Source organism: Syngnathus scovelli, chromosome 6 (assembly GCF_024217435.2).
Source record: "Syngnathus scovelli strain Florida chromosome 6, RoL_Ssco_1.2, whole genome shotgun sequence".
Classification (NCBI taxonomy): domain Eukaryota; kingdom Metazoa; phylum Chordata; class Actinopteri; order Syngnathiformes; family Syngnathidae; genus Syngnathus; species Syngnathus scovelli.
In genome coordinates, this window is record NC_090852.1 from 8,765,431 (window position 1) to 8,909,609 (window position 144,179).

At 42.0% G+C, this 144,179-nt stretch overlaps 6 protein-coding genes and 1 long non-coding RNA gene across 10 annotated transcripts; 4 read left to right on the forward strand and 3 right to left on the reverse strand.

The window, feature by feature from the left end:
* The first annotated feature begins 31,657 nt into the window (after positions 1-31,657).
* Positions 31,658-60,970, forward strand: grm3 (glutamate receptor, metabotropic 3). The gene is made up of 13 exons (XM_049721981.2): positions 31,658-31,908; positions 36,318-36,375; positions 39,758-40,225; positions 40,662-40,805; positions 45,006-45,275; positions 45,505-46,096; positions 54,658-54,900; positions 54,997-55,186; positions 55,535-55,844; positions 55,924-56,117; positions 56,223-56,355; positions 57,133-57,313; positions 58,034-60,970. The coding sequence occupies exons 3-13, from the start codon at positions 39,914-39,916 to the stop codon at positions 58,108-58,110; spliced, it is 2,646 nt and encodes an 881-aa protein (XP_049577938.1). The 5' UTR covers positions 31,658-31,908; positions 36,318-36,375; positions 39,758-39,913; the 3' UTR covers positions 58,111-60,970.
* Positions 60,971-63,905: 2,935 nt separating this feature from the next.
* Positions 63,906-77,558, reverse strand: elapor2a (endosome-lysosome associated apoptosis and autophagy regulator family member 2a). The gene is made up of 22 exons (XM_049721980.2): positions 77,272-77,558; positions 75,015-75,135; positions 71,359-71,548; positions 71,027-71,174; positions 70,464-70,553; positions 70,266-70,371; positions 70,024-70,176; positions 69,716-69,804; positions 69,460-69,640; positions 69,243-69,371; positions 68,887-68,977; positions 68,705-68,807; positions 68,480-68,617; positions 67,815-68,078; positions 67,475-67,648; positions 66,814-67,000; positions 66,638-66,734; positions 66,268-66,369; positions 66,065-66,191; positions 65,171-65,349; positions 64,691-64,862; positions 63,906-64,398 (listed from the first exon to the last, which is right to left on the reverse strand). The coding sequence occupies exons 1-22, from the start codon at positions 77,404-77,406 to the stop codon at positions 64,330-64,332; spliced, it is 3,045 nt and encodes a 1,014-aa protein (XP_049577937.1). The 5' UTR covers positions 77,407-77,558; the 3' UTR covers positions 63,906-64,329.
* Positions 77,559-77,692: 134 nt separating this feature from the next.
* On the forward strand, positions 77,693-80,645 carry LOC125970061 (uncharacterized). The gene is made up of 2 exons (XR_011086941.1): positions 77,693-79,153; positions 79,316-80,645. It is a non-coding gene; the product is annotated as an uncharacterized lncRNA (long non-coding RNA).
* An 8,999-nt stretch (positions 80,646-89,644) lies between these two features.
* On the forward strand, positions 89,645-106,080 carry fam107b (family with sequence similarity 107 member B). Of its 4 annotated transcripts, none has more exons than XM_049721985.1 (4): positions 89,645-89,814; positions 100,297-100,468; positions 104,743-104,899; positions 105,277-106,080. In XM_049721985.1, the coding sequence occupies exons 2-4, from the start codon at positions 100,341-100,343 to the stop codon at positions 105,394-105,396; spliced, it is 405 nt and encodes a 134-aa protein (XP_049577942.1). In that variant the 5' UTR covers positions 89,645-89,814; positions 100,297-100,340; the 3' UTR covers positions 105,397-106,080. The 4 variants fall into 4 exon arrangements, with proteins under 4 accessions (XP_049577942.1, XP_049577943.1, XP_049577940.1 ...); XM_049721986.1 differs by having other exon boundaries at positions 89,646-89,814; positions 100,330-100,468; XM_049721983.2 differs by lacking the exon at positions 89,645-89,814 and adding an exon at positions 99,229-99,418.
* Positions 106,081-106,880: 800 nt separating this feature from the next.
* LOC125970213 (glycine cleavage system H protein, mitochondrial) lies at positions 106,881-108,352 on the forward strand. Its single transcript, XM_049722273.1, has 5 exons — positions 106,881-107,076; positions 107,213-107,295; positions 107,382-107,445; positions 107,517-107,648; positions 107,994-108,352. Exons 1-5 carry the CDS (start codon positions 106,923-106,925, stop codon positions 108,089-108,091), a joined length of 531 nt encoding a protein of 176 aa, XP_049578230.1. The 5' UTR covers positions 106,881-106,922; the 3' UTR covers positions 108,092-108,352.
* si:ch1073-390k14.1 (deoxyribodipyrimidine photo-lyase) lies at positions 108,223-113,165 on the reverse strand. The gene is made up of 9 exons (XM_049722272.2): positions 112,780-113,165; positions 111,800-112,274; positions 111,106-111,408; positions 110,651-110,826; positions 110,492-110,576; positions 110,125-110,357; positions 109,842-110,036; positions 109,540-109,765; positions 108,223-109,361 (listed from the first exon to the last, which is right to left on the reverse strand). The coding sequence occupies exons 1-9, from the start codon at positions 113,005-113,007 to the stop codon at positions 108,826-108,828; spliced, it is 2,457 nt and encodes an 818-aa protein (XP_049578229.1). The 5' UTR covers positions 113,008-113,165; the 3' UTR covers positions 108,223-108,825.
* Positions 113,166-122,559: 9,394 nt separating this feature from the next.
* On the reverse strand, positions 122,560-137,347 carry LOC125970210 (zinc finger homeobox protein 3). The gene is made up of 10 exons (XM_049722271.1): positions 135,655-137,347; positions 135,040-135,578; positions 134,760-134,973; positions 133,295-133,396; positions 133,070-133,197; positions 132,875-132,985; positions 131,100-131,253; positions 126,379-131,000; positions 125,635-126,291; positions 122,560-125,527 (listed from the first exon to the last, which is right to left on the reverse strand). Exons 1-10 carry the CDS (start codon positions 137,345-137,347, stop codon positions 125,411-125,413), a joined length of 8,337 nt encoding a protein of 2,778 aa, XP_049578228.1. The 3' UTR covers positions 122,560-125,410.
* Positions 137,348-144,179: the final 6,832 nt, after the last annotated feature.

Sequence of the window (144,179 nt, forward strand, 5' to 3'; positions counted from 1 at the left end):
GTTAGCACGTCTGCCTCACATTTAGGAGGGTGCGGGTTCGATTCCACCTCCGGTCCTCCCTGTGTGGAGTTTGCATGATCTCCCCGTGCCTGCGTGGGTTTTCTCCGGGCACTCCGGTTTCCTCCCACATACCAGAAACATGCCTTGTAGGCTGATTGAGCACTCCAAATTGCCCGGAGGTTGCGGATTGTTGTTCATCTCTGTGTTCCCTGCCATTGGCTGGCAACCAGTTCATGTGTGTCCCCCGCCTACTGCGCGATGACTGCTGGGATAGGCTCCAGCACGCCCACGACCCCCGTGGGGACAAGTGGTATAGAAAATGGATGGATGGAAACTTTGAGCTAGATAGGAGGCTTTAGCGTGCGTTATTTGACAAACAGGCCCTGTGCTCTAACTTGCTAAGTGCAGTGTGAAAAGCCTTTACAGTTGGGGTCAGGGCGTACGCAACCCCCAAGATCAGTGTTTGTGGTTTGGGAGCGGCATCACTGAGACATCAGACGGTGCATCCGATTGGAGAGAGGTTGGCGAAGAGATATTAGGATGCTAACAGCAAAAGATTTTGCTACTTTTACATAACATGACTTGGTGAGGCAGGTACAGCAATGGATGGAGATCTCCACCACGTAAATCAAAGATGCCAAGGCTCAGTCAATGTCCAAACCAGCCTCTGGTCCCGCACATTTAAAAATCGACAACAGAAATCATAGAACACATTGTTTGAAACAGGACTCAAAATTAACACTGAAGATTAAAACCACTGCTGAAGCAGAGTAGTAGATTAGACTAGAATTTTAAGACCATGTCGGATTACGATCCTGGCCCATGAGTGGAAGAGACAAGGAGAATGTGCAGTTTGCATTTATTCTGCAGTAGACTGGAAGATGAAAAAAACAGCCCTAGATAAAATATTAGCCCACCCAACAGGGATGTGACACAGATTTGCTGTGAAATGATATGTTCATATATGAGATTTAAACCACATGGAGAGAGACTGAAAGACCATAGTTTGGTGCCTTGGAGATTTGGACACTGTATATAAATAATTGCTGCATCGTATATTTCTCAACTCAATTTTATCTATGGAGATCTTTAAAAATATATCGGCAGCAGTAACAAAATGCAGGAAAAAAGCAAACGTACAACACAATTAGCATGACAATAATGATATATAATGAATAAATAATATACTCATGAATATATTAAAAATGAGCATGGAATTGAACATTTAACAAACATTGAAGCTGTTAAATATCAGGTGGTCAAAGATGGCAGGAGCGAATTCTCACTTTGGAGGTTTATTCTAGGAAGGTTTTCAAAAGTCATATTGGAGGTCCTCAAGCGCTGTAAAGTCAGAGAGGGTGCACAACTGAGGTCGCCTGACTTCCCCCCTAACATTGCGACAGGTCTCTCAGGAAGATGGAATCAGGATTTGACTGGTTTGAATAAATTGCGGTTGGCCTTGTTTCCTGTGAGGGAGAAAGTGTGGTCAGCCGAGAAAGTAAAAACAAGATTTAAGGAGAGTTTAAGCAGACGGGACAGGCGACATTGTAAAGGGCACGTGTCCACTCAACCAACATGTTTTCTTTACATGATTCATGCATGTCGACGTTAACGTGAGCGGAAGGGATACGGCGGGAGTGTGCGTTTCGGTGCGCCGGCTCTCTGCGCTCGCTAAACAAATCGCAGTGAATTGCGGCCGCGTCCTGTGTAATGGCCTCAGCCCGTAAGTGCGCTCGCTGGAGCAGAAAGAGCACGAGAGAAGGGAAATAAGACAAGATGGATTTCTTGATAAACCACTGCTTGTGAGGTCAAAAGTCCCGGAATAGTCTAGCTTTTTTTTTTAATTGTTAAAATCTAACAACCATGCTCCTCATTCCTAATTTTTTTTCTCATCCATTCTTTGTTCTAAATTTCTTTACTGCACTACTCAAAACTGTATTCTGAAAATGGTGGATCTGAAAACAGTGGAAAACTTCGAGAATCTCTGTGGGGACATTAAATCCGTCAGTTTTTGTCATGCATAAAGCCTGACTGCCATTTCCAAATCTTCAACATCAGGTGTGTTTTCAAGTCAGGTTTTCTGGTTGTGCTTATTCACGGATATCATGACTCACTTAAATACTTGAAAACAAATTGTGCGGAATTGGCAACATGTACTGTTATTGTGTAACTTTAGCATCAACTCAAGTAGAGTAGTGCCATTGTCATGATCCAAGCTTGATGTGGTTCAGTGAAATCCAAGACTGGAAGGCAGAATTTCAGCTAATTGGAAACACCCTGCCACAATAAAGCATTTGAATTAAAGTTGAGCCTTTTTTCTAAAGTGGTTTTGTTGGGGACCAGCATAGTAGACGGCAAGGTGGGTGACTTGAATGTGTACGCATTTGTGGTACCTGGTCCAGACTTAAGCCATAAAAACACCTTCACCTCCATTAGTTTCTAACGAGGCTGTGGAAAATGGCACACAGCTCGCTGTGCTTCAGCCTAGCAGGAAATTGGGAGCGATTGGTACAATGAGTCACTGTGGAGTGCAAGTGGCGCTACGCAATAGCGTAGGCTAGCAATGTAAGTGTCAGTGTCAGTCAAGTGTGGTGCTTATTAACCTCCAGGGACCACATGGCGGGGAAGCAGGAAGCACTTATTCGCATTACTTGATGTTTTGTGGACTGCGTATGGCTCTTTTAAATGTAGTGGGTCATTGTGTTAACTATATGGAAGAGTGTTTCACATTACTCTCGCTCTTCCACACAGGCTGGTAAAAAAATAATTATCACAGCCTCATAGGACTGATTCAATACTTTGCCTGTGGAGAACAGACTCAACATCTCCAGTGGCAGGCCATGCTTCCAAAGTTGCCTTTTGGAAAGTTGAAATATGTTGAATAAAATGAACAAACAATAGTAATGTAAACAAAATCCAGCAAATGCTGGTCAGCCAGTCGTCTTCAATGTAGCTCACTTTCGCTAACGCAAGCAATTTGGGTCGACAGAAAACCACTGCTTATTTGCGGTCTGCGGTCACAAATTCGCCAATTCACAAATACCATCAGAGGGTTTGTCTTTGTTACAATGGCGACAAGTGGCGACATTATTTGTGGAGAGTAAACCACAAAGAGCACGCAAGCCTCCAAAAAGACGGAAAGGGTATTTCTAGAGGCGCCAAATTGTCGACTTTAGTGGAACCCCCGCATACTTTTGGTTCGGCACACTCAGATGCTCATATTCACATATTTTCAATATTTTGTCATTTTTTTCTTTACATGTTTCTCCCCCCAGCTGCCATTTATGTTTGCATTGTTTCCAATTGGAACATTTGTTTGGAACTCTGAGCTAATGTGGAATGACAACCAGGTGCAATCAGATTGTCTTGAACCTTAGTATGACCTCCAGATAAGATTTCTTCAAATTCTAGGAATTCCTGTGTAAACATGCTCCGAACAAAGGATGGCTATCATACTTTAATTATTAATTGATTGAGGACTAGTTCTCGGTCCAAAAAATAAGTCATTAGTCAGGTGAGTCATCGATGCAAAACTTAGCTGTAGCTCAAACACTTTTGAAACAGGAGTTATGAAAATAATAACTTTCTCCATGGTTGATAAAGGGTATTTCATACTTAATACAAAATGTAATTAATAAATACTTAATGCGTGTTCAGTGGAATATAGTGGATAATAACAGGAAAAGAGTGAAAATGATACTTGTCTGAACCTTTAGCCTAGCTCCTTAAAAGAATGTGCTCGTCAATGTAAAGGAGGTCTAACTCGAATGGATCGAAAGACAACATAGCGATGTAAATCCAGATAAAGAAAACCCTCGTATCTGCTTTTCATCTGTACTAATGGTCTTTGGTGGAGTTTGCGCTCATCTACGTGTTTAACCTTTCGGAATCCCAGGTCAGTACTGACAAGTTGGATCTGCTTGTAAATCCAAAGAGTTTTATATTTTCCTTCCACCTGGGATTGCTCATTAGATGGGAGCAGCGCAACTGAAATTAAGACCATATGCTTGTCAAAGTACAAAACTCAATTAGCACGCAAACAGGCTCCATATGATGTAGCATTAAGTTTCAGGAGGACGCCACAGAAAGAGGCACAATTTCCATAAGTGATTCCCAAGATACTCATGAAAGTATTTTTTATAATTGCATGTGAGTTTCTCTCTGAGGAGGCATAAACACGGGCCTCTTGTTATGAACTGATAGACTTTAACCTTTGCTGCTTTGAAAACCTCCTAGGCAACCTTCACGTGTCTGGAATTGAGCTTGAGCACGTTCTCGCCCTGAAAGTTCAAACGGCAGCGTTCCCAGCTGGTCCAATAGCGATGCTTTCTCACGGCCCAATGATAACATTATATCCAAAGCCGGATCTGATCCGCCCCCTCAAAGGTGTGCTGTGATATTCAGCGCAAGATCATTAAATCCCTGTCTAACATGGTGGCATCTCAAAAGTCAACCACCTTCCCTGATTCTAATTAGCCTCAATTGAGATTAGTTTTATTCCTTGTGATTGTCATAATTCATAACAACGCCCGACAAGACCTGGAAATTTGGAGACAAGTACTAATTTTAATTTCTCCTGGGCCAATGCATCAGTAACCCCATCTCCCTAACCAAGCAAGCCAGACAACCGAGGACTCTACTTTAACCTCTCTTACCTGCGCGAAGACCCCAGAGTGCATTGTGACCTCATCTGGGTGACTTAATCACATTGCTAAACACTAAAATGACCCACGCAGGAAACGGGATTTTAAAACCAGGAAGTTCAGACAGAGGGGCAGCCTGAGGGTAGTCATCAATCATCAACTATGTGTGTTTTTGTGCATATGTGTGTTTTAATTGTTTCCACCATCATAAAAGATAAACCAATTTATGAGTCACCACTACAACAATCATGCAGATGCAAAAATAACAAGCCTTTTACATAAAACACAAATCTTTTTATTCTTTTTTTTTTTTTTTTTGTGAGGCTCCCTGGTGTATTTCTCTGTTGTTGCATTTTTGTAATTGCGCCCCACTTCCTGTTTCCTAGGTTACATGTGTCACAGATGAGACGAGTGCATGATATTTTCCGAGTTTCGCAACCTTTTGTCCCGCATAACAACAGGAAACCGACACTCAACTATTTGTGGGTGCTTTATTTAAGGGCATCATGTGCAAACAAGCTGAGCTGCTAATTCTTACATTTCAGTCCTGGCAATGAATGGTGTAGACTTCTTTTTAATATTTTTGATTTGAAAATATACCAGAATATTGTAGAGCAGAGATGGGAAACTGGTGACTCCTTGATTGAGAAAAAAATGGGTGCAAAATCTATTTTTGTAGAAATGAATGAATGTTTTTTCTTTCTTGCTTTGGATTGACATATCTGGTGGTGCACCGCCAAACACATGCTTTGGTCATTGTTTTCAGTTTAGGTCAGCTGGACATACTACCTTGGCGCCTTTTATTGAAAAACATTATGAATACACCTATTTCTGTTCTTTCATAAATCCAATGTCACACCTCCCCACGATGCCATTACACAAACAACGAGCTAACAGTGGCGTTTGCGTTCACATTCATCAGTCACGTTTTAACTTCACTAGTCTTCCTCGAAATCCCACTGTCCCGTGGGGTGCGAGTAAACAACGCCGGCTGTCAGCAAAGAGGAAACCCGACACATCTTGGGGCCTGTGCCGTGTGGCATTTGCTGGTAATGAAGTTGATTTCAGTTTGGCCGTGCAGCAGTAATAAATCATATTAGGGTGGAATGGATTTCAGTTGATTGGCTTCCTGCTCTTGCGCTTATATCCACACACATTTGCATACTTTCAAGGCCCTGAAAATAATTTGTCACATGCGTGTGTTCTTTTGACACCTGAATGAATCCAGTGATCCTAATGTCTTCAACTGACCCGGTTGACCTCCTTTGTTGACGTTCTCTTGTAATGGTTCATGTAGCACATCATTCCATGTGACACCTGCTTTCATCTCACCACTCGAACCCGCCTGCGAATAGTTATGTGTGCGTGTTATGTGTTTTTGTGTGCTTAATCCAAGGCTCTGTTTTCATCTTTTCATTTTCTATAACGCTTATCTTCATTATAAAGTCACTTGGCGTGGGAGTGGAAGAATTTTCAACACCAGCCTGTCACAGAATCTGCTTGTCTGCCTGAAGATGGTGGCGCACTCTGGATATTTCGAGAATGGTGCACCGCCCTCCTGTCTGCCACAGATGGCAACTCTTTTCCCATGCCAAGCAAACCAGAAGACGCCCCCTCCCTCATGTTTTTATCGCCAGTAGACTTGATTACTGTAATAGTCATCGGACTGGACTCTCTCAAAAGAGACTTCTGCAGCTCATTCAGAAAACTAATGCTCAAGAGAATACATTACTTTGGTCCTGATGGCTTTACATTGGATCCCAATCAGCTCTTGAATTGATTTTTTTATTAGATTTTCATTCTGAGTTTGTGCATTTGAAAAACACAGCACATGACGAAGATGCACGTGTTTTTGTCATTTGCGATGATGATAATACAAGTTGGAGCAGAGGGCCTCAAAATGGTGTCAAGTGCTTGACGTTGACGGATGAGGGCAGCGCTGATCCTCCCTGAGGCCCGCATGCCACTTTCGACCCCCGCTGACATCGCTGGCCCTTTGTAAAGTAAAGCTCTACACATTTTCAGTGTATCACTCTTTGCTCACACAAACTATATTCAGCCTGGAGGACATTTCTCACCCACCATCCATTTATTCGACACCCTCCCTTGAGACATTGGTGACCTGGCTTACAAATGTTTGTATGTTTTGGGAAATTTTTGTTTGTTTGTTTGTTTGTTTGTTTGTTTGTTTGTTTGTTTGTTTGTTTGTTTGTTTGTTTGTTTGTTTGTTTGTTTGTTTGTTTGTTTGTTTGTTTGTTTTATTAGCAAAAAATATGTACAAGTATTTTATGGTGGCAGTGAATTCAACTCATGTCGAAATGAAAAGTCTGTCAGATAGTGAGCGGTCCTTATAAAAAAAAAAAAGTCTTCATTGCCACCACCATTGACAGACTCAATAATGTCTATATAGCAATGTTATAAGGCTTTAAACAATAGATAAAAACAAACAGTGCAGCAACACATGCAGACAGACAATACTTGCAGTCATATACATAGTATATTCTTCATCTTTGTCGGAATAACAACTTATCTTACTGCTGCTTACTGAAAGAGGGCAGAAAGAGATTATTGGCATTTCCATTCATTTTATCAGTTAAGATGATTTGAGATTTCAGTTTTTTTGTGTGTTTTGAGGGCTTCAGCCTAAAATGGGTGCATGACAAAACACTGTGATGCACAATACATCCAGCGCAAGAACTTCAGTTTTTTCAAGACTTTTAACCAAATATGGTGCCACGGGTCTGGAGCGGTTTGACTTTGTTGTTTCCATTTCCAGATGTGGACTTTGTTAAAAAGATTTTCTGCTCTCTGAAGCCAATTGATGTTGCTTTTAACAGCTTACTAAGTGTACTTGAGAGGGCGAAGCATCATAAAAAGAAGTCACTTTTGTCATTAAAGTGTCTTATGAACTTCTTTGAGGGGGGAGCAGTGTGATTCACTAAGACGTGCACATGCATGCACTGGAGCACACAGCCTCTCTGTTCATTACATTGACAATTGTTTCATTTATTTAGCTGTATTTTAATTTTAAAAAATCAAAAAAATGTGAATTAATTTGTAACCTATTAAAAGTTTCATTGATTAAGTTATTGTAAATAAGAAAATAAAAATATATGATTAAAGGGCAGCACGGTGATCGACGTCCGCCTCACAGTGCATGGGTCTGCGTACAAAATGTTGCCTTGGCATTGACGATATGCTCACGCAGACCTCCAGATTCAAACAGTCCCCTGTTGATGTGCCAATTAAGCACTGCCACATGGAAGTTATTGAGTGTGAAATTGAAAACAGGAACGGCAGCACATTAACGCTGTCGCTGCTCCACGTTCGCACCAATCGACCGGTCGATTCACCTCACATAACAAATCAACATTATCAAGGTGAGCCACTTGAGTTTGAAAATTCTTTTTGCAAAAGCTTGTAAATGGCTCCACGGGGTCCATATTTGCCAATTGTCTGTAAAACCGCACAAACAATATTGAGGTGAATTAGCCTAACAGCTGTGCCTGAGTTGCAGTTTTAACCAGTAATTTGCCACCAACTTTTTTTCCACATGAGAAGGTTGCACTGACTTAATTACCCTTGTAATTTTTAGCTGAGGACAATTAAGTCATATGGTCACTATCAGAGCGGGGTTACAAGCGAGGGCGATATGGATACAAGCTAAAAGCCATTTTGACTGGCATTGCAAATTGTGGTCATATAAACCTATGAGCATACATTAAACCAGGGGTGTCAAACTCATTTTTATTGAGGGCCACAGCGTAGTTATGGTTTCCCTCGTGGGACCATTAATGAGTTAAATGGAAATGGATGACCCCTCATACTATCACATACAACAGAATTTCAGTCCAATAATTTTCTAATTTATTTTGAAAGTGGGATTGTGACAAAAGATATTGCAATATCTCACTGTTATTAAGAGGAAGACAATTTACAGTTTTGATATTTTCGTAAGATTGGGTTGGCACACATGATTTGCCTTTGCGGGCCACATAAAATAATGTGGCGGGCCGGATATGCCCCCCCGGGCCTCGGGTTTGAAACAGTTGTTGTTCGACGTTATCAAGTTAAAAGGGTTTTAACGCTTTAATGCAGTTCCAGCTAGATGCCATCGAAAACTATACAAAAATCACCTAAGCACTTACTGTAATTTCGGTCTTAAACACTCAAGCCATGTCAGTCTTAGGTTAGCTTGCCGATGAAGTGCAGTCACCATCAATGAAAATACATTCCAGGTTTTTATGGGAGCTTTCATGAGCTTTGCAATTTGCACTTCCTTTTTAAACTAAGGGATCAACATATAGTCACCTCCCTTGTTGACATTTTAATCACATCTGTTCTCAGCATTGGCTCTGCAGTTGACGGGATGGGGTGAGCCATGTCTCAGTTGCATGAGAAAATAAGTGCATAACACGGCACCATTAATGTTTCCTATTTTTGGTTTACAACCGCCGCATTTAAACCTTCACCTCTTTGGTCTCCAAGGTCCGAGCTACCGCCGCCTACATGCGGTTTAATCTTGAAACAGTCATAATCATAGCCAATAAATCCACTCTTTCATCCTTTATTTCCCTTTCTGCTGCTCTCCTACTGTTTAGCTGTAAATTTAAATCGTTTTCTTTTGGCTTTCAAATTGTTTTTTCTGTCCTCAGTCTTGATGTTGGCAAAACAGAGTGGACAAATTTCCCTCTTGAATGCTCCTCCTCTTCGCAGCCGCTTTAACGTCATCGCCCAGATTGTGAGGTGTCACAATAGGAGGGCAAATTGGTTTCTGGGGTCGCATGGTTCCCCTGGGACAATGGTCTTCAAAGGCGGGTTAACCACTGGTAGGCCACTTTAATCATTCAGGGTGTCATTTATCACTGAGTGACAGCTGATTGTGATCCTTGTGGCCAATTTGCACATATTATCCTTTTGTCAAAATATTTGCAAGGAATCCAGGCAAAGTGAACCGAACACTGAAAATCACCGAATCCCCCAAAGGTTTGTAGTTGCCTACGTATGCCACATGATGGCAGCAAAGCACTACAGTGGTATCTGAACCTAACAAGTTTTTCAAGCCCCGTCACTCAGATATTTTTTTTTGCCTTGAGTTGATTTACATGTTGTGTATTTAAACAAACATCATATAATTTTGTCCGACAAATGTCCACTGTTAAATGTTGAAACACCATGGACAGGCTTACGAAACTAACATTGGTGTTTTGGTGCTAATTTATTATCATATTATTTTATTGTATGGTATGGTATTGTATTAGCACAAATCGTACAGCAACATTTCTAGACATATAATGTTACAAACATCTGCAAAGAAAACAAGTATGTACCTTCTATATAACTGTTTTTACCTTGTATTTGTTGGTCATGTCTTTGACTATAGTAGAGCACGATTTCTCTTATTAATTTCACAAAATATTTTGTTCTTTTATGTGGGACTGCAACAAATCAATGTCATATATTTCAAAGGAAAAAAACGAATTGAAACACAAGTCAAGGCATCACAAGATAGCTGCTCAGGGTCATCTGTCAGACACATCCAATAATTTTGCTGGATTTCTTTGCAAACGCTCAAATTTGTCTGTGTATCCCCCGCCTTTTTTGAGGCAGGATGGCATGACCTGCAATCTTTTTCTTGTCATCTTGAATTCAATCTGTTTCCACACCGCAAGGCTTGCATTTAACTCTTCACTTGCGGTTTGATGATCACAGAAGATCCTGCAAAAATGTCTGTGTGTATCTAACCACCAGTGAAAATTTTGATTTTTGGTATGCTGGTTAATTGTTTATTTCTCCAGCAAATGCTTATTAATATCCCCAAAATATTTTCTGAAATTAATGTTGATTATTATTAGTATTAAAATAATAATATTGTACTGTACATAGCCTTTTTTGTTCTTTTTTTTAACAAATCAAGTTGCCCATTGGCAAATTTAAAAATATTGAAATGGAAATCAAGTCAAAAGATTTCTGTACAATAATATATTCTATTCACCCCCCACTAGTCTGGACACGGCATTTTGATTAATATTATCTTTGTGGAATATGATTTAATGAGCAAAATCCACTTCATCTTGGCACATTTCAGTAGGTGACGATTTAGCCACTTTCTGTTGACTGAAAATGACCTCACAGAAACAAATCACCGCTCACGTTTTTTCTTAGTTTGGTCATGTGATGTTGCCAAACTGTGCCCTTACTTGATAAGAACAGACGGATTCTCAAGTTTAATTCAGATTCCACAAACACAAGAAAAGTTTTGACTTGATGTTTAAGTTATAATATACTGTAAGCAAAATAAGACAAGACACCATATAGTATTATATCAAATAAACAATGTACTGTACTCTGCACAACACAACAACAAATTAACAATTCATCATCAAAATTAAGAGAAGGCAGCTGGAAGAGTAAGAGGGTCAGAAAATGGGTTGGCTGGACGGTGGTAGTAGTAATAATCCTCCATAAGCCCCACATAACTCGTGAATATCCACTGGGTGTCACTAGTTTGCCTGTGTGCAATCTTTTTGCCAGCAGGCCCTGATGACATGTGGCTTGACATTTTTCTTTCCTCAAAAAGAATCAGTTTGCACAGATTTGGTAAATTGTATCAAGGATCTCACACTAAAGCTCCAATTGTCTGACTCACAATGGCTGCTGCTGTTCATTTATGTCCAACTTCAATACAAAAGGAGGGAAAAAGTAAGGAGGTATCAACTTAAAAGAATAAATATGCAAATGAGCAACAAGTAATCAAAGTTCAGGCAGAATTGTTCAGGAGGTCATTGAAGTGGAATCAAAAATTAAGAACAAAACGAGCGAGGAAATGACTTGGGTTTGCGGTAAATTAGGCACGGCCTGATAAAACGGATTAGTGCGGATGTTCAGCACGTGTACCCAACACATATCCAACACATGCACACTCGTTAGGATTGGTGGGAAAGTGAAGTCCCTGTGAAATTCAATGTGTTGCAAATTTGACACACTGCCAAATTTGAATGATTAAAACAATACTGGATAACAGCAGATTAGTTCTTTTACAGCGACGGAGGGGGAAACTCATACCAGACGCACACAAGCGCTACTGAGCACTGTTTTACCCACATCCCCAAAAATCATAAAAAGTGTAACCACAAATAAATAAATAAATAAATAAATAAATGAATGAATGATCGGACAGACAGATACCAAAACACCATGTATCATAATTCAGCACCACATAGTCATTCAATATGTTTTAGCAATTATCTTTAAACATGGATGATATATTTTGACACAAGGGTCATGCTTTACTCTCTAGTATTCATATGTGTAGGGTCCAGGGATTACCTGAAGTCAGATGGGATAGGTTCCAGCAGACCCTTTGTGAAGGTTTTTTTTTTTTTTCTCTTAGTATATATTTTTTCTTACCTTTGTCAGTTCACAATAACATGCTCTTTTGATAACATAAAAGCCTGAGCCAACGCTAACCAGCTTTTTTTTTTTTTCCTTTTCAATACAAGCACTATGAAAAGAAGAAAAACATATTTACTCTGGTGCTGATAGAAATGTTCGAGTCTTTACTTTTAGCTTATACTCAAAGGACTTAACTTAGTACTTTTATCAAATTCCACATTTTCGTCAGCACATTACATATGTCATCTACTTGTTATCATTAGCTGTAATACTAATTAAAAACTGAATGTGAGTACTTTTGTACCATTTTTGTATATTACAGGATGAATAAGCAGCATACCTTTTCCCTCCTTTCAAATGGAATGGCATGTGTCCTACTCCTCTGTTGTCATGGCGATGTGTCATTTCTCTGCACTTGCTTTATTTTTATTTTTTTTTAAAGCCTATGCAAGCTCACAAACAGCCATGACAGTGACGGTTGTTTCCAACCCTACCCTCTCCTGCATGAAAAGAGTTAAAAAAAACGTATAATAATGATGACATTGACTTATTTCCCTATTTGGTTCTCTGGGCCTTACGTTACATTGCTTCTATGCATGGAAGAAGAGCAACGTTCTTCCCAAAGAGATGGAGGAAGCTTTGAAAACAAAGATTTCACCTGAAATTGAAATAAAGTCTTCTAATTTCTGTTCATAATTTCATATCAACTCCATGTAAATCACCAGGTACAGCATTGCCTCTGTTTGATATTATACTTTTTGTGTGTGTGTGTGTGTGTGTGTGTGTGTGTGTGTGCGTGGGGGGGGGGGGTTGAACGCACTTAAAATTTTTCGTTGTGATTAAGGGGCTGCAAGCCCGGTTATCGTTGCTGGCAGCATTACTATTGATGTTCTTATCAAAACCTGCAAACTTTGAAAATGCCGTTTTACTTTAAGCACCAACCTGCTTAGTGTACATTTCTTTTTTTTAAATCAAAGCCACACTCTTTAATCGCAGCGCCGGTAACAAGACTAGGCATTAGTAATCGATTTTTGAGGAGAACATGTCACTTATTTTATTTGGACTATGTGGAGGAGAGGTATGAATTGAATGTCTCATCATCATAATTTCATACATATTACACACACAGTCATAGCAGAAATTAGAACTGTCAGCCGGTGATTAATTATTGCATGTATTAGATAGTGCTGAGTTAATGCAGTGACAAAGGGATCTTATGTAACCTACTGAAATGATGAAGTTGCATTTTAAAGCTGACAGAAGATAACAGTGGTGTATAATGAAGTTGGAGTGCCACAAAAGTTGAACAAATTTATAAAGTCATTCATCAAACCTCACTACATGAATTGAGTTAAGTGAACTTTTCACCTGTAGAAGCAGGCCTTCATCACAAATGCCACCAAATTAGACCTCATGAAAATGTGCAGATCAGCAGATCGGTCACATGCAAACGGACACATTGTCAAATACAAACACACCATGTCAACAACTTTGCTGAACATTTTAGTATGTCTCGATGATCAGAAGCAAAGCTAATGTTAATATGTGCTAACACTTGAGCTCTATTTAGCCGTTGGTGTTGTGTCACGTCACCCTGCATGTCTACAAAGTCATGGGCAGAGAAACTTAATGAGCGAGCAGTACGGTGTGTATTTGCCTCACTGTTATATCACAATCCAGTAATATTCAAAACTGAGCTCAGTCTCATTTTGGGAAATAGGTTTCACACATTGCCTGTACAAGATTCATATCGAGGTTTCCTAAATGCAACGGTTGGATAGTCGTCATTATGCATGTTGAGTTTCCACTCACAGCTGTAACCACTCCTCTGCATGAACACAACCTTTTGTTCATCACAAACACACAAGGCCACATCCCCAGAAAAATATTGTGGTGGGGTGGGGGCATTATTATCAAGGCAGGCAGACAAAACAAAGTATTGTTCCGTATGAGTGTTTTCCTATTACATTTGAACAGGGAGCAAATTAGGACAAGTAGCGTCTGGATGCCAGGTGTAGTGAAGTGGTCGCTTTGCATATCAGAGAGGCTCTGTTACGCCCGTATTTGTTAGCTGATGCCATCGCCGAATGAGAGCTCGGCATCAACGCACACCTATACAGGTGCTGGTGTGCGAGACTGAGCAGTGATATGGTAGACAATCAGGCAGAAGGAAACCATTTCCATTATAGCCGCTGGCCTTGCCATACATATTCAGATACCGGGGTCGTTAGCAGATGAAAAGTAGTTTAGCATGACAATGAGCGCGCCAGGTCACCGGAGGAGAGGGAAGGCATTTCAGCCACCGCGTAATTGGTGTAAGACCGTGGGGAGGCAACAATTTACAGTGCCATTGCTTGAATTTGTCTCTCTCTCTCTGTCTGAACAGAACATCTGCTTGCATAATGGAGCCATTGTTATTAGCCTGCACCGTCTGATATTTAAATCATACATACTGGCACTGGGTTAGATGCAAATAGCTGTCTGGTGAGCTAGCAAGCTAGCTATCATCTAATTCAGGCTCACCAACATAGTGCCCGCAGGCATCAGGTACCCCCTAAGGACCTCATGAGGAGTCCTCTGGCCGTTTCCAAGAATAGTTGACCAGTGATGGGGCTTTTGATTTCCCAAGAATTTTGTATGTGATCATTTGAAAAAAAAATTAAAAACTGGCAAAGATTCATAGAAATAAAACGTTGCATTTCGTATTTAGAAGTTTGCTAAATTATTCTGAAAAATCCTTAAATCAGTATCTTCTCCCTCTGGCAGTCTACATTGGCTTTAAAATGTCCACACACTTGTTTAAATGGCAAGATGTCATAATGTCCAAAATAATGAGACCAAGATAGAGCTCGAAAACTAAACTCAGTTTTCTGCTAAAAAGAAAACAGAAAACTATTGACCATCTGAACTTTATTTGGAAGCATTTCGAATTGTGACGTGTTGTTACCGAACACAGCCACTTACAAATTATAAGGGGGGTACACACTTATGCAACCACAGTTTCCTGGTTCATTTTTACTTTTTAATTGAAGATGTAATTGAAATTAAAGTTGAAATTATTTATCTTGGGTTAATTATTTCTTTACACAAAATCTTGGTATTTGAACAGGGGTGTGTAGACTTTATAGCCTCCGTGTGTCTGTGTGGTCAATATTGCTTTTGGCTTCTGTGTTTCATGGGAACAGACGGTTATACCGCTTCGAAACACCAACCTGTAAACACAAACCCGATTTATGAGGTTTCTTCGTGTTCCTTTTGAACCCCACTGATGCAATGGCAACGTGTTAGCAAACATGACACAGACTGCAGATGTTCAGAGTTCATTGCAGGCCGAGACCACTGATCAGTGATCAAGATCAACAGCATGTGCGCCAATTCACACTCAATTTGGCAAAGCGGACATGCTTTACCGCGTCTCTTTTCCCTGACTTCTGTTTTTTTTTTTTTTTTTGCCCATTCTTCTCCCCCCTACACTATTTTCTTTTTATATGCTGTCGTATATTTGTAATCTCTTTGGCCCGAGTTGTCGTATATTTGTAATCTCTTTGGCCCGAGTTGTTCAAGGAGCAGAAAGTCATTAAGTGTCTGAGGGGGTGACAGCTTGCTGATGGTTCGGCCTGAGAGAACACAAGCTCCCCGAGTGCGGACCCCGCTGCGGCTACACAGATTAGCTCATTACAACTGTGTGTGTGTGTTAGTGTGACAGTAGACAGAAAGCAAAGGACAGCAGGTGATGAAGGACCTCAAATGTACTTTGATTCCATGGACCCTATTTTGGTAGACAAGTGCCTGGCGCAAAAACGTGCGCATTTTCATGCCAGTGCGCTGGCTCGCCTTCGACGCACCTGATATTTATGTGACAGAAATGCATGTTTGTGAATTTGGTAGACATGCTAAACCTCATTGGGCATTTCTGCAAAGGCTTCCGTTATGCCAATTTCTGCCACCGCAACATCTATAAAAATACCAAAAGAAAGACAACTCTCCTCATGTGCGTGGATAGAGTACACAGTGTGTACATGTGTGCAAGATTCTATCAAGCCAAAAAAGTTTGATACTGAAATTTAGAGGAATTTGCATGCCTGCAGCTGACACATGCATGTGTGTGTGTGCGTGTGTGTAAACCTCATTAAGCACTCTACACAAGACAGGCCAATTACACTGTATTCTCCTTTTCTTCTCCTCCTCCTCAGTGTCTTCTTGCTCCCATCCCTCCCTCAAAACAAACACAGCCTCGTGCAAATTGCTTAATGGATTGGAAATCACTCTGACCTGGCAAAATGAGCTTAATTGAGGCCATGCATCACGCTGATGTCGGCTGATTTAAAGCGGGTAATTGTTTTGGGTGGAAGTAGCAAACATTCCCTTGCTTCAGTTTTGCGACTCGTGATGTACCTCCCTGAAATGTTGCAATAATTGAAGCGTCCAATTAAGACATACAATATGAAGGCGTCGAGGCTGATTTATTATATCTCTCGACTGCAAACGTTAGCCTTGCCCAATTGTTTCCTTTCGACCTAGGACAAACCCTGTTCACTTTAACAGCCAAAATATGTAGAGTGGTGCCTTGGGATATGAGTAATCCAACTAATGTGTTTTTTGAGATACAAGCCAATGAAACTTCAGACATGAGTGCTGGCTGTATGGTGGCAGTGAACACACCTCCGCTCACTTCACAACGAGAAGCAGTTTGGCAGATAGTGAAGAGTTCTTCAAAAAAAGAGGCTTCAAGCAGTTTCATGACTCTCCCAGATGACGTTTACTGTCAAACTAAGCAAAAACAGAATTATTCGTGCTACTAAAGTAACCGCATAGAATTACCTAAAGCAAAAGTTTGCTAACTTAATGCTAAATGCATCAAACACAAATGATGGGGCAACACATGTAAACAGACAATCGAATATTACTCTCAAAGACACTGCCCCGAGGTGGCCAGGACATACAGAAGGAGCGTCATAATGTACTGACTTATACAGGAGTGAATGTGAATAGCAGCTAGAATAGTCAGCAATGTTGAGGCACTATTTTTGTGTCAATACATTTATAAATATAAGCATTGCTTTATTTTATTTTATTTATTTTTTTGCTTCTTGCATGCTTTTGCTGCTGAAGGAGATTCCTATTGATTTTAAAAATGTATTACACAAATGTAAGTAATTTTTTTTATGACTGACGTCAAGTGAACAAACCCCCTGCAATTATTTTATCACACACAATTTATTTGCCCTAGTTAATGATGGTGATAAGTCTTCATTAATTTAGCTTTTAAAGTCTGTAAAAACTATACAATATAATGTAACAGCAATACAAATAACACACTAACAAGACATTAAGAAGCATACATAAGTAAATTGGGCTTGTTAAAGTGTCACCCGTGCTCTTCGAGATGTGACCTAAACGTAATAAATTATTTGAACTGTGGTGTATGCGTATGGTAATTTTTTTTTCTACAACAGCACCTTAAAAAAACGCATGAAAAAGTTAACTTCAGCTTCCTGTTGCCATTAGTTAGGAATGTTGTTGGAGTTATTTCTTGTCAAATAATGGGGTATGTTTAAAAATCTCTGCCATGAAATATCCTTAAAAACATTTAAATTGTTAAAAAAAAAAAAGCAATGTGTACTCAGCCTGGGTAGAAGGAACAGCTTGAGAAAAATAAATGAAACCTTTAAAAATACGCAGTGCACAGTAATACATTAATTAATTTCAGTTTTGCAGGAATGTTGAGAAATGATGCAGGTACAGGAGGTTGTGAAAAATGTCAAACCACTGTGATACATTACAAAATTCTCTTGAATTAAAACTTCACAAAAGCCTTCGAAGCTGTTATGTGTATGTGTGTGTGTGTGTGTGTGTGTATATATATATATATATATATATATATATATATATATATATATATATATATATATATATATATATGCAATGGGCAAATGCAGCATCTTGGGGAAATGCAGATATGTTTTTTTAAAATCCTCATCTCAACTGCCTTCTGCTACACATTGAAGGAGTAATAGATTTTTTGCTCGCGGGTGAGTGCAAAAACTGAGGCAAGCAGAAAACACCAGAAAATGAGCCTGTGAGTTTATAAGTTATTTTCATACGACGTTGCAGCAGTGATTATTTTCTTGTGCATTAAATTGCACCCATCCTTGAATTTTAAACTGCGTAAGCAGAATATTCAAGAAAATACACTCAACTTGACAAATGAGGGCCAATATTCCAAAATTGCACCACATATTACTTAATCTTTGGAAGGGCTTTGAAAAGCCCTTGACCGGTGCCACTGGCCCTTTAAATTGAGTTGAATCATCTACGCTTGCAAAATAGTTGGCCAAAACAAGTGGAGGGAGGGCTCGGACTGTGTGTGCGTGTGCGTGTGAGTGTTTTGGGATGGCCAATGGCGACAGAGAAGGAACGAACGGTTCCCATGACCCTCTTGGTCCAACTGGAGGCCTCTTTGAATTGGAAAGAGTGCCAATGATACTCATCAACACATTCATTGACCCACTGCAGCCTTATCGAAAGTGATCTCAGACTCAGCTCAGCGGCAGCTCCAAATGCAGTCAGTGGAGATAATCATCAAGCTCAAAGAAACTTTTGTCGCTCAGCTCGGTGGCCGATTCTTTTCGAGTGTGTGTCAGAAACAGTCCGGAACTTTCGGCGGTGAATCGGTCACTGAATATTGATGAGACTCGAGCAGATCTAAAATATGAATTTGCTAATCAGAGCTAATAAATATTTGACTTGTGGAGACGACAGCGCAGATGAATAGACATTTGAGCGTTGAATTGTTAATGCCAGGAATGCGATACAATACAGGGCCCATTAGGAGGTCCAGTCATCTCAGTCACATGATGTCATGTCATTTTGGAACTGTCACATTTTGTCGGGATTTTGAAGCTATTTTTAGCATTCAGCCAATTATGTGTGAGAACTTATTCATTGTTGAAAACTTTCGTTCCTCTTGTCGAATTTTAACCCAGCAGTTTTAAGGTTGAACAAGTAGAAACTCCAGTGGTATGTGCCTTGACTTTATAATTTGTTCCGTGACCAAGCTCACAACTCAATTCAATCATATTTTCACCTTTCACCTTTTGCAAATGTAATATTTTTTAATCACTCTTCCGTTATTTGCTGGATAATTCAAACCATTGAAAGAATTACTATGACGCTTTCTTTTGGCAAATTCTTTCTATGTATGCTTTTCTATTTCCATAGTTTCCAATTTGAAATATTTCCAAAATTGTGATTCTAATGGAAACTTACTGCTTCCCCCACTTTGTGTCTTTGTCACATAGCAAACGAATATTTAACACCGTGGCTTTGTAGTTACTGCTGAAGGGGGAGCTTGGGAGCAAATGAACGCAGTCTGTCGAAAATGAGCACAAGCACAAAAATATTTAGGTGTTGTCAAGACTATATACGGTAAAATTAGACGTGCAAGGCGTTTGTGCGACTCCCCGAGCTCTGGCACGCGAATCAGTCAAATCAGTCCTCAATGGAAGGGATCAAGGTTACGATAAAAGAGACCCACTGCGCTTTTAAAAGATTGCGCTGCTGTGAGCGATGTAAATCAGATGAATGAAACCAGCCCCCCTCCATACTCCCACATCCCAAAATCCAGCCTTCAATGTCAAACAAACGCAGACGTGACTCACCAGGCAAAAAAATGCTGTCGACACAACATGTAGAAATTGAAACGGTTAAGTCTACTCACATGATTGGAGCTACATTAAGCTCCTCAAGTACAAATTCATGTCCTAATATTCACTGCATAAGAAGCAACAAACTACAATGGGCATCAATTCTGTACTTGGCTTTCTTTCCTCTTGTGGATGGAATTCCGATTTAAAATCAACCGCCGAGGCAGGAGCATGCGCAGAAAGCAGTATCCTGTGTTTGATTGACCAAAGTGTAAACAAGTCAGAGAGATTTGATTTCCAGTCCAATAGTCTGGGAGTTTTAATCCATCTTTTTTCAAAAAGTCGAACACGGTCTGATGAAGGTGTTACACGTGCATTTTAAAAGTTTGCTTTCCATTGCCACAGATTTTTTTTTTCTTTTAGTATGTGCCTACTTATCTACCTACCTAAGTCAGATAAATGCTGCTTCACTTTGTTTGGTTTTGGTTTTTGATATAGCGCTTTCCAAGATGACTTTAGGGGTCTGGATGCTTTGTCAGGTATGAGTAAAGACCATTCGGAGATTCTATAGACCAGCAGTAAGATTTTAAAACGTATTCTTGTGATTTGTTTTTCTGTGTCTTGTTGAGGTGGAGAATCTTTCAGATGCTGAACTGCCATTGGCTCATGTCTATGACAAAACACTGCTTTAACACTGCAATGGCATCATTTCGTTGTCTACAACTCCTGCAAAGGGCCTCTTGCAGGAGGAGGGCGGGAGGCTGACCTTCAACAGGCGGTTGGTATTGGTCCATATCAAGGACCGAACTCTAGTCAGACACTTGAATGATGTGTTGGGAATGGGTGGTCTTGAATGGGCCCTCCTACAAGAAGGCTTGCTGGAAATACTTCTACAGTGCAACAAAATTGAACTTTACTGTACTGGTATCGGCTAAATTTGACAAAATGATATGACGTCTTTGAGTTGTTGCTACTAAAAGGCTTTTTTTTTCAAATTATTATTATATATTCCATACAGATCGCAAATGTTGAATGTACAGTATGTGGCACACCCAGTTCTTTACTTGCATGAACATAAGATGAATGATTTTTTACTTGCTTCTGGGGTTGATAGTTATTAATTATTTCGAAGCTATAAAAATCCCTGGTCATACTTTACCTTCCTAATAGCTACCTCGCCTTCCAATTTGACTCACTAATGTGTTTACCTACCTAGTTGACTGAAAACCCAAATGACAGTTGCATGTCGAATGTTCCAACGGAGAAGTCAGTCAGTCAGTCAGTCAATCAGAAAAAGTTAAACTTTAAGTTAAATCCAAAGCGTCAGAGGGTACTTGTGTTTGGCTGTGGCTTCTGCTCTGAATCTCCCCACCCCGCCAACCACCCGCTTCTTCCTTCACGACGTTTCATGCGGCAACAAAGCCATCCGCCGGCAGCATGCAACACTCGGGTTGGCGCTGCTGCCACTGCCGCCGCCGCAGCAGCCGCACTTCAAACACATCACATCACCTGTTCCCTGAACTAGTGCACTGGAGAAATACACAAGTGCACAGCTGAATACACACAGTCACACACATGCGCTATAGCAGGGGTGCCCAAACCTTTGCAGCTCGTGAGCTAGATGCTTGCGCAAAGGTTTCAACCAGGTGCAGGCACATGACATAGCCGCGAACAAATCTGTTTCAAATCTTAATTGTGATCATCATTCATCCATTTTTATTATTCAGGTATTTTCAAATCGACTTAATATTGCATTTATTAATTTGCATTAAAATGATAGTGCACTATAATTAAATGCTGACACTATAGCAATGTCAAAAGTGTTAATTTAAGAAAAAGCCACACGTTTTGTGAGGAAATCTTTCATAACGAGAATGATTTGAGTGAATTGATTTGAATGAATGATTGAGAAGAAATTTCAGTTCTGAAGGCTCTTTTTGTCCCAAGCAAAGTGACAGGTGGTTGGGAGTGGGTATAAAAATTGTAACTGAAACTCTATAAAAATGTCAACCCGTGAGAATTTGTGTCCCCTCCCATTTTGAGAACAGTGAGTCCTGGACTTCAACTGGCTTCTTTTCTGTCTTCCTGGGGGTCTGTTCAGGTAGTGTAGGAAATTTGAACAGGTTGCCTCATCCCTAGCCCAAATTACAGGGGGGAGTAAATCCTCAAACTTAAACCTAAATGAATGTATTTAGAAAGTGTGTCGGTCACAAAGATGTTACACAAATTCTAAAGAAACACAGTGTGACAGTGACACACAATTAAAACAAACCAATGTAAGCAGCCAACTCACACTAAAGTGATTACCTTATACTATTTGAACCACTGAGGTGGGTTTCAACTGAGCTTTTTCAAAATGAACCCGCAGATAGCATTGCGCCATCCATCTTATTCACTCACTCATTTGCTGTCGCCCGCAGCTTCACCGAGGCTCAGCGTTTATGCCTATGTTCTCATCTTAGTCCGTGCATTCTTTACGGCGCGTGGCTTTGGATTCCTAAGCACTCCGTGTTTATGCAAATGCTGATATGAGTATCTGTCACTCTGTACAAAAATCATTGTGATTAATGTATGCTGCTCCAAATGCTCTACTGGATGCTGCAAAATCAAGTCTCCTATTCTAGGAGAATATGTTTACCTATCCTGCTTACTTACCACCCATAAAATGTAGTCCCTAAATTCTCATTTTTTTCTTTAAGGGGGAAACTATCCAAACCTATCTGGCCCTATGTGAAAAAGTAATTCCTCGGTGGTCGATGAGTCTTTCACGTCGCTGTGGAACCATTTTGGCTCACATTTGTTTGCATGATTGTTCTCACTCTGTCATATTTGAGTGTAGTTTTGGTTTGGCTGACCATTCCTGGAAAGGTTCATCCTTCTTCCCAGTTTTCTACATTAGTGGGTTATGTCCATGCTTTGCTTGAGTCATAAATTCTTGGAAATGGCTTTGTGACCAATTCTGGGCTGCTAGGTTTTGCTCAATTGTGACATATGTTTCTTTTTTAGATCTTGCAGTCTGGTTCCCCTTGTCTAATTAAGTGATTTTTTATTTTATTTTTTTTTTTGGGGGGGGGGGGGGGGGTTGATTGTCCAAATTGTGTGGTATCTGTGTCTTCGTGTGGCAAGTGAAATTGAAATCAGCTTTCCAAATATTGTGGTTGATCACAATCATCTCAATTTTGCAGTTACTTTTGAGGTCAGATTGGTTTGAATGTTTTTCTGTCTCTCTTCCAAAAATATGTTTTAATGTAATGCTTTTGTTCAAGCGCTACGTAATCGATAATGAATCCTGTAGTTATATGGAGAACTATTTTTGTCGGTTAGGCTGTGGTTGCTTATTCCCAATTAAATTACCGTAATGTCTCAAAAGGGTGTCACAAGTTCTGCTTTAGTTCTGCTTTTATTATTATGAGAGAGTTGTATATTTTCATTTCTCCATAATCCAAAGCATACATACCAAACTTAAACTGCTATTGGTATCCAAAGAAATCATAATATATGATCTTCAAAAACTTTGTTGATTTAAATAAGAGTGATGTAATTGTTGGTTTCCTGTTACAAGTAACTGGGTCTCTGGATTGAAGACAAGTCATCTTCTTAAGTACATGTAACAGAACCTTGACAGAAAAATAAATGAAACCGTTCTTGGCAGTCCTTTACAGATATAAATATTTTCTTCCAAATTACTGTAGGAAGGGGTGGCTCGGTGACGCACTGGGTAGCACGTCCGCCTCACAGTTAGGAGGGTGCGGGTTCGATTCCCCCTCCGCTTTTCCCCGGGCACTCCGGTTTCCTCCCACATCGTAGGCCGATTGAGCACTCCAAATTGTCCATGAGTGTGAGTGCAAATGGTTGTTTGTCTCTGTGTGCCTATTGCCCGTTGACGGCTGGGCTAGGCTCCAGCACACCCGCGACCCCCGTGGGAACTAAGCGGTTCAGAAAATGGATGGATGGATTACTGTAGGAAGCAGAAAATACAAGCTACATTTTATCAGTTTTGGACTATCAAGATGTTGATGAAGCAATGTTTATATGCATGCCCCCCCCCCCCCCCCCCCCCCACACACACACACACACACACACACACACACACACACACTTGATGCCATTTATCATTCATTCTACAGTTATATTGACCCGGTGCGTGTTCCTGGAAAATGAACAGCTAAGTGTGATAAATGTGCCACAGAAGAAAAAAGAATAAGAACAAACTGAAGTCAGGAAGAGGGCAAATACTTTTTCACGACTCCGTACAGCGTGTACAGTACGCCCGAAGTATGCAATTATCCGTGTGCATGCGACTAACTGGCGGCGGTGTCACCTTTTAGGATGATATTAGTAGCAGCAGGAGCATTTGACATCCCACGGGGCTATCTAACAGTGCAGAAAATAAAGGCCGTGCAGTGCACTGGCTGCTGCTCGGTGGTGTATTTTGGAGCCGACTCTACCAACTGTGAGCCAGCATGCAAAGTGAATTTACGCTCCGGCCCATCTTGCGTTGAAAATAGTCCCCTTGCTACTCGTGGAAGAAAAAGAATAGGAGGTGTGTCGTAAGACAAGCACCGTATGTAAACCAGCACATTGACCTTCATTAATTTTTATTCTTGAGAAGAGTACACAGGATCAGATTCATATCTTCAGTGCACATCGCATATATTTTTTTCCCCAAGGAGAGCCACAGTTACCTTTAAAGGAGAAGTCAACCCCAAAATCTTCTTTATATGTTGAATCTGCCGCCACTAGTCTAAATATGGCATTGCGATTTATACTGTATTTATGGAATATGAGTTCCGCAGCAAAATTCACCCATTTTTCTATCCATTTCATTTTTCCACTTGCTGTTGACTGAAAATGACATCCCAGTTCCCAGTGTCAACTGTGATGTCATTTTTAGTTGACAGCAAGCAGCAAAATGGCCGCCCCCTGAAACAGACAAAAACAGGTGGATTTTGCCTGTTTACTGAATATTCCACAAATAAAACATAAATCCGTGTTTCAACTAGTCAGACAGCACCGAAAATATTATTACTAAAAAATTTGGTGGTTGACGTCGCTTTTTAACTTGGATCACGTATTGAACAGAACAAAACAAGCAAAACTATTCAGTTCTTTGCATCATATCACGCAGTACAACATTATACCGTAGCACTCCTTTTAGAAAAACACATTACAATGAATGTGGTGTTTCTTGGGGGGCTGGAGTGGATTAATGGCAGTTCTATTCAATTCAATGCGTAAAATGATTTTTAGAAGTTGGTCTAAAGGATCAGTTTGGAAAATCCAAAAGTTAGATGGAGCAGGAAATGACTATGCTTAAGGGCTTCAGACCATCCAACGCTTAAAAAGTTTATTTTCCCAAAATGGCTCCATTGCCTCTGTTTAACGTCGGCATAAAATTGCACAGGTAATTAAACACAGACACAAGCGGGCACATATGGTCTCTTCTAGAGGTTTAAAATCAGCAAGATCAACGAGGATGACTCACAAAAGCAGGTGGATTTTTAAATTGTAGAAGGGCTTTCTTTGTAAATAGGTAGCTTGAATATACATGCCCTAAGGCCCATGTTAAAGATTCATGTCCAACTTTAAGGTAAAATAGTAAATCGTTTTTCTTACAGACATCTTAAAAATACTTTAAAAAAATAGGCAGCTTGGACATTCATACCAAAAAACAGTAATTGAATTGCATTTAAAAAAAATAAAAAATTGAGGATGAGGTTGAAAGTCCCTGCACATTTTCAAACTCAAATATTTGTTTTTTTTAAATAGGCAGCTTAGAAATGCATGCTAAATTTCACGAGACCTATTGACCTATTCTTGCAGTTCATTCATGTTTATTAGGATTCATGCAAAATTTTGAAGTAAGAAAAATCAAATTTTGATGATGCACACAGAATTCCTAGCTGAATCACTTGTTACTCACCGCTGTCATTATGATTTATCCCTTTTTTAATTAGAAGTATTTTAAAAGGGGCCTTTTGTAGCATCCACGGTGTTGTTTGTCAACATTTTCCTTTTCTCCATATTTGAAGAATTTCTAGAAATATCATTTTTTTTCATGTTATTGTGAACAAAGCTTGAAAATGTGTGCCAAATTTTGAGCCAAAATAACTGTTAGCTTTCTTTATTATATAATGTGTTTTCAAACAGGAAGGTTAAAAGTTCACACGAAATTTCAACACCAAGAATTGTTTTTATGATGACTTTTTTTAACACTTACATTTTTGACACGATTGATTTTAAGATGGGGCTTCAAAGCACATTTCAAGACAGATGATGAATATTCCACTTTACTTTGTATCTTCAGTGGTTTATTGTTTGTTTTTAACAAGGCTTAAATTCATACCACATTTCAAGCTGAGATAATTGATTTTTAGGCAGGCCTTGAAAATTCCTGCCACATTTCAAGCCAAAATGCATTTATGCTGCTTTTTTGTTTCATCCATCATACTCCACGTAACCAGGACACACACCATTTGTCAACACTTTCCCTTTCTTTGGGTTTGACTACAATAACGTTTGGGATTCCTGAGAGCAACTCCTGTCATCCTATAATTAATTTGGGAAGTTGATAGCACCGCATGGAGTGTAGATTGTAGAAAAACTGTTTCCTTGCCAAGTTCCCACCTGGGCATCTCCTCAGAGCTTGCAATAGCGGCCAGTGCAGTGAGGCCAGAAATAGCAATTCCATACCCAGGGACACATGGTCAGCATCCACTCCTAAAAGCGTCTTTTGGCTTCATCCCATCCAAACTTTGTTTTTGTGTGCCACCTTGAGCACGACGACACAGAAATGCTGGGAGGGTGGGTGTACCTGCGCTGAATGCTTTGCAAATAGCAACTGTGATAATGAAGCAGATGGCAGATTAATGGACAGGGGATGATTTGGGCGCTGTTCAAGCATGCATGTCGCCAGAGATAACAGGATCTCATAGCAGATAATGACCAGATATGCTAAAAATAGGGGGATTATAACAGGGTATAAGTATCAATCACACAAAAATAAATGAATCAGGTCAACATTTCTAAGGAAACCTAATGTAATACTTGGTGATTGTTTAGTCAACACTTTTGAAGGCAAATTAAATGTTATTACAAAGATTTTAAATTCAGGTAAACATTCCAGACAAAAATATAGTTCTCCATTGTATCCCACTTTATGTTCATTTGTGTGTGCACGCATTTGATTTAAACAGGGGCAAAAAAATAAAAAATCAAACGTATTTTTAAAATTTCTGCCTAATGTAAACACAGCTATTCTATTCCACTTTTGGCTTCATAATTTATTCGACCTGAGATTCAAAATTTCTGACAAGTTTCAAGCCAAAATTTTGTTCCTCAGAAGGGTTTAGAAAATTAATGATTTTGGTGTTGATTTTCAATGAAATATTAATTTGATATTGTAATTTTTAACAATCCTGTCTTTACAAGACAGAACACACACAGGCGCTCACACACAAGCAACCCCCGCCCAACCACCACCACCACCACCACACACACAGATCATTAGTTAATATAAAGAGGTGAGTCCGCCGCCTGTAACTGGTCTCAGTCCGTTTGATCAGCCCTGACAGTGGAAATGTCATTTCACTTTTGGTCTCTCTGCGAATAGCTTGCTCGTCCCTCAGTCTGACATTCAGCTCTCATCTTCCCTGCCATTAACGTCATCATCATCATCAATCTCATCATGATCAGTGTCATTATCACAATTTTCACTCCCAGGACCAGCATTAACGACAAGTGAATGGGAATGCTTACGTACGCAAATTTGGCTGTGTGAAGTCTGTCTCACTGGCTGGACTTAAATAGGGTAAATATTGCAAATCAAACAAAAAGTCACTTGAACATTTCAAAGTGATACCAAAATAAAATTCTGAAATTTCTCTTTTAGTCTAAAAATCACTGGTTATGACTTGCCCCATATGATAAACACTTTAGCTAGTTCATCAAAAGTCCAAAGTTCTGCAACACCCTCATCTACAGGGATCCATGTGTCATTACAGTGGTTTACAAACATGTATTTCACAGATAAGCTGGCCAATACTGTTTTGCACGCCTATGCATTGAAAATTATAGTTAACAAATATTTTCATCAGTGTCTCTGAATGGTTGGATTTCAATTTGACAATTATAATCATCCATGGAAGTAAATGATTGCATAAAAGCTGAAACAAAATTTTATGTAGATGATTATGAGCATATTCAAGGCCAAAATTAAGCCAGCACATACTTTGTGTGCATGTACTTGCGTGCGTGCGCGTGTGTGTGGCCGGTGCTTTCCGCTGCTGCTCTTATTGTCAGAATGGTGGCGGGTGCAGACAGCCTCATATTATTAATCAATTATTCACCACAAGCCTGTTAATGTTTCATGAGCGAGGCTGCTGTGGTCAATTACTAATGAATTGTGCTCGTCGTCAAAAAGCGCTCAGGAGACCACAAATCACACACTGTACACTAGATTTTGGGGTACGTGCGTGTGTGTTGGGGGGGTGTTAATATATCTGTTTTTATCTCCAGAAATAACATTGGCTTTGTGACACTTGTGCAGTTTTGTGTTTATTTCCAGGAGTGAAAATGAATTAGATGAGCAGATGAACAGTAGACAGGTCAGTGCATTTCCTATGAAGTGTGTTAGCCATGCCGGTGTGCACAAGTTAATTATAAAATAATATGACGCACAGTACCACCATATAATACAATCAACTGAAATACAACATAAAAATACAAGATAGGAAGTCGCCGATTATTTGTTCAGTTTGCTCAGTATAATTGTCCAGTTAAGTTGTATTTGTTCAGTCTTTTAATGACTATTGGGAGAACTTTAGTCCACTCGGCCACATCAGAAGGTCTTAAACTTTCAAGTGTGTGTAGTGAATGTGTTTGTGTGGTGACTGTGTGTGTGTGCATGTGTGTGTGCGTGTGTGTGTGTGTGTGTGTGTGTGCGTGTGTGTGTGTGTGCACACGCGCGCGACATCCATCACAGAGGATGGAGATGAGGGGCGTGTGAAATGATGCGCTGCTAATGCTATTAGCGCACGGACGCAAACCATCTGCAGGGAATAGGAGAAGGAAGCGCATGGACCCGGTGGACCTACTCCCTGCTGCATGAACTGGCGATGAGGCGAAACACAACATTCCCATACACACACAGTCTCTCACACACACACACACACACACACACACACACACACACACACACACACACACACACACACACACACATTCACTCAGAGGTGCCATGTGGTCTACAAATGGTCCATTTTTATTGACTATCATCTATACAGCTTCCTGCATTATTGTCTTTCTTTCTTTTCTTTTCTTTTCTTTCCATCTTTTTATTTTTTGCCTGTCCGTCTGTGGGGAAGTATCGGGCACAAAGCCCCCTTGCTGAGGGACCCTTATTGGACAAAGCTGGCTTTCTGGGGCTCACTCCATATATGGATGCCATGCAGACAATGGGGCCCTTATTAGAGCGGCCAGCATCTCGCTTGCTTGCTCTGGGATGTGGTTGGGGAAAAGCTGTGACTGACACTGTGCGAGTGTGAGATTGTCTGTGCATATGTGCCTGCACACATCTGAGTCACAGAAGTGTGTAGTAAATGCACATAGTCCTCCCCAGTCACTTAAGTGATCAATCACTGTCTGATCACATGCACATTTTCCCTGCACAATGTGGTAGCACAAAAGAGGCAAAGACAAAAAAATGGCATCATAAATCAATACTATACACGTAGGTATACTTATCAATAACTCCTCTGAGGTACTGAGACCTAGATTAGGCGAACTCAATTTTGGTCTTTTGCAGGATAGAGAGTTTAAAGTTTTATGGCTACAATAAAATCTGAGGGCTTTGTATTTTATTTTTGGATGGATGGATGGATGGATGGATGGATGGATGGATGGATGGATGGATGGATGGATGGATGGATGGACGGACGGACGGACGGACGGACGGACGGACGGACGGACGGACGGACGCACGGACGGACGGACGCACGGACGCACGGACGGACGCACGGATGCACGGATGCACGGATGCATGGAAATCATTTTGCTGTTTAATGCCACTCCCAGTCAATGTTTACTATCAAACTAAACATCAAACAAAAATCAATACATCTTACGTTGTCTTATCAAAAGTTTTTGAACCTAATGCAGAATGAACGCAAAACATCGTAGACATGATCTCTGTTGCAAGGGGCCGCTTTAAGCAATGGATATTTGAACAAAAACTGTGGAGCAACACATGTAGACAGATATTTTAACACTCCTCAAAGGCAAATATTTTTCCGGGCTTACAGATAAGTAGCTTGTGACCATCTTCATGTATGGTATCCGTATGTCTGTATTTACTGGATCCAGGTGGCAAAGGTATGCACACTAGAAGGAGCAGCACAAGGTCAAAATGAGGCCAGAATGATTTCAATCTTTACATTTTATGTAATTGTCATTACTGTGTTTTTATGACGTACATTATAATAGAGTGCAAGTATTTTTCTTAGCAAAAACACTTTACAAAAATTTTTATTAATGGAGGCTGTAAGCTTCATTTATTTATATCCGAGCCCGTAACTCAATATATTCATTCATACAATGGTACATAAATTTATACAAATACAAATAAAATTAAGTGTTACAAGCAGAGCATTGTAATGTTACAAGAAAAGTCATAATATTACGAGCGTGATCTCTGCATGAAACAGGCTTACGTCTGGTGTGATGTGATGCAAATTGACAGCTCAATATCCAAAAGATGTCCAAAACCTAATTCAGATTTTCTGCAAATTTGCCATGGACTCCAACCTGTCCATCCTGTCAGTACTTGTAATCAGACACGTAAGTGATAAAAATGTGCATCTTTGACCGTTGGCCGCAATCAAAAAACACTGAGACGGTGTATCTCTGTGCACTCCGCTAACTTTACAATGGAGAAATCCGGCCTCTCCACAGACCGTGTGTGTTTGAGCTGAGTGAGGGGGCTCTGTGACTCAATCATGCATGAAGAGGATTTTCTGTTCAATAGGCACTGCAGACATGCATACTTGCATTCTAATGAGCACGGCGTCATCCAAACAAGTTTGAGCTCACAGATTGTTGCGCGTGCGCGCTCCTCTCACTTTAGGCTTTGGACTTGTTTACAAGATCGCTTTGCTTGGTCATCAGGAGAGATAATAGGTCTGAATGTTCACATGTTCGCTGGCACCTTAAATAGGGGCCCTTTGGGGATCTCAACATGCCTGAAAACTCACCGGTTGTTTTTTTTTCTAGCAGTCCTTACCGCAACCCACTCAAAACATAAACAACAAATAAGCCCATCAGAAGTGTTAGCAATCTGCACCTAAATTAGTGGCCATGTCCGATTGACAAGAAACTTGGTGGATATGTCTAACATGACATCATGCATAAAAAAGTCTCCTGTATTCATCCTCCAAATCCAACTGAACATTGGCCCTGTTGGTTCAAAGCAACCATTTTGAGAGCAAAATTCATACTTTGTGCAACTACTACAAGGCAATTGGCAAATCAGAAGCAGGTCTCTTAGACAGCCCAATGTGGGAGGAGCATGGCATCATAGGTTGATGATAATTCTACGGATTTGCTGCATTGCTGCATATAAATACATGTGTGTGTATATATATATATATATATATGTGTGTGTGTGCGTGTGTGTGTGTGTGTGTGCGTGCGTGTGTGTGTGTGTGTGTGTGTGTGTGTGTGTGTGTGTATATATGTGTGTGTGTTTTTTTTTTTTTTTCATTTTTCTGGACTCCCCAATGGACAGGTGGTTGAAGATGAAATAGAAATCTCTTTACTCCTTCGCTCTGTCTCTGCTGGCTGTTGTTGATCCGAGTGGTAAACGTGTGCATAGAAGGATTGTGGCGGTGGGGGTGTTGGAATGGCTAAGTTTTCTTTTTATCCAATAAAAATGTCTCCGCGCAAAGATCGATTGTTGTTGCTAGGAGACTGAAGCATCCTTTGGCAGTGGGCTTCAGCTCACCACGTCTGTTTTTTTCCCTCCCTCTTTCTCACTCTCTCTCTTTCTCGCCCGCTCTCTCATATACAAACACATTCTCCATCTCTCTCACGCACACACTTACATTCATGCACACACACGCGCACAGCGGCAGCATCCTCTCTCTCAGCGTGACTCCTCCTCCGAGGATCGGGAGTAAACCCAGTCAAACTTCCAGCAGAGAAGGGATTCACAACAAGACAACAGAAAGGTAGGTTAGAAAAAACAACAACCTTCTTCTCTCTCTTGATTTTACTGGATGAACGAGAAAAGACATTGTCCGCCGTCTATGTCTGCAATCGGTGTTGAACTTTGACTTGTTTTACTTCCACGGATGACAAGAGGACACTTTTTGGTCGGTGGTCCTCTGCAGCATATGCGTGACAGACAAGCTAAAATGATGCAGTGGTGTTTGAACTTTGTGAGGAAAGGCACCCCGCCTTCTCGTGTGTACAGGTGGATCAGATGATGACCCCACGCTTGCTGTCCTGCCTCAAAATCCTTTCAAAGTGCTCTCCCGCGTCAACAAATCGTCTGTTTTTTTCTGGCAAATGAAGGTGCAGAAGTAGCAAGCGCTTGCATCAAATCTGCATGAATTATGTCACGCCGTCTTTGCAATAGGCTTAACTTTCCCGTCTGTTCGAATGTGACACACTTTAAATCAAACGAAGGTTGAAAGCTGCATCTTACTGTGGAAATGTGACCTTGATTTCTCCTTTTTTGGAGGGATGAATGTGCGTCGATATTCATATTTGGGACTGACTGTAACATTAGGTAAACCTGCACGTCTCCAAAAAAAATTCTGCTGTTACAAAACGGCATCTTGAAATGATCCATCTATGCTAAGCTCATTTTTAAAAATTATTCTAGACTCATATACATATATAAACACCTCATCATTGTGTTTTGTAACCCCCCCCGGTTCATATTTATTTTCACAACAAATTGAATTTGAAATTAGAAGTATACTGTTAAGCCATTATTCAGGTTACATAAAAAAGGATTTGGTGGGAAAACATACTTGTTATATCCATCATTCCTGCTATTATTTTTACGCTAATTTGATTTGGATCACTGTTTTGCTGGAGCTTATCTCAGCGGACATACCCTGGACCCATAACCATGCCAATCGCGGGGCAAATATAAACAAACAAGACGGTCACATTGGCATTAATGGACGATTAAGAATCATCAATGAAGCTAACATGCCAGTTTTTGGAATGTGGCTTGAAGTCGTACAGTGTGGGTTATTTGAACTTTTTCATGGTAATCAGTGTCACTGGCTCTGGTGCCTTAATTAGAATGGACACCCGCATCAAACTTTGATGCCCACAAAGAAAAATAAAAGCTTGACCATTTAGTGTCGCCCATCTGTTAATGGGATACGCACTTCTGATTGGGCCTCAAAATGTCTGACATACCAAATCTCAAGCTTAGGTACTTTTTTACGTGTAGACACATTCACCTAATTTCACGTCGATCGGTGAAACTGATGTCGGGATTACTCCTACTATGTATACATTATCATTGGGATACTTTGAACTAGCAGCTTTTGGGGCATGTTTTTTGTTGATTCATTTGCCATAAGAATGATAAGCATGTTATGGCAGATAGATAAACTCCCCAGGTTAACGAGCTCTCCACAAGTTAGCTTGTTTACCTGACAGTTGATTAGAAATGCATGCCGAACCATGACGATGTTGGGGTTCTCTGTATGTAAATTCCCGTTTTTATTCATACACACATTGTTGATGCTAACGTCACAAAAGTAATAATGGCGCTAAAATGTAAGTATTATATTTGTATAAACTGATCCAGTACATTGTCTTATTATTATTATCTTAAAAGCCTGTGTTGATCTTTGTAGATTACCTGGATGACTGACAATCTACATAGACTTAAAAAGTAGTATAAATAATAATAATTGCTACTCTGACAGTAAGTGAAAAATATCTAATGGGACTTTATTCTTGTTAGGAAGCTACAAGGCCACTCACGCACACACGCACACATGCACACACATACAGATACACACATCCACACATGTATTTGTGTGTCTGTGATAAGGGCAGTAAAGGTGGACCCAAAAAAGTGTAGGAGTGGGCGTGAGTTTTTGATTCCGTGTGGTAAACCTTGACAATACGTGGATGTGTGTGTGTGTGCGTACGTACGTGCGTGTGTGTGTGTGAGGTGGGAGTAGGGGGTGCTGGTGGGGTGCTTGCACTCAGCACTGTATTTGTGTGTGTTCAAAAGCTGTGTGTTTTGTGAGAGGGGGCGAGTCTGCAACATGGCCTTGTGTTTCAGCACTTCTGTGCTCAGGAATATGCTTACATGAGCTCCTGTTGGAGCACCTTGATGATGCTGACATGTGTGTGTGTGTGCATGCGTGTGTGTGTGTGTGCGTAGCCTTGTAGCTTCCCCACAGCACCTCTCTCTGGACTGTGCAGCATACAAGCTCAGCAATAGGAAATTTGGAGTGATGCTAATGTAAGTGTGTGCCATACACGTAGCTAATGTCATAAGAAAAGCCAAATAAAAAAACTCAACACTATACTGTGGTTTAGAAAAAGTCTCACGAGAATTTGCAAATGTCCCATAATTTCTCAATCTCCTTTTCAAATTTGAGGCATAAATTCTGTTCCTGGTTATATGATTGGCGTGACAACTTTGATCGCTGCCATCACTGGTATCAGCCAAGAAAGTAAGCCAAAAGAAATACTAAAATAGTAGTATTGTTTTCTGTGACAATATTAGCACTAAACATTGTTTTTCTGGCTTTTTCTGTTCTTTAGTAATCAGCAGTAGAACATGGGTTGTTGTTTTTTCTTACCTAGTAGTAGAGAAAACATGTTTGAGAATAATTTATGCTTTTGTGAAACAACAAAACCAAGACCGTGAAAAGAAAATAATTTAGTTACAAATATACAATTAATAAATGAGTAATGCTGACTAACCACATGGCTCGTGTTGAACATTTTTTTTTATAAAAATGCCGTAAATTGTTAAATCCATTGATTGTGCTGTCTTTTCTCATAATTGAAGCACAATATAAAGTCATTTCTTGTTGCATTGCCTTTTTACCTCAAATTCTAGTTGAAGAGTAACCCACACAACTCCTAAAAAGTGTATCAATTTTTCAGATGCATTATGATTCTAACACTAAACTAATTATCTTGGAGGCTTCCTGTAGTGCTCTCTGCTTTTCAGGCTTTTTGTGTGTGTGTGTGTGTGTGTATGTGTGTGTGTGGTGTGTGTGCGTGCGTGTGTGTGTTTAATACTTTGCTGTTTCTTCTGCTTTAATAATGACTGCCTGAAGATCGCTGCTGCTTTTGTCACACACACACACACACACGCACGCACACACGCACGCACACACACACACAGTCTCAATAACGGTTTGCAGTGCTCCTCCACACCCGCCCTCCTCTACATTCAGCACCATTCATAGGCAGACGTTCACTGAGCAAGGAGGAAAGTCCGGTGGGATGCACGCATGCGATGTCTCTGCGAGAGAGATCAGACTCTTAAATAATTGATGAAAAGAAAGAGAGAAGAATGTACAAGCATGTGTGTGTGTGTGTCGTCATTTGCAGGTAAATAAGTAGTGAGACATTTGTGGCCTGTCCACAGCTAAAGTGGCGAGGTTGTCTTCCTGTCCAAATGTTGGCACCGTGCTATAATCCCAATTTGACCAAAGGGTGTACAAGTGGGTCACTGTTTGGATTGGCCCGGGCAATTATGATAATAACCAAAATCGACTTTGGTGCTTTCTCTGCTGCCCTTCAAATTAAAAGTTTTGATTGTAGTACTGATTTTTGCCATCTTCTGCTATTTTTTATATCCTCTTTATAAAATGTTAAATAATATTACTGTGGCTATGTTGTAACCGTCTTCTGTTTTTTGTAATCAGATCTACATGTAGTGTCTGTTTGAGTTTGTAGTCCCTGTAGCACCTCTTTGTGGCTCCACTTGGAAACATCCTGTGGCCACCCCTGGTGCTTCCACCGCCACTCTGGGTATGAATCAAACTGGAGCCGGGGGCAATGCATTTGAATGATGCTCCGCCATTGTTCCCAGGGTTGCTATGTGACATTTAAGTTTGATAGATGTCACACACAGATGGCTAATTCTGCCTGTGACAAGGCAGCCGTCATCCGGCTGATGGAATGGTTGGCTGATGGATGGGACTGGCTTTTTTTAAGGGTCGCCAAAATGAGGGGAATCCATTCGGACTGGAGCTCAAGTAGAATGTACGTTACTCCACGATGACCTAACATTTGAGAGATTCTGGAATATGAGCTCAAATCATCTTGTGTGGCGTTTCACCCTGGGTTTTGTCTGCGTAGTCCAACGCCCGAGACTCGAAGACTTTAAATTGTCCATAGATGTCAATTAGAATTCAAATCCATAGAGCATGATGTTTGTTGTTGTCTTTATGTGCCTTGACACAAGCTGGCAACTGGTTCGTTGATTGTCAGTGTACCCTGAAATTGATTGACACAAATTCTCTTGTTTGTCTATATCAGGGTTGGGCAATTCCGGTCCTCGGGGTCCGGTGTCGTGCATGTTTTATATGTCACCCTACTACAACACACCTGAATCTATGTTTGTCTTCAATAGGTGTGGGAATGATGCTTTAGCTGCAAGCTGCCATCTGCTCCATTGCTTCTTCCTTCAGGTAAGGCGCTTACTCATAACTCAAGTCTCATCAAATAAATATTACCCCATTTTGTTCAGTTTTAGAAAATTCTACAATACAATAAAATACAATACAATTTTATTTACATAGCGCATTTCACAACAGATGCAGATGGAACAAAATAATGACTACAAAGATAGTGAATACATTAAATTAACAAGTTATTTTAGACTAATATGACAAATTATAATTAGACTAACTAAGGAAGGAAATTGGAAGCTTGTTCTTTTTGAGAGTACAGTATGAGTGATGATGTCACATGCAAGAAGTGTATTTTGGTTCTGCAACTCTACCAACTTGGCCAGACCGTACAACACTTAACGCTGGACCGTTTCTATTGTTAGTTAGATGTGAAGAGTAATGTGTTGGCTCTGTTAACCCCGAGACAGCAACACCACAAAAGTTTCCTTTCACCAAGTAGAAGATACAATTTGGCCAATTTTGAGGAATGCACGTCGTTCAGAGACTCAGCTGCTTTTATATAACAACACCTCGACATCTCTTACGTAAAAGTTCAAAACAAAGCATATACTGGAGCTGTTGTTGAGTCTCAATGCTGCATGCATATCATCGCACAAGTCAACTCGCCTCCTGCGGCTTTATGAAGGCGAGAGCGGCTCGATCATACAAATCTCTCTTCAAATGTCTGATTAGCGCCTGGATCCTTTTTAAAATGGTCGTTTAATGTTGTTTGCTCAGCATTTCAGACGTCTGTAGCAAAGAGAGAGAAAGCGCAGAGGAAGAAGAAGAGAGAGGTAGCGGCATAGAAATAGTCTGCTTTTAGGTCAACTCCTTAGTTAAAGGAGCCGCAGAGGTGTGTGTGTGTGTGTGTGTGTGTGCGAGTGCGTGTGTGTGTGTGCTTGCTTGTGTGGGCGGCTGTTTGTCTTTACGTGAGTGTCGTATTACAGAGTAGAGTGGTAAAGAAATGGCAGCCGCCTGAAGAAAAATCTCTGCTGCCTACATCCAAAAGGGAAGCTGTCATCCTCCTACCTGCCCACACACACACGCACAAACAGTCACATTCAAGCTTGCACTTATAGGCCCAACCTTTAGGATTTTTTGTGATCGTAAAAGAAGACATATTGTACATTTTTATCATAATTGAAAAACTTCCCAGGTGTCTGTGACATGTTTTCATCAAAATACCCCAGAGAACAAGCATTATTGTCAATTATTGTTCTGGCAAAGCTGAAATTAACCCATCAAATGTGATTCTTAACTTGGCACTTTTATGGCACTTTTATGGCAAATATGGCCTTTGTTAATGGGTGGGGCTTCTTGCTGCACCCCCATTCTGGAAAAGTGAGTGTGAACCGCAAAAAGACACAATCCTCCATAAATACAGGAAAAACGCAAATGTTATTTTCCCTCGTGGAGGCAGCATTCATAATCATTGCTGCCCAATTGCGCTCCGGTTAATGTAACAGATCTGTATTAATGGTGCAAGCAATATTTTACTATAACCCTTTGGTGCTACTGTGGTATACTGATTACAAGAAAGCATAATGATTTGAGATTCATGTAGAAAAAACTAGTACCTTACCGCATGCATATCTTGAGGCATCTATCAGCAATTATATGTGAGGCTACTTGGTCAAAGCTTTTTGCTGTTAGCACAAAGCTAAACCCAGTCCCACTGTGCTACCTGCATTACCGCTAATAACGGAAACATTATTACTAGTAAATGACCCGTGCTGTGTGTATGATTCAGATCAAAACTATGATTCAGCTGAATGTTGGTATTTTTCGCAAGTAGGGGGAAGCAGTGTGACCTTTTCCATCGACTGATTGTGACCTTCATGTTTCATTTACACTTGACCGTCATTACAATGCGGACCAGACCGCCGAGCTGTGCCAGGATCGATGTGATCAGTTTTCTGTGTAACACGTGAAGGTAGATACAATTCAGGCAATTCCAGACCCTTATTGCATTGATTCTGACCTTTTATGCAACTCATTGATTCCATTAAAGAAGTTGTTGTCAAGCTTCCCAAGCATGATAAGACCAGCTTTCTGATAATACAAAAGCCGCCCCAAGAAAAACATTTTCTTTAACGTGAGAGGCCATAAATAACTTTTTAATTGCTTGTAAACAAAAAGTTGGGTCTCTGGAGTAACTGCCCACCTATCAAGTGTGAAATTCAATAACCAAGTAAATCTATTGTGAGCTGCCAAGTTCCCAAAAAAATGTGTCTATAAGTAAACTGTGAATTGTGATGAATTTGCATAATACTGCACCCACAATATGTTCTGACCGGTGCTTTGGCGTCAGAAATCTGTGTAGTCCCAGTTGAGCCCCTCCAGCATTTGATTTGACATTCTAAAATATATTTATGAATTATTTTCTCAATCCCCCTATGTATTGCTCAAACCCCCAAAGATTTAAACATTTCAATGTCATACTGATTACACTGAAACATTGACATGTCTGCTAAGCAGAGCTTCAGTGAACAAATCAGCAGACACTCAAATAACCAATTTTTTTGTTTGTTTTTGTAGCGGCAGTGGCGGCTGGTCAAAAGAGGATACGAGGGTTTCCTGGAGGACAAAATATTTTACCTAAAATATTTCAACGGAATCGCATTGAGTTGAAATATTTTACCTAAAATATTTAAACAGAATCGCATTCAGTTTACATATATGTGATGTGTCGAAGTTGTTTCTGTGGTGTTCCGCTCGATTATACCAATTTGTGCTGCTTTTTCTCTAGTTTTAGTATTTAAGGTGAAGGTCGGGTATCACGTTACTCAACACAGCAGCCAAAACACAGCCTCTGATAACTTTGATTGAGTCGTGAACTTGCTAGTATCAGATGTCCTTGTTGTCACACACACACACACACACACACACACACACACACACACACACACACACGCACACACACACAGACACAATCGTTCATACACACATGCACACACTCGCTGGGGGAGAGTGGAAAAGTGTTGCAAGCGAGATCAGATTAGAGCATTTTTTCTGATTTGTGCTATGAGTAGTCTCATGTATCGAGCAGCCATCTAAGCTGTCTGATCCTGATACAATGGATACACACACACATACGCACATGCACACCCACGCACAGCCTGAAGAAGGAAAAGGTTGACCATGTGATCTAAAGGATAGCTGACTGGAGATCAGCAAGACACAATCTTCAAACAATTCCAAATCCGTGTTAGTCATGGCAGCAGATGCATCACTGCCTACTTTCTGATATTAAGATAGATTAAGAAAGTCCATCTTTGAAACATATATATATATATATATATATATATATATATATATATATATATATATATATATATATATTGCTTGCTCGTTCTCACACATTATAATTGATCCAGATGACTTGTCTTCTATTTTGCAGGGCTGATGTCCTCATGGTGCATCCCTCAACACGCACTTCTCTGCCTGTCATCGTCTAGCGTTTCATGGACCTCCAAGTGACCCCCACCGTTCCACCCTTAGCCCCTCACCCCTAACCTTCCACCCCCTCACCCTGCCCCACTCCCAACCTCCAATCATGGTGGCCCGTGCTCTTGTGGTGGTGATGATGTGTCGAGGCGTGTTGCTGTCTGTCGGAGACCCACCGCCGTCCCGCCGTGAGATCCGCATTGAAGGTGACCTGGTGCTGGGCGGCCTGTTCCCTGTGCATGAGAAAGGAGGCGGCATGGAGGAGTGCGGCCGTGTCAACGAGGACCGAGGAATTCAGAGATTGGAGGCCATGCTGTTTGCTATCGACGCCATCAACCGGGATCCCGTTTTATTGCCCGGGGTCACGCTTGGCGTGCATATCCTGGACACGTGCTCGCGAGATACCTACGCACTGGAGCAGGTTGGTCGCATGTGCAATGAAACTCTCTTAAGTCGCGGGGCACACATAGACAAACAAGCATTCACATTCTCACCTAAGGACCATTTGGAGAGCTCAATCAGCCTACAATGCATGTCTTTGGAATATGGGAGAAAACCGGAGTACCTGGATGAAACCCACACAAGCACGGGGAGACAATGCAAACTCCACACAGGAAGGCCAGAGTTAGAATTGAACCCTGCATATCTGAACTGTGAGGTGGACGTGCTAACCAGTGCCCTGCCGTGCCGCCCTATTATTATCATTATTATTATTATTATTATTACTATCAATAATAATATGCTGATTGTTCATTTGGTGTACTGTACTGTATGAAAAGTTCTGCCTTTACAAATCTAATAACGCTCACTATGGACTGATTCCCCAACGTGCAGTTTTAATGAGTGCATTCTTGCAGGCGCTGGAGTTTGTGCGCGCGTCTCTCACCAAGGTGGACGACTCAGAGTTCATCTGTCCAGATGGCTCTTACGCCTTGCAGGATGACAACCCACTCGCCATCGCTGGCGTCATCGGCGGTTCCTTCAGCAGCGTCTCCATCCAGGTAACACAGGACGCTGCACACATGGCAGCCAAAACGGAATGTTGCTCAGATGAACGACACAGACTGATTTTTTATTTTTTTTTTGCTTACTATGCTTTATTTACTGCATTATTTAGTTATGATTACAGTTAGTTATAGTTACTCAATTCATCACTTAATTACAACGAGTTACATTCACCAACTTGTTTAGATATTTAAAAGCAAAAGCTTAAACGTCAAATTAAATGCATGTGTTTCGCTCGAAATTTCACCGCAAGGCTGTGATGGGTGATCTATTTATCTCTCTACCTGTCATCTTTATAGCCTTCGCCAGGATTGTTTGTCTGCTTGTGTTTGACCAGTTTGACAGCCAATAAATGACAGAAGACTCATTTTCCTCCCTCATGGGGAAAATTGCTTGTTATTGCGTTTGAATGCACGTGGTGTTACTGATTCAGCGGAATTAATACAATTTCAAGGATTGCCAAGGTATCTGCTGATAATGGAGTGTTACGTGGAAAATAAAATTCTGAATACAAAACTATAACTACAAGCATTCATTAAAGGAAGAAATAATGACTTTTTTCCTTGTGAAAGCATGCATTCATTCTCATATTACGACTTCATTTCTGGAAAATTCTCTTCTTTGAAAAGATTACTATTTGTAAAATATTGCTACCATGTACGATTTGTACAATTTTGTCATTTAATGTAATGGCTGAAACTTAGTTTATCATTTTTCCAGATTATTTTATGAAAGGTGTGTATTGTTTTTCCATGTTCATATTTTTGTTTTGTTTTTCCTTAACATTTTTTCTAATCATCTTTATTTAACTCATGTCATGTTCCGTGGAATCAAAACATTTTCTCAACTCAATCACCTAGCTTCTACTGCAACTTTATTGATTTTGAAATAATGACTCTATTCTCACAAATCACCAGTTTACTACAACGTCACAGCATTTTGTTTGTATTATTTGCTCAACTTAATTCTTATAAAATTATTCAACTTTTCTTCTTTTTTCAAAACAAAACAACTTTTGCTCTTTTGTACTCATAGGTGACAATTTATTATCCCATCAAGACTTTTTTTACGTGTATTAAGATTTCCTCCTCTTCAAATTTCTCCATTGTACTCATAAAATGTCTTCCCTTAAGGACCTTTATCCTCTTAAAATGTTCACTTGATTCCTTTAATATTATACTGCAAGCGGCTCTATTTTTGCAGAAGCACATTCTGCATTTCCTTAGAGGTTTTGCTTTGATAGACACGAGAGAAAGAGAACGTGGAGGGCTGATTAAGCATTTGGCACCTGACAGCTGGCTTGTTTGTAGACCTGTTATGTGCATTGTGAGGCATCTCTGCCGGCTATTTGGAGACTCTGTGCTGACCTCAGCCTCCTCCTCCTCCTCCTCTTCCCCCTCTTCTTCCTTTTCCTCTTCCTCTTCCTCTTCTTCTTCCCGTCCTGCTGCATCCAGACGCAGCTGATGAAAACACCCCAGAAGTGTGTCTGCTGCTGGGAACCCAGTCTTTGTTGCGCATCACTCTTCTTGCTCAAGTTAATACGTCTATTGTAATCACGTGTCAGGGATTTGCCAAGAGTGCACCAACATTAGGAACACTACAAAGAATATTTTATTAGAAAAAAAAATCCAAGACAAAAAAATCTAATCAGAAAAAATGATAAATCATTAGCATGAAAGTATTGGATGAAAGATAAAAATATATCTAAAACATCTTACCCAAAAATATTTGATGACAAAAAAACTATAGTATGAAATAATAGGTAATAATAGATTAAATATCAAATATAAAAATAAATATTAGCTGCAGCTTTTCTTGTTTTGGGGCAATCGATTGTCTTGTTTCTCAAGTCGGTGTGACTCCTCACATGTATTTCTCATTGGAGTGTTTACATTTTACCAATAATCACAGAGTAGGTATTCTTCCTAATGCACGCGAGTGTGGATGTGACTTGAATTTCAAACGGTCTCCACACTGCACCAATTTTTATTGAATGTTATTTTTTTGTATCAGCAGTACATTCCAATAGTATCCCGGCCGGCTCCTCAAGTGTGCTGCTTGTCCTGCTTGTTCAGGGGGCAACTAATGGAGCGATGTGCCTCTGACCTTCCGTGACATTTAAATCAACGCCCAGTTGGAAAGCTTAAAACCTGCCCACGCCGTCATAAGCAGCCATCAATATGTCTGACTCTGTGCGTGGGAGCAGGCGGGTGGTTCATATCAAAATAAATAATAATCATGAGAATGCCAAAATATAAAAATGATATTCTGGGAGTTGCTACTGGGAAATGGGTGTGGCACGATTTTTTTTTTTTCTTTTGACGCCTTACTCATATTCTTTTATTTTTCCCTTTTATCTTGTTCTTTATCTTCTGCAAAGAATTGGTAATGTAACTTTGTGAGAATTGCTGTTTACTGAGAAAACAGATGACAAAGGTTTTTGGTTTGCAGCTTGTTTTGAATTGCAAGCGTTGTCACTAAATTCATTGATTTCCCAACGCATTGTTGTCCTACGTATATTTATAAATATATATATTGTAAAGTTTTGGAGGTAGTATTGACAAAAATTCAAGACCAAAAAGATACAAATAAATGCATTAATACCAAATATTATGTACCATGATTACAATGAGCAAAAATATTAGTACTACATCACAATATTGCGATTTTGGATTTCTTTTTTTTTTGTCCAGAACTGTGTTACACTATTGCATCCATTTTCCCTATTCTTTTTATTGTCTACTTAGGCAGCAGACACACTTTCTTCTCATTTTCTTCTTCGTCCGTTGCTTTTTTTTTTTTCATTGTGCCGGATCACAGCAGATGGGAGAATCCATCAAAGAATGGTCGTGTGTTTATTTGCCTCATTATATGCATGTTTGATTGTGCTGTTTACATGTCTTTGAGGGCATCTGTTCATGTGTGTGTGTGTGTGTGTGTGTGCGTGTGCATGTGCGTGTGTGTGCGTGTGTGTGTGTGTGTGGTTCTGATGTTTCCACTGCCTCAGATGCTCATATGATGCATGAGTCAGTCCTGCGTGAACTTTTAGTGCTGTGTGATCATTAACAATTCAAATTAGCTACTTGATGCATTTCAATTAGCTCAGTAACCATTCTGTTAACTATGAGGTTCGCCCAGCAGCTCACGGGTCGCACTGCACCACACCACAGTGAAATCACAGTGAGAGATGACCAGAATATCATCATTCATAACTAGCGTGAAGTGATAGGTTGAATTAAAGAAAGCGAAACGCACAAGACTACCACATGACTGTTACATACTGTGTACATACAGTACATACAGTACATACAGTACGCGTGTGTGTGCGTGCGTGCGTGCGTGCGTGCGTGCGTGCGTGCGTGCGTGCGTGCGTGCGTGCGTGTGTCATTCTTCGCTCTTTATTGGTATCTTCACAGAATCCCATTATTCATAATTGCCGTCAGCAGCAACCTTCCAAATATATTGACATTTTATCTTTGAAAGGGGAGAGAAATGAATTAATTAAAGAATCTTTTTTATGGGTTTTACACTCCAAGCTTCTTTTTTTTATTTTTTTTTTTGATGAAGGGCCAGCAGTCATTTTTGATCAAACTTTCATTAACGCGCTTAATTAAAAACCGACGCGCACATACATAGAACGCGCTGGCCAATTCAAAGCAGCGAGAAGAGGAATGCAGAGTGTGTGCTTGTATGTGTCCATGACACTGAATAATTCCACATTTGATGTATTTTGACATTAGCGAAACACATCAATTAGCTCCTGTGTATACCCTTTTTTACTTGCCATCTAACTAGGAAGATTCCTTACAAACAGGCACTGGGGGATTTTCTGGTGACTGTTGTGCTGCAAAGGGGTTGTTTTCCATGTTTTGGAGTTTTTTTTTTTTTGTTCTCACTGGACTGTATTAGAGATCTGTGAAGGGAGTGTAAGGAACACTAGTTTTATTTAGTTCGACTTCTTTATTGTGTGGACTTGCCAAGGGCCTCTGTTTGCACATTCATAAAGTGAAATCAACATTGTCAAACATCCAGGGTGATTTATCCGCTTTTTTTTCCCGCATCACAAAACAATTTTTATGACCAAAATAATCCAATGGCTGAAATGAGACTTTTGACACAGAACACCAGTTCGGCATAACATTGATATCACCTATGACACACAGATCTTAAGATTTGGTCAACTGTCCTTTATCCAGGTTGCCAACCTTCTCAGGCTCTTCCAGATCCCCCAAATAAGCTACGCGTCCACCAGCGCCAAGCTCAGCGACAAAACCCGATACGACTACTTTGCCCGCACCGTGCCACCCGACTTCTACCAGGCCAAGGCCATGGCGGAGATCCTGCGCTTTTTCAATTGGACCTACGTCTCCACGGTGGCGTCGGAGGGTGACTACGGCGAAACGGGCATTGAAGCCTTTGAGCAGGAGGCCCGCATGAGGAATATCTGCATTGCCACGTCGGAGAAAGTAAGATATGATATGATTAGGATACGAATCATATCACGTCATTAATGTGCATTGCTGTACGTTTTCCTGATACCGATAACCATAATCAGATAGCTTGTATCATTCAGTGTTGATCTGTTCTAAACAAAGAAAAAGAAACAAAACATTTTAACAATTAGCTTGACCCGGTGTGTTTACTCTGTATTGGTGGACTTTTATTCATTCACCAGCTTGGATCCGTATACTGCAGGTGGGACGTTCCAACGCCAAGAAGTCATACGAAGCCGTAATCCGCCAGCTCCTCCAGAAGCCCAACGCCCGTGTGGCCGTCCTGTTCCTGCGTAGTGACGATGCCCGGGAATTACTGGCCGCTGCCGCCGGGCTCAACGCCTCCTTCATCTGGGTGGCCAGCGATGGCTGGGGGGCGCAGGAAAGCATCGTTAAGGGCAACGAGGTGACCGCCGAAGGAGCCATCACACTGGAGCTGGCCGCCAACCACGTGCCAGAGTTCAACCGCTACTTCCTCAGTCTAAACCCCTATAAAAACCTCCGCAACCCCTGGTTCAAGGAATTCTGGGAGCAGCGCTTCCAGTGCTCACTGGGCAACGGTGGAGGGGAAGCGCCCCTGAGCCCCTGCGACAAAGACCTATCCATGGACAAGGTCAATTTTGAGCCTGAGTCCAAGATCATGTTTGTGGTAAACGCGGTGTATGCCATGGCCTACGCCCTGAACAATATGCAGCGCAGCCTCTGCTTCAACACCAGCACGCTGTGCGACAACATGAAGGCCTTGGATGGCCGCAGACTCTACCGGGACTTCATCTTGAACGTCAGCTTCACAGGTAAGATTGCGTGGAGACTATTACTACTACTGAAAAACCGTCAAAGCCAGGGGCACTCCTGCGACATGGATGAATGGACGGACGGACGGACGGGCAGGCGGACGGATATGGATGAATGGATATAAATGCATGGATATAAATAGATGGTTAGATGGAAAGTTATGTCCTTTGTTTTCTACATTCTGAGGGGAAACTAAACATGAACTTGTCAATATGCTAATGCTAATACAGCACACAGGAACACGGAGAGTGACTGAGCAAAGGGTAGAGGCAATAAGGAAATTGGGAAATGACACACATGCACAGACATGTCACAGACACACTCTGAGAGAGTCGCTCACGGGTTCGGAAGTGGAATTTGGATTGTAAGACGAGGCAAAACATTCTTGCGAGAGTCGCTCACGGAAATCAAATTTGGTTCGTAAGAAGAGGCAAGAAATTCTTCAAGCTCCAGTTCGTAGTATAGATGTTCGGAGTAGAGGTTTTACTATAATTATCAGCGAGGTATTTTCTAACCTTTTATACTCCGGTACATTTCATCGTTCAGAGTCTGTACTTCTTACTTACTCTAAGTCAAGGAGTTAAATCAGTACTTAAACTTTTGCTTTTTTACTTTCCTATCCAAACTTCTTCAGTACAGACTGTAATTATATTTGCCAACTCTGATGTAATAACGCAAAAAGGCAAGAAAACAAAATGTTGTGTAGCTGTTATCCTTCTCAGCCTCATATCCAAGTCCTGAGACCAATCGGCTTAATTTCCATGTATTGTTAGGCAGCAGACAGTTGTTGACAACTATTAGCGGCGACACGCCACTACAAAGTGGCTTTGAGGAATGAGAGTGGTGGCTAATCCGCAAGGTATATTATTCCCCTCTTGCACTAATGAGATTGGTTGTGCGTTGTAGTGGACTGCCTGCCGCTGCATCTGCCACTGTCAGCGGAGAAGCCGGAGAGGGGTGGCGGTGCGGTATTGTGTTGACTGACAGATAGTGCTACAGAGGGAGTGGTATAAATAAACTGCAGCATCTCAGGGACTGACACAGGTACAGAGGTGCTTCTTTCCTGCACCGAGACATCAAAACAGCGCTAACAGGAGAACGAGGTAGCTTTTCTCACTCCAAAGCAGTCCGTTACACTCCCTTGTGCTGGGGAAAGACTCAAGTATTTATTGTCTTACACCATTCCTTTTCATTTAAAAATATCTAACGTGTGTCCTTTCAAGTACTACTAGCATTTATTATTTCTAATGCTTCATATATTTTGGAGATAGCGTCAGAACTCTTCAGATACCAGCTGGTGCATGTTTTTGCGGAAACCATTGCAAATGTGGTGGAAACACTGACAGGTCTCGTGATTCTATTTATTTATTTATTACATTGGATTGAAAACTGTTGCCACTGAAAAATCATGTTTACTTTATTTTCTGTCTATCTCGATCTTATATGTTGTCTGTTTGTTTTCTTTTTTTTAAGTACTCTGGTAAATCTAAAATCTATATTAATGGATTTTTATCAGGAAACACCTAAAACATTCATAAACTTTCCCAAAGTCAGATGGCACAAGTTCCAGCTTATCCGCAATCCTAATGAGGCCACGCAATGGCTGGATGAACACATTGTTTAAATGCTACTTTTTCATTGCTGTTCACACACGTGTCAACAGAAGTATTAAAAGTGTTGAGAGAAGGGCAACATATCCAGGCTGCCGTGGGCAAAACAGTCCTCGAGTATGTGTTGCTTTCAGCGCACTGCTGTTGCTGCCGTTGTTGTTGATGTTGTTGCTGCTGCTGCTGTTGTTGTTTTTGTTGTTGCAGCTGTTTCTGTGTTGTTGTCAGCCCCATTGAGGATGACAACTCTTTGGAGGAACGCCCAACACCTCGTGAAGGTGGTTCTCATAGTCGGGTTGCTACTGCTGTGTGTTCACATTCTGTTCATCTCGCTGGTTGCTATGGTAATCAAGCAGACACTGTTGACGATTGCAGACACACACACAAATAGTGATGATGCATGGGAGCCATAGTTTGTTTTCCTGTCTTTGTGGGGGCTAAACAGGATGCCAAGTCAGTCAGAGCCATATCCTATATTTCGTATTTCCGCCAATAGATGTTTTAGCCATCTTTGTCTTATCTTCAAAGAGGTCCAAGTACAGAACAATTGAACAAAAGCTGTTTAAGTCTTCTGATCATTGTAAGGACAAAGTTAACGATACATGTGTTTTAGCCTTTCTTTTTGTCATGTATTCATTAAGACCCATATGAGTAAGTATTTCAGTCACATTCTTATTCTTATGTGAATTAATTGAGCTGCATGCCAATTAAATTATGAGAAAAGTGATTCATGTACTGTGTCTGAAACCTGTCTGAGTTTTTATTCACCTAAAGCATGGGTCTCAAACCCGCGTCCCGGGGGCCAATTGCAACCCGTGGTATGACAGTTTGCGGACTTAAACATGGCTGTATTGTGCTTGAGAGAGGAGGTTCGAGGAGGAGCTGCGCTTTAAGACACACACGCATTACATGGTGTGACACTGCTTTTATTCACCCCAAATGTTTTAGTTATACGTACATGTCTGGAAAATGTAGGAGGACTAGTTAGTGGTTAGCGCGTGTGTGCGTGCATGACACTGGGGCCATAATGAGAAGCAAAGAGTTTACTGCGACGTTAAGATGCTCGAGAAAAACCTTTCTCATCTCCCCCTTCTCCATCACTGTCGCTGTCTCTCTCATCCATCCCTCTCCATCTTTTTCCTCAGACTCCCTTCTCCTCCTCCTCTTTCGCACCTAGAAAGTGTTCTCTCGCCACATTCAAAAACAGCACATCCCACTCAGACTTCACAAGGTTGCTCTCCTGCCTTCGCCATTTCTCTGTGTCAGTCTGTCGCCTCCTTCATCCCGCTCTCCATTTGTCCTTCAAGCATTCCTCAATTGAACGCCGGCACCTCTATTGCCATTCTCTTTCACCCACTGTCTTTCTTTATCCTTACCTCTCAGCTCCCCCTCGCCCACGCTTTTGCATCTCCTCTTATAGTCTTCCTTTTGTCTTTTGTATCTCGGTTACCTTCCTAACACACCTTTCTGCCTATGCATCGCTCTGCCGAGTCTTCCCGCCCTTGTGTGCTGCCGCTGCTGCTCAACCCCCCGGGGGATCAACTCTGCGAGGAGAATAAATATAGCGACTGTGTGTTTCTGTGTGTGCACATTTGTGACATAGGAGTGCATCTCCATGTCCAGATCTGTAAGTGTGCTCCTTTTATGCGCCATGCACTGGCCACAGGTGTACTAAGGTCAGCAACTCTCTGGGGTGAATATAAAAGGAGGGTTTTGTCCATGAAATGCCATTCATAGCATCTGCAGTGCATTGATTGATTTTTATGTTCTATATGTGTCTATACATATAAATTAGAGGTTGTTGTTTTTTTTACCAGTGGTACCTTACAGCATTTTCAAAATCACTTGTATATAGTATTAAAGTATAAAGTATAGATAAAATTAAAATAAAATTAATTACAGATATATTTGGTCCCATTATCTTTGAAAATAGATTACAATTAAGTTAATATTTAGGACGAATTGTGTGTATCCAAATAATTAGCAAAACAAGGTTTGGATTTTGCCTCCCTTTGACAAGATTTAAATATGTATTCATTTTGCTGGCAGAGCAGTTATGACAATTACAGTTAACTTCGAAATGATTTGAAACGTGTGTATCAAGTCAAATGCAGTCATGTTCTTTAGTCTAGCTTGTTTAGGTTTAGCATCTCGGATATAAACAAGTATTTATTGTGCTGGCCACTTTGAGAAGGAGCTGTGCACTAAGACGTGAAAGTTGTTTGTGTCAACTCTACCAGGGTTTCTATTCAATTAATGTATTCATCATTGTGCTAGCAAGCTAGGTATAATCACTTATTTTGTTTTACCATATTGCAATTTTACTGCAAATGCAATGAATAGTTCACTATGAGGTATTCTAGTAATGTATTGTAATGCTGTCTATCCTCTCGCCTAATTACAATTTCAAATTTGCATCACAAAAAAAAAAGTGCAGTCAAACCGGCCACCTTAATCTCCTCACTTTTAGATGACTTTTTCCAGCCAGCGAGCTCCTTTGTCGTCGTCTCTCTTTATCTCGTGTTCTCTTTCGCTGCCCTCCTTTAATACCCACAATCCCCCTTGGGCAAGACTTAGCCCGACATGCTCGAGAACATAATTAATTACTCATTCGGAATGGAAAAGCCTCTTTTCACCACACCCCTAATCTGGAATAATAAGCACTTTCTCATTTTGGATACTTGCTGTAGGACATTGTTCTCGCTCTCATGGTACTTTTTTTTTTTTTACCATTTCGTCATCCTACATTATCACTGCATGCACAGATATCACTATCACACCTCTGACCTTCATTTTTTTTTAGCCCGTTCTTTTACACCCAGCAGCTTTTCTTTTGAATAGAAGCGTGTTGTTCCCTTGTTACCTGCACACTAGAGAGCGCATGAAAGCTCGGATACACCTTTGAATCCTAACTAAGCTTTACATTGTTTGATTAGTTTTCTTTTAATGGAAGTAAGGACTATCACACAGTAAAAAGTTACATAGCTTTGAGCGGCAAGGAGAACGATTAGTCATTGGGGGTAATACTGTTGTTGTTTGATTGTAAGCTGTCTAAACTTGTCCAACTTCCAACACGTTAGCATTTCCCTGTGACAAGCTGCAATTCATCCCTAATCTTGATCTTCTACACACAATACCACCATCCACAATCTGTTGGTCACTATCATGGTTTACAAGCCTGAATTTCACAGACAAGCTTAGCGAGGCTGTCTTCCACGCCTATTCACTGAAATTTGCCAGTGGCATTTAGTTAAAAATAGAAAAATCACACTTTGCAGTATTACTGGGTATAAAAACATACAATTATGCCAAAATAGAATCAACTGTGTTTTCAATTTCTACCCCTTTTTTGAATTTGTTGCATTTTTTTGCCAATTTGGCCGCCTTTTCCTCACTTTAAGCAGCTACTCCATCTTTTCATGGACAGAGGTCGGCACCTAATAAATTATTTGATCACTGTTGGTTAGTGTTACAGCCTTTATCAATTCCTTCTGCTTTAGTATATAATAAATCGTTAAAGTACTATGCTCTTACTGCTTTGCCAATACAGGCTGTTGAAAGACTACCCATTCATCTTTTCCGTTGTGATTTATTAAAGAATGATGGCCGTAAATGCATCAGTATTTTATTACACAATAATTAGCCCCTTATTGAAGCATACAGTGCCCCCCACACAGTCACAGTTCAGCAGTCATAAATTTGCCTTTTTGATTTAAAAGTCATGTCCAGTAGAAAAATATTGTTTTATTATTTTGTGGGGGGGGGAAGGAACTTAATCTTGTCCCGCCATAACTAATACAAAAAGTGCTTTGCTGACATCTTGCGTTATCTATAGTCAATAGCAAACCTTTTTACATAAGTGTCAATTATTTGCATATTTTCCCTGCATGGGTTGGTTGCTGTACTTAGAAGCTAAGCCCCAATGTCGGCTAAAATTTAAAGCTGCTGAACATGATATTAGCTTGTCACTGTGATGTAGATTCAGGGTTAGCATGAATGTCAGCATTTGGCATCAGGCCTTAGCCCAAAAGCGCCGCCGCCCACTGTGACAAGTGGTCACATTGAACTCAGCTTGACATTCGTCACTCTCGAGGTTTTTCGTTAGCCCTCTCACGAGCTGTGCAAAGAAGCCACTCAAGCAAGGTCATTGGTGTAAGTTTTGGCAGATGCCCTCTGAAATGGGGCATCTCTAGTTTTCGTTATACACACATCGCTAATCAGGGTTCAGCATAGATTTTAATAAGGCACCGCCATTATGATAATCAGTGGCCAACTGTTGTGCTGGTGTGTATAGATGTCCAATAAGAGGCCCAGCTTGTCTTATTGCTTTAGTGTTATTAACAGACTTTATTATCTGCCAACTTGGCAGTATAATGGATTCATATCTCCCTCTCCTCGTCTGCAGATATTATCAAGGCTTATTTAAATCATTTTCATTTAGCTGTCACCCCAACATTTATCGCCTCCCCCCAAACTCCGAAATAGACTTGACAAGAAGAATTTCCTGTGACGGTAACGTTAGAGTTATGTTGTCTCTGTGATTTATGGATTTCATAAAAGTAAGTCTCGCTACCATTGGAGAAGCTTGTCAACGCCAGCTGAGATTTCAATTTAAATGCCACTCACAGCCCAGTCCCAGCTAGCCTGAGCCACTTAACACGCAAGCTGGAGCCAGCGGTCTGCCTTTTTTTCCTTATAGCAAATATCTCACTAGTTATAGGATGTGGTTTTTGTAATTCTTTCATTTTTTTATAATTTAGCCAGCTTGAGCTCTGCGCAACGTAAAATGTCAGCGCTCTGCGCTTCCAAGCCGGTGACTGTGGAGGTGTGGATTCGCGCCGTGATAATCCTAGTTTAAAACCCTAGTTTGAAACCCTAACCTGAGTTTTAAACCCTAGTTTGAAACCCTAGCCCTAGTTTAAAAGCCTTACCTGAGTTTTAAACCCTAGTTTGAAACCCTAACTCTAATTTAAAACCCTAGTTCGAAATCCTAACCCGAGTTTTAAACCCTAATTTGAAACCCTAATTCTAGTTTAAAAACCTAGTTCGAAACCCCAACCTGAGGTTAAACCCTAGTTTGAAACCCTAACCTGAGTTTTAAACCATAGTTTGAAACCCTAACTCTAGTTTAAAACCCTAGTTCGAAACCCAACCCCAGTTTTAAAACCTGGTTTGAAACCCTAACTCTAGTTTAAAAACCTGATTCGAAACCCTAACCTGAGGTTAAAACCCTATTTTGAAACCCTAACCCTAGTTTAAAACCCTAGTTTGAAACCCTAACCTGAGTTTTTAACCCTAGTTTGAAACCCTAACTCTAGTTTAAAACCCTAGTTTGAAACCCTAGTTTGGATCCCTTAATGGGTCATAAATGGTCCAATCACTTGTGCATCTAAGGGTTCAGGGTTACTATTTAGCCCTCATCTATTGATATGGATGCTCTGGTGTGTCATTTGACATCATTTGTGTTAAATCAGTAGGTTGTTTTGGTGTCATGTTCGACATTACCTTGTCACCGTCCGGCAAATCTTAGGTCCTGCTTTTCCTGGCAGGCTTCTCTATTACCATTCCTGCTCGCCGCCAATGTTCCAATCTAGCTCTATGTCCTCGGGGTCCACGCTAATCCTCTCCTAACAACTTGTGTACGGACCAATTTGGCGCTTTTCCTCAGCGTAGCGCCCTCACAGAGGAGCCCCCGAAGCCAATTCCATCAGCGAGTGGGCAGCAAGAGCGATGCCCAGGGATCTCACGCTCTGCCTCCACGCCTCCATGATTTTACGGGCCCTTTGTTAATGACGCATTTCGGTGTGAGGTGTTGTCAGATCTCATTGCAGAGCTGTGATTTTTGTGCCGATGTTGCCTCGGGGACAGATTGGAGGCCATTGATAGAGGCAGACATGGCCAAGCATAGCAGGCATTTATAGCCTCTTTGCAAATACTTGATGAAAACATCTCAAGGTGAATTTTTCAGCCTCATCGACCACAGACGCGATTTTATTATGAGGGCCCGAGCACCAGGCCTTACCAACGATGCACCGTTTGCAAACTTAGAAAAAGTAGCCCCCAAGACAAATTATTTCGACCGACACAGATTTCAGTGGACATGTCCATTGTAACATCCATCCATCCATCCATTTTCTGAACCGCTTAGTCCCCACGGGGGTCGCGGGCGTGCTGGAGCCTATCCCAGCCGTCATCGGGCAGTAGGCGGGGGACACCCTGAACCGGTTGCCAGCCAATCGCAGGGCACACAGAGACAGACAACCAATCGCACTCACACTCACACCTAGGGACAATTTGGAGTGATCAATCGGCCTACCAAGCATGTTTTTGGAATGTGGGAGGAAACCGGAGTGCCCGGAGAAAACCCACGCGGGCCCGGGGAGAACATGCAAACTCCACACAGGGAGGGCCGGAGGTGGAATCGAACCCGCACCCTCCTAACTGTGAGGCGGACGTGCTACCCAGTGCGCCACCGAGCCGCCCCCATTGTAACATGCTGCACGAAAAAGTCTATTGCTAATTTAAAACCCCATTTTATGGCAAATTCCATTTTTTTTCTAAATAAGCTACAATCAGAATTTCGGTATCCTCTTTTTTGCCTACACCCTTACAAATGGTGGTTAGGATTAGAAATTCAACTCTCTCCCTCCTTGATTGTCATTTATGGCATTTCGGCTTCCTCCGTCCTCACTCTTCTGTTTACATGCTAGCATCTTCCAACAAAAATTGACCAAACAAACAAACCCCAATCTGATTTAAGTATCCTAGACAGCTTAGTGATGCTAAATTGTAATCTTTTTTGGCCCATGCCAAGTAATGTGGGCGGTGTATGCCGTTTTATGGTTATATTGAGGATTCAAAAAGATTCGAGAGCTCGTTCATCACTGCTCGCTGCTTTAATCATCTTGTGGCATGAGTGTAATTGTCCACTCATCACTTCATTTCTTCTTCAGCCCCATTCTCCCCCGCTGGCAGCGAGACGGCCGTCAAATTCGACTCCCAGGGCGACGGCGTGGGCCGCTACAACATCTTCAGCTACCAGCGCTCAGGCGAGCGCTTCGCTTACGTGCCGGTCGGCGAATGGGCCGAGAGTCTGAGTCTTAATGGCGCTCTGATTCAGTGGCCCAAGGAGGCGGCACCCAGCTCGCAGTGCAGCGACCCTTGTGAGCGCAATGAGATGAAGAAAATGCAGGCAGGTGGGATAGCCGTTGCTTACATTTTTACCAACTCTTGTCAGTCGGGGAGCAAAAGAAATCCCATCACCGTGAGTTTTTTTGCTGTGTGCCTCTCAGGCGAGTACTGCTGCTGGATCTGCACCGCATGCGAGCCTCATGAATACTTGGCCGACGAGTTCACATGCTCGCCCTGCGCTCCGGGTCAGTGGCCCACCGACGACCTGACATCCTGCTACGAGCTCCCCGAGGATTACATCATGTGGGAAGACGCGTGGGCCATCGGGCCTATTACCATCGCCTGTGTGGGGTGAGTCGTGATGCATCGTGTCTGTGCTCCAACAAATGGTTACAATGCTAATTTTGGTTTGGATGGAGGTATGCTAGTTTGTATATAGAAGTCGGAACAAAACTACGCTAATGCAGCACTAAAGTTATGACTCCAGTTAATACAACGATATCCTGACTTGTCCCAACACATTTTTGCAGTTATGAGTCCTCACTTGGTTATATCAGGCAGCCGAGAAGAATAAAACATTTGCCCTCTAAAAAGCGTGTGTCCCCTGTCTCCTGTGTGCTCTGTACATCTTTCAATTGCATCCACAAACTCTAACTAATAGTGATACATGATATGCTAACTCTAAATCTACCCCTTCAGCTTCATGTGTACGGGCTTGGTGCTGTGGGTGTTGGTCCGCCACAACGACACACCACTGGTGAAGGCGTCAGGCCGCGAGCTGTGCTACATCCTCCTCCTGGGCGTCTTCATGTCGTACACCATGACCTTCCTTTTTCTGGCCAAGCCGTCTCCGGCCATCTGCGCCCTGCGCCGCCTCGGCCTGGGCACATCCTTCGCCGTCTGCTATGCGGCGCTGCTCACCAAGACCAACCGCATCGCCAGGATCTTCGGCGGTGTCAAGGACGGAGCGGGCGCGGCCAGGCCACGCTTCATCAGCCCGTCTTCTCAGGTCAGCAAAGGCCAAAATGTCCAAAACAACATCAGGTACGCAGTTCAACGAGATCCTAACCTCTCACCTTGCATCACAGGTCTTCATTTGCTTGAGCCTGATTTCGGTGCAGTTGGTGATGGTGTCCGTGTGGCTGTTGCTGGAAGTTCCAGGCACGCGACGCTTCACGTTACCCGAGCGCCGGCAGACGGTCATCCTCAAGTGCAACGTGCGCGACGCCAGCATGCTGCTGTCGCTCAGCTACGACGTACTCCTGGTCATCCTGTGTACTGTGTAAGTTTCGTCCTCCGTGTTGGTGTTCACTTGTCTTTAAAAGCAGCATTTACACCTGGTTATTTGTCACCACTGGAGGGTTTCTGATGATTGTGTCCTATGTAGATATGCCTTCAAGACCAGGAAGTGCCCCGAGAACTTCAACGAGGCCAAATTTATTGGCTTCACCATGTACACTACCTGCATCATCTGGCTGGCCTTTCTGCCCATCTTCTATGTCACATCCAGTGACTACAGAGTACTTACTACCATTCACCAGACGCAAACATACCATTGATATTTCTCCTGTTCTAAAAATTTAGACCAATGGAATATTTCTGAGTGGTGACTAATCTTATTTCAAAAAATAATATGGAGAGGCTAAGTCTCTGTACTGTAATGCTTTCATGTGGACGAGTAGAGCCACAGTCAGCAGGGATGTAACGATTCGTCAAAAATTGATTTAAAATTGATTTGAATTGCTTAGAATATGCACGTTTGTAAAAAAAAAAAAAAAAAAAGAATTGATTCGCAACGCCATGTCAAATATTCAAATACAAACGTCTTTTGGTTGCAAAATGAGTCATTTAAGATTTGAATTGATATTGGGAACTGAAAATTGAATCGATGTTTGAGTGAATTATATCCCAAACAGTCGCTGATACACTTTCAGTCGCTTATTGAATGATAGGAAGAGTGAAACACTGTTTTTTTAGCGTAATGATCATTCATGAGCATTTTCAGAAAACGAAAAGAAAAAAAAATCCAAAAACAAGAGTCCAATTGCTTCAATTCAACCTTTGTGAATTACCAAAGTATGACATGCATTCCTTAGAATTATCACAAAACTATAAGGAAACATTATTTTTAGCAAACTAAAAAAGTTAAAGTTAAGCAAACTGTAAAAGTTAACAGTTAAAGTTAGTCAGCCACCCAAAACAGACACAAAAAAATCAGTCAACTCATTACTGGAGAACGTCATGAGTTGTGTCAATTTGCTAAAGATTTATTGACTTTATGATGGGTGTGCTTCCAGGTCCAGACGACCACCATGTGCATCTCGGTGAGCCTCAGTGGTTTTGTGGTGCTCGGCTGCATGTTTGCCCCCAAGGTTCACATCATCATGTTCCAGCCCCAGAAGAACGTTACCAGTCACAGGCTCAACCTCAACCGCTTCAGTGTTAGCGGGGCGGCCGCCGCATCCTACGCCTCTCACGGCAAGTGTCAAATTCGAAGCTCGGGAGCCACAGCTGGCCCACTGCCTCCTTTTTTTGTCGCCAAATAAAGTGTTTCCAGTTCATGTTTCTTGCTAGATAGGTTGTTCCTTTTATTTTTATCAAAATATTAAAGTCATTAAAGTCAAATGCAGTAAATCACTATAAAGGTGTATTGTTCATATTTTAGACATTTTTCCAGCTAAACAAATTCGTTACTCCCAATCAAACCATTCATATTAATTTGGCCACGGTCCCTTAAAAGGCTTTTTATACATAAATAGCAAATGAGCTCTAAACTGGACTCTGCATCACACATTCACAGAACTGTACTTTATGACACTACGGAGCTCTATCTTGCACTATCTCGCACTACCAACTTTACTGAACTTGTATAAACCCTTTAAATAGAAGTTTAATACATGGTTTAGCATTCCTCTGCACACTCTTAAATACTGTTTTGCTTACTTGCCCTATTGCATAATTATCACTGCTGCACTTTATGCTTATTTTTAATATATATATATATATATATATATAGTATATGAATATATTTTTTTATAGGATATGTTACTTCTATTCAACTGCAATATCACTACTTTGTTGTAAGCCGTATGCAAGGAAATTTTGTTTTCTATGCACCATGTGCAGACAAAATGACAATGAAGTTTGTCTAAGTCTAAAATGTGGCTTTTATCAAATTTTTCTTTTTTGTTTTTGCAGTTTCCGTCAGTGCCCATTACGTCCCAACTGTGTGCAACGGCAGAGAGATTGTCGATTCTACTACTTCATCTCTGTGACCATGTAACCCACCTGACCCTGACCCGACTGTTAGCCCCGCCCACTCAGGCCCTATGAGCCAATGAGGTTTTATTGGCCCCTACTTATTGTTGCAGCCTCCGTAACTCTCCGGTCCGAGCATTGTAGAAAGTGTGTATCTGTAATTAAATTATTTTCTAAAAGGCCTGTAAATACATTGAAGGGACATTGTTTTAAGTAGACTATCAAAAAAGACAAAACAAAACAAAAACATTTTTAGGAGGTTCTTTTGGAGCCTTTAGTTTTTTTAATAGCTTTGTTATTATGATGTAAATAGGTACATGATGCAGGTAAGGAAGCGGACCCTTGCAATACCCCACTGACTTTTTATTATTGTTATGATGATTATTCTCATGGTCTTTTTGTAGGTTCTCGTTGTAATAATAATAATAATAATAATACTCCAATGTTTGCATTTCTATTGTGTACCTTTTTGTGTTGTATGGCCCACGGTTGAAACAGCACAATGTGTGGGACACTATTTGGGCAGGACTGAATGTGAGTGCAATGTACAAAAAAGAAGGTGAAAAAAACTACATAATGTATGTTTTCATGTTGCTTTTGATACTTTTGTTTTTATATAAAACAAATAGTCTAATCATAGGAATCCCTTTATTCAAATGGCCATAGTTACATCGTGTGTTCACCCAAGCAATAGCAGAAATACAAAAGATGATGAATGCCGTGATTGACTTTGCCGGAACAGAAATTAGACTCACTGGAGATTACAACATATTAATAATAATGAAATCATAATATTAAGAGGGGACAAAGCTGCAATGTTGCTGGAACAGAGTTAAAATTACAAAAATGTTATATTGCAAGAATAGAGAACAAAATGTTACAACATCAGAAAGTATTACTCTAATTTTTTTTTATATAAATCTTACCAAAAGAAGGATGTGAAAATTTGTAACAAAAGAGAAACACTAATGGAAAGTACAAAGATTATATAAAGATAATATAAAAAAAAAACATTCTTACCAGATTTTTTAATCATTATGAGGTGAAAAAATGTACTGTTACGGGAAAACAGTCCAAATATTGTGTAACTTATTACAAGACACACTTTATAATACCAACCACTACCAACCAGGAATGCACTTAAATGTCAAGCAAAATAAGGAGATTGTGCCACTGAGAACCACATTGGGCTAACTCCATTTTCTGTTACCTTGCCAGGGAAGTGATTGAAAGTTTTATGGCTGCTTAAATCCTGGGCGGTTTATATATCGGCCATTTATCAGGCAACAATTACTTCTTGTGGGTGATGGACAGAAATTGCGATGTTGGCATTTTGCAGGATTCAGTGTTTGCGAAAATGGAGTAAGCCCACTGTCGTTCTGAGTTCTCTACTGAAATAAAAGTTGTGCTTGGATGAACACATGTTGTGTTGGAGGAAAGAGACGAGTGATAGCTGCTTCTTCTGATCTGTCTTCTTTTGTGTCTGTGATGTTTTCAATATGGCAATGTGCCTTATTATGTAAGTGTGATAGAGCTCGGGTGGAGATTGTAAAAGGTCACTTTTTAAACATTTTAAAAACAAACAAAAGAGTGATCTACACTATGCCAGTTTAGCATTTCCCCCTCTTCTTTCCTTGTCCATCTTGCAATTAAAAGCACATCAAGCGTTCACGTGCATTGAGATTATTGCCCGTAACGTGTTATCCGGATGCTAAATGGTGCAGCTGCATGGCAGAGGAGCGATCCCACACAAAACAACACTAACATATTAGGAACAACACACAACACCATACTTAAACATATCTTACTTATTTAAATCAAAAAACAACACAACAAAACCACCAACACCACACAATACAAATTGACACAAAACACAACAAAATGCAAACAATACAAAGAACAAAACAGAAACAAAGCACACAACACAGATACAAGACCAAAACAATCGAAACACGAATATGACACATTAGAAAAAAAAAAAACTACAACAAATCCGCACAAGCATAACCTAAAAATATAAAGCAATATAAAAAAACAGAACATAACACAAAAAGTTATCAACAGAACACAGCACAACTACAAAAAAGTCCCCACCCAAAAAAAAAAAAAAAAAACACACACAAGCACAAAACATGTCTTCCACGATGGAGGTTTGCTTCCCAATGTGTCTTTTACAAAGTATTGTGATCTTTTCTGTACAACTATTTATGGCTGTATTTGAATTTGGTCATTACGCACTAATGGCACTAAGTCATACGTTTGAAGAATTTTTTAAAAGAGTTTGTGTGTGAATGTGTGCGCAACATTCTGTACTGCCAGATTATGAAAAGTACTCACACAACTCTTGGCACGAACTCAAAGCAACACACACATGCACAAATACACACACACACACACACACACACACACACACACACACACACAAAGGCTTTGTTCACACAAGACTCAGCCATTCCTCCAAAAATGCACCCCGCATTGATGGTGAGGTTGCTATGGACAACCGCATCCAGCACGTCAACTTGCAGATGACTGAATTGAATTGGGGGGTGGTGGCAGCAGTGGTGGGGGGGAAGTCTCGCCTGGTGATTGGCTGATGAGTTTTTGGCTCAGTAAGTTGGCATCTTAACTGCACACTTAACCCCAGTTATGCGCTCACTAAGTGGACCAAATGGTCTCACACTCTTCATGTGAGCCCCCACCCACCACCACCACCAACCCACCCATGTCCAACAGCTTACCTCTCGTTCCTCCATGTGAGAGAGAAGTTTGGATGACTACGGGGGTGGTTGTATGTGATGTGTGGGATGTTATATGTGCTTTGTTGCAGCTGCAGCTGTTGTGAAATGCACTATATGAATAAAATTGTATTGTATGGTATATGGAAAAGAGAGGTTTTTGTTTTTTAAACGCGTCTGTAATTTATTAGATTCCATTCCAACGATTGGGAAAAAAAGTGAGAATGAACGTAACAAGTAAAAAAATTAAAAAATAAAGGTAAAAGACAAAAAGTCATGTTATTGCAATAAAGTCCAAATATCACAAGCTTTTTTAAATTATGAAACATTTACAGGAATCAAAATATACCATCCATATTTAACTAAAATAGTCAGATTGTTATAGGAATCAAGTAAAAATATATTTGGGGAAAACTTGCAAAATTTTCAAGAATTTTTTGTCAATGTATTTTGCACACTGATCGCCACCAGTGACGTTATTAGGAACACCTAAAAATGGGAGTGTACCTAATGGGGTGTGCGACTCACGTCACAGATCAAACAGCCAATCAGAAAGTGGGGGTGAGGGCAGGTGTGACACTTTTCACTTAAACCAGGGGTGTCGACCTCCAGTCCTCGAGGGGCCGCGTACCAATATGTTTTCCAAGTTACCCTCGTTAAGCGCACCTGCGTGAAAAGTTTTTGGTCTTTTCACGTTCTGCAGGAGCTAAAACTTTTCACGCAGGTGCACTTAACGAGGGAATCACATGGACACTCCATTAGGTACACCGCCATTTTCAAGTGTACCTAACAACAGGACACTTTATTAGGGAAATATCATGGTCAAAGTTCACAGGTGTCAAGCTCTAGTCCTCAGGGCCGCGTTCCAATATGTTTTCCAAGTTACCCTCGTTAAACACACCTGCGTGAAAAGATTTTGGTCATTTTCACGTTCTGCAGGAGCTAAAACCTTTCACGCAGGTGCACTTAACGAGGGAATCCTGGAAAACATGTTGGAATGCGGCCCCGAGGACTAGAGCTTGACACCTGTGACCTTTGACCATGATATTTCCTTAATAAAGTGGCCGGTTATCCAGTACACTTGAAAATGGCAATGTACCTAATGGAGTGTCCAAGTGACGTCACTGATCAACCAACCAATCAGAAAGTCGGGGTGAGGGTGGATGTGGCACTTTTTACTTGGGGGTGGAGCCACCTTATGCATTTCCACATAAATACTTGAATTTGTTTGCAAATGTGTACACAAACAAAACGAGGTTTACGTACATCCTCAAACCTGGGATCGAACCAGATTTTTACCGAGTAAGAGCCCATGTCACTAACCACTCGGCTGTTTCGACCTGTCTATCCCTGGCAGTCTGCACTCTTTTGTACTAATGATGTGCAGTCAAGTGAATCTTTAGAATTGGTTCACTCAAAAGATTTGTTAAAAAGAATTGTTCACCGAATCGTTCACTACACTTTCTTATTTATTTATTTATTCTTTTTTTTTTTTTTTTTTTTTAAACCTCATGTAGTGTACCTATTGAAGTGTCCATGAGGTGTACCTAATCACAGGCCACTTCATTAGGGAAAAAGCTTAAGTGAAAGTGAAAAGTGCCACACCCGCCCTCACCCCTACCTCCTGATTGGCTATTTGATCTGTGACGTCACTCGCTTCTCTCAACAAAGAAAAAAATAAGGCAGTAACTTTTTAGAAGTTTAGCTGTCAAACCTGTCAACATAGGCAGCCGTGTGATTACGCGATCCTCAGAGGAGGCAAGGCAAGAAGTTGGCTCCTCCGAGCGAATCATCTTCGGTTTCAAAATAACTATAAAAATTCAGCGATTTTGGTTCAAAATGATACAAAACTACTGAAATTGAAAGGAAAATGACTTTATAATAAAGACAGTTGAATTTGTTTTTCCCCTTTTCATGATGGCAGGGGAGGCGTGGCCTCCTCTGACCTCCTCTGACCTCTGATCACCACCCATCAAAACATGTATTGTGGTAGCCCCTCACGCGTGAAGACGCGCATGCACACGCACGCGCGTGTACACATATAGTTGAATCTATTTTGTTTTTATCAACACGTTTATGATGGACATTCAACATACGTGGATTTTCCCTATTCGCAGGCCAGACGGGCCCTATCTCCCACAAATGACAGGGGTCCGTCCCACTTTTCACCTAATCGATTCCTGTGTTGCAGGGTTGAGCAAAGAGGCTGATTTTCTGTGTCCAGAGCGACCTCTGTTGGAAAATGAGGTAATTGCATAAATGTTTGTCTGAGAACAGGCCAAATATGGATTTGAAAATCAATAAGGATATCATTATATTGTATAAATTATTATAACTTTCATAGTGGTATTTAGTGAATGACACAAACCTCATCAGGATTCGTCATTTATGTGCATTTTTTTTGTAAATTGTGTAATTGATAAGACTAAACAAATCCAAGTGTGTTTCGTATCATATAGTATACATCTGTATAATTTATTTTGTTTCTATTTTTAATAAATTCAAAAAGTTGTATTCTGACAAAACCTAATCTGAGCATGCTTGAAGAAATGCAGAGCTCTTCATTTTGTACCTAACTTTAATTTTGAGTGATATTTTTAAATGGTTAAAAAAATATTCAAGCACAGTCCAATATTTGAATATGTAAATCACTAGCTAAAAATATTTACATGCAGTATGTTTTTAACAATACATTTTAATTTCTAGCTATTAAAATATATTTAAAAAACACATTTTGTTTCTCTTATAAATTTCTATCAATTTGATCATGTTTAATTCCACAAACTATTGTGTAGAAACGTTTGGAAAAAGTATCTATTATCTAGTGTTTGTCCCCCCCCGCCCGAATTATTTAAATGCAGTATAATTCATAAATTCTACACAGTTTGGTAAAAAAAATAATAGTTTTCATTTTAAAAATGTTTAACTGAATTGCATAAAACATTTACCACACCACATTTTCTTTATTTGTCAAACTACACCTTAAAAATTAAATGCTTTATCACAAAAATTAACTTATTTTTAATTATTGAATGGTCCAATCCTCCCCCCAAAAAATAAAGAGCAACCAACCGGGGTCCACTTTTACATAAATAAGTCATAATTTATTTGAAGTACGGGACCTCGGCGTCCACCTCGCTGTACAACAATTGGAGCGAAACAAAAATAATACACAGATGACAAGTGGCCACAGATGCTTTTGTGAGGAAAGTAGGAGGGGGAGGGGTAAACACAGAAAATCCCAACCTTGTAGCTAAGATAACCAAAACAAAGAAAATCATAGCTCCGTATAGCTCCCCAGTTTACCCTGAGCTCTTACCCACTTGTATCCACTTGAAGGCCACTGTGTGCGTATGTATGTGGTTATGTGTGTGTATGTATGCATGTGTGTGAGAGAATGTGCGTGCCCAAAAAAGCTTATAGAGGTGGGTGATTGTTTTAAAGGGGTCTTCACCAGTGGACAATCTCCTGAGGGTCTCTCCCTTTTCGTTTCTCTTTGCTTTAACTCCACACCAAGCCTTTAGAATGAGATGAGTTTAGCTGCATGTTTTCATAGTTTTCCCCATTTTTCTGAAAAATAAAAAAATAAATAAATAATCAGTTTACTATAAAATAGTACGGTGTTCTCCTGCTATATTATGGATTTTGAAGTCCATCAGGTGGACTTTCTTGGAGTTTGCGGTCCAGAGAGCCTTGTCAGAGTACAGAACATTTTGCAAAAAGTAGAAACATTCAACAGTTGGACATGAAAAGTTTAGAGAACGTCAATCATGTTCGCCTGCAAAGCTTATATTGCATTTAGATTCTAAAATTTCACCCAAAAACCTGAATAACACTATCTTCTTACAAGAATGTAACTCACCTTGGACGCTATGGCTTTGAGTTTTCCAAGCAGCGAGGGTTTGGAGTAGACCACCTCATCGTCCATGTCGCCCTCATTCTCACCCTCCATCACGGCGCAGCTGTCAGCGCCTGGCATGTCGCACTCCTTGCTGTTAGCGGACATGACCAAGCGCGAGTACTTGTACTCCAACCTGCAGCACAGATGACACATATATGAATCAATAGGCAAACAGGTACAGTGCATCAACCAGTATGTGCAGTACGTTTATGTGAAGTACAATTTTTTCATCATCATTAATACAAATGTTTTCATTTTAGTTAATTCATTAGTTTTCTTTAAATATATCAACATTGCACAATAAGAGCTTTACGTAGGTACTAAATGAGGGTTGCAGATTGACATTTACAGTGAGTATTTCAAGTACTTAAACACGCAAACTGTAAATAGTACACGTACATAAGCTAGATAAAACAGACAGACAACCAGATACTAGCGTACCGCTTGTTCTTTTTCCAGAAGTAGCAGGTGAGCGAGACGAGCAGCACGGTGAGGAAGGCGCCCAATCCGGCGCAGAGCTGCACCCAGAGGTCCATCCCTTCGCACGGCAGCGTCTCCTTGTCGGGCAAGCTCACGCCTCCCATGCAAACCTTAGGCTCCGTCCACACGTAGAGCAGATCCTGCAAACAAACGCATCAAGTTCATCAAGTTTGTCCCTTGATCTACAAACATAATGAAAACAAAAGGCCTCTTTAATTGATTTGCTTGTGTACAAAAAACCCCAAACCTCAAACCCAAATCAACTACTCGGGAATGTTATAAATGTCTTCCAGTCCCATAAAATAAATCAAAGTGTTAATGTAATAGGTTTTTAATAAGAAAAACAGCATTGTCAAATCTCATTTGGTATGAAAAGATAACGTGCATTAAATTACACGACCATGTGAAACATTTGTGAGCGGCCCATTTCCCAAGTTTTGTTTTTAAGCGAGTCTTTCTGAATTTTCTCAGTTTGTGATTTCGCAATTGGTCTAATTTACATCTCCTACCTGAAAATCATGTCAAAGCAAAAGACTAAGCACAGTGGCTTGGTGATGCCTCCACGAGTGGAAATACAATTCACGGTTTTACTGTCTGGCCAGTCGTAGCTGCTTGCCTCATCAAAACCCTGAGCTGCGGCTCTGGATGCCTCTATAACAAAGGCCGTACTCTGCATCAACACCGCAGGAGAGAGGAGCAGTGAGCTTTAAAATTAGTTTGTAAAGTGCACTATAATTTTCTACACCTAGTGTTTTCTGACCAACATGTCACAATGAGGACAGGCGCTATAAAAATGGATGTATGTAGTGTAAAAATAATGGAAAGAAAATCTCAAACTTGAGAGACTCCACAAACCATTTGTCCCGCCTTGCAGGCTCCCTCTATGCGGTGGTAGTCGTTCTGGCTGCACGTGGGACATGCCCCGGAGCTCTCCCACAGGAAATGAAAGGTGCAGCCGTCGCACGTTCCCGCGGGACATGTACTGCAAAAGATGTGAGGCGTGAGCGAGCGTAATAATAGGAACCTGGTTCATTGAACCATAATGGTGATGCGCTTACCTGGGCACGGAGAGTTCTCCTTTGGTGCTTTTTAAGGGATTGCAGCGCACTGACACCACTGTGCTGCGACCCGACTCGCAAGACGAGGTGGGCTCCAAAGACCTTGGCAACAAATACGGCAAGCACTTTTGAATGAACGTTCCAGCCAGTGCATTAGGTGCACCACAAAAAACAAAAGCGATCCTTTCACCATGATATAGCACATATTTCCAAAAGCTATCAAGAAAACAGGAAATTTCTGTAATGATTATTTGAAGCTTTTTCTCTACTTTCAATATATTTGATGATTGGCTAACAAAAAACCCAAATTTATTAGCTAGTGAAATTTGAATAATGCATACATGTTAAAATGATTTTTTTAAAGACTTACCGGAAATAAAAGTTGACTTCTGGCACTTTCCCGGAGGAGTGGGGGAACAGCTCTGGTCGTGCCTTAATACCAGCATGTGTACTCTCGATCGTTGCGCCTGTTCAAAGTGACATCAAGTTTTAGCATGTTCATCACGGACAGCCACGGTTGCGTACATCGTGTACTCAGCTGCTCACCGAGGAAAGTGTCAGCCAGGTTAATGGACTGCGAGGTGAGTGCTGTGTTGAAGCCTCGTCCGCTGGCTGGTATTATTGTTGATTGGCAGATGAAGGTCTTAACAGCGTTGCTACCGTCGCTGTGCTCGCTCTGAGAATCGCTGACAGATAGGTCGGTCACGTTGTCTTTGCACAAGGCCAGATGATCCTTGAGAGGGGATATTAAGTAGGCAAGTTCAAGTGCACTTTTTCCAGACCGATACCAGTACAAACAATACTAAGCACCAATACCACTAGTATGCTTGATAAATAAAATTTCCCTCCTTGAAATTACACACATAATGACAATATTCTACTCATTTCTAATTTCTATTTCCTGATCATAAAACGGTCACAAAAGGGCAGCTTATCCTGGTAATGATACCATGAAACAAGGCTGAAAGATACAGTACTAGCACATCACTAATATTAGTCCATTCACTGGTGTGAACATTTTATATTTTTGAAAACTGAAATCCTAGAAAAATTGTTTACTGCCACCAATGTTGCACAGTCAAAATTACTTTTAGGGCCACATAAAGAGCTCTCTAAAAAAATATAATAAGCCATAAAGATTTTTTTGTCCTTGTTTTTTTTTTTTTTTTAATAAGAAGGACATGTATCCGCTGTTGTGTGCTCTCACCTGTCCGCCACACAAGCTGATATTGAACAGGTGGAAGTACTTGGTTCCCTTGGAGGTGAAGCTTGGCCCGTTCATTAGCGTTCCCACCGAGCCCAGCGGGCTGAAGTCAAAGGTCATGGTGACATTGCTGTCCGTGTGTGTGAAGTGACAGTCGCTGTAGCATAAGTGATGGTCCTGGAGCACAATGTGAAGCATAAAGTACATATGTAAATGACAAACATGGATGAGTTTTGGTCACCGATATGTGATTGCGTGAAGGGAAAGATTTGTGCAAAAACATACATTTCTCGATGTGTGAATTAAATGTTTGCGTGAAGCGACAACAATCTTCCGAACCAACCTTGCTGCTCTGGCTGCCCGGTCCGCAAGGTTTGCAGGCGTCTGGTCCCGGCGTGGCCTGGGGGAGCAGGTAGGTGTCGGGAGGGCACTCGTTGCAGTGGCTGCTCTGCGGATCGATGTAGTGACCGGGTGGGCACGGAACACACGCCGAGCTGGACGGCTGCTCACTGAGGGCGCAAGCGCGACACTCGGACGACACCCCGTCCACCGCGTTGCTGACCACGATGGAGTAGATGCGTGCCACGTCGTTCACATAATGACGGACCTACGCAAGGAACAACGCACACACGTGTACATGAGGGACTCAGGGTGCTAAAAAGCAAAATGACAGCAATTTCACAAGTAACTAAAATTACATCAGAATAAGGTTCCAAATAGATGAAAAATAAATACAGTAAATACAAAAATGAAATGAATGAAAATAGTATGGTCAACACTTTCAAATGAATTGCAAAAGGCAATATAACATTTACTTGATATGGTATTGTAGCCACATGAGAACGTTTTTAAATACTATAATGACCAAGCATTTTAAATTGTCTCAGCTGGTTCACTGCCCAAACAGGTTGCCCCTGAAATCCCAAGTAAACAATGGAGGCAGATTTTTGAGCCAGATACACAACAGTCGAGTTTAAGTGGACTTTTAAAAGTCATGTCACAACTTACACCCGTGGGCTGGTTGGTCCTCTGGAAGGCCCATGTGTAGGAGACCGAGGCATTTTTGGTCATGATGTGTGTATAAGACTGTCTTGTTTTGCTGCTCTCCCAAGACTCAACCACAGTGGTGCTCTTGTGGTTCACATCCTTCAAAAAGATATGTATACACAATAAACTAGTCAACACTGTATGAAAGCAAATGTTGGCACTATACTGACAGGAGTTCCCCCTCACCATCATAAAGTAGAATTCACAGTCAGCGGTGCACACAGTCTCAAACTCAAACGTAATCCGGCCAAACTCTGTGCCAGAGTGACTGGATAAGGACGTCGGAAGCCTGGGGGAAGTCGGACAAAGAAAAAGAGTCATGACGAGCGGAGATGCGACACAAGGAGTGACAAGAGAGACATGCTCACTTGAAGCCGGGAATATGAATGCTGAGGATGAGGTAGTCATTATCCGAACTTCCCGCACTGCTCCGGATGTGATCGCGGGCCACCTCCCAGCCTAGACGATGGGAAGGTACAATGAGATTTTTTGACAAAATTTATGATGAGAATCCATTTATACAATACCGTAAACCGTTCTTTTCATATTTCTATTGTACATCGTCAGAACGTCAAAAAAAGCCATGCATGTTATAATAACCCTTCCTCTTATGTTGAAGGAAAACGAGTTTTTGTTATAAAATATATTCTAAAAATGAAGTAAAATTCCACTCTCCCTAGCATTTCCACTCTGCTAGCATTTTTGCATTTTCTATTGTTTTCACCGTTCATGCCGTCACACTTGGAGTTCCCCACATTGAAGCAAGATGTCTTCATGTTAGCGGGAAGAACGTTCCACCACTTGTACTCAAAGCCCAGGGTGGGCTCGGTCCCCGCCGGACACTGCTGACATGCTGGCGAGGGACACAAAAAAGAACAGATGAACAAAAAGTGAAGGAGGCCCAATGACAAGACAAAAGCAACAATGAGAAGGCTTGGTACGTTTCATTCCGTCCGAGTAGGACCCAGCAGGACAGGGCAAGCAGACCGACGTGTCGTTGTTATAAAAACCAGGGTTGCAAGGAGGGCAAGCTTCTCGCTCGCCACCAGGGGGCAGCCGCTCAGCTCCAGTCACGTTCTCCAGGCAGACCTTTGGCTGGATCCACTTATATAGCACCTGTGTCTGCAGTTACAAAGGAAATTTAATGCGCAAGCATTTCCAGAAGGTGATTGGTTAAGAGTCACCAGGTTTCCTTACCTTTCCATCTTTGTCGCATGCAGTGTGAATGTTGAAGAAGTCTTTCTTGGAACATGGAGGTCTGTTCTTACATTGTCCAGATCCCTCATCTGCAAAATAATACAACATCAAAGCAAAATCAGCTATATGTCTCAGGTCTGCCCGTCCCAGATTGAGCAAAACAGAACTGCACTGCGATTTAGTGCGTTTTGACCGACTCAATCCCAAATGAGCCAGATTGGTAGGTCAGCTTCTACATCTGTTTGCACACCAAAATTTATACCATAGTAAATCAGACCCTGTGTGCCCATGAGAGTGTATGTGTCCACCTGCATATTGAGTGGCCCTGTCGCAGGGGGAGCAGGAGCTCGCCCCGTGGCCCGAGAAAGTGTCCCGAGGGCAGGGTTCACACGTGGAGGAGCCTGGCACTCGGTTGAAAGTGCCCGGCTTACAGGGGAAACACTCGGATGTGTAGGCCACACCTGGAGAGAGGAGGAAAATGTCCCAAGGGAACAGATGAATACCTGCTGGAGTAACGATTCCAAGAGAAAAAAATAGAGATAAAACAAACCTTCTATTTGGACGTTTTTCAGGAGGACGGGTTTCGCTGCTTTGGTGGTCACCGTGATGGCACCAGTCCTCCAGTACATGATGTTGGTGCCAGACTTGAGGTTCACCTGGTGAACATGGTGACCAAAAAAAAGTCACAATTAGGGCAAAATTTAAAAAATTCTATATCGGTGCAAGTTTAACGTGCTTTTGAATTTACCGTGTGGGTGGCCCATTCTCCTTGGCTGGTGATCTTAAGCCATTTAGTGTCTGTGTCCTGATCCATCTCTTGACACTGATCATTCTGGATCTGCAATCCATTCAACACAATTACACTCAATTAACTTTCACCTCAACTGATGACCACATGATCCACTGCAAAGTTTATTTAAAGTTTATTAAAGTTTATTTGATAATAGGTTATTATAAATAAAATATAAATACTAACCATACGTACACATTTGACATTTTTAGAATTATTGTTTCAACTTGTTACTTTATCATAAATACTGCAAGATTATTAACATGTAGACATAAACAGTACATAGATTTAAAACGATGTTTTTTGATCATTTGTTGATACATCCAGTAGTAGTATTGTAGAAAATACTTTTTTTTTTTTAATCGATCAAGTTATTTAATATTCATAATATAAAAAGAACAATTCAGTGTTGTTTAATTTGCAAATACAATAGCTGCTTAAACTGATGAAAACGAGCTGGCCAATCGGTCTTTCATAAAAATCCAAAAGCACCCAACCAAGTGTGTGTCTTTTCTACGTACAAAGAACTCAAAGAGCAAGTTGTTGTCCGGGTACTGATACTCAAACGTGACGGATCCCTGCTTCTTCAAGTGGACCGAGTACACCAGCGAGACTGTGCACTCGTCCCGGTTGGACGCCAGATAGCTTCCCTGAGGCACCCAAGAAGAGCTGGAGAAGATGAAGAAATAGCAAAAGGGTCACATAAACAAATTCTCATTGGATTATAAATGGCACAGATCAAATCACATGCATTAATAAAACATACAGGAAATGCATTTATACATGTGTGCAATTTCCGATACAGTTCATGAGTCATACAAGCGGAGGCAAATATAATGTGTGTTTGCGACACCTATTGCACATGAGGTCTCTGTCTTGGTGGGCGCCGTTTTCCAGGGGGGTAACTAGGCTACTGAATCCCGCCGGCATGGATTCCCACTCGTCAAAGCGGATGCCACTGCCCAGAGAGTAGCTTCCTGCCGCGCAGCGGGTGCACTCTTGGGTTGACATCTCCAGAAACTCGCCAGCTTTGCACGAAAAGGCTACAAACACACAACATTGTTGGACAACAATTAGAATTTTTCACCACGGCATCATACGTAGTGCTGGGTGGCAAAAGGGCAAGAATGCTCATCGAGGTTGATGCAATCTCTAACAATATATATATATATATATATATATATATATATATATATATATATATATATATATATATATATATATATATATATATATATATATATATATATTCTATGGTTTTTTTTCACAAATTTTTACTTGATCATTAAGACATCACTTACAAGTATAGTTGACCACTTCCCATGTTATTTTTAGTATAGTTGATCACTTCACATGCTTTTATATCTTTATCTTGAACATATTCAAAACATAAAAAATAGAGAAAACATCAAATAAAGCAATTAACACTTTAAAGCACCATATCCAAGTCCACTGTCTGCTGTATGCACACTTGCTCCATTTTTGCTCCTCTTATATTTATTATTATTATTCATTATTATTTGTTTATTTATCATTTATTCAACATTCTTATTTATTCATTGTTTGTGCCTTCTTGTTTTTTTTTTTGTGTTGCTTGTATGCATATGTGTACTATCTCACCGAGGGATAGTGGAAACGTAATTTCAATCTCTTTGTGTGTCTTAGTATATAAAAAAATAATCGACGATAAAGCAGACTTTGACTTTGATAAAACAACCCAAAAAAATTATATTTTCAGACGAAACTGGATGAGGGCGCTCTAAATTTCACCGTTGGCCGTGACTCATCAACTGGGTGGGCTTAAAAAAAATGGCACCAAAAAGAAACTCATATTTTGCAGGTTACAAACTTCAAGTTGTAAAATATGCAGCTGAAAACAGTTATCGAGCAGCAGAAAGAAAGTTTGGAGAACCGTGATGTACCAATGGATTACTATTTCAAGTGACGTCAGTAGCGCGGCGCGGCGGTTGTTTACATACAAACGTGCCCACATAAGGACTACCGGCATCATTAGCGGTGATCATTTCTAAGTGACACGGAGGACAAAGAGTTTGAAGGAATTAAGGATTCGGAGTGACATAGAAGGTTTGAAAAACTATTATGGCTTTTACGCACGCCCGGTCCTACTCTACTGAGTCGGGGGCCGGCGCTCGGCCGAGTGGCTGTCCGCGAACGGTGCGCGGGGCTCGGACATGGCCATTACGCACGCCCGGTCTGTCTGGAAGTCCACGCCGCCACACGCTTGGAAGTTTGTTTTGTTTAATAAAGAGCCGTTTACCAAACCCACGTCTATCCTTGTACTTTGTTAACGCTACAATATAGTTATATAGTAGATCTGTGGAATAAAGACGAGGCTGACGTCAGGGCGCACGCGCGGCGATGTTGACAAAGGACGAGGAATTTGATCGATGGATTTAATGGAATTAAAGTGCACGGATGGTTTGATAATATTATTGGCTTGTATTATAGTTATTTGAAATATAGTTTATCTATCATTATATGAGCCTGTGGAATATTTTGAAGTGCAAGCGCCCTCAGCCGTGCGCACCCATTGTTGACAAAGAACGATCGATGGATTTAATGAATTGGAGTGACACCGATGGTTTTATAAACATGTTATTCATGTAATAGTTGTCCTTAATCACTCTATAATTTACGTCAGGCCCGTTCTCAGCTCTTTGTTTGTGTTTGTCACGTTAGCATACCTATCGTTTAGCCTGTTGTTGCTATTTAATGAATTGGAGTGACACCGATGGTTTTATAAACATGTTATTCATGTAATAGTTGTCCTTAATCACTCTATATGTTACGTCAGGCCCGTTCTCAGCTCTTTGTTTGAGTTTGTCACGTTAGCATACCTATCGTTTAGCCTGTTGTTGCTATTTAATGAATTGGAGTGACACCGATGGTTTTATAAACATGTTATTCATGCATAGTTGTCCTTAATCACTCTATAATTTACGTCAGGCCCGTTCTCAGCTCTTTGTTTGAGTTTGTCACGTTAGCATACCTATCGTTTAGCCTGTTGTTGCTATTTAATGAATTGGAGTGACACCGATGGTTTTATAAACATGTTATTCATGTAATAGTTGTCCTTAATCACTCTATAATTTACGTCAGGCCCGTTCTCAGCTCTTTGTTTGTGTTTGTCACGTTAGCATACCTATCGTTTAGCCTGTTGTTGCTATTTAATGAATTGGAGTGACACCGATGGTTTTATAAACATGTTATTCATGTAATAGTTGTCCTTAATCACTCTATATGTTACGTCAGGCCCGTTCTCAGCTCTTTGTTTGAGTTTGTCACGTTAGCATACCTATCGTTTAGCCTGTTGTTGCTATTTAATGAATTGGAGTGACACCGATGGTTTTATAAACATGTTATTCATGTAATAGTTGTCCTTAATCACTCTATATGTTACGTCAGGCCCGTTCTCAGCTCTTTGTTTGTGTTTCTCACGTTAGCATACCTATCGTTTAGCCTATTGTTGCTATCGTTTAGCCTGTTGTTGCTCGTTCAGGACTGTTTTTGGTGTGGGATTTTGTCGAATAAATTGCCCCCAAAATGCGACTTATACTCCGGAGCGACTTATATATGTTTTTTTTCACTTTTTGGGGCATTTTATGGCTGGTGCGACTTATACTCCGGAGCGACTTATAGTCCGGAAAATACGGTGTATATATATATATGTTGATGCAATTTCTAACAACATATATATATATATATATATATATATATATATATATATATATATATATATATATATATATACATATACATATACATATACATATATATATATATATATATATATATATATATATATATATATATATATATATATATATAAATATAAAAGAGACTGTGAAGGTGAAACAAGCAATGGTTGAAGTGAAGCAGTGTCGATGCAGCACAGGCCAAACCTGTTAGCAGGCATGTCTAACAACTTGTCTCACCACATAAGTGAGCTGTTTAACAACCTTTATTTCCTGCTTACTGTGCCGCTTATTTGACCTACAAGACTTCATCATTTCCAACATCGCTCTAATCACTGTGTTAATTATCTAAAGAAGTAATGGCGTTATTATGGGCCTCAAGTATTCTGAAAAAGAGACAGATTAGGATAGCTAGCTAGCTACCGAGATAGATGGATGAACTGATAAGATAAACCTTGAATAAAACTGATAATTTTCTGATTTTAATGGACAACTATTCTGTACTATTACAACTGACTAAAAACTAGACACAGTTCTTCTCCTATATTTCAGACTTTAATTGCAAATGAATCGACAATTAGTAGACATGTTAATAATAAATTGACGCATTCCTTTTTAAAACCTCCTGTCTATAAGCAGTGCAGCTCCTCTTTAGTTTTGCGTTCATTGGCCTTTGGATTGGAAGACACTCCAAAGAGATTCGTTCAGGATGAGTTTTGAAAAATTCCAGGCTAACGATAAGGAGGTGTCAACACATATGATGGAAGCACAACAAAACATGCCAGCGACTTACTGCAATCAGTGCCGCGCACTGGATCAGGCAGGCCAACGCAGGCCCCGGGGTTGTGCGGGATGGCCGCCCGCCACCGAGAGCCCGAACTGTGGCACTCTGTGTACTCAAAATAGTAGTCCTCCTGCCAAAAAAATGAAAGCACCACAAATTGAAACAAAAACAGAGCCTAAATACTTAAAACCAGCATAAAATATCAATATTAGCGGTGTGAAGTCCCTATCAAAATATTTGGTCTTACACCTTTTCAAGGAATACAGGTAGGTGGACTTAAATTAAATTAAACGATGCATCGTAGGACCATTTAACCATTTAAGTTTCATCAACACAAATTTGTCATCTTGTTCTGAATGTACCGGCTTTCTATCACGTCGATGATTGGAAAATATTGTTCCAAAAGCACACGCACTTCAACTGAAATGATACAATAATGTGTTTGTTACCGGTAGTTTTTTAAAAGTGTGTTATATTTGTCATGCACTAAGGACAACTTTCCTTCCCTCCTCCCCCCTTTATCAGAGTGGAACTGTTTGGTTTAATGAACAATAAAAGATGAAGCAACTGCGTTAACAAGCTCAAAGCGTTTCCACTTTGCTTCCACTGAGGCGAGCTCATGTGACAAGTAATTACCACTCCCTTTTTTTTTTTTTTTTGTCTAGAAGCACAACATTCCACCTTCACGTCTATGTCAACAACCGCTTTAGATGTTTTTGCAGTGTCATTGTTTTTAATCTGTATGAGAAAATTTTTGGTCACATTGAAAATAGGGGAAAATACCTTGTCATATATTGTTTAGGTAAAAAGTTGTATTTTCAAAATTAAGGTTGGATTTCTTTTAGAATGGAGTTGAATTTGTGTTTTCAAATAGAGTATTTTTTTTTTTACTGTATTTGCATCATACTAATTTGACCTATTTGACCTAACAAAAATAACCCTTTACCTAAAAAAAAACATGAATAATCGAAGCATGTTTCCACTAACATGGACCATTTACGCTTATGACGAGGCAGCAAACAATAGACCTAATTTACGGAAAGGTTTCCTCCATCTTTTGTAATTTGGTTTAATTAGCGACGTTTCGCAATGAGGAAAACATCCCCTGCCAAGTATGCTTGGAAGAACATTGCAACCAAAGACAATTAAATTACCGAATCGTTCCAGAGACAAGGCCAAATGTGCATTATTTAAAACACGGAAGAAAGCTCAAAAACTACCCTAACGATTAGGTTTTGATTGGTCTTTTGCTTTTCATTGAAGTCAGGGGTAATATCTAATTCATTTTAAGGTCATAATTGCCAAGCTGTAGTAGGCAGTGATTGCTTTTAGGAATGTAGCCCCTCTATCTCAGGGACCAGTATGACACAAGTGTGCTTTTCTGAGGAGGTGTCGAACTGATCCAGAGCAGTTGGACGGGAAAAAAACAGTCCATGCAGGAAACTGATAAGCACACAGTGGCCCAAGTTCAACACACTGGAGCGAGGAAGCACTCATGAGTCATGTTCTGACAGGGGTGTCCAAAATTGGACCGAGGGGCCATTTGCAGCCCTTGCCGTTTGTTTATTATCAGTCTGCGGCATATACCAAAACAATCCACATGGCCCTTGTTTGCCTGTTTAGTTTCTACACTCACTGGTTTTATATCAAGCTTTTCTAGATTTTCAAAAATGCAATAGCAGAAAAATATTTTTGCACTACTTTCTTTACATTCCTCAGCACAGATCTTTCTTATTTTAGTTCTGAACATGGAGATGTGATTCTGTTGCTGCAAAAAATCCTGCGAAATTGTTGACTTCCTGCTTCATCACCTACTGTAGCTGTTTTTAAAATAAATATTTCTATCATCAACAATATAGCATTTCTTTTCGGATTAGTTTAATCGTGCCTAATATTGTTACTACAATTTATTATTATTATTATTATTACTATTATTATTATTTTGCCTCAACAGATATTGTTTGGGTTTGTTTGGGTTTTGGGGGGGTGATGGGATTTCTATGACTAACTTGAGATATAAGTAAGAATTCATGTGGTAAGTCAAAACACCACAGTGTCAAAGTGACCCTTGAGAGAAAGTCTTTAAACCTCTGATCGATTTGAAGACTTCTCAAGAAACCGGAAATATGCCCCCTTTTTCCATCAGGAAACAATGAACGCCACACGCAGCCCAATCAGTGCCCAACCGGCAATGCAAGGTGGGAATAGGTGAGGAATAAGCAAGAATGGAACGTAAATCGGCGTGAATTCGGTGCGGATCGCTCACCTCCGTGCAGGGCCGCTCGGCCCCGTCAATCATCGTCAGCGTGCAACAGAGGAAGAGGAGGACGACGGCGGGGAGATGTTGGATGTTGTAGATGGTGAGAGCCCAGCTGGCTACGAACCGAGCCGGCGAGCGCATTGTTGAGCATCCAAGGAGCGAGAGCGATGAATAACTGAGGTAAATGCAATTGTTATTTCGTTGTTAAACAGCAATCAAACGCATTTTTCTGTCGTCGCCAATTTGTCAGGCTTGCCACCTGCGATTATCCTCGGACAGCGCTCTCCCGCGGAGCTCCGCGTCTGTCAAGGTAAAGAATAAAAAATAGAACATCCGAGTATGGATTTCCAAAATAAAACAAGTATAGCTTTCATACGTAGTTTTAGACCAATTGCACCCATTCTGTTTGTTTTATTGTATTATTTAAATGTATGTTAGGCATTTTAAAGTGCTAGAGTGCCTGAAAACCTCCTATTTTTCTTGTAATAAAACCATTGCATATTATTTTGAAGGCAAATTACCTACGTACTTTAGCGTATTACCGGTTTTTCTGCAATATCTCACTTCAATGTGTCGTTAACCACGGTGGAGTGACGCTTCAGTGACGTTTACCAAGGAAAAAAAACAATTATCCTACCGCGAACAATGACAAATAAAAAAGGACAATATGCTCTCTAAAAAACAACACTATTTTCGTTATAATTTAAACAAAAGTCAACCCTGAATAAATATCGTGACAGACGATTAGTGTCCTCATTTAGGGGGCGGCGGGAATTATATTATCATTGCAATATTTATGTTGACCACCAGATGTCAGACAACTCCTCAATTATCTGATGCTGATGAGGGTCAAATTGCGTTATTATCAGCATGAGGAGGAGGGGAGTTTTTTGTAAAAGAATTAGTTAGAACTACGAGGAGTAATATTAGTAATAAAAGTAGCATAAGTAGAAGGAGTAATAGGTGAGGAATTGTATAATATCAAAACTTGATTTCGGGAACACACAGATTTTAGTCCTTAGCGCAACAAAAAGAACAAATAAAATCTGATTTCATTTCCACAAAGCACGCTTGTACGGTTAACTGATGATTGCTTTGACATGCTTTATAGTATATTATAATATGCATAATGTCAATCTTATCTTTCTGTTTTGTATTTCAACTGAGTGTCATGCAGCATCACCCAGCACAGTTGTCTCGTCACATCAATATGAGTGCGTCCCCTTCATACAATACAGGACCTCGTGTGTGTCTGTCATTGAAAGGCTACACTCAGTACTTGGGCGAGTGGAGCTCTATTGCTCTTCTCCTTTCTCTTTCTGCCTATCACTTACCTTGTCCTCCTGTAACCAGAGCGCCGTCATCCACCTCCGTATTCAACCATCTGTAACCTTATGATAACCTCTACGCTTTTCTTTGCGCCACTCTGCGGTCAGATGAATCATTTATTAGCGCTGTCCAAGTGCAGGATAAGCTTGTTATGAAATCGGACAGTAATCGGAGTGCTCCCCTCCATGTGTGGAACCACGTGGCCTTGCTGGTCTTTCTCAACAGACCAGGAACTACCTGATGGAGTAATAGGAAACTTGTAAAGGAAAGCACACACACCAAGATCAGAAGAGGACACAACAAGCTGTAGGACGAGGGATTATTGCTTGCGTGGTTGGGAATTTTCTTAACAAACTGAGAGGATGATAACTTAGTGATGGACGAGGTGGTATCTGGGTACTCCTACAAATGGCAAATCTGCTAAGGGACAAGTGGACAACTGCCTGGGAGAAAAATTTCATCGGCACTCGAGGACCGTTCTGGATTAACAGACCAATATTTAGTGATTATCCTGTTACGGGTTGTGGGCAGCTAGATCCTGGTCAAGCCCTGAAGTCAGGCAAGTGAACCACTTTACGAATTATTTTGCATCTAACCACCAATCTGACATTGGGCGAAAGGCCGAGACAGACTCGCTGGACTGGTTGCCAATGTGTCTGCATTCAAGTCAGGCAAGTGAAACAATGCACCATTTACATTTGACATTTTATTTCATTTACAGATGAGCTACTGGCCATATTAGAAACAACCTAGGTCCACTGGATCCAGCATCTGTCTCCCATCATGCACGGACTTCCTTGCCCGTCCCTAAGCCATTGTTTCGGCTACCCCTCCGACTCCAACAGCGAGCCAGCTCTTGCTCCAGAATCTGCAGCATGTCGAACACACGAGCTGGACCCGGTGACGTCTCAGCCAGATGCCGATTCACCTCAGCAGAAATCTCAAGGGACCATTGGCTCTTTCTCCACACGAGAAACTAACGGAACTAACTCAACGTGTAACCCTCAGGACAAAGATGACCTTTCCCCCAGCTCAGAAGGCAATGATGATGAATTTTGTACTCATATCCCCAGACCCTCCATTATTGTGAGACACCCCAAGGTAAAAAGTAAACTGCCCTCTTTATGATTCCTTCTGTGGTGACGTCGCAGTTTATGTCATCTATTACGCATGATTTTTCTTTTAAACATCGAAAATACTAACATGCATGAATAATACAAGATATCGGAGTACACAGTCTACACATGCAAAGGGAAACAAAAAACGGGGAAGAATGTTATATTCACAATGTAAACCGCAGTATTTATAGTCCTTTAGTTCGAAGGCCTTGGGGTTCATAGAAAAACTGCAATAGCATTTTAAATTCAACAAACATATGTGTGCCTTGTACGTCCACAAGGGGGCGTCATAGACCAAATGATGTCATGCACCAGCTGAGTTTCTTGTCCATCTCAACAGAGGGGGTAAAAGTACTCTGTATTCAAGAAGACTTGTGTAAAAGAAAAAAAACTGGTTAAAGTACAAAAAAGTATAGACTCTGAAATGTGCTAAAGTACATACCTTATTTTGAGTAAGGAGTAGAAAGTACAAATACAGTATCTGTTTTCAAATGCAGGGCGTAAAATTATACCCACACATCCACTCACACTTCGGGGTCACTGTGTTCAGATGACATTTCCTAATCAATGCACGTGTGCCTACATGCAGGGAGGGATGTTAGATGTACCATAAGCTATGTCCACAGGGGACGATCAATAATGCTGAGCAACAGAGAGAAATTGCAAATGATGAGAGTGGAGGAAGAGGTGTACGTTTTTGAGTGGGAATCCTGGAAATTATGCTGAATGGGAGGATAGCTCACAGTAGTGAACGAAAAGAAAATGTGATTTGTGCTAAGTCGCTAAATTTTATTGAACAAAATTAGTGTCAAACACGGAGCTAAAATTGGAAGATTTTTGGCTTAATCATCAGTGGATGTTCAGGCAATATGGCGGACAGTAGACATGGGAGCGTTTGCAAGCTAACTCTGAATAAATGCTATGGTCTACCAATTGTAAGCAGTGACTTCATTATGAACAATCCTTTCCTCTCTTGATTGGCTGGAAGAGACAATTTCCTGAATTCCTGAACAAACACCAGAATAATAATGCTTTGTCATCTAGCGACACGGCTAAATAAGCTCCACCATAGGGTGGAAACTGCAAACATAACAGAAAAGGTGACGTATGGTTGGCGTTTGCCATTCACTTCAATAATCTCATATTATATTCCATATCTTGAACAATTGCAGCATTGATCTCAAAGGTTCAAAATTCCGTGTGTGTGTGCGGGTGTGTGCGTGTCTGTGTGTGAGTGTGTGTTTGTGTGTGTGTGTGTGTGTGTGTGTGTGTGTGTGTGTGTGTGTGTGTGTGTGTGTGTGTGTGTGTGTGTGTGTGTGTGTGTGTGTGTGTGTGTGTGTGTGTGTGTGTGTGTGTGTGTGTGTGTGTGTGTGTGTGTGTGTTCTAATAGCGTTGTGCAAACTGAGCATTTATCACTAACCTTTCATATGATAACCGTGCGCATGCAATGGCTAAACCTGTAATCTGAATTCTTTGTCTATGCAGTAGTTGCAAAGATAAGGTTCACACAAGAATGTCTGATAACACCATTCTTTGGTGTGACTTACATGCATGCGCTTACACATACATGCATGCGTGTGTACATATACACACACACAGACACAGGATAATAAACCATTACAAAGCACGGGTATTAAGCAAACAGCTGTGTTGTTTTTTGAGTGCATAGAAGAACATGATCCTCCCCCAGTAGAACATTTATATCAAAACATAGTGTTCTCATGCAAAACCACTTGAAGTGGGTTATTTGCCATACACCCCTAACCGCTATGTGTGTGTGTGTCTGTGTGCGTGCGTGCGTGCGTGCGTGCGTGCGTGCGTGCGTGCGTGCGTGCGTGCGTGCGTGCGTGCGTGCGTGAGTTTGTCATGATTTCATCACAATGTATTTGAAATAAATCATGTGACCACCGGTAGTGTAATGGTTCCAATACCTCAGTGTGATCTGACTTAGATGCCAAAAGTCAGCCAGAATGGACGGAGATATAGATCGATGAATCCATGAATGGATGATGGATGGACGGATGGATGAATTGGTGGATGGATCAATGAAACCATGAATGGATGGAGGAATGGCTGGATGAATGACCAATGGATGGATCAATGGCTGGATGAATGGATCAATGAATCCATGAATGGATTGAATAATGACTGGATGAATGATGGATGGATGGATGGATGGATGGATGGATGGATGGATGGATGGATGGATGGATGGATGGATGGATGGATGGATGGATGGATGGATGGATGGATGGATGGATGGATGGATGGATGGATGGATGGATGGATGGATGGATGGATCAATGAATCCATGAATGAATTGAGGAATGACTGGATGAATGATCGATGGATGTTGACAGACAGAGATGTGGGTGGATGGAGACATAAATGGAAGGATGGCTCAACTGATGAATGTGTTGTAGAGTATGTGAATAATCAATTTCCTTGCCTTCAGAAAGCCTTTTAACAGCACCACCTCAAGTGTGTTTGCCCCATGATGCAGTATGCTTTGGATCATTCACTTATTCTTACTTATCTCTTTCCATCACCAACAATTTTTACGCTAATGACTTGATTCCAATTATTCCCTAATGATGACACAGCTGTTGATTTGGTACAAATGTTCAAATATTATTTTACTACAAATACAAATACATACATGTCACTATTTGTCACCTCTGCTGCAATGCCTTTGTGGTGACTGACTTTGATCCCCTTTAACCTTTCTTCCCACACACACTCCATTCCAGGAAACGGCATCTGCCAGGACAGCCGACAGAGGAGAGACAGAGGATGGGCCGTTATCAGGTATGGAAAACAAAACCAGCTTCCTCCCATTTGCTCTTTTGCCTCCCTCGGCTCTGATATGAGCTGGAAAAAAAAGTCCCCGGCGTGATGTTCCTTTGCTGATGGAAAAACAACTTCGATTTGACGTGAAGGGGAAAGTATTCAAGAGGAAATAACAGGGTGACACACTGGTGACCTCTCTTGCATGCGAGTTGAGCTGGCAGTTTCCATGACAAGTGTGCGCTTAATCCATGGAGTTAAGTGGCGTATTCATAATAATGTGATTGACAATGTGTGGCCATGCGTGCAAAATGGATATTAAAGCAAACCGACGGGATGGCGCCAAACAAAGACACGCTTGCCCCAGCTGCTGGCAGCCTCTTGTTGTTGTCTTTTGTTTCATGGCCTCTTTTGATAGCAATAAATGAGTTTGTCTGTTGGGGGTTAGTAATTCCTGCAAAAACAACCTGCAGAAACAATAAAATGCAATACAATAAGCCGTTATTAGTTTTCTACTAGTTTTGTATGGGCCAGTAGATATAGCACACAAGGATAAGAAAATAAAGAATGAAGAAAATAAAATCATCTAATTATGATATTCTGCCCAGCAATCAATTGAAATCAGCAGAGAGAGCATTACAAGATAATGGGAGTCCAAACAAATAGCAGCAATAATTGTTCGGGACATTGTCTTTGCACAATAAACTACATGCACGATAAACAAAGCTTTAAATGTGAACAAATGGGAGGAAGAAAATGCAGAATTATTTTACTATCTGACCGCTGTGCATGAGTACCTCTGTGAAAGTGGTTGGAAATATGAATCAAAGACCCTAATAATGATCAGCAGCATTATATCTGATGGAGAAAAGGCAGAAAGAATTGGCAGCGGTATTTACCATCTGGATGTGAGTCATAGAAACTCTGAATGAAATGCAGCAAGAATAGTCAGCATTTTATGCGTCAACTGCATGTGACTAATAAAAATGATATACGCAGATGTGATTGGAAGCTCTACATGGATAAATAAACTGTCAGATGATTAGAATGTGATCAAAAGGCAGCACGAAAAGACAGCGCCATTGTTATGTTATGTTGTTTCTCTTCTATTTTATTGGCGTTAAAAGCAGCGAGGCCTCTGCTTTTTAGCAAGCGGGGAAATGCTTAACCACACTCCACTATCTGTGTGTAATGCGTTGCTGACCCGGTCCAGCATTTGAGATGCTTTTAAAGGATTAATATCTTTCAAGTGTGCCACAGAGACGTCAACAAACAAAAACAAGTGACAGACACAATGTTGTCTCTGTGAGTTTAACAAGTGCGACCTTATACAATGCGCACGTCTCCGTGTTGCTTGCTACCACTGATGGTTGAGTTGGATGAATTATATGATGATTCTTGAAAACATAATGAATAATGAGAAAATAAATGGTTTGGTTTTCCGTCTTCCCAAAAAGTTGGTGCCTGAAATTGTCGTCCAAATTTGGAAAAACCCATGAATGAATGTCACTCATCTTCTGTTGTGACCCACATTCTAAAAACATGCGCATTAGGTTCATTGAAGATATTAAATTATCCAAAGGCTCCTAATGAGGGCAAGTGTGATGGATGGATGGATGGATGGATGGATGGATGGATGGATGGATGGATGGATGGACGGACGGACGGACGACGGACGGACGGACGGACGGACGAATGCAATGTTTAATTCCAGCTAAAGTGTAATCAAAACATCAGACATCCTTAAATGGTGTGGCATTTGCTAATCATTTATGTGTGAAACTTAAAAATGATGAGCTTCAACCGGCACACTAGGAAAAACTGGAGTCCAGCTCGGTGGATATTTTATCCTCTACTGTATGGCAACTGAGCCATCTGCTCGCACTCTTGATAGCAGTCATTAAGACTAAGTAGAAAGGCTCTCCACTGTAAAGCTCAATAAATCTGCGTGGCTTGACCAGTAATAAGAGCCTGCCCCAAGCGACAACATCCGAAGGTTTTGCGTACGCCAAGCTTTTGACGAACACTCGTGAACTCAACACACATGCAAATATTGCTTGCAGACGTCGGAAAAAAACATACCAGCATACGGTCTGTAATTTACTCTTCTGTGCTGAGCAGCAGGGCGTAGTCATTTGAGTAGAAAACATCTGTGGCTTTTGTCACCTTAAGCACAGGGGTGGCAAACGTTGTCACACTTGAGTTGAAGTATAGATACTTGTGTGGATGGCAGAATGTGTGGACACATTATGTGATTAACAAGAATGCGGATGGCGTAACGCTGATGTAAACGAGAAGTATGAGTGTGCATGAATGGGTGAGAAAAAGGCACGCCCGTGCACGGTCTTGGCGTGAGTGCTTGTCAATGGTTAATGGAGCCGGTGAACAAGCCATCAATTCACAAGGGAGCTGAGGGGATGACACAGCTCTGACTTCACGAACCTCAGCTCGCCTGGCACCGCCAAAAATGTGTTCATGTGCTCTGTTATGTGTCACAACTTTGTGGTTGAATGTGTGAGATAAATAAATGCTGCACAATACGTGTGGATAGAAGTGTGAATCTGTTCTGTCGTCTGGATTGAACTGTAACTGTACAGAAAATGCTTGAAAGTGGCATGTTAAGAAGTGACATGTAATTGTTTGCATGCAAATTTGTGCTTCATGACATCGCCATTGCCTGAGTCACATGCAGCTTGATGATAAAGTAAATCTATTTGTGAAGTTTTTTATTGTCTTTACGGGGATTATAATTTTCAGACACAAATACATATTTAGTTGACTTTTTTTTTAGAATAAACAAGTAGCTCAGCCTTTATCTGTCTGAGGGGCCACATTTGCATAAAATAAAGGCAAGGCAATCGACAAAACGTTAACATTGATGACAAGTAGAAAACCCAAATGTCCACTGGGTCATCTATTGCAAATGCAGTTTTGGAAAAGACTGTGAGAACAAGCAGTTGGTGCGAGCGTATCTGGGCCACGGTATGCAAATGATGGTGTCTCGAGGCGTTTTTGTGGCTCTATGTGGATGGGCATGCCAAATAAAAGATGGTAAAAGACAACAAGAACCTTTGATTCTTTTTGGGCTAAGACTAATCACTGTTTTAGTGGTAACAAACATGAAGTCCCCTGACAACAATTTCTACACTCGTTGTGGCTGGACATTTCTAAAAAAGACTGAAGCATCCATGGCAGAATCAAACAAGAACTATTTTGATCCAACCAAATTGAGGAACTTCAGAGCTTCTATTGTATGCTTTTGGATGGGAACAAACTAACATCTGCATTCTACCAGCGGCCAGCTCGCAACACTCCAACAGTGAATGCTTTTCTATAAGCCGCTTGTCTGACTCAAAGTTGGATCTTCTTCATTCACAGACTGCATTCTTAGCAGCCACCAAATAGGTGAAAAACATCCAAATGACAGACAAGAAAGACTGCTTCATTTTACTTTTATTTTTTTATTAATCACTGGGTTGATCAGGCCCATGCAGACAACGTACTCACGCCCTCGTTTTCATGTAGCAAACAAACGCCATTCAATGGCCTCAGGATTAGTATCAACGTTTTACTGTATCTTGGATTTTCTCTGCTGTCTCTTACTAGTTATAAGATGTTAAGTTAAAAAAAATTAAAATGGGCTTGAAGAGAAACCAGCCAACAATGCTTCTTACACATGCCAGAAGCATATGGTGGGCGTAAGCAGCAACACTCATCTCAAAGTAGGTCGGTCGTGGGGGGGGGCACGGGTGGGCGTTGTTTATGTACACTGCAATTACATGCAATTATTAACATTACTCCTTTTCCTATGGTGGCACATGCCCGAGCAAGTTGCTCATTATTGCAGCTTAATGATAGAAAAACAAGTCCTCATCAGTCATTTCATTCACGATAGTATAATTAAAGCGATGAATACCGTATAGTATCATGAATGAAGGAACAGGCATTTCTTATCGGTTTGAGGACCTGGCCTTACCCACTGTAATTTTCTTTTCTAATCTCCTGAGACGACTGTCTTCTTTGCTTCCTCCTCCCATGACACACACCATAACAACCATAACAATAACAGTTCACAAAAAATAGAAAAAATAAAAAGACTAAAAATATAAGACACAGATTTCAGTCAGAAACCGAGAGAGAACCACTAACAGAAGGTATTTTAAACAAAATCATTAAAAAGAAAAACAAATCAGTTAACGTGTGTTAAAGGCCAGTAGATGTTAACAAGGATGTCAAGAAGGAATTGACACGTTACATCCGATCTATATTACAATTATACGTCTGATTCGTAGGACTGATTCTATTTCCAAATGTTTGCTTCCCCTTTACGCTACCATATGTATTGCATCTGGGCCACTTGCAAGCAAAACACGGGAATTGTGTCACCATGGGGAGTAAATCTACCCAATGACTTGCAGATAACCACCATATCCTGTCTATAATGCAGAAAGAACAAGGGGCCCCCCACGTGCGAGAACCCCACACACGTATACACATGTGCACACACGAGAACTGTGGGAAAACATTAAACAATAACGGAAACATCTGTCTGGAACAGTTGGAGCTCAGAGGGGTGAGGGGCTGCGAAAAAGTCCAATTTCAGGTCGTGACATCCAGTGGACACACACACACACACACACACACGCACACACACACACACACACACACACACACACACACACACACACACACACACACACACACACACACACACACACACACACACACACACACACACACACACACACTGCCCCCACATATACTGTATACACAGGAAGAGGCAGCAACACGGTCATGTACAGTCAAGGCTCTCTTTGCCGGGAAGACTGTCTAAATCAATGTCAGGTAATTTTTGGATGAGGTAAAACAAAAAAGTAGGGGCCGATGCTGATTCCGATATTGGGCAGAATAAAATTAGTCAGCTGATTAATTAGGAAACTATATCAGGGATGCAATAACCTTTTGGGGTCACTTACAAGAAAGATTTGAATTACAGATAGAACTTTTCATTACTTTGTTCTTTAGTATTTGTTTAACATTATAACAGAGAGAGAACTATGAAAAAAATCAGTGATTATTTGGCAATTTGTTTGGGGGCAGGTGGGTGAAGAAAGTTTAAATATTATCCTTGTCCCATGTTGTAATGTGTCAATGTGTAAAAAATTTGACAAAAAAAAAAATCAATTCAATTGACCAATAAAGAAATTTATATTTCTAGAGAATTGGTTAACCAATTCTCTAGAAATATAAATTTATTTTAATAATAATACAGACATTTTACTATTTTAAGAAAATGCTACAAATATTACTGAACTTTTGATATTGTAAATCCTTGGTAGACCATACTTAGCTTGCTTTTCTTTTTTAATCCTTTGTCAATAAAGGTCCGCCCTGTGTCAAGTTTTGAGTAATTATCACCTTCAGGCACAAGGAAAGTAGTATAGTTAAACCACGAAGGAAACTGTGTAAATAGCACCGTGGTTCTGAGAGGAATTTCAAATATTTTACACAACTACAAAAAGGTTGCTCAAACCAGAAATCCGGGTGTGTCTTGACACACTCGGCCTCGAATCACAAGTTTACATCACAGCTGCACACTAAAAGAAGTACAGGATTTCTCTGTAACCAAGAGAAACGGAAACCGCAGTAGGCAACGCTAAAGGGCTTGCTTTACTAGAATAAGCATACACTTCCCGTTACACCTTTAACACATTTTGGCAAGTGAAAGCTTTAGTCACCCAATTCTGTCTTGATCCATTTTTTAACCCAGGCTCTTTATTTTCACACACACATCTGTTTCCTGCGTAGTGAGAGGATGATTGTGTAAGGCAGGTCCTTGGTGGGGAGTGTTGCCTCTGTCAGAGATGACCCCTCTTGTGACTCATCCTATTGTTCAACCCGGGGCTCCTATTAGTCACACGCTCCTAAATTATGAGAAGGTCCTCAAGGACACTTCATTTAACAGCCCCCGCCTGTGTGTTATTTTAGTCATTTCCAGTAATTCTTGGAAGTTTTTTGTGGCAACTTGAATGGAGACCCAGCGTGTTAGGCTTCCAGGAAATAAGCAGGGCAAGATACACCATGAAAATCAGGGTTTCTATAGAGAGGATTTAACAGAAGGATGGTGGGTAAGTCGAGCCACTGACCCTTCATTGCTAAGAAGATTACGCTTTATCACAAAGAATACTTGGGATATTTAGTCTGCGACAAGCAGCTGACCAGGCCCCTGTAATTAAAGGAGAAGAGTGATCATGCTGATCTACTGTAATCAAAGAAGTGAATGACAGATGAACACCGCTGCGTAGGAAGGAATCTTATGGCACACACGGCAAGCACCAATATTTTAAAAAATGGACTATTTATTTTGGATTTTGCATTTTGTGAGTGCATAACGAGCACTTATTAAAAACACATTGCAGGCTTCTTATGATTACCTTATCTCATGTTTCGTTGTGCTGAATGGTGTAGGGCGGATCGTACCTGTACGTTACGCATTTTCTTTTTGGTTTAAATGGAGAATTTGTTAGTGCCACAATCCTATCAGCTAATGTTTTTCTGGCCAGAGCCAAGACATAACGTATACGCCATGAGTCGTTGTTCTAGGTGACAACGGAAAAAAATAAAGCCAAATAAATAAACAAATAAATAAATAAATAAATAAATAAATAAATAAATAAATAAATAAATAAAGCAAGAAATAAAGCAAGAAATAAAGCCAAACCTCTCCCAATCTGTTGTGTTAATGCTCAGTGGAACGTGTTTCTACACTTTGCTGCTGCAACTGTTTTTTATCCCCTCCCTGCCCCCAAGATCAAATCGAGAATTTATATTTATACATGTTTTTAAAGGGTTTTGTGTAAACAAAGGCCTCTCTTCCTCTATTGCTTGTTTACATAATTTTTTACATCATGTTGTCATCATGACAGGGCTATTTTAATAAAGGAGTAAAATGCACATATAGCTGTTTAAATGTAAAAAGTCATTAAGAAACAAAACAAAGAAGTGAAGTAGAAAGCTGGAAAAACAAATCTACTTTACAGTAAAGAAGCATTTGTACTTGGGTGAATGATGAGCCCACCACCACAGGGAGAAGAAGGGGAGTCGCTCTGCTGTGACGTCATTCAGCCACTCCCACTCTAAAATTTACATATCGAGTGTTTCCCGGCTGAGTGTGCGTATGGAGGAGTTGAGCAATTTCCAAAAGACGTAGACACACCTCGAAGCCGACCCGTGACCGTGAGATGCGCTCCTTTTGACCGTTTCATCACTTTTTGGTACACAACTGGAAGAAGTGCTGTCGCCGTTTGACTTTGCGGTGAGTGTGCATGCGTGCGTGCGTGCATGTCTGGGTCTCGTGCTGGCTTGAGGTTGCGTTCATGAGCGTCCTGTAACAAAAGCAGCCCTGGTTGTGATTGACTGTCAAGGGTGGGTGTTGTAAGCCGCTTTTTTGCTGGGGGACACGGGGGGGTCAGCTATCGTAGGGAGAACTTACAAGAGAACAAGAAGCCGAATAATTGACGGCGAATTCCAAAATGCAAACTCTTTTGTTCTGCTTTTGTTGTGGCGCGACAGTCAGCAAACGGGTCAGGAGATGAACGTGTAGTTCAGATATACACACAAGCTACGTTTGTATACATACTTTCGTCACTTCTCTCACAAAGAGACCTGGGACAGTTATATGAATAGAAGTTATTTACGTAAACAACGTATTTTTCTTTCGTCACCCCCGTCACACGTCTCACAAACTCTACTATATGGGACAGTGAAATGTGCAGAAGTCGTTTACGTCAGCAAAGTATAACCTAGCGTTCCTTTTTTTAGCCTTTAATGTTTTGTATATTAAAGAATTGCACGTGCACCCGATGTTCCTATGATTTACGAAGATGTACTATTTAAGGGAATGAATGAATAGTCGTGAAGATTGCCTTTCAAGGTAAATAAGAATCAATCACTGGGTTTGAGTGCTTTGCGTGTTGTGCAAATTGTATGTTGCAAGACTCTTGTTTAAACATACATGTACACTCACTTTGTCAAAGTTTAACCAAGATTTCACATACAGGGTCCGATTGGACAGTTTTTGAAAGGTAGCGTGGTGTCGGTGAAAGGGGAACTTTTGCAAACTTTCTCAACCCATCTTTCTGGGACGATCAGATGTGACAGCCGCAAGTGACAGCCGGTGGGTGTCCTATCCTATCCTGGCCTGGCCTGTCCTGTGCTGTCGATCTGTCCTGTCCGGCTGCGAGTTGAAGGCGCCCTCACATATGTTAGTCATTTGCAGTGGCGTTTGCTAAAGGATTTACATCTGTTTTCTGATCTTTGAACCCCCTCCCCTCTCTTTTCTTTCCGTCTCTTGTTTCCCGTAAGGGTGGATGCTGTCACTGCGCTTTTTGTTGCGAGTGTTACAACTGGAATGCTTCTATAGTTATTGCGCTAGAAGAAATTTCAATGTGAATGAAAAACTCCGTTCGAGTTGCCATTCTCGACGTCCCTACATGTCCATTAGTGGTTATGGTTCATCTCTTGGGATCTGTCATTACCATTTTGACCTAGAAAAAGCAAGGTATATGGTAAGGATTTGGGTGTGTGTCCACAAGGGGTGACCGTGCGTGTGTGTGTGTGTGAGTGTTTGTTGATGGTATTATCTGAAAACAGTCCTGACGGTCTGTCTGTGGGTTAAAAGTGGGTGAGTCAGCAGAATGCGCTGATCCTCGAGACTTGTACAACTTGAGTTTTTTCAGTTTAGCCCTCTGGCCTTCCTGTTGGTGCATTTTTATGAATTCCTTGTCATACTTTGAAAGTGATGATGTTACTCCTAATTTCTTTCGGCATATTTGGCTTGTGATGACCTGTAGGTCATATGCATACGGATGAGCGTTCATAACATGAGCCATATTCAAAAGCGGCCCAGGACAAATAGGAAAAAAATCATAATTGTACTGTTCACACTACAGGGGGAAAAATCAGATATATGTTGCATATGTGCAAAAAAAAAAATCGGAATTGAGTTGCAATGTGATCATCGTTTTAGGTTGGATTTGACGTGACGTAATTCAGCTTTTTTGTGTTTGTTTGTTTTTTCATCCAAGTGGGAATAAATGAGCATTTTGTCAGTGTAAATAGAAAATACATGTGAAATTGCTCGAGGATGGATGGATACATTTTTTTGAATATAATGATGTATAACTGATGTTAAGTTATGGGATCTTGAAGCAGTTGATGCAAAAAAGAGTGCACTACAACGAGATTAAATATGCTGTCAGATTTTCAATTCTGCGCAATGAAATTTTATGAAAATAATAAACAAAAAAACTGATTGCTTTGTCATTTATTTTCATGAACTAGACTATATTGCTTGATGGCAAAAGTTTGACTATAACATTAATAGTATTGTGTGAATGCCGTCTCGCTGTTCAGGAAATTTCTCATCAAACTCTTTTGCGATCCTCAATTCAAAGACCGACGTGGCCTACTATGCAGGAAATTAACGTTTTATTACGACACTAGTGATTAAGCGTAGATTTGCGACATATTTTTTCATACGTTCGATGCCAGGAGACATGATTGGATTAGCATTGAGCAGCCGTTTTATTGAAATCTTCTGTTGTTTTTGTGTTTTCGCCCGTTGCTGTTGTCTGTTTAATCTGTTATGCCTTATGAATGAAGTATTAGGAGGCAAAGTAAACAAGCGTGACACAACAGGACACAAGCTCCGTTTACGTTTGCCCTGTGGCTTTAGATTATATTCTCACTGTTCAAGTATTGACTTTACAGTGCGTGTGCGGGCATGTAAAAGTCAGTCACGCCGAGTCGGTATGTTTGGTGTATGTTGATTCACTCATAAATAAGATAAGTATTCACTATTATTGAAACTAAAACACACACCTCGTGGCTTTCACAAAGAACACCATTGATTGTGAGGTTTCAATCACGATATGGATCCATTAGTGTGCTAGGCCGCTTTGCAGCAACGGATGACAACGTCCAAGCTCCTTTCCAGCCCGAGAGGGTGAAGTATAATTTGAGCGTCTCGGCCGCTGAGGATTGGATTAAGACTTTTGTTAGCCAGTATCAAGATATATGATCTTATTTGAAGCACAAGTAGGAACAGAGGAGACAGTTCTGTTACAGCCCGGAAAATAGTCACAATTGTCTGCCTTGATAACTCCAAATATGCAGTTGGGTGCCATATTTAGTATCATGACTCAGAACAAAGACAGTGGATGTGGACGCCACTTTTGTGTGTTGGTGTGTGCGCGTGCGCTCTCGTGTGGATAACTGTGGATCGTCTGGTTGCCCGAGGTAACAGTTGTTATTGGGTTTTCCCAGCCAGCATGTAAACAAAGGAGAACCTCCCAAATCCTCCCCGGTGTGCGCCGGTGCAGCCAATGAGATTGGAGATCCCCTCCAGGCTCAGCCAGTGTAAAGCAAGAGGCGTGATACCCCCCCGCCCGCCATGAGGGGCGGAAACACCGTAGTAGTGCACAAAGCTTTCAATGTGGAAGTGGAACAGACTTAACAAAAGACTTGTTTTTTTTTCATCAATCCCGACTTGACAGTGCACAGCGGATGCAACTTGCTTCATGCTTTTGGGGTACAGTGGAATTCCTGATAGGCAACAATATTTGTTCAGACCTTTCCCCATGGACATGGAAGACATGGAAATTTAAATAACCCCCCCTTGGAAAAGCTTTACTGGCTGTACTGTTTAAGGCTAAAGTAGGGCTGGGCCATGTGGCTTTTTGAAGTCTGCACAGTAAAAATAAATGTCTTCTAAGATTGTCACAATACAGAGTTGTTCCAGCTTGTTGAATGTAAATGATGAAAAAATTCTTCCTTGAAATGGCATCATCACAACTTTGTTGTCAAATTGCCTTACATTGTCTCAGTATCTGCCGCATGTATTGTGACTTCACAGTGGCGTGCTCAAAGTTCATGTAACAGTTTTGATTAGCTATGGTTCTGGGAAAGAAACTGCTTTTGAGTTTATTTATTTTTTTTAGGGGCGGGCTTTCGGAGCCTCGACAGCGGCTGGCAAAAGGGCAACAGGTGAAACAAAGTCAAAACAGGATGAGCGCCGTCTTGATGATGCTATTTGCTCGACTAAGGCAGCGGGTGGAGAGGTCAAAGGGCAACTCCAAATATTTTCTACTGCTTTGATGACCCTCTGTAGCCTCTTCCTCTCTGCATCAGTGCCGTTTAGTACCATACTGTGGTAGAGTACATCAGGGGACTCAATGCAGAGTAGGATAAGTGTGTGTGACTGTGCACACGTGCGAGCCACCTGTTTCCACCGGGCCTTCATATGTATATAGACCATGTGCCACTCTCAGCTGTGAAGCAACAGAGGCGTGTGCTATATAAAGCCATTTGTATTGACAGGTGTGACCTCTCATCAGCCAGCCCCCCTCCACCTCCACGCAAGGCACGTGTTAAAAATTTGCTTTGAGTAAGCATTTGGATTTGACCCTTTTGAAAGAAAAGTGCCTATCCCTTGCATGCTCGTGCTCCTGTCACTCAAAGCAGGCAAAGACGTGATTGGATAGCCATACAGTTGTGTGACAATTACATTGCAGGTTCATCGCATTCCTACAGCATGACTCGACGCTGCGTCTCTGCCTTTTCAAACGCCCTCCCCTGTTCATTCGGTAAAGTGCCTTGAGCCCCCGGAGGGCTGTTCGGGGTTATGTAGGGAAAACAAAACAACTATGTCAGGGTTGGATCATGGCCGAACATGAGCAAATTGAATAATAGCAGTTCCAGTATTTCATGGACTTTTTTTGGTGATTGTTGCAAACTAAAATGTAACAGAATTCATTTTAGTTAGCATTTTTACAATTTGGATGACTCGATTAATCGGGAGGATCATCGGCGGAATACTTGATTCTAACAAGAAACAAATGGAACTTAAAACATCAAATAGGTTTTGTTTCTCAATTCATTCCTTGAATTGAACACAACTATTGCATTCCAAAATGTAAAATTTCAAAGAGATTACACAAATATTAGACGCACCCTGCATTCCAATCATAATTATTGACATACTATACTGGCAGACAGGACAAACGTTTTTGCTCCAAAGTTACATTTATGTGGTGGTGTCATTTTTCAAAAAAGGACAAAAAAGAAAAAAAATCTTGATTTGCAACTGCAGAGGTTTTCCACTTAAAATTCTTGCTAAATAAACAAGTAAAAAGGAATGTGCGACTCTTGGTAATTTTGGTTTCAGGATTTCCTTCTGCACATCTCTAATGTGATGATTGGCAAAAGTGGCATGATGTGTCACACAGTAAACTGGAAGAAGCTGGTATTTTTATCTGATTACTGTGCTGCATGGGAAACTCAGCAAACCACTACCATGATTCACTCTGGCCATGATACCACCCCAAAAATAAAATCCTCATATCTGATGGCGAGCAGATAAAAAGCCACTAGAGTAGAAAAACAGTTCCTATGATATCGCACTCAAAGCTTACATGCCTCGCAATATCTGACGCTATACTGGCCGTGTGTGCTCACATGGTTGCACAGCTTATGATTTTTGACCCTAAAACCCTGGTTGTAAATTCCCATAACCTAGCATCTCCCTTGTGACATCATCACACTGTGGGAGAAGAGGGGGGGACGTCCCTTCGAGGTCTCAATGCACACACAGGAAGTACAACAGAATCGAAACAACCCGCTCTGATGTCTCATGTTATTCCTCACCCACGCAAGCAGTAGGTCAGGACGAGATACGATTTATAGCGATTTTAAATCTGCACGCATTCATTGTCACAGATTATACAGTTTAAGATGAAAAGATGGCAACCCCAAGTCGACAACAATACAACCTGCACCTCGTATGCATATTTTGCATTGGTGTTGTTCAATGATCAATTCTTATCTATCTCATCCCTACTTCACCATATATGTTTGTTTTTCCCCCTTGTCTAATTAGCGCCTTCTGTCTTTGCACACATTAGCATAGCACCACTTTATTTCTGAAGCACCATTGTTTGTAAATTTGCACCACGTGACTTCACTATGGTTTATCTGCGTGGTCATGGTGTGGAGCGTCTACGTACTTGTGGCCTGCACAGGAAGCGAGCTGATTGTTACCACCGGCTTCCACTCTCCAAGTACTTCTTTCTGTCACACTTTCTCCCTCACTCACACGCACTCAAAGCACCCCGGGGCCACACCCCCTACAGCTGTCATTTAAAAGCCCATCTATCTATCTGTGTGCTTTAATTAGGGCCTCTCCTGTTTATGGCTGAATGGTCGCTTCATTAACTGACAAGCTGCTGGGCGCGTACCCGGTTCCGTCCGGCTTGTAACACAAGGGTGTGTGTGCGTGCGCATGTGCATGCATGCGCGATGAGAGTCAGAGAGGAAAGTGGACAAGGGAGAGAGAGTTCGAGAGAAAAGGGGTGTGGGGGTTGCTGTAGGGCTAATGATGACGCCATTCTCCTGAGGGACGGACCTCCCATCTGTGAGTAGAATAGACAGTCTGTCCAAGATAATTTAAATGTGCAACATTTTGTACGTGCATGAGGGTATGTTCATATGAACTATGTCGTTATGAAGCATGACTTTTAACGTGACACCTAAAGCTGGTGAGATTGAAAACAATAAAGCTTTGCTTTAGGCCTCAAGAAAGAACACAAACAGCAAGATGTCTACTGCTATGTTTTGCAAACATGACCTCTATATGCCTTCCTGTGGAAAACACATCCTGTTGTGTTGATGACAGAATGGGCGTGGTCACCAGCACCCATCTGACAGAGATTACCCGCGCCGTGCGGCGAGTTTTGAAAAGGAAGGGCCGTTCACGTCACCATTCAGGATAGGAAAAGAGGGGTCAGATGGTCAAGATGACCACCAGCTGCTTCGTCCTCCTTGCTGTCTGTGTCTGTTCCATGTCCAAGCAGGAAAATCAGTTAAATGGCTTTGGGATTTAAGCAGCAATGTGTTTAAATTTCAAAACAGATTTTCTCATAGGAAATGATACAAATAGATCTACAAAAGGCCCCCAAGGTAGGAACACAATGCATTCCAAGCGAGGCCTTAGAGGAATCCTCAATTTTTCTGTCAAAATCCTCCTTTCCACTTTTAGGGGAAGTGAAACAGATGATGGGAAATGGTTTGGTGTGATATCAGTTGGTGCGATCTCTGCTTCTGCCAACCCCACTTGCCCATTCATTCATTCATTCATTTACTTCCTCTTTTGTTTCCTAAAACTATCACTTGGATTAAGTGGAATAGGGTGCTTTGTATCGGCCTTGATTTTCGGCATGGTCTTTAGTGTGATGATTTTGAGATTCAGTGCAGCCTATTCAAATAGCAGAGAAGGACTGAAATAAACAATGGAAATGTGTCTTGAGCCAACTCCCCTTTCCACTTCCCATTGACTGTCTGACCCAGTTTTCCTCTCTTTTCCCCCAACTTCACTTTCCTTTACTGCCTGAATGCTTTTCATTTAGAATACCTTATAAATGCTTATCTTTTTTTCTTCTAGACACAGCTCTCAGACCCTTTTGGAAGGCCCATTGCATTTTCTGTCCTACTGTGTGTGTTGCCTGGGGATGGGATTGTGTGTTGGTTCCCAAGACCAATAAACAAAAGTCTTGTAATGGGATTCCCAGAACAGCAGTGAGTGTTCTCCCAAAGCAGCACCCTGGGAAAACACAAAGGCACATCGAGGTGTTGAAAGAGAAAATACGTAGTCAGGACACGATCAGTCCAGGGTGAAAGTCCGGCTTGGCCCTGTGCTTTTGGTCCGAGCCAACATTAAATGATGAAAAGTGATAGTGTCTATTCTCTGGAGAAGAAGGCCTTAAAGAAATGGCTTGATAGCTTAAAAAATTAGCTTGTCATCTTCTCCCAGTTCATACGTAGTGGAGTGGAGTTCATTGGTATAGAAGGAAGCTCTCTACAGGGGCGACGTCGTAGAGAGCTCACAGTGCTAGGATGGAGACGCTTTGGAATGAATTTCACCACTGAGGCAAGCCCGTCTGTGATTAAAAAAAGGAAATAAGTGGAACCTTTCCAACAGAGTTTTACGCACAAAAATTGGCCGCCATCCCAGTGGTTGGAGGGTGCCGAGCTTTTAGTGTCACAATCCAAGACTCATTGCTGCTTTAATGTCTTAAAAAGGTGACTCAACTAAAAATGAGATCGGAGATGGATGCATGCTCAAACATGAGCGTCGTTTTGAGGTACGAATAAAACAACAACAAAAAAACAAGACGGCCTTCAGTGTTTGGAGGCATTACCTTGTTTGAAGTGGGGGTGATTGAAATAAAAACACTTGCCTCAAGCTGTCAAGAGCATTTCAAAGTAACATGTGGCACTATAACCTGCAATGAATGGAAAATAATTACGTTACAACTAATCAATAGCGCTTTCCATGTGGATGAAATTCCAAATGTATTGAAACTATTTCTAAAACCTCCAGTGTCTTGGCGGTTATTTTAACACTATGTTTATAAGGCATTCTCAAAAGTTGCAGAATGTCTCTAGTTGTAACGGAGTTTTGCTGAAATAAAGGTTCAAGCCGTACTAAATTTGTACTGTGCCGTAAAACTATTCCAGCATAGTGCTTATGTTAAATACAGGTCAGTTGCATTTAACGTGCTTTTTAGGAATCCTATCCTCCGTGTAAATTTTTGATAAACATCCTTCCTACTCTACTGCATTTTAGTGTCGGTCATGATAGTGGTACTTGGAGAAGAGAAGTATATTTTGATACCCGGTGTTAAAAGTTTGAGAACCACTATCTTGCAATGTTATAACAGATAGCACATTTCTATAACTCTAAACGGATCCAGAAGGGACAGTAAATAGAATATTTAAAGGCAGCAGCGGTAAAGGCAGAAATGAAGCAGGGCTCCAATTTGAGGTTGTGAGACCCCTTTGAACTCGCTATGTCACTTCCCCTCAGCCTGGGGCCACGCAGGAAGTAGGAGCACATGTGTTAAGCTAACGGACACTTTGACAACACTGCCAGCCTTTGAGAGCCTCCACCCCCTGCTAGTGGCATGAACAAAACCCACCTTTGATGTGCACAGCATGCGTGGGCTCGCGCACAGACCAAGACCCACCCCAGTCCCCAGCAAACCCTTTTCACAGCCCCAGGCTCGTCTACGCACATCTTTTTTTCTGAAACAACCCAAAATTGGGTCAAATTGATCCAACATCCTGGGTCAATCCAATTTGTGACCCGGGAGTTTTATGGGTGCAGAGTTAGTTCAGCTCCTATAAGGTGTTATATATTTTGATTTATCAACAATATAGTGAGTCCTTGCGGGTCAGGAACGAGTATTTGACAATTTGACTGTAAATGCACATCAGGCAGCAGCATCCTTTAGTGTGCAGCATCTCGCCTTAGAATCAACCAATCATGTGCCGTGTTTATCCTAGACAGCTTTGTTATGTAACAGCAATGACATTAGTGCCTGCCTCCTATTTAGGGATGTCGACCTCTAGTGATGCTTTGCCTCTATTACACCAACCCTCAAACACGGTGGCGTGTTGGGATTTTGAGGAAGCAATCCCACCCCCCATGCTGAATGCTTGGAAAAGAGGCATTTAGAAAATTCGATGGAAAAGACAACGGCCTAACAAAGAGACTAAATGTTGATCTAAAATTTAGAGTGATGCATGTTGAACAGAAATGGGAGGGAGTAGAGAGGCAGGGTGGGTGTTAGAGTGTGTGTGTCTGTGTATGTGTGTAAGCACAGCTATAAAGCTGACATTCAATCCTGACTGTCTCCAGCTGTGGATGCAGGACAAAGCAGAAGCGCTCTGATTTATCTAATTTAAAAAAACAGGACCGCTACTTCTGGATTGTTTTATTTTTTTTCTTTTCGTTGACAATCCGACCCAAAAACAAGCCATGGCGACAATGTTCAGATACCCCGTCTTTCCTCATCTGCAGGGTGAGTTAAGTAGTAGTTGACTACTTTATGCACTCTTGATTCATTTTTGTCGTTTGTATTGTTGCTTTACTTAAGTAAAGGAACTTAAGCTATTTATATTGTCTTAGTCACTTTCTTCAGCGGTTTGGAATCGCCGGGTCATGTTGAGAAAATGTTGATATATCTTGGCATGTGCTTGACTAAGTCTGATGGATTTACAGAAAAGTTCATTGATGCGCATTGTGTCTGGCAAATAAAAAAAAAAAATGGCTGGGTGTTAGGTTTGATTAAATTCAGATTGATGAAGATGAACAAATTAAAATGAGGTGTGATTGAATGTTATGCTGGAGTCATTTCTGACTAATGGAAAGGGGAATTTAGAGGGAAATACCTCTTTGCTCATCATAATGGTAATATGTCAAAGTAACTTTTGAAACGGAAAAGGGTTGGATGGTCTGTTCTTCATAATAAGGTGTCGTTGGCTATACAAGAGCGTTGTGTAGTACTTGTAGTGTGCTTCCGGAACTGTGCTGTTTTGGCTCTAATAAATGTCAACTATTACCCAAATGACTTGTAAACAGTGTGGCCAGCAATGCAAATGTGCAGAAAATGAGATAAAGTGAGTGCGTGTGTTCATCTCGTTTGTCCATTTGCATGTGGCTCGTTCTCTTCATTCCTCTTATGTAATGAGTCCATCACTATTATTCAACATAATCGTGAGCATTACTTCATAAAAAACAGCCCAAAGGAATAACCATTCACTGAACACAATATTATGTAAAGCCAATTATGTCATTCAAACTACAGTGTTATTGTTAAATTGGATAAGTTTCCATCTCCAGCCATATTAAAATGTCCCATCTCATACTGGTGGCCTGTGGTCTTGTGTCTGCGTTCAGATTCGCGTGACCCTGGTCTGTCGCTGTCTCCAGGGAGGAGTGTCATGGCCGAGCCAGACTGCTTGGAGAATGACTCCGATCAGCTCATCAAACCCAAGAAATTAATCAACCCGGTCAAGAACTCCCGCAACCATCAGGACCTCCACAGGGAGCTGCTTATGAACCAAAAGAGGTTTGTGAACACATCAGATGTTGAAACCTTCTCACCAACTGCAGGATGAATCTCTTTACATGCCTTTTACTCAACGAAACATTATTTTGATAGCACTTTGAAACAAGCATCGCTGTATGCAAAGTGCTGAGTAAAATAGTAGTAATAGTAATAGAGTAAAAATCAATCATATGATAGCCATTAACACAAATTTAATACATTTTCATCAGTATTCAATTGATTAATCGATCAATCAATTAATGCTCTCACAAATACAACAGATACCCTAAAACAGAACAATATCAAGGCTCATGTTGGGTCAAAAGCCAAAGAATAAAAATGTGTCTATAGATGACTTTTAAAAGTGAACAGAGAAGGGGGGCTTGCCTAACATCTAACAGACAGTCAAAGGGAAGGATCAGTAACAGAAAAGGTTTGATCCCCTTGCAACCTCTACTAGCCTCTGGTCTGCGTACTTGAGACATCAGGCAGGTGAAAACAAATAAATGTCGCTTAAGATAAACTCTTAATATGTTCAGGGAGCCAGTGAAGGGAGGCCAGAATTGGAGTTCTGTCCCCCCCCCCCCCCCCCCCCCCCTCTCTCATGCACATCACGAGGCTGAGGTAATGTAATTCACATGAGACGTCCTTGGTGTGATGGTCCACCTGATGTCAGCTACTTGGGGGGAGGTGTCTGTTAGGTGTCTTGAGCATAACATCCAACCTCCAGCGGCAGTATTATATAAAGTGCAGGCCACGAATCCTTCATAACGTCTCTTACATAAAAGCTGGGGTGCATTTGTGTGTCACAGATGTGTTACGCAAAAAGCTCGCATGGATCGGCTGCATGGGGCCAAGCAGGTCATGTGGTCAGTGTGGTGAGATCGCCCCATCCCCACTGGCGTGTTTCCCTTGTGGGATGGAGCGCTAGCATCTTTCTGGCAGATCTATAAATAGTGACAGATGTTACATCACGGGAGTGTGTAATAAAAAGTCCGAGAGTGAGGCGACGCTACAGAGTGAGGTCGAGGTCATGCAATGAGTCTTTTATGCAGAATTATCTTAGAGAGTTGGAATGATAGCATTAGCCATTTTTTCTACCGCCATAGATTATCCCAGCAGGCCAAAGCAGACTTGCAAGTATGTTCTGCGAAATTGAAACAATGTACAATTATTTACAACATCCACGCGTCTTTTTTCCTCGTCTATTGGTTCAGTAGAAATTTATTTTTTTTAAAGTGCAGTGAATCCTAGTTCGAGGGGCAGGGACCAACCTCTGCCAGTGATTAACAAGATGGCGCCAAGGCACTTAAAGTATCATAAAGCAACACCATCCGTCTCAAATGCACACAGTCATGAACTCAGATACATAAACACTGTATTGTATTCTGTAATTACATTATTCAATACAAACACCACTTTCACACAAGGCTCATCGATAGTCTTAACCAACATGCTATCCACAATGACATGCTAGCACGAACTAGCAAACATGCTATCCACAATGACACGCTAGGCTGAACTTATGTCTGATGTTACACATGGGTAAACATGTGTTACCTTAATTTACAAACATTAGTATGATGCGACGGCATGCTGGGAATGTGTGAAGTGTGTGAGGAATGGAGCACTTTTTTTTTTTTTTTTTTTCTTTCTCCAGCGGATTAGTCATGACCATGAGAGTGCTGGTGGGGTGGCTAGAGCTGCTGTGGATGCATGAAAAGGCATATTATGTAATCAAGATTACAAAACAGTCGCAGCCGAGGGCCGTTCTCCGCCTGTGTACACATACAAACGCATGCACGCTGAGCAATTTTAAGAAAATTCCTGTGTTTTGGAAAAAACATTGGAGGGGCATTCACTGTGCATAGCGACCGAGCCAGAAAGGTTTATAATTATGAAAGCATTTGTCCACACGCTAGGGAGGAGAGTGGTAAGCATCTTTTAGCAGGCACTGTTATTACTTTCTCTGACCTCAATCTCCTCCACCGTCATACCAAAAATAGAATGGAATCTTATTGACTTGGCAACAATGGTTTTAGAGTTAAAAAGTGAAAACATTGAAAGGCAAGAGTCAAAAGTGGGAGTTAGTTTAGTTTTTTTTTTTTTTTTTTATCCACAGTGGGGAAATTAGTGAATTATGATCTGAACCTTACATGCATAGATGGCTAATTTACATAATTTTACCCCCATGCTGAGTTTCTCCGTCTACGACTTCTACGAGGCTAAGCAAAATCCACTATTTTCAAGCCTTGGCTGCACTACACAGAAATACTATCGTGTCAAAGGCAAGAGACAAACTAGTCTTGATAGTGATACACTGCCAGACCCTGCAGTTGAGGGGCTTGGGTGAGCCGGGACTCCAAAGTAGTTAAGTGTTGTGATTGTTTATTTACTATATTGTTGTCACGGCAACTGACCATCACAGTCTGGTGGGTGTATTTAGTCATCGATTGCTAGTTTCCCAGCTATCATTCTGTTCCAAGCAACAATAGAGTGGAAACAGGAGTTCAGAACTGATTAATCATTCAAATGAATGATTTTGGATGTTCAAATGGCCGTGCCTTTGTCAGACAACTCTTAAACTGCATGCTCGAGGCCAGTAAATATTCTCACAAGACAACACACACACACACACACACGCACACACACACACACACACACACACGCACACACACACACACACACACACACACACACACACACACACACACACACACACACACACACACACACACACACACACACACACAATTTCTTCTTCCCTCAAGTAATCATGGTGGAGGTAGAGGGAGAGAACTCCTACAGCTTCTGGGAACATTGTGAGCACGATTATGTAATGTTCAAGACTTAGTGATACGTTTAATAAAAGTGACCAGATTCATGATGACGGCGTGTTATTACATCAAAGGAGGAGGGTGGTTGTTGCGTTAAAAAATTCTTACAGTAATGGTAGCCTTTTTCTGCTCTTATGTAATCTTGTGTGTTTGGGTGTTGGGGGGGGGGGGCGGTGGGAGAGAACATGGGTGTGCGTGAGAGTATGTGGGGGGTATTGTATTAATGTGACAGTCTATGTGAGTGAGTGAGTGAGTGAGTGAGTGAGTGAGTGAGTGAGTGAGTGAGTGAGTGAGTGAGTGAGTGAGTGAGTGAGTGAGTGAGTGAGTGAGTGAGTGAGTGTGTAGTATGGTAATGGAAATAGAAAAGTGTGTGCATGTGTGTGTGCGTGTGAGTTTATGCAAATGCATTTTATCGAGCTTCTGAGGATCCTTTTCAAGCTTTTAGTGCTCATCCATTTCCATCTTAGCCTCTATCCAATCTTACTCAACCCACAACTTGTCTGAGTTTTTGGAGGATGACATCACAACATTTGGAATTGCTGCGTGATGTGCGCACACACACACACACACACACACACACACACACACACACACACACACACAAACTGTCCCCGATGAGTCTTTTGACATCAGCAGCACACGCCCATGAGTTGTGTGATCCTCCCCAGGATGCGCTAACCGCAATGAGCAATACTTTCACAAACTTAGTCAACGTTGAACTTTTTATTACTAAATAGTAGGTTTTTAATCAATTATACCCAAATTAAATGGAATAATAAGGTTAAAATGAGAATGAATTGAGTTAATTAATTATATTTTACCTACACTTTTTATGTCCTGGTCTATGGATATGTTTTAAAAATCAAATGGGGTCCTTGAGTGCAAAAGTTTGTCCATCCCTGCATTTGAAACCTTTTCCTAAAATACTGCCTGTACACTTTTCTGAGGTTTTGTGATGACAATTTGACCTTGCAACAGATTTATTCATAACCTTATTTCTTATAGAGATGAAATTGTTTCAAAATCCTGCCAAAATTAGTGATGGACTAACGTCTTGGAATGTAATGTAGCTTATTGCGGCTAGTGTACCATCAACTGTGTGTGTACACGCACATTCGTGCGAGTGTGGAATTCACAAACCCACTTGCTTCTGACTCGTGTCTCTGCAACATTTGGAAAAGTAATGAGAAGCAGGCTATGATTTCATCCCTTTTTCCCCTATGGTCAGTTCCAGTGCTGGTCCGCAGACCGGATAATTTGCTACAATTGTCTCTGGATCAAAACCAAAAGAGAGCACCACTGACATGTTTATAATCCAAAACACTGAGAAAGGGGAATACGTGTCACAAGGCGGAATGAGGTCATGCTCATCTGCTGCATATTTGATTTAATTGATACTTGTTGTTGTTATTACACGCTAGTAACGGGCTGTTTCTTGTTTGTTTGTTTTGCGCACAGGGGCCTGGCGCCTCAGAACAAACCCGAACTCCAGAAGGTTCTGGAGAAGAGGAAGAGAGACCAAGTCCTCAAAGCTCAGAAGGAAGAGCAGGAGGCGGACAAGAAGAGGAGCGACTTGGAGATAGAACTCATGAAAAGACAACAAAAATTGGAACAGGTAATGGCTGCAATATTTCCAGTCATTAAAAAAAGAACAGCGATGTAATAAACAGAAGAATCCAAAAATACTGCACAATGGTGCCTTGAGATTTGAGTAACCAGAATCGTCAAGAGCTGTGTTTTGCCTTGCATACGCGCGCTGTGGCAGAAGTCAACTCACCTCACAACAAGCAGCTGTTAGGCAGATAATCGGTTTACTGTCAAACTAAACATAAACCAGCCAAACTGTCAAAGAAAGGCTAAGCTAGCTCAATGTTAAGGCTAATTAGCATTTATTAGCATTTGGCATAACTCAACCAATTTGTTCTCTCTTGGTCAAATCATTAGATTTTTGCTCTAGGCCCGCATTTAATCAAACCGCACACATCTTTGCAGCTGGAGCTGGAGCAACAGAAGAACGAGGAGGAGCAGGAGAACACTCCTGAGTTTGTGAAAATGAAGAGCAATCTGCGCCGGACCAAGCAGGAGACAGACGGCGACGAGAGAACCACTTAGACGTCACCAGATAGTGTGCGCGCGCGAGGTGATCTAACCACAGTCCAAGATGAACTTCCTAGCTGCCCTCACAACCTCGCAGTTCCTATCCTGCAGTGAGGAGAGACTTTTACAGACTCAAGACCCCTCTCTTGCCTGCCCACCAAGGACCCCTAACCCATCAATACACACACACACCACGCATAGATACACACATAGTTTTCTTCCTTTGTTTTCACTCCTTTCTCCACACACCACGCTGTCGTGGCACGGTGTTTTGTTTTTGTATTTTTTTGGATTTGTGTTCTCACCTACAGAATCACGAAAAAGAAAAGTGGACACTGGATGGACTCTCTACAAGCTGTGTAATTGTAAAAAAAAAAAAAAAAAAAAGCCAAGCAAAATGTGCTTTTCTTTATTTATGTTTAGCTTTTTAGCCTGCTTCTAGAAGAAAAGGTGGGTTGGGGGTGGGGAGGCAAGGTTGGGGAACACTTTTATTAGTCGTTTTGTCATTTTGTTTGTCTTACAAGTGTATTTAGTTTATGAAGCCAGAATGGGACAAAGGGAGTTTGTTTGATTTTGTCATTTAAATCATGCCACTTTCACAAATAATACAGTTTGGAGCAATAGAATTCCCTCAAGGCATGAGAGTGAAAATGTCTTTATATATCCTGTTGTTTTGTATTAATAAAAGTGTTAAATACACCCTATAAGGTTTTAAGTGTAATCCAGAGATGTTGCTAGAATATTTGATTGCTATGTTTTCTTTGTCCAATACCATATGCAGAGTTGATATTGATATTAAGGTAAGATGGGATGTTGTTTCTTTGCGCCCAACTTTTCGAAACGCTGAAATGCCTTTTTGGAGGGGGGGGGGGGGGGGGGGGGGGGCGTTCATGTTTTTGAAGCAAGATAGGTTTATAGAGACCTCAAGTGGGTGTACTGTTAGGGCAGTGGTCCCCAACCTTTTTTGCGCCACGGACTGGGGAAACATGTCACGTGACCGGGACGAGCGTCTTGACCTGAATTAATTGATCGTCGATAAAAAAAAAATATAAAAAATATGTGCAGCTTGGCGGCCCGGTACCAAGTGACCCACGCACCGGTACAGGTCCGTGGACCGGCGGTTGGGTACCACTGGTTTAGGAATGGTTGGGAATATCCAGCCATCATTTTTCTGCACCACTTATCCTCATCCAAATTGATTATGGAGTAAGTATGTACATAATGCAATTTAGTCATGCAAATTAGTTTGAAGAAATTAGCATTGTGTGTGACAATAATATTTAAAGCAAAATGAGAGTTTTGAACTACGACATTGACAAAGATGATACAAATGCTCAGTTTTATTTTTTAACTACAAAGGCCTGTCATGTACAAAAATTAAGAAATATTTTAAAACAAAACAGTCCTACATTAAGGATTTAAAATATTTACAAATTGCTACTTTTCCCTGTCATTCGGTGATACTCCAGACCAGCAGGTGGCGCTAAAAACATGCCTGCGAATGTTTGCCCACTTACTTACATGTAGGTCAAAGAAGAAAGATGTCCGCCTGTAGACTTGTCCGCTGCTGCGTGTCTTCTAACTTTTCCCCACTTTTCCCTTTATTATCACGTCCGCTACAGCGGTCGTCTCATCGGTTTTGTCCTAAATTTTCGCTCCTAAGAAGCATTTCGTCGTCGAGCCGGTTGTCAGCAGGTATTACCTCGCCGAGGTCTTCTGTGTCGTTTGCGTGCTAACACAGTGGCTACCCACCAGCTAAAGTAAAGAAAGAACTCTTTAAACACGTCCTTTTTTTAAAAAAATTATTCTGTGTTGAAAAAAATTCTTCCAGCACTTAAATTCACAGACAAGCACGAATGGATTCGTGTAGGAGACGACGGAATCGGGACTGTCGGTATCAGCAACTTTGCTCAGGTACATTTAGTCCTGTTGAGTGAATCAATCAAAACATCAACACTAAGCGATTAATTACTTGGGTCAACGCTAAATCTTGCTTTCAGGCGGCCCTGGGTGATGTGGTTTACTGTGGACTGCCGGAGGTGGGGACCCAACTTGCCCAACAAGGTAACCTATATCTTAAATGAATATATTTAAATGTAGTACATGTACTTATTTGTCCACCTCTGATGTCTTAGACGAGTTTGGTGCTCTGGAAAGCGTTAAGGCCGCTAGTGAGCTTTTCTCTCCATTGACTGGGGAGGTGGTGGAGGTCAACGCGCTACTGGCTGACAAACCAGGCCTGGTCAACAAATCTTGCTACAAAGATGGTAAGCAAAAAAAAAAGTTGGTCTCCAAAACTCACTTGGTGTGCCACCTGGTTCAAAAAAAGAAACCCCCATCCCAAAATGTTGACGCATAACCACTGTTCTTTTTTTCCCCTCAATTTTAGATATATTTTTAATTGGATTCAAAAGTTTGATCACATTTCTTTGTGTTTCATATGGCTTATAATAACCAGGCAGTGCTAAGGTCTGACAGGTGTACAAAAATATAATAAAAATCTCTTGCACTAAATAATACTTGCACTAAAAAATAAAAATAAACTGCAGAATTGTTAATGGTGCTGCAGCCAACAAGTTATCTAACCATTTGACAATTGGTGTTTAACACAGGATGGTTAATGAAGATGACCATTACCAAGCCATCCGAGTTGGACTCCCTGATGGACGAGGCGGCTTATGAGCGATACATTCGCTCCATAGAGGACTAAAATTCGTTCACACTTTCCTCCTCAAACACCCGCTAGGCCACTCTGCCAGTGTTGTGCAAATGTGAAGAATGGCTGCTTAAAGGTTCACTTACTTTAAGGAACCTCAAAAAAGCCCCAAAACAAAGTGATGCTCGAGTAAGTCACGTTTTTTCCTTTATTTCATTTGAAGCAGGCATAAGTGTCCTGGACAAGAAAAGCACTTTGAATTTGTATGTACACTGTGGACAACTGTACAATAAATCTCATAATTAAAAAAAAATATTCCTCAATATTTTCACGTTATTGTTTTTCAGAACTCATACAAGAAATCTTTTGTATTGTATGCTTCAGGCATTCTGCCACTAGATGTCAGCAGTGAACAAACTAGCCACTATCAGTTCACAAAGTTCTATATGTTTATTAATGTATCGTTTCTTGTCAATCAAACAGTGACTTTAAAATGTTAATTTGAAGATAGGGACGTCTTGTTATATTGTTTAACTGGGACCTAATTACCGGTAGTTGAATTTTAGTATTTGCTGGTCTGATAACCCAAGCAAGCTGTTAAATAGGAAGAAAAAGTGCTTTTCCAAATTCTCAAATGTATTTTTTTTTTAATTCTAAAACTATCCCATCATGATACCCATATAAATACGTTTTTTTAAACTTTTTTTGTAAAGTACAACAGTTAGAAATCACAAAAAAATGGATTGAAAAATCCTGGGGGGACTTAACCTGGGGGTTGTGGCTCTGGATCACCTGTGTGTAGTAAGAACAGCCCCACCTGGTAGGCTCGAGAAGCGGTCCTTTGCATTTGTGGTGCGTCTGGCTCTTCCCCGTGGTGGGAACCGTGTGGGCGGGAGCCCCTCCATGCGGCGATGGTCACTCTCCAGCCTCTCCCTCCTCTGAGCTCCTTCGTGCAAGACACTGGCTGTGAAGTCTCGCTCATTGAGGAATGCCACAGTTTCGTCCCTCTTGCGGCTGACATAGCCCTTGAGAACAGCGTTGTAAGGATTGGCGGCGCCGTCCGCGTCTGGGTCATCCATCTGATGCTTGAATTCCATGCGTGTGATAACTGGAAGGAGGAACTGTTTTTCTGCAGTCGGGTGAGCTGAGCCCAGGGCCTCAGATACCAGGCGAGGCGGAAGAGGCACCAAGTCGCAGCCCGAGTGTTTGTCCACGTATTCTTCGTGTTGTCTTCGTACTACAGCTACGTCTTGAAGAGAGCGACTACGCCTTTCCTCCAGGTTTGTAACTATTCTCTCAGGGTATGTTTGCCCCAGCACCACGCCTGAGTAAAGAGGAGCAATTTAGGTACTGACATTGTGAGCAAGGAGAGCAATTATTAGACATTATTGTTTGATCTGTGTCGATTGTGGTTCAATACAGTAATACGTGGCACCTCAGAATGGTTTTGAGAGTGTAACATCAGTTACAAAAGTATAGTTTAGTTCAGCCGCATGGCTTACCTGCACGTCGTAGCATGGACGCCGGGCATTTCCATGGTTTGTGAATGAGCTCATCAGGCAGCTCTGCAATTTCAGGACACCATTTCCTAACATAGTTGCCATACGGGTCGCACGTCATGGCAGCATCGACGGGATGCATGATAAAGTTCCAGTGATCCAGTCCGCACATGCCGCCATTCTGCCACATCATGGCGTCAATGGCAACGTCGGCGTCCACCAGTGTGTCCTACGCACATGCGCAGATGTTCGTGACCGTTTAAAACGTGCACTCTAAACGTTGAGTTAGTCTCACGTTGTCCTACCTGAAACCAGCGGTAACCTTCCTGCCAGGGCAGATGGAGGTACGCTATGAGGAAAGATGCCACCACGTGCCTGGCATAGTTGTTCATCCAGCCAGTCAGCCACAGCTGCCTCATGGCTGCGTCCACCAGCGGGTAGCCCGTACGGCCTCGCTGCCAAGCCTTCAGGTGATCGCCATTGCTGCTCCAGCGCAGTGCCTACAAACATCAAAAGAGCCCTCTGTACATTTTCTATCGCTAATGTACAATAATGTTGAGAAACATGACACTGGAATGTATTGCCAACCTTGTACGGGGGTCTGAGAGATTCCCAGGGAAGGTCAGGAAACAATGTGAGCTGCCAGTATGCCAAATCCCTCCATGCCAGTTTGCGTTGGAATTTTGCAGGTCGACACCGTGCCCCTTTGGCGTCCCACAAGAGCCAGCGAGGGCTGAGCTGACCGAAGTGGAGGTACGGCGATAGAGTGCTGGTGTTGGGGGCATCAGCTCTGCCTGACTCTTTGTCATATCTGTACACACCTGAAACAGGAATGGAAGGAACCTTGTAAGACTCCTCATGGTGGATTTTAGTAAATCACTTTGTCTGTAGGTCAAGCAGTATGTGGGGGCATAAATTGGATTGGGGGTCTTCAGGTTGCTGCACGGTGTCTCACCATTGTGGAGAAAAGCTTCTAGCCTGGCATGAGCGCCCTCTTCGCTGAAATCCCAGGACTTGCGAATGTTCTCTGCCCAATCAATCTGAAAGCCGAAAATTAAAATTGATGACTGAATTCTGTAACGGTTTGCCATGTTGTTCTGCAGCGACTGCTAACCGTGGTGCCGTCCTTCCTGCGTGGCATCCGTGCCAGGTCTAGTGTGTCCAGAGCGATGCCTTGAGGCCAGCTGGAAGGTGCGGGCAGAGACGTGGGCGGATCCAATGGAGCACCGGATGTGGAGCCTGATGGATTTTGTCTGCAGCAGCTCATGAAGTGAGATACAGATCCAATTCCTAGTAAAAAAATGAATGCATTTTTTTTTCTCAATTGCTGTAAATACTCATGTTAAACTTACGATGTCCGATTCTGGAAGCCGTGACCTGCTCAACTTATTTTGGAATGACTGGATGAGAAAGTGAGCATCCAGGAAATGAAATCAAATGATGAATGGCTGCATTATTTCCTAGTTACAGTGTTTATCATAAACTTAAGAAGTGAGATTTTATCACCTACACCTACATTGCATGTAAAGACATGCAAAGCTTCAACTTTCTGGACAGTATTTCACGCACCTCTGAGTCCCACGCCCTCCGTGCTGACAGAGTAAGGGTCTCTAGTGCAGTAGGAGTGGAACATCTTGCACTGGAGCCCGTCTTTTTGCAGCGTTGATACCACCTTGTCATCCCGCTCCTTAAGCCAGGGCTCGTAGAGGGCATTGGCCAGCACTGTTCGGGCCCCGGTCTCCTTCACCAGCTCCTTCAGCATACGTAGAGAGCTGGCTCCAACACCGGTCGCCTCCAGGAAGACCAGATGACTGCCAATACCCTCCAAAGACGACCGAAAGGAGAACAGAGCTTGATGAAGCCAGTATTTACCTGTCACACAGGCGTAGACAGAATGAGGGGACAGTGAGACTAGTTAAAGACAATCGATCACCACTATGTAATCCAATGCTGAGAGTACATGTTGTCATGAAGGGAATGGAGCTGGGCGACCAAATGCAGCTTGGACCAGGGTTTACTGAGGGAACTCAAAGGACAGACTATAAGAAGCTCGACTAGGGATGAGAATAACTGAACAGAAAGACAAGAGGGTGATCACGGGAGGGGAGGGGCGAGCACACAGACACGAACCGAAACTATGACAACATTAAAACAAGGAAACGAACAGAGACGGATCGTGCCACATGTACATGTTAAAAGGTTCATTAGGTTGAATTCATTGATTGACTCAAAATGAACTCAATGACACGTATGTCCAACTTACAAGCTCCTCCCATAGCCACAGTCATTCCTGGCCCCTCTTCCTCTTCAGGGCTCCAGATGAACACAGGTATGACGGGGGCACCGCACTCCAGGGAGCCAACAAGAGCCGGGTTGTCACACAGCCTCAAGTCCCTGCGAACCCAAAGCAGTACCGGCGCCGCCCCCGATGGAGATCGGGGCAAACCAATAACGTGCTGGGCTGCCGCTTTCCGACGCTGTCGTCTGCTTTTGGAGTGTTTTATTTTCTCCACCTGGTCCGTGTCATCTTTTTTGCCCATGCCTTGCTGGGCAATAACAGTCTGACTTGTACCAGACATGTCCGGGCATGTATCTTTCTCAAGGGTTCTACTTCCTCCATCCTTTGACTGGCCGTTTAGATTAGATGCCCCATCAAATGTCTGTGGTCGGGTTCTTGGGTGATCTTGTGCATCAAGAAGAGACAGGGTCACTGCTAGTTCCAACTCATCATCTTCAGCCTGCCATGGGAAAATAGTATCATTTTTTCGACTATTTTGTTCAATGTGTTCAGCACTAGTTGGATTATTATTTTTGTGTGTGTGCACAATCAGATTTCATCCTATGTATGAATTAGCAGTGCTGGCCCATGTAACCGCATTATCATTCCAATAGGATTGTTTCTTTAACCAATAAGATTTTTTTTTCTAAAAATACTCTGACTTATTGATAATTAGAGTATTAAATAATTGTTCACAAACAACATATAACAGTTGCCAAAGAAAGGTCCAACTTCAGGTATGCGATCAACAAAAAACAATTGGCTTTGGCTGCGATGAAATGTAAATTTATAGATGAACTTGGGATAATTCTTCAGAAAGGACACAACAATTTTATGGAAGAACAAAAGGAAAACTATGGCTTTAGCAGTATAAAAAAACCTGATTTTTTAAAAAAGTTACTTTTTTTTAACACACCCTCAACGTCATAACAATTGGGTAAATAGCCAACAACAACATTACAAACCTTGGCGAAATATTCCTCATGGATGGAGACGAGTGTGGTGTGCAAGGAGCGATTGGCCGACGACAGAGGCTGGACGACGTGCAGAAACCGGGCGCGGGTCTCCTGGTGACCCAGGATGGACAGGCACATCGCGAAGAACCCCTCCGGATCCTCCCGACCCAGCAGCACTTCTCTTAGGAGTTTTCGGACCACGACCAGCTCGCCGTCATCTTCTCCAGTTTGAGGCATCTTGAACTGGAAGGTGATTGTAAAGTTTTTCTATGTATTTTTCTTACGTCCAACCCCAGAAAGCGTGCACCACACGTGAGGCATAGACACGCAACTGCTGTTACCGAACAGCTGATTCAAGTTACACAAGAAGCGAGTTTTGTAACGGCAGCCATTTTTGTAATGAACAAGCATTACCACTAAGGGGCGCTAAAGCCTAAACAAACTAGACAAGCGTCGACGTTTATTATCACCACTCGGCATTTCTTGTTCAATATGTGTAAGACTCACCGAATTCACATTTGATGAATTACCCACTCTGTTCTCCTCGTTCATTAACATAACAGAGTCATTGGATTACTTGGGCCATCCCTTAACCACTTTATTTCTGTGTGGAAAAAAAAGATTAATGACATGGGTCCCTACTAGCTAAATGTGATCAAACCACCACCCTTGTTTTCATTTGAAACACCCCCCTTCATCTTGCTTTTTCAAGTGCACCCCTGTGATGTGAGGCTGCAAAAGACAAAAGGCAACAGACGCAGTAACAAGCGGTGAATTTTTAATCATTCACTCTGCACAGGGATTGATTTTAATGAGACTGTGCACACGCTTTTGAATATGCACAGCAGGGAGCGTGGAGTTGAGACTCCTGTGTTGCAAACTCTGGAATTCCTGATAAAGGGATCACTCATTGTCTTTGTTTGTTGACAGTGAACTATGCCCAAGTGTTGCAGGAGTGTGTGTGACTCATGTGGTCCATATCGTTCGTCGGAGTGCGTTGAAAGCGGCGGTATGTGCAGCGAGAGAGAGGGAGAGCGAATGAGATTGAGAGAGAGGGGGAATCAATAGTGTTTAGACAGAGATGTGGAGTCTAAGTGTGTGATCAATAGAGAGCAGAGAGGAGAGATTAGCTGCTTTTCTCTCTCAAACTAACACTGACAAATTGGTGAATTGGTGTATCGGCCCTTGGGCTAAACGGATTGACCCGCTGTTTCCATGTTCTGCCGTGTACTGTCAATAAAGATCTCTGTTCTGTTCATTGAGGCACTCGGCGAGGGACGGGACAAAGCATCGGAAGAAGGGGGACTCGGGAAAGATTGTGGAGGACCTGTAAAAGGCCAATGGAAGGGAACTGGAGGGACACATCTAAGAGGCCTTTTTTGATAGAGCAAGACAAACAAGTTGCCTTGGGTTCAACTTTGGTTATTAGCTAAGTCATATTTGTAAACAGGCTAGCATGAGCAAGTTTATTGCCAATATGAATTATTTAGTCATTCTCTAAATAATGTTAACAATGCCTGAATTTCTGCCAAGTATTTTGTTTAATCAGCTTACCCATTGAAATGTGGATCATTTCTGACAAAATGTTTTATTCAACTATAACAATAGAGAAGGTAAGTCAATCAAGGGAACATTCCATTGTGAATATAAGACTTCTCAGACTTCAGTTCAAGAAGATAATTATTCATTCACATCATTTACCTGGTGTGGCGTTCTCAATGGCTTTCTAGGGTTTGCTTACTCGTTCGTGTTGTCCGCGGGCCTCCTCCAACACACCTGATTGAAATGATCAGCTCAGCAGCAAGCTTTACCAAAGCTTGATAACAATCTTGATCGCTTTAATCTGGTGTGTCAGAGGAAGTGAAACCTCTAAAACAGGCTGGATGGGGACTCTTAACTATTTAGCTATGGTGCACCTTAAATGCTACAGGCTACCATGAAATCTCAATATTTTTGCACATTAGCTTAACCAACATGATCGACATACCCACCGTATTTTTGGGGTACTACTACATCCCTAGCGCCCTAACAAAAGTCCAGGTACTCTCAAAGGGTTGTTCTCATTAAAACAACAGCACACTCACATGTGCATCCTCGTGAGCGCCGCCGCTCCAGCACCATAATGACATCTCAGGGAAAATTAATGGAAAGACAGATTAAAAAGTAAGTGAGAAGAAACGGGCCACTGGTGTAGCTATTTGCTACTCATAAATCATTGTGGCACACCTACGTGCATGTAGCCATACGCATGGACACACACACACACACACACACAAGTGTGTGCGTACACACACACACACACACACACACACACACACACACACACACACACACACACACACACACACACACATACATGCTCATGTACTGTAATTAACCACAGGCTATTTACTCTCGCCTGCTGTAAATTAGACATGCAGACACAGTTATTACATTAGGGGGATCTGCCATGCAGAATACTAACAGGAGCAGGAGGATGGGGTTGTCGTACACACAACAAGCAGCTCGTATACACACAAACATAAACACACGGCTGCACACAAGAACGAGCGCGTGGAAGAATCATAGACTTGACGGGAGCGAAAATGAAGCCGCAGCCCAGAGAATGGGGGCCCCCAGCTCTTTGTTCCCTGCTGCATTTCATTATCTGAAACGCCAGCCAACACATAGGATGCACCTCCCCCTTCCCTAAAGCTGTCTGCTTCCACTCCACGCGCACACACACACACACACACACACACACACACACACACACACACACACACACACACACACACACACAGACACACACGCACACGCGTACACACAAAAGGCAAAGTACAGATACTGCGTCAGAGCTCTTCTCTGGTATCCGAGTACTTCATGGTCAACCTGAGCACATTGCTTTAACCTCCGAGGCCATTTGCCCATTCCAAGCAGTACAACAGTAGATGAGAACTTGATTAAAGCAAGTGTCGATACTCCCTTCTCCAATTAGTTCATGAAGTTCCTTTTTTTTTTCCACCCCTCCACTCCTCCTTCTATTGGTGTGTGTCCTCCGGTTCCCCTCACCCCACTCCGTCCCTCCATTTTCCCACGGTGATCGATAGCTCATTACAATCATTGACTGCGGCTCATCAGCACCTGTTAAGACGGTCCGAGACGGAAAAGGACGCACATGTGAGATTGCGCGTCGTTCGATAAACATAAGGGATCGGCCCGGAGTGCGTCAGAGGTGAGCCGTGACATTTGAGCGGCTATTTTTCCTCACACCTGGCTTGTGGACGCTGTACAGTCTACTGCAGGCTGGGGGAACATCTTAATATGCGGCTCACGTGGGTGCCGTGGTTTGTTGCTATGGTGATTGCCAAGGGAGCCTGAGTTTTAGAGGTGTTTATTGTAGACGAGGGTAAGGCTTCTCGTCGTCTAACAGGACACGCTTACCGTGCTGTGTTAGACCACACATTAATGCAGCCGCAGAGGGACAAAGGGAAAACATGAGAACCCACCGCAGTCAAGTGCGGCATGTGACGTTGAATAGATTAGTCGCTTTTCATATTCCTAGAAGACGGACCTTGTTCAAACACTCGGGCTGTTTGTCCAAAGCGTCTCTGCGGGCTTTGTTATGGACGAGAGCGCATTGTGCTTGACGAAAGCAAACACGGGGAAAAAAAAGAGTGGCCAAGAGAGGACACTAGGAAGCAAAAGATTTGTGCAAAAAGACCAAACTAAACACGCAACCCCCAGATCCCAAGAGGTCCACCGTGGATTCATTCACCGGGCGTGACCGGAGAAAAAGTGGACATTTGGTGTGTGAATGTGAAAGAAAAAGCGTTGCATCAATAGGGTGAAGACAAACAAGGGCTGCAAAGCAAACTCCTCTCTCTAAACCCCATGCATAAATTACACACACCATTTACATATTCATTATATTTTGTGTACTAATGAGAGTATTTGCTTAATGGCTTCACCACTACTGACAGCTTTTGTCTGTCACAAGAGGAAGGGTGGAGGGGAGAAGAAAGGAGCAAGGGTCATTTGAAGTAAAGTGGGCACGATCAATTGTACGCAATGGGTTTTATTGATAATCAGATCAATTGCGTGACTGTCTTTATGTTTGCGACCTGCGCGTCACATGAAGTGGAGCACGTATGACGATGGGGGTTGGTTGGTTGGTAAGAGTTAATTAAAGCAACTGCAGCTAAACTACAAACTCGGGACTGGCTCCATTCCTCTCCTGTTGTCTCAGTGGGATAAGTAAGTGCTGCAGTAATTACACACAGCCGAGGCGAGCCGGGCATTCCTTCAGGTGCCAAAAAGTCTCCCGAGCCACAAGTGGACCACCACTGGCGTCGTCACTAAGGAATCCGTAAAGAATGAAAAGTTGCACGTGCGCCATGCCACGTTTTAAAACACACCTACTAACGATCGGAAAGTGGATGAGGAAGAGAGAGGGATGGAAACGAGTGACGGGGGAAGGGCGACGAAGAGATGAGCTACAAATGAGAGCGATGGCGGCGGCAGGTTGGCACAGTGCCATCCAGTCAGGGCTTGAGCGGGGGCGGGCATGGGCGAAGGGGTAAGGAGAATAAGAAAGGCAAAGAGAAGCAGACCTTTGTATCCTGCCACCCTGATGCCAGTCTGGCACAGGCGCAACGGGGCGACGCCGACCGACCGGTGCGGCTGGCAAAGAAAAGAAAATCTGCCAATAACCGGAGCGGAGATGTGAGCGAGATGCCAGCGGGCGACGGAGCTATCCGCGGATGAAGGACGTTGACAATCCAAATAGAAGAACATTTTTGAAATTTCAAGAGCTACGGCGATGAATAATCTTACGAGAAAGAGAATGCCAGCGGAAACGGAATCGATCCGTCTATGCCAGCAAATGGTTGCCACCCGGCGGGCGCCACGCCAGCTTCCTTGGCGCGGCCAGAAGCTAAAGCGACCCACGGACATCTGTTTGCTTCGAATACAAGCCGATTCACCTCAGAGGATTTCTCCGTTAGTCACAGTTTATTTGGACAAAGACGACAAGCGGCGCCAAAGCAACGCGTGCCAGCTTTCATGTTGGCATCTTCTCTGGGACGGCAAGGGCACAGAGATAAACGTGGCAAGCTGCCAAGCCAAGTTAGCACAAACATTTGTAAACAGGAGCGCCCCGTATGGCGAGACGGACACCATCAGCGTTTGCGGAGAAGGAATGCCCTCGAGAAAGGCGCTCACAACGGAGATGGCAGTGTGCCAAACATAAACTGTGTGCCATTAAGAGACGCTGAGAAGCGGAAACAGTCGTAAAAGCGGAGACCGGATAGTTGGGCCGGAGACAATTGCATCGAAGCTGTATTGATCTGTCAACATCAAGTTCCCTGATGCCAACTCTGCTGAATGCCAACACCAGAAAGAAGCATCTGCCCGTTCTGGGGACAACGGGCGTACTATTCCGTTGCAGAGAAGCACCAACAGCAAAACCCACATTAAGGACGGTTCACAGTGGACCTGCAAAGACTGGATCATTTTGAGCTTAATGAAGAACACTGGGAACGTTGGATGAGTATGATGAAGCATCTCTTTCTTGCATATGCTCACCTGGGATGTTCTTAAAGGGATAGCCACTGTCGGCATTAAAGTGGGGGGTGTGTGTTGGCATCATCTTCGGGGTGTGAAGGTTTCGTTGGTGATGGCGGGAGGGAGGTGCCCCCCTTGGGGGGCGAGCAACTGTCTGGGCATGAGATCTGCAACTAATTAACAGCCGTGCACTAATTCCAACAGCCGATCATAATTAGTGATTTAATCGCTCGTCAAGGATTTTCGCCCCCCCACGCATTTAAATTGCACCTGCTATTTGGCAATGTGCGGATAAGCTGAGGAATGCCGGAACTCACCTCTCTCCTCCTCCCCCCTTCAGCTTTCCTTCATCCTTGGCTCCAGACTCCAGTGGGATCTTAATTAAGCCCTGGCTTCATTATGCAAATGGGGTACAATAAGCGACAGCAGATCAGGAACTGGAATCCGGACTGAAATGGAACAGTGGGAGGGGAGAAATGTGGAAGATTACCAAATCTGTGATCTGACTCCCTGATTCCAAATGTTGTAATATATACACTGTCTCGAACAAATCTGTGAATGAACATTTTGCAAGGAAACATTGTCTCCCAAAAAGTGTCCTTGCTCCTGTCTCATTAACAACCAGTTGGCCATGCATTGTTGTTGATAAGCAGCAAAATGGTAGCGATAGGAGCAGAGAAAGGAGACAGACGGAAACACTGTCATTGGCAGCTAATGTCATCTCAGTTTAATCATCGCATGGGATCATGGGGTTCATGAAAACTCATTTGCATATCATTAAATGGAGAGAGGTTATTTGGCGCGGGCAGGCAAAATGGGATTGGATGTAGGAAGAGGGGGAAAAAAATGGCAAATGGAGGCGCTCGTTATTAAACAGCAATGTTTTATAGTCTGCCAGACGATTCATTTAATTCAGAGGTAATTAAAATGTGTCAGACTCAATCAATCATTCCAACAGGGATGCTATCAATGTTTCTGTCTGGAAAAGAAAAAGTCTTGACTTTTCCCAGTTTGACTTTGACCCAATGCGCGTCATCGGAAACACCCAAACATTCAGACTACCGTTAATAATAATGAGTGTGGCCTTGTTGTGACGTCATCACTCATTCGTCAAAATACGCCGATGGCTCTCGCTGTCTTTTTGACCTGAGCAGTAAACTAGCAGCAGTCTTTATGTTTGCCCGCATGCACATTTGCATAAATGCTATAATTAGACCGCCTTTTCACATGCAGAGCAGTTTGACAACATGGCAATCACCCCCCACACACACACACGCGGGCATATGCCGCCATGACCACCCCGTATCATGGTGAGTCTGTTGTCTGTGAGCAGGGAGTGTAAAGATTAACATAATCCAGCTAATAAGTGTGAGTAATATTCACACAGTGACGCGTGGCGCAGGACATTGTCCTGCTGATGCGTATTTGTATCTCATTATAGATGTAAAGTACTATGAGGGGGGTGGCATGTGCCGCTGGGGGATGGTTTGGCGTCACCCCAAAAATGTTTTTAAAAAAAACAGCAAATGGAAAAATACCCCCCCCCAAAAAAAAAAAATTAAAAGCAGTTTCAATATTTTTATGAATTTATAACAGTTTGAAATGGCGAAATTGCAATAAGGTATCGTTGGGACATAACACAGCAGTAGTTTTGAAGTTACATACTCGTAAGCGTATGGGTCAGGCACTCTCTGACCATCAAGGAGAAAATAATATTCACCACTGCATTAGTGAATGTAAATGATAGACTGCAGCATGCTCTCACTACAAATTGCCGCCGTATGGATGGTTTTCCTATACTGGATGAAATAAAGACTACTTGGAAAAAAGATAGCATGAGAAGGAGAAACGACAATCAAACTAGACACGAAGCAATCATAAAATGAAAATTCCAACTGTGTGCTATGAATTAGTTTCCTGGGCGGCATGTGACTATGTTGCTACGTGGCACAAAATTGCATGCAGGGTAGTGATGGAAATTGTGCCTGACCAAAGTCTTGTTGGGTACAAGTTGACCTTAGATGTCCCTCACTTGTTTCTTTTTTTTTTTTAGTTTGTTTGTTTTTACAAGAAATTCCCAGTTTGAATCTCAAATGTTTATTTATATATAGCCCTCAATCACATAAAATATCTGAAATGGCTTCACATGCCCACAGTTGACAAATATTACCAATATCCCCTAATCATTACCTCCAGGAGGACACGGAAAAACTCAAAAAACCCAAACTGGGGAAAAATGAGAAACCTTGACAAGGGACCACAGATTGGAGGACCCAGGACTAGCAGTCTACAGGGCGTGCGAGAGATTTGCAGAGTGGACGGCAATATCAAATGCCTAACATAGCAACAAATGTTCGCTACATCATTCCCGACCATCACCAGATTTCTGCCAAAATCATCTGACCTTTCTGTGTTCATTAAATGATCAATATTTTTTTTAAGTGAGGCAAAATTATTTTAATATACTGAACATAATTGTGGAGTGTTTTAGCATTCAAATGAGCCATTCCAAAAACCAATAGATTAATTAAAAGTCAAGTTATAAGGTGTGTTTTTTTCTGCTAAATGGATAAGTATCTATTTTTATCAAGAAGTTGACATTTTAATTCAGCTAGCTTTTGATTTGATGTACACGTTTTATGCCGCTATATACAAGTCTCGAGCAAAGTTAATTCAATCCAGAAAAACAGTCGCGCCTATTGTTCCACTCATTAGCAGAAATCACAAAGCGGAGAGCGTTTGCAGCAGAATGTAGGATATATAAATAGTGTATTTGCGTGTGCAGGCCGGCTGCCATATGATTGATTAGGATGGTGTGGCTACCATTAAAAAGTCATTTAAAAGATGGATAGGGAGCACATTTCCAAATAAAAACCACTTTATACCTGATGAAGTGCTGAACAAACTCTCCTTCTGAGACATTTACTGATGACTCCGGGTTGCATGACTGAGTGCTATGCAGTAACAACAGTGGGAGATACTGCAATCATCTTGACTAGCTGGACAAATTTTCTTTTTTAAATATTTTTTTTTATCAAGGTGGAATCCATCTGCAGCCAAATTTTCACAAACAGGCCTTCTTATATGTTTTCCACAAACATGAATGCAACTTTACACTGCAGTCTTTCCCCCCGCCCCCCCAAAAAGCCAAACCGTGGCTACAATAAGTCTGAATGTATTGCAGCTCTGTCTCTTTAATTCTGGCTCCGACCGCAGCAGTATGCTTTGGGCTTCATACATAAACATGAGCTGGCCTTTCAGCTCCCTCCTCACATAACCAATCTAAATCTAAATGAGCCCCCGCTAGAGATTCACCAGCAGGCAATGACATTACAGCCCCCTCCCCACCGCACACACAGACGCACAACACACCACCCACGCTCCCCCCAGCGACACATATACACCAGCAGGCAATAATTTCACACTATCCCTCAAAGCCCCCACCCTCATACCCCTTTTTGCTGCAACCCCACCAGCTGCACAGTGCTCATTTGATTAAGAGGGGGGGGGGGTAGGACACAGAGAAGGAAAAATGGTGGGGGATCACTTTATCAGGATGACTTTCTAAGATGGCTATCATCAGCCGCAAAGCAATCTTAAGCCCCCTTCTGTGTTTGCTTTACCATTGTTCTCTCTGCAGTGCCATTTTGAGTGCTCGCAGTTGTACCTTTGTCTCGACGTGCTGCAATTAGTTTTGTTTTCACCACAATTGCCAGTTTTTGGTTCAAATAGTTTCCCACATCATCTGCCATTCCATTCCAGCCCTCCCCCCCACAAAAAAACACCACACACCAACAATCGAATAAAAGCTGCAACCTTCTAGTCTTTGAAATCTTTCATATGAAAATCTGTGCACCCTAAATGTGCTGTAGTGAGCAATTTTGCCTCCCCTCTCTCCCAGAGTCATAAAACACATTATCATCATCAGCAGGAGCGGCGGTGTAATTCATCCAAAGTCGTTAATATTCCTCATATCATTTAGTCACAAAGGAAACTCATCTGGCTGAATGTCACAGATGTAATTAATGAAGTGACCCCAGAGGTCAGGGCTCCATTCACCAAAGAGCTTCGTTTCCAACACTTTGCCACGTTACGCACACACCATTGCACACCAAAAGCCTTCCAGCCATGCACACAGCACCACAGAAATACCACCTGGAATATGAAGATTATTTCTAAATAAAGAAAAACAAAAAACAGCATGCGCAGTGTGGATCTTCACTCCAAAGGGATGAGACCAGAGCATGCACCAAAGCAGACTTTATTTAGCTCAGTGGAATACGGGAGCGGTAAGGTAAAGAGAAATACACCAGCTGGGGGGGGAAAAAGTGGGGGAAGGGAAATAGAGACACACAAAACCACTGGAGCAAGACATAAGGACAGGTGCACATCACAGGTATCTTTTTGGTCATCACTATGGCAACAACATATTTAGGGAAAGAAAAACAAACAAAAAATAACAAGAGTCAGTTTTACCTACAATAAGGAGTCCCTTCACAGCAGTAGACCCCAATATGTACATTTTATGGTCATCAGAGATCAGTGAAATAAAAGTCAGAAAATAATTAAGTGTAGAAAAACAGTTTTTGGAATGCACATTTCTGTACAGAAGAAAGCTCATTGGTATTGTCGTAAACATTGGTTAGTTTGAGAACAAAACAAGACAGCGTTGGTCAGTCCGCATCCTTTGGAAAGCTGTTTTTTTTTTTTTTTTGCAGGGAAAATGGAGTACAGACATCGGAGCACAGAAAAATAAAAAAGATACCTTGACAATTCTGGTGGGGATGAACTCCTTCAAATACGCCAAATTTTGTTTTTGGCAAGTAAACACTAACAAATTTAGTCGGTAACTTGAAGTTTCTATCTAGTATAAAAAAAATAGTTCTGCTGTTTTCCTCTTTAAATCGATGACGGAAGAAAAAAACTTGATGGAATTTAGCCCCATGTACCAATTTGTTTCCAACATAACAGAAGCATTCCATCAACAGCATCACGGGTATTCATTATTACAGTTTGTCGTCATTAAAGCCTAGTGGTAAAGCGAGCCAAGCATGCATCTTTCTACAGTAACATTAGAAACTACGGTACATTAGCAGCAAACTGGACATCCTTAAGGGCTGGAGTTGAACATTATGCTTAAAAAAAAAGAAAAAGAAAATGCAAAATTTCTCAGAAAAAGTAAAACTCTTCAACCGCTATATTACAGACTGCCATGGCTCTAGTTTGGGGTTTTGGTTACAGAGTACTCCAGTGTGCTTATGAGAGGCAGAAAACAGTAGCTTAGCTATTGGGACTCCTTTGTTTAAAAACAGCAAAACATCATCAAGTACACAGTAGCGCTTACTTTTGTAGGTCTTATGGTAAAGTATTTTCACGTCTTTGGATTTTTGTCTTAAAGCATTAATTATTGTTCAGCTATTATTGTTATATTATTATTATTACAGTTAGATAAGGACTGGTTGCAAAAAAAAAAAAATCTGGAAAAAAACATTTGAAAGAAAGAGGGAAGGGAGAAAAGGAAAAATAAATTAAGTGTACAAAAATAACATCGGTAACATCCATTACGTTTTTTTTCCTCTGCTTAGCGCAGAAGCTCCATGTTGGTGTGTACAAACAGGAGCTGCGTCTCAAACATCCAATGAAGTCTTGAGTCAACCATACAAAAGCTAAATACTGTACATTTACCCCTCAAGCTATTAAACACTTTAGTTTCAATAAGGTTTTTTTTTTTTTGTAACAATCTATTTGAGGTGAAAAGCTCAGATCTTTGATATACACAGATGTTTTTGTCGATGTAATAATACTTAATGTAGTTCCAACCTAAAATGTGCCCCTCCCATCTTATAAGACGGAAAGTATCGGGTTCGCATTGAAGGTGGAGCCATATTGAGCTGCTGACCTGAGCGTAGAAAGCTTCATATTCATCACACAACATGGGTAAGCCATTGGTATATTCAAAGAACAGAAAGGCAGTTAATCCTTACCTGAACATATCAAAGCTGTCATAATCTTTTTAGAATCATGACACTGTTATACCGAAGCAAGACAGTTGATCTCAATTCTTAAGATTTATATTAAGAAACTACGACTAGACACACACACGCACACAAAGTCAATTTGAGTTTGGTTAAAGTCATCACATACAGTTTTATGGTTGAGTGCTATAAAAATAGTTTGTCCCTTCCGGGGCAAACTTGCCTTTCTGCTCTGTGCTATTTGGGCTATTATCCACCAAAGGAACGTAGGAGCACGTAGGAACGTGTCCATGTACAACAGAAGACTCATCATTGGCTTGTGGTGGGTGGACCTGCACTCTGGCACTACATCAGTCCATCGCTTCCCTCTTGTCCTGTGCCAGGTGCAGGTCTCACCCTTCACTGTACAGACGTCAGCTCTGCAGTTTGTTGCTGGAAACAAACACGATGAAACAACAGACATGGAAAATTTTGGTTACGAGCTTTGGAATCTGAGTCAGTCGTTACAAAAGCTCAATGGAAATACCACCGCCTATAATCGGGGTATTAACTTGGTTTCCTTCTTTACCCTCGTTAACTGCTTTGTTTTTTTTCCCCCTCCTTCTTCAAGTTTATCTTTTGGAGCGCTCTACTTTGTATTTACACGAAAATCTCTTTGAAAGTTCCTGTTCCAGCCTCTTGAAGACCCACACCACATGCTACGCTGCTAGTCCTCAAGCACTGTCTGGTTGAAGGGTCCCACATGGAGTCTTTTGTGGAGATCGGGAGGTAGACTGCAGGTCTAGCCAGACAGTGAGGGCACATACTTTGAGAATGCTCTTTGGCCTATGTGGCGTTGTTGTTATTCCGAGGATGGGTTTGGTTGTAGAAAGGTGTCTGACGCAACAAGGAAAGACGGACCGCGTACGAGACAGCAATCCAAAAAGACAAAAGTTGTTGCGACGAGGCCATGGTTTGGGTCTGCTTTCAGTTGAAAACGGTTCTCTTTGGGCCACGGTGGTTCTGCATCTTTGGGGTGCTCAGGAAACAGGTTTGGCAGCAAAGTGAAGTTTTGTTTTAAGAGGTTGACAGTAGGAAAACGAGTTTTAAGAGCATAGTAGAAGAACGTAAAGGGACCCTCATTAAGCCCGGTCTCTCTCCCCTGCGCCGGGTGTCAGCTCCGCCTGCTCTCTGTCTGCAGAGTCGGAGCTCAAAGTTCTTGCCCTCTTCTCCTTGGCTCTGGCATTCTGGAACCATACCTGGAAATATATTTGAAAGTATACATCTTGGGTATCTTTTGTTTTCCACCAATGTAACATTCGGATCAACTGTATCACGACTTATCATTTTATTTGAAGACAGCTACCTGCACAACACGGTGGGGCAGTCCTAATTCCCGCCCGAGTGCCTCGCACTCATGTCGATTTGGTGTACGGTGGCTCTTGTAGAAGTCTTTAAGTTGGAGTATTTGAAAGTGGCTCATCTGTGTCCTTTGGCGTTGCTGCTGATGTTGGTGTGGCTGCAGAGTCTCTCCCCAGTCTGAACTTTGACCCCCTGAGCCATCAGGACTCGGCAGCCCTTGGTTAGCCATACTTGAACCCTCTTCACATTGGAACTCCTCATCGTCTTCGTCAAAGTCATCATACTCCCCTGGGTTGTTCGGATCAATGGTTGAAGACAGAAATGTAACAGGTTTGACTGTTTGCTCTTTGTTGCTTATACCAATGCCAGTGTTTGGGATGATGTGACAGGAGAGAGATGGGCCTGCTTTGTCCATGACCGAAGACATAGCCATCCCATTGGGCCCACTAGAACAGTTATTCATTGACAAGTTGTAGCCTGCTCTTTCAGCCTCTGCCCAGTGGCGCGACCTTATATGGGCATCCAGAGCACTCTTCACCTTAAAGAGAGCCCTGCAAAATGGACAGCGGAGATGGTTTAAGGCCATGCTGAAACCAGATCCTGGGCCCATTGACCTGAACTGCCCTTTTCGTTCTCTTGCCCGTGTGTTTTGAAACCAGACCTGTGTGATGCAAGAACAGAATGTTTAGGATTAAGAAAAAAACAACAACCAAACGATTTTCTCCCCCCCCAAAATTTTTAACGGTACCTGAACCACTCTTCTTGTGAGGCCCACGTCCTGGGCAATACCCTCTAGGACTCCTCTGGTGGGATTGGAGTCCAAGCTGTAACGTTGATACAACACTTCAAGCTGTTCTGGGGTGATGGTGGTTCTCTGACGCTTATCCCTTCTATGCTCTTCCTCAGCCTCTCTGTTATATCTTTGAATATCAAAACTGCCCTCTGACATTAGCTTTGAGTTCTGCTTCAAGGAACTTTGAGACAGGTCAGCAAGTGAATTCTTAACTTGTGTGCTATTCAAGTGTGAAATCATGGGACTTGTGGCATTAGGGTGCAACTGCGTCATAGCGCCTGAAAGCATTTGGCTGGCCATGAGGGAGTGGTTGGAGTGAAGCATCATATATGGCAATGTTCTGTCTGTGAAGCCAGAATGAAGGAGTTGGACCTGCGACTGAGCTGCGAGCAGGTGCCTTGTCTGATGTTCCTGCCACATTTGGAAAGATGGCAGGGACAGTGGGCATAGATTGCACTGAAATGAGTTTGGTATTTGGAGGTGGCTTAATGACTGGGTCTCAGTAGATTGACGGGAGGAAGCATCATGCTGTAGAGTGTGTTTTTTTTCCAACTCTGAAGACAAAGGTAGGCTCTGTGATATAAGTGCAGGTTTTTCAACTCCTTTCGTTGGGGATAAACTCTCTTTGTGATCCTGGCTCTCATCAGATGATGGGCTGTTCTGTACTGTGCTTTGTGAGGGGTCAGTAGAGTGAGGCTGAGGTCTTTCTGCTGATCTTCCTTGTAGAGGTGGGACCAGATTCTCAGCTTTGAACACAGTTTGCAATACCTGCACTATTTCTGTGCTGTCAGTGTTTAGCTCTGCCATTTCTTTTTTAACAGTTTTGCTGGTTCGAGGAGTGGCAGTTGTATTTTCTTGTTTCTTGATAGCGGGTGTTAAGTCTTCATTGTCCATCTGATGCTCACTTTCTGTGGAAAGGGTTGATGAATCAAGAAAAGGAGAGTCTGGATGGGTATAATACTCATAGGTCAAATCCATAGAATTTTCATTGTGAGAGTCACTTTGCCCTTCGTCCCCATTGCTGTTATCCTCAGTGTCATCATTTTTGTAGTATCGGTCTCTCTTCCGAAGAATGTCAAGCTGGCTCGTTCCCTCGATTCCATCATCTGCCCCTCTGTCCTGGCTCTTGCGGGCTCTTTGCCTCGCATTTTGGAACCATACCACAATGACTCTGTTCGGGAGAGACAACTGGGATGACAACCTGTCATATTCCTCTTCTCTAGGATAGGGAGTTGCTTCAAACACCCCCTGCAGCATCTCCAGCTGTTTCTCTGTAAAGCGAGTTCGAGAAGAACGCCTCCCCCTGTTCGGATTGCCTCTTTGGCTGTCCGTCAGCGGGGTTTGACGGGACATGTCGGTTGGTGCTGGAGATGGGGATGACGGGGACAACTTCAGAGATAGGTTCTGTATGACTTCCTCTCTGGACTCCTCAAGTGCTGTGGTTGGGGGGTTATTGAAATTGTATGGTGAGTCCTTATCACGTTGGCGCTCTTTAAAAAGAGTGTTGCGAAACCAGTGTTTGATGACTTTGTGAGGTAGACCAGACAGACTAGATATCTTGTTGAGCTCCTCATCACTTGGGAGACTGTTGATATCAAAGTGTTTTCTCAGAATATTCAGTTGGTCCTCAGAGATTCGAGTGCGAGTTCTCTTGCCTTGCTGTTGGTCCAGTATTGTTGGGCTTATTTGAGGCTGATCCCTCTGAGCTGGTTGACTTAGCAACGAGGAATTGACGTGAGGAGGCTGGCCGAGCAACGCCGGGCTAAGCTGAGATGGTTGGGAAATGGCCGCTGGACTAATAGGTGCCTGTTGCCCAAGCAGTTGAGATTGGTAGAGTTTTGCCAAATCTGGGTTTACACTTGAGTCCAACCAGTTTGGGGGCTGCAGACCCACGGGCTGCATTACAACTGGAGGAATAAGCGGTAGCTCCATCGGAAAAGGAATTGGCGGTAGAGGGAGCTTGGGTAAAGTCAAAGGGGGAATAGGAAGCTGCGACAGAGGAAGCATAGGTATTTTTGGTAAGGGAATAGGTATGGCCTTGGCTGGCGATGCGTTTTGAGAAATAACAGTAGAGGTGCTTGTAAGAGGCGCCTCTTGAGACTGGGAAGAAAGAGGAGAGGGTACAGAGGCAAGGGATAGGTCTTCAGCTGTCTCGCACGTTTTCGTTTCAGGATCTGAAATTGAGGATGGAGGTGATATTTTAACTTGAGGCTCATCTGCTTCAGATACAAGTTCTGATTCTGAAGCTGGAATCGAAACTGGTGTACTCTGAGATGGATCTTCTCCAGATTTGTTCTCTTTCAAGGGATACAATTGATCATACTGTAGTCGGTATTCTCTGGAGAACCTCTCTAGCGCGGCAGTGGGAAGCACTTGTCTGTGAATGTATTCCTGGTGACTCTTTAAAATCATGGCATCTGAAAAAAACTTCCCGCAATCTCTACACTTTTGTCCTCTTCCACAGCAGCCTTTCTCTTTGATGGCAATTTCATTTGCGTCATCATATTTGCCTGGATTATTTTCCCCTGGGAAACTTTGTATGTCTTGAACATCATTTTTGACATCCTTATTGTAGCTTTGTGGCATTCCATCCTCTGTTCCAATTGACCCTTTTTGTTCCCCTGAATACAATTCCATCTTGCGAATATCAGAGCACTCGTTTCTCATATTTATCATTTGGGTTGCAATCTGCTGCTGGTGCCTATGTCTGCTTTGTATATACTGTAGTGCCAACTCGTAGCCATAACTCTGCAACAAGGTCCTAAGAGCTTCCCCGTTTACAGCAGCATATGGCACTCTTGGTGGAGGGCACTGTAATTTTGGCACATTAACTGTGGATGAATCATTTTCCTGTGTCGGACTCTCATTTTTAACAATAGGAGCAGACATTTCTTCCTTTTCACCAACAAGGTCTCTGATACATTCTTTTTCTTTTGGGCTGCTGGAGGATCTAGTGGCGCATTCAACTCTGGTGTCAGAAGGCATAACATCTTTTGTTTGAATATTATCTGAGGACGACAATTCACGAGGAGTATGTTTTTCATCTGTTTGCGGGTTTTTCTCCTTTTTACCCTCTCCCTTAATCTGTTCATTCATTGTAGACTTGGCTGTCTCAGATTGGGTATGTTCCAAGCTCTTTATTGCCAACTCTGTGTGAAGTTTCATGTCTCCGGGAAAATAAAAGGGCAGAAGGAGTTGCTGCTGCAGAGACAGCAAGTTTTCTGGTGCCAAAGAGAAATGCTGAAAGAGACTCTCTGGTCCAATAGGAAGATGCTGCATTACTTGGGCCTGGAGCAACGCTGTGTGCTGTAACTGCGCTTGGGCCTGTGCCTGAGCCAACTGCTGTTGTTGCATTAATAGCAGCTGGTTTCTTGACGCTATCAGTTCTGCCACTCTCTTTTTAGCCTGTTGACCTTCAGTTGATACAGTCGCTTGGAGTTCGGCGACTAATCCCGATGAGGAACTAGCTTCATCTGGCTTCTTGGTGAAAGGCAAACTCTTCGATGTTTCCTTACCGGTTGTAGCAGATGTAGTAGTAGTCATGGTGGTGGCGGATAATAATGTAGCTACAGTAGACACCGGTGTTTGTGCACCTGGATTCTGTGCAGCACGAGCTCTTGTTTGGTGAAGAACTGAGCGTAGATGTATGTCCAATGTGGAGCTCTGGCTATAGCCCACACCACATAGTTTGCATCGGTAGGGTCGAGGATCTTGGCCACGGGGAGCCTCTGGGGCGGAGACACCCGTGCTTGATTCCTGCAAGGCTCTCCTGGCCCGGTGGAGATGGGACACTGAATTGTAGTGAACCAGAAGAATTGTCTTCTGGGTAAAAGATTCAGAACATATGGTACACTTGTACGGCCTTGATGGATCTAAGTACCGGTCCATTGTTGGGTTCAAGCTCTTTTTGGTAAGAGAAATGGAGCTAGGTTCTGATGAAAGTTCCTCATTTGGCACTTTTTCTTGCTCAGTTAATTGCTCATCACCTCCGCCAGTTTCAGCGACAAAATCTTTGTCTTTAGTTCTCCATTCCTCATTTTGTTCCTTTCCTTCAATGTCTTCTTCTTCTTCTTCTTCCTGCACTTCTTCCTCCAGTTCTTCATCCTCACCGGCTTCTTGGCCAGCTTGGGGTGACAAACTCGAAACTTGTTTAACTGAGCTCTTACTGTGTTCTGTGTATTGTGCCGTATGAGGCAGCGAGGCTGTATTTTGTGTGTTGTCTGGCTGCGAGTGTATATTCTGCATGTGTCTCTGTAGCGCTTCCTGACTGCGACACTGTCTGGAGCAGAGGGGGCATTCTGTCGCCGCCCTCATGGCGTGGTACTGCCAGTGAAGCTGGAGCTTCTCCTGAGTGGGAAACGCTAGGCTGCACCTGCTGCAACGAAACCGGTAACCATGGCGATCAGAAAGAGGAGGGGGGTCGGCGGTTGGGGAGGAGGGAGGTGTGTGAGTCAGAGACTGAGGAGCCAGTTTTCCATTGGAAGGGTGAGTTGCGTTGTCTTCTAGGGGTGGGGTAAGTAGAGCTGTGACATCTTTGGGTGCGGCTTCATTTCCCTCAGTGTTCTCTCCTGAAATGCCTGCCCCCAATACACAATGATTAGGAATGTATTTTTTTCTATACACATAACAACACAAGTACTATACATTAAAAAGTCTCTTCTAATTCTTAAACCTACTTTTGTTTTTTGGTGAATCATCTGATGTAAGGGAATCGGTTGCATGCGAAAGACCTGTCGGGCTAATTTTCACGTTTTGATCTTTGATCGTGTCACCCATGCACAGATCAGAGGGTAGTTCATTTTCCAGCGCTTGTTCCAAGGATGGGGTGACCTGAAAGACAGAATTATGTGTCGGATATTTTAGTCTGAATATTTTTTTGGTTTTGTTTTCTTAAAAGCATGGCTTTAGCAATTCAAAGAAAAAAGAGGGTACATCATTTTTCTTTAGCTAACGTTATGAATAAAACATTTAATTGTGCAGCTTAATAGCAGACAAATTGCAAGATGTATAAATACAACGAGGCTACACTCCCTTTCCTAATATCATGAAACATTCAAGAGTGAATCTTTGAGTGTATTGTTTTATCTTCTCCCTCTCTGCATGATGCTATACGCAGGAAAGCACATCAACTTGGTAATAAGTGTACAAGGTTGAGATATGTGACTCTGCCCTTCAGCACAAATGACGCCCTCCTATATGTCCCGGGGGTTTAATAAAACTTTACTGAGCTGAATAATGAATTTTATTTAAAATCATTCTTCATATAGAAAAGCTCCATCTCCAGCTTCAAGAGCCAAGTCGCCATCTATGCGAAGCAGCAAGCTACCCTAAGGAAAGGGTGGAAGGCTAAAGATGAGATTTACATGACAAGAGTTTTCTCCACCTAACAGCTTCATAAGAAGAGAGATGAGACCACCGCATACACACGCTGCAGAGAAAACTGAAGGTCAAGCTTAATCTAGAGAGCATAATTGGAAAGCAAGGTACATAATGGCCATCATCACCTCAGTCTGAATTAATGAACCTCAATTACTATCAGAGTGAGGGAGGGAAGTGTACGAGGAGGATGGAGGATGGTTGTAGGTGTGGGTGTGTTTGGGGTGGGTGGGCGCTAAGGGGTGAAGAATATGAAAAAGAGAGGCCAGGGAGAAAGCGAGGGAGGGAGGGGGGGATGTAAGGGCCAGTGAAAAAAAAAAAAAAACAGCCTCGGCGAAAGCTAGTGCAGGAGGGGTAACGCGTCAGAAAATGAGAGACAGAAAGGGAGGGAGCAGTGACAGAGATTGCAGAATACGAATGATAGCAGCAGCCATGGAGGCTGTTGTGGGGGGGGGGGGGGGGACAGAAGAGGAGAGAAAGGGTGAAAAGCAGTACGTGAAGTGGAGGCAAAGAGAGCAGGAGACAAAGGCCACTTAGCATACGGGGCCAGGAAGATGGAGGATGGTGATGTGGATAGATGACCAGCCTTTGTTAGCTGGAGAGTCACAGTAAAAAGCACCCCCCCAACACACATACTTTTTTTTTTTTTTTTAGGTTGACTGCACTTCTGGTAATAGGACTCTTTAAAGATGCATTATAGAAACACTGGCTTTTCCCTCATTCCTGCAGTCAGAAACACACACACACACACACACACACACACACACACACACACACACACACACACACACACACACACACACACACACACACACACACACACACACACACACACACACACACACACACACACACACACACACAGATTGCATGAGCGCGTCAAACGATGATTGTGGGTAGCTCCTTAAACATGCATTAAAAAGCCACCCTCTTGCTCTCTGGTGCCTTCTTAATGGAATTGTCTCACTACATTTCATTCTTCCCCATCCCCCCCCCCATCTCTTTGCCGGTTCATATTCTCGTGCTAACTCCGACAATCGCAAATACAACAAATGCACACTTTGCATTCACTTACTGTGCTGATGAGCTTATCGACACAGTCCTGTGCCACACTGTGCACATGTGTGAGATGCGGGCGAAGGTGTGCGTATGAGATATTAACTTGGCACAAAGGACACAGGACGGTCTAAAAGGCACAGAATGGTAAGAACGTCAAGTGAGGAAAAAGTTCACATTTAATTTCTCACGCGAGTGGGTGTCAAGTGCTTACCTGCTGGTTCTCGCTCAGCTGGTGTGTTCGGGGTCGTTTGGTTGTGATGGAGTTTTCTATTTCCCCACATCCAGACGCTTGACGTTTAAAAGACTCCCTCCTGTCTGCCTCCCCGGCCGCTTTTTCACCTTCAGATGAACGCAACGTAAGAACATGTCAATGTTCCTCAGTATGGCGATTATTCAGTGATGCGATGAAATATTTGATTTTCCTACACGACCGTACCTGTTTGGTTATCACTTGGCTTTACCCCTAAGTTGTCTTTGGTTTGGTCCAGAGGACCAGTGGTGACCTCGCCAGAATTTTCCATGTCCTCATTAAGTTCTCCTGAAATATAGTAATCATGCTAGGGCTGGGAAATAATTCAATATCAATATATATTGCGATAGGTACCCGATCAATACCAATAGAAATTGCATTCAACATAATACAATTAAAAAATAAACACATCAAGAAGCAAACCCTGACCCTGGTTTTCTGTCTTCCGTCTTTTGAGTGCACAAGAACTATTTTTGAAAACCTTGTCTGCCTAACCAGTATGAATGCAAACAACACTGTACATGACAATGTAGACAATGGTGTACATTGCTTAAAAAATTTGTTTACTGCCAAATAATAAAACATTTTCCCCTCTCATTAATCAAGTCAAATTTATCTATTATACATTAGCCCTACACATGCCCACTGTTGACAAACACCAACATCCCTGACCTAAACCCGTAGTTGCAAATACACCTTACTTGTGCTTTATTTAATTGAATTGTTCGTTTTATCTCTGTTTAATTAATTTGTTTTCCCCTCATTTTAAATGGTAAATGAAAATCTGTAATTATCACTATTGAGTGAAATGCAACACTTATGTTGTGAAACATTTTTCAGTCATATCACCCAGCCCAACTTAGTACTTTATGTTTGAAAAGGTGTTTAATTGTTCTTGCTATTGACCGGTCTATTCGACTTTTTCCGTTGTTGTGTTAACAGCCTATTAAAGGGTAAGTATTCTATGTTAAAATAAAATGCCTCAAATTCAGCCTTTTGTTTTCTCTGGGTCCTTATTTCAAATAGTTAAAAAAATATATATATATTGATATTGAGCAATATGAAATACTTGTGTGAGGATATAATTGTCAGCCGTATCGCCAACCCCTACATATGCATACTAAGAGATTCGTGATCAGGCTAATCATAGAAGACTGTGACTTGTAAGGAGCACAATTTATTCTTATTGGCTGCCTCGAATCCCTAGTGATCACCTATTGATTCCCCATCAGATTCTCTTCAAAGGTCTGGAAGAGCTAGTTTGGATTTGGAACATAGGTATCAGCATGCCTTGATAAATCTTAATACGAACAAATTACAGAATAGAATGTATTACAAGAGTGTTTGATTAATGTAAGGACTTCAGGGGCCTGCCACGTAATACCAGGGCTCTATCCAGCAGATTTCACACTCATTACTAACCTCGGCCTCCCAAATCTTTGTCCGGGGGCTTTGTATGGGTTTATTGATTAGCAGGTGCTAGTTAGCTGTCAACAGGAGCGAACGGGGATACAACAAGGATGTGTATTGACTGATCAATTTACTCGATCAATAGCTCAGCAACAGCTATTACTCATTTTCATCTTAATCCCCAGGCCTCGTTTCTCGTATCAGCGAGCAGATGCAGCTGCATGTCAAATACACTTCTCACCTGTGACCCCATCGGTGCTTTTTCTGATGGTAAAAATTGCTGCCAGCTCCTCTCCGCCCATTGGCTGCAACTGTAGCAGCCCCTCCCTTTGCTGATGGGTCGGGGTTTGACTATGTTTTAAAACTTGAAGCTTGGAGGAAGAGGAGTTGTTGCATAGGAGACAATGGAACAGGAATGAACCGCCGTCGACCTCACCGTCATACTGCTGCAGGAACTAGGAGCGGAAAACCACATAGTGTTAGTTTCAAACGCCGTAGCTTTACAAAGAATCATCGCTTACTTTGTAAACCCGGACGCTGGACTCGTGGTGGGAACTCCGGGAATGTCCTTGCAGCTTCTCCAAACTGCTCGTTGCATACTCACACAGGTTGCACCTCAGCTGGATAGGGTTGCCCTTAGCTATTAAGGCGGCACCTTCCTGTTCCCGGTCGCCCCCTTCTTGAACGTGAGCCGCAAGCTGGTATCGGGTTCTGTGCCTGTCAGTCTGGCAGTGCAAGGAGAAGTTAGCCCTCAGCGGGGTGGTGTAGCCGCACAGTCTGCAGTGGCAGCCGCCAGCGACAAGGGAGCACCATTCGGACTGGGGCAGGGAGCGAGGGGCGCTCAGGTGCTGCTCCACAGACTCTAAGCTGTCAGAAGAAAAGCAGGAGCAGATGAGGCATTGGAAGACACCCTGGGAGAGAGGTCCGGTGGGAGACAAAGACAGGACTGGCGGGGGAGAGGGTGAAGGCGACGGGGAAGGAGTCAGCGTCGAGCCAAGAGTGACAGGCTGTTCGGTGACTTGTTGCGGCGTCAGTCTCATGTTCAAGGATAGTTCCCCACCTGACATAGAGGAAAGATTCTGAGTCTTTCACTCGGTTACTGAACCAACAGCTCGAGGGTTGAAGATATTTCTTACCTGTGTTCTGTAGATGTTTCAAATGGGGAGCAAGGCTCCTGCAGTGGGACAGATAGTAACCCCTCTGCAGCCTCAGCATGTTATGCGTGTGTTTCTCACTGGTGGTGTGTATGCGCAGATTGCGGGCGATGCTCGTCTCATAGTCGCAGACGTCACACCGCCAACGCTTGCCGTGCGATGGAGAGTGCGCAGGTGCCGTGAGCTTGGTGGGCTGGCCGGCGGAGGTTGGAATCGGAAGCGGCTGCTTATATGTCTGCTCGTCTATTGCGGCCCCGTTTGAGGAGCCGCCGTTGGTGTTACCGACATGCAAAGTATGTGTCTGACTATTGGCGTGTCCCCCGTTTTGCACGTTATTAAGGTGTTTATCTGACTGCATGTGTATGCTGAGGTTGCCTTTGGACGAGGTAGCGTAGTCACACACCTCACAGCGGTAGGGTTTGTAGCCGCAGGCATAGGTTTCACCCCGGGCCAAGCGGGGATGGGCTTTCCCTGAAGTGCAGTAACCACACACACCCCGCGTCGAGCTGCCGCAGACGCACTTCCCACCAGAGGTGGCGCACACACACTGGCTGCCCGTCTCTGGATGTTTCTCTCTCATGTGGAGTTGCAGTGTGTGCTGAGACTTGTAGTGCCAGTTACACTTGGGGCATTTCAGCGTCTTGCAGGAATTGCGTGAGTGCATCAAAGTCATGTGATTCGTCAGGGAATTTGGAGAGAGCTCTTGGGTGAGGTTTTGGGGGACAGCATCTTTCGGTTCTCTTTCTGTGTCAAGCTCGTCGTCCATGTCCGTCTCAAGCTGGCTGTCATTTGGTTCTGGAGCTTTGGCACCATCTCCATTGGAAATGGAAGAGTGAGGAACCCCTGCCGGCCCATCGTTCTCAGCAGGCGCACTGGCCCCCTCCACACCTGCCAGTGGGAAAGCCAGAGTCGACTGCTGGGATTTAAAGCTCTGAGGAAACCCAGAAATCCAGCCCTGATCTCCTGGTATGTCTTTTGCCTCTGCGTCACTCAGCAGGGCAGAAGAGTGGGATGAACTAGTGAGGTGCTTTGGAGAAGTGGAGAGAAAAGGGGAGGCTTTTGGAGAAATGGGGGAAGTCTGGGAGGACTTTGGAGATGCGGCTGTTTTGCTGTCGAGCGTGCCACTGGCCTTTACCGTGCTGGAAGAAGCGCTTTGCTGGCTCTGTTGAGGTAATAAAGAACATTTGGATTTAGTTTGGCTTTGGTTTGAGATGGCCTCCTCCTCCTCCTCCTCCTCTTCTTCTTCTTCCTCCTCATCTCCTCTTCTGCTGCTGCTGCCGAGGGTTTTTGGGAGACCCCCTGTTGCCGACTTCACTCCCTTGCCAGAGTAACCCTCCCCGTTTTGCCCTGACAGATATTCTTCCCGGAAGATGGTTTTTATCTGCTGCTTTTGACACGCTCCATCTTCTTGACGCGTGTGATGGCGTCTGTCCTTCTGCCCCCCTACCTGGGTCTCTCCTCCAGACCGGGACCCCTCGGCGCCCGCCTCACACTGCTTCTCGTGCAGGGTCGAGGGCTCTTTGGCAGGGACCCCGGCTGAGGTACGAGAGGCCATCCCCTGCTCGGCAATGAACGCCGAGGTCAGGAAAGTGCCGGATAAAGCCTGAGGACCGAGGTCCGCGTCTCTGTCCTCTCCTCCCCCTCCATCCCCTCCTCCTCCCTCACCAATGTCCATGGCGGAGGCTACAGCTGCCGTGCATCACCACCCCACCTGCACACGAGAGCGAAAGCAAGATGGAGACACAAGAAAAGAGTGGAGGAAATGAAATAAATGAGTCATGTAAATCATATTGCATAACAGTGGCGGCCATTGATTAAAGGCCTTGGATTGCATCTGTTCAATAGAGCTTTCAGGGTATGCAACACACAGGCCGGTTACTCAGGGGTTAGCGTTAGCCCTTAATGGGAAAATCAATAGCGTAAGCGCCAAACTAGGTGGAGGAATGCGGGTAAGGGCTATGCAGGAGGTCTATAATATTCCTCAGGGTATCGGATTAAATAAAGAACTGAACGATTTGGTGCTAAAGGGCTTTGGCTAAATTGCCACACTGAGATAAAAAGTGGATAAAAGCGCAGCTTTAAAAGCATTGTATCATCCTCCATCTTTGGCCACACACATTTGAAGGTGGGATGAGGGAGCTCTAATTAGCCAAACAAAACAAAAGGGGGAGGAGGGGGGGGGGGGGGGGGGGGTCGCTGTAGACTTTACTAAGCACATTTGTGTTCGGATTTCATCCTGAACAAGAAAAATGTCCATTTACTAACGACTTTTATGAATGGCATACGACTTGGTGTCCACAACACTAATCTAGAGAATGACATACAGTGAAAAAATAAATAATTAAAAAATCTAATTTCAAAAATCAAAAATACATAAAATAAGAAAAAAAATAAAAAATCATTTGACAAGAGTTTCTTCTTTAGGTTATATCAAAGCCACGCATTGACTTTGAAGAAAAAAAGGCAGCATTCTGCAAAACAATGATAAAGAAAAAAAGAAGTGAGTCCTCCTTTGGATGCCAGAGGAGATAAATGCATCTGTCTCTCACAGTTTAATTGGTGACCTTTATTAGAAATCAAGGAGCAACCCTAATTCACCTTCCACCTTCTGGCCCCGACCAACCAACCCCCCTCCTGCAACACCAAGAGTGGGTGTCCCTCAGCCCCCCCTCCTCCCTGTCTCTCTGCAGCTTCAAGATATATGGCCCACATCCACGCTCTGATAGCGCTTTAATGCACTGCGTTTGTGTCACAGGCCGTAGACCCCTGCCCACTGCAGTGGTCTTCAACTTTTCTGTGGGACACTGCCATGGGGCCTTTGAGGCCCGCCGGCAACCCACAACAGCTGAGAATAGTCTCTAATCTGATAAAGATTTTCATTTACACCTCGGTCGATAGCCTCGAACCATCAGAGATGCAACTATTTATACGAGCATTCCTGGACGGTTATTGATCACAAATACGGGAAACATTTAACGTGTACACGTGCGCGTGCATGTAGAAGGCTAGTGCATGCATATCCTGCTTCAGATGTCAAATTCACATTTACGAACATCTAAAATGCATCTTTATTGTATGATTTTATTGGTGAATTTTTAACAACTGATTCTCCCCCAAATTTTTGCATGTTGATTGTGTGCCCTAAAATTCACCATTGCATTAATTTCCTGCGATGATAGCATTGCTTTGTTTTTTTAAGCATTGTGTATATGTATCATAGACCGCCATAACAGTGCAGTGTGTGTGTGTATGTGTGGGTGCGCGCGCTCATCTGTAATGTGTAAAATCTAATCAAATTCTGATTGAAACCTGAAATTCAACATTTCATTCAGTTTCTCTGATGCCAGGCTGTTTTGGGTTTTTAACTCCTTCAGTACACACCATTTAAAAAATATTTGGGGGAAAAAAAATGAAATAAATATGAATAAACACTTGGGATTTAATGTCTTGACTCTTAAAAATAAACATTAAAATATGTCTTTGCGATTGAAGGAGTGTTAAAAATGTCCTTGTGTGTGTATATGTAACAGACACAAGTGGTGTGTTTGTGTTTGTATCACACAAGCAATGATTGTGTGCGAGTACGCGTCTTGTTTTGTATACACACAAAACAGTTCTAATTTAAAGAACTCAATTCTGGAGAGGGATTATGCGCAACTTTTACTGTACACAAACTGATCAGCGTCTTGTTTTTAGGAACTGAAATTTATGGATATTTAAAATGATTGTGCAATGTGTGTGTATGACTGAAACACGATGCTAGATATTGTGTGCAAATTATGTTGTGTGTACAAACCAATTAGAATCTAATTGAAAGACCTAAAATTCTTCATTACATTCAGTTTGTTATGCCAGGCAATGTTTTGGATTTTGAAAACACAATTGTGTGTATACAAAACAGACTTAAAGCTGCAACGTTGATGAGTGTGCAAACTAACTCAATCCTCAAATTTACCATTACACTAAATTCATGTGATGAAAGAATATGATTTGGATTTTCAAAACATAATTGTGCGTTTATAAGACAGCCATAATGCACGTAAAAGTCCAGTGTGTGCATGTGTGTGAGTGTGCGTGTGTGTGTGGGGAGGGGGTTCGAGAGTGTGTGAGTCATGAAAGAAAGCAAGCAGCACAGCATTTTGCCTCGACATGGGGTGTATATGTATTTTATCCTTTACTTCCACAGTAAACATTATAACTGGATTTGATTTTGGACAGCCAAGTATGTCTCTGGCCTCAGTGGAGCGCTGCTGGTAAGAAAAACACATGCATAAGCACAAAATAACGAGTTTTGCGTGTGGCAGCATTACTTGCTACTTGAAGAGTTCTCTCCCCGCGTTTGTGTGTTGTCAAGCGACTCACCACACTACTCTTGTGGCTTTTGTTGACACCACGATCACACACATAACAGGTGACAACTACAGCTTTATTCCTTATTCCCCCCCAACCTCGTCCGTCCACCCTAAACAAACGGAACACTCACATTTCTGTAGCGGCTCCGGCACCAGTCTCCGCGGGCTTGAGGGTGTCGTCGTAGTAGTAGTCCGAAAAAGCAAGCACGCATTCCCGGTTTTTGTTGTTGTTTTTGCACGATCCTGTGCAGGCGAAGGAAGCGGACGAGGGAGGGAGGAAGGAAGGAAGGAAGGATGAGGGGGAAAGAGCAGGCGAGCACAGTCGCCTTCCAAGTTGTTTAGCAAACAGTGTAATTAAAGCTACATGCGGGCAAGAAGGCAAGGCAGGCTGGAGTAAACACACAAGTCGGGGTGCAGGCTGGGTGGGCGTGGGGTCGGCTGGGGGGGCCAGGACGGAGGGGTTCTGGGCGCAGCTCCAGAGGTAGAATGAGTTCTGATCATGGTGTGGGGGAAAAACACTTGGCTCTTCATTCCTGCTAATTAGTTTCCTTCAAAAAATGGCTGAGATGGCGCCTGCTGCGCATGCGCGTAATTGCGCAGACTCCGCTAATTAGACGGTTTCGATCAATAGGATTCCGAGAGAAGGGGGAGAGAGAGCGAGAGAGAGAGAGAGAGAGAGAGAGAGAGAGAGAGAGAGAGAGAGAGAGAGAGTCGGGGGGACTCTGTAAGACAAGGAGGGGTAAATGTTAGGGGTAAGTCCCGACATTTTACATTGTAGGCAGTGTTAATACGCTCAATTTTGTCTCGGACGAATCATAAATATACAGCTAAAATAAATTTAAAATACTTATAAAATAAATAATACTCCATGTCGCTACATGCGACCCCTTTTTTATGTCAATTCAATGAAATGGATCCTTAGGGGTACAACAGTGATGCGACATTCTCAACCCCAGCTGTAATATTTTATTCCTTTTGTATTAATATTTTGTGACATTTTCTTCCATTAAACTGCAGCTTGAACGACAAGAACGGTTACCAGTTTGCCTATCTTGTGCATATGAACAAGCCTTACATTTGAACAAATTCTGTTTTTACATGCATGAAAATGAAATTAAATATCTACCCTGTATTGATTTTTTCTGTTCGTTTATTCATCATGTATAATGGGGCTCCAAGTGTCCATGTTTTACATTTACAGTGCCTACTATTTTTGTTTTGTTTTTTAAAATATTTGAATGTTTTTTGTGCATAAGTCTATCCATATGTCTGTCATCACAAATGACCTTTTTTGTCTTCTCTGGCCATCCTTGCACGTTGCCTCCATTGTTATGATAATACTATTGTGATTTTAAACACTGGCTGTGCAATATGGCCTTCGTGCATGTGCAGAAAATTAATTCATGATTATCATTTATATATTTTCCTTCTTTTAATCAAACCTTACATTTTTTTCCAAAAGATTACATCATTCTTAACAATTGTACATTTAGGGGAAAAAAATCAAACCAAACAAAAACCAAAGCGTAAACAAATAAGGTTACCGTCATCTCACACAATGGATACATGAATATTAATATTTTCCTCTACTCTCTCAGTTTGATGTTTTTTTTTCTTCTTCCATTTATTATGAAGCCATTAAGTATTTAGGGAATTGATCCGTTGGCCAATTAAAGCTGTTCTCTGTGAGAGTTGACCCACGTTTATTGTTCATCCAATAATTGTTTTATGATTTGAGTAAGCTTCAAAGTGATTGTGTGCCTGGCACGTGCCGGCAGGTATCATAATCATAAATCAGATGACTTGTTTTTATGTCCATGCGTTTTTTCACCTCTTGTTGTTGTTCTTGTTGTCATTGATTTCTCTTAAATAAAAAAGCACATTCGTGTGTATGAGTGCGTACGTGCGTATGTGTGTGCGTGTGTGTGTGTGCGTTTATGCGTGTGTGTGCGTGTGTATGAGTGTGAGTGCGTGTGAGTGTGTGTGCATGTATGTGTCCATAATCTTTATATTTATATTCATGTATTTCTTTTATCGTCTTTCAGTGATGTGTTGTGCCGTGTTCATCCTTTCTGTGGCACCCAACCATACTTGGTAACTTGGAGTCAAAAACTTCAAGGGCTACTATTGCTTGTATTAAATAAAGCATGTAATTCGACCTTAGCAATCAAGGAAAACAGGTAATGGTGATTTTAATATCAAAATATTAATAAACATACTGAACATTATTAGAATATATTAAAAAAATCAAGTATTCCGACGAAAGGTGAGTTATGTTTAGCCTGTCTATCATTTGATGCAATATATAACAACATTGTAAAACCCACTTTTACGCAAAACCAAAACAAATTTAATCACTTAATCCAATTATTTGAAAACGTCAAAATCATCACAGGTTGACATTATGCCTGTGTGAGTGATTTTTTAAAAATGATTGCATCACAAGTTATTAAATTTTCATTTCCATTTGAAAAATTGACGTCATTCTTTTGTACTCTTATCTGACATGCACACACTCATAGTGCATTTATTTGTGTTTTTTATGCTTTAAAAAAGGTGAGCACACTGTGATGCCATGTAAATGTGTTTTATTGAGCAAGTCTACATTTACTGTTGCATGACGACCACTTTTTCTGTACCCCCACTTTTTCTGTACCCCCAGGTGAATGAATGCCAAGGGTTGTTGTTGTTTTCAATTTTAGACCTTCCACCAATTTACCCTGGCAGCGCTAATGGGGCAATTAAGCATTGCCCCAACCCCCCCCCCCCCCACCCACCCACACACACACACCTCAGGCATAATTCCAAACTTGACTCAGTGACATTTATATGACAAAGCGTTGGGCCCATCTGATGCGCTTTATTGTCACCCCTGCCCCCTTTTTAGCTCGTGGGCACGACCCACAATGTGTACCAGGAAGGTTGTGGTCTTCCGTGCGGGAGTAGGAAGTCTAAATACAAAAAGTGTCTTCACAGTTGACCTCTCACTCTATTCAAGCATATCTTTGTCTTGCCTCACACTCACACATACGTACACACGCATGCACATGCATATATTTCTATATTTTCAAAGACAGAGGTCCACAGCTTGGAAATTGTTGTAATGCCTTTTCACTTAATATAGGACATATTAACCTAATGATAAAGTTGCCTAAATCACAGCTGAATGTTTTGGGAAACATAGAAAAACCACTACAAAAAATACAGTTGACACCATGAAACCTTTTTAAATTCCCATTACCTGGATGATAGACAATCTGTACAGAAATAATATATAATATAATAATATATCAGCATAAGCATATTTTTTAAAAATATATTTTTATAGTAAATTCGAAATGACATTGGGGTAATTATGTTATTATGTTCACAATATCGTCCAAGTTACTCTTGAACTGCTTTGCATATTATACACACAATATACGTATGTGTTTATATACATGTGTGTGTGTGTGTGTGTGCGTGTGTGCGTGTGTACTTGTGTGCGTGTGCGTGTGTGTGCGTGCGTGCGCGTGCGTGTGTGTGTGTGTGTGTGTGTGTGTGTGTGTGTGTTTGTGTGTGTGTGCTCCAATGTCCTTCCTCCATCCCCAAGGAGGGAATAACCTCCCCAGCAAGTGCTTCCTGGTAAGCTGTTGTCATAGTAACTTGGGGACCGGTCGACATGACAACCCCACCATCGTCCAGAGATAGATGATAGGCCATGCAGCCAAGGGGAGGGGGGGAGAAAAAGAAGGGGGAAGGGGGTAAAGACATACACCCCATTAATTTGCTTTGCCTGATTCTGTTTCAAAATGTCCCCCACCCACCCAACCCCCACCAAGGGCGACGGTCATTCAGCATCAGCCTGCTTTACATTTATACAAGTATTTCTTAAACGTCAGCCTCTGGGCTTATCTGTCCCTTCGTAGGTAGACCCTGTTGAAAGATAAGAGCATTTCCAAACATCTTGTAGTGATATGTTGAGAGTCTACAATACAATTGCTTTATGTAATCCCTTCTATTTATTTTTTTAATATTACATTAGTCTCATTAACGTTTATTTAAACTTTTATTTTTGTATGTACAATTAAAGTGAGACAATCTCCAGTAATTTTCCATCAAGTTTCTTGGACATTAATGAGATGGGGACATTTTAGAAAATAATTCATGGAAAAG

What these genes read in the sequence shown, in the direction of transcription:
- grm3 (XM_049721981.2), top strand. Translation starts at nt 39,914, where the DNA reads ATGGTGGCCCGTGCTCTTGTGGTGGTGATGATGTGTCGAGGCGTGTTG. An exon ending in TCATCAGCCCGTCTTCTCAG is followed by an intron (nt 55,845 to 55,923) that starts GTCAGCAAAGGC and finishes CTTGCATCACAG; the next exon opens with GTCTTCATTTGCTTGAGCCT. An exon ending in CTGGTCATCCTGTGTACTGT is followed by an intron (nt 56,118 to 56,222) that starts GTAAGTTTCGTC and finishes TGTCCTATGTAG; the next exon opens with ATATGCCTTCAAGACCAGGA.
- elapor2a (XM_049721980.2), bottom strand. Translation starts at nt 77,406, where the DNA reads ATGCGCTCGCCGGCTCGGTTCGTAGCCAGCTGGGCTCTCACCATCTAC. An exon ending in GGAGAACTCTCCGTGCCCAG is followed by an intron (nt 66,192 to 66,267) that starts GTAAGCGCATCA and finishes CATCTTTTGCAG; the next exon opens with TACATGTCCCGCGGGAACGT. An exon ending in TCAAAGCCATAGCGTCCAAG is followed by an intron (nt 64,399 to 64,690) that starts GTGAGTTACATT and finishes TTTATTTTTCAG; the next exon opens with AAAAATGGGGAAAACTATGA.
- fam107b (XM_049721983.2), top strand. Translation starts at nt 99,376, where the DNA reads ATGGCGACAATGTTCAGATACCCCGTCTTTCCTCATCTGCAGG. An exon ending in CGTCTTTCCTCATCTGCAGG is followed by an intron (nt 99,419 to 100,296) that starts GTGAGTTAAGTA and finishes GTCTGCGTTCAG; the next exon opens with ATTCGCGTGACCCTGGTCTG. An exon ending in GACAACAAAAATTGGAACAG is followed by an intron (nt 104,900 to 105,276) that starts GTAATGGCTGCA and finishes ACATCTTTGCAG; the next exon opens with CTGGAGCTGGAGCAACAGAA.
- LOC125970213 (XM_049722273.1), top strand. Translation starts at nt 106,923, where the DNA reads ATGTCCGCCTGTAGACTTGTCCGCTGCTGCGTGTCTTCTAACTTTTCC. An exon ending in GTATCAGCAACTTTGCTCAG is followed by an intron (nt 107,296 to 107,381) that starts GTACATTTAGTC and finishes TCTTGCTTTCAG; the next exon opens with GCGGCCCTGGGTGATGTGGT. An exon ending in CAAATCTTGCTACAAAGATG is followed by an intron (nt 107,649 to 107,993) that starts GTAAGCAAAAAA and finishes TGTTTAACACAG; the next exon opens with GATGGTTAATGAAGATGACC.
- si:ch1073-390k14.1 (XM_049722272.2), bottom strand. Translation starts at nt 113,007, where the DNA reads ATGCCTCAAACTGGAGAAGATGACGGCGAGCTGGTCGTGGTCCGAAAA. An exon ending in CTCTCAGACCCCCGTACAAG is followed by an intron (nt 110,037 to 110,124) that starts GTTGGCAATACA and finishes TGATGTTTGTAG; the next exon opens with GCACTGCGCTGGAGCAGCAA. An exon ending in GTCCATGCTACGACGTGCAG is followed by an intron (nt 109,362 to 109,539) that starts GTAAGCCATGCG and finishes CTCTTTACTCAG; the next exon opens with GCGTGGTGCTGGGGCAAACA.
- LOC125970210 (XM_049722271.1), bottom strand. Translation starts at nt 137,347, where the DNA reads ATGGACATTGGTGAGGGAGGAGGAGGGGATGGAGGGGGAGGAGAGGAC. An exon ending in GCCAAGTGATAACCAAACAG is followed by an intron (nt 133,198 to 133,294) that starts GTACGGTCGTGT and finishes GTTCATCTGAAG; the next exon opens with GTGAAAAAGCGGCCGGGGAG. An exon ending in AGCTGAGCGAGAACCAGCAG is followed by an intron (nt 132,986 to 133,069) that starts GTAAGCACTTGA and finishes TGTGCCTTTTAG; the next exon opens with ACCGTCCTGTGTCCTTTGTG.